This window comes from Brienomyrus brachyistius, unplaced genomic scaffold (genome assembly GCF_023856365.1).
Source record: "Brienomyrus brachyistius isolate T26 unplaced genomic scaffold, BBRACH_0.4 scaffold51, whole genome shotgun sequence".
Taxonomy (NCBI): domain Eukaryota; kingdom Metazoa; phylum Chordata; class Actinopteri; order Osteoglossiformes; family Mormyridae; genus Brienomyrus; species Brienomyrus brachyistius.
In genome coordinates, this window is record NW_026042326.1 from 1935696 (window position 1) to 2079038 (window position 143343).

Sequence of the window (143343 nt, forward strand, 5' to 3'; positions counted from 1 at the left end):
ACATAAGAAATTTACAAAGGGGAGGAGAAGGCTATTCCATACTCTAACTACACACTGTGCTTCCTCAAATTCGTTTTAAAATGTTCTCCCACCTAATTTCCACTTATGGCCACGAGTTCTAGTATTTAAACTAATATTGAATTAGCCATTTGGCTAAACAGCATCCAGACCTGTTAGAATCTTATATACTTGGATCATCCATCCATCCATTTTCCAAACCGCTTATCCTACTGGGTTGGAAGCAATGGGCACGAGGCAGGGATCAACCCAGGATGGGGAGCCAGCCCATCGCAGGGCACACTCACACAGCAGTCACTCACACATGCACACCTACGGGCAATTTAGCAAGTCCAATTAGCCGCAGCATGTTTTTAGACTGTGGGGGGAAACCGGAGTACCTGGAGGAAAACCCACGACGACATGGGGAGAACATGTAAACTCCACACACATGTAACCCAGGCGGAGACTTGAATCTGGGTCCCAGAGGTGTGAGGCAACAGTGCTAACCACTGCACCACCATGCCGCCCCTACTTGGATCATGTCCCCAATAATCTCCTTTGCTCAGGACTAAACAGATTCAGCTCTGCTAACCTCTCCTCATAAGACATTCCTCTAAGACCAGGAATCATTCTCGTAGCCCTACATTGCACCTTTTCCAAGGCAGCAGTGTCCTTCTTAAGGTATGGTGACCAGACCTGCACAGAATATTCTAGATGGGGTCTTACCAAGGAATTATATAATTGTAGCATTACTTCCCTTGTCTTAAACTTCACATTTTATTGGCCTTTTTTATTGCTTCCCCACACTGGTGAGAGTGGGACATGGAAGCATGAACATACACATGAGATCTTTCTCGTAATCAGCTACTTTTATTTCAGTGGAACCCATAAAATATCTGTACTTTATATTTCTGCTCTGTGCATGGATTACCTTACATTTAATGGTGTTAAATTTCATCTGCCAGATATCAGCACAGTCGCTAATTAAATCCAGATCCTGTTGTAGTCTCTCTGCTGCTAGATCAGTATCTGCTACACCACCCACCTTGGTGTCGTCTACAAATTTAACCAGTTTGCTATATGTATTGGTGTCAATATCATTTATGTAAATTAGGAACAATAGTGGTCCTAAAATTAAACCGTGCGGTACTCCACTATGAACGCAGGCCCACTGTGACATTGTGCCTCTAATAACTGCTCGCTGCTTCCTGTCAGTTAACCAGTTTTCAATTTCGTTTTATTTAACTCCATCCAGTTTACAGTTTCTAGTTTGTCTCATACCATTAAAGTTAGCCTTCCTAAAATTTTATATGTTGTATATGTTATGAAGTTCAAGGTTTATAATAGAATGAATATTTTAGTCTGAGCTAGTGAATCATCTCCACCCACAGCCTCATCCTCAAACTCGCTCTTCATTCGCCGTTCGCTCTGCCTCCACGTGCAGACTCTGCTCACTATCCTTTGTATGCAGCATTTGTCACTTCCATCTTCCAAAATGAAAAGCCGACCAAAGACATCTTGGGAGCTCTGCTTACTTATTGATTATTGTCGCTGCTTTGCTTTCCTTTGATGGATATTACTGTGTATGATTCATTTGATTTATTGGAATTCTGATTTTCTCTTTGGTTTACTTGCTATTTGGTTTTGAACTCTTGCCCAGTTTTTGGTTAACGTCTTCGCATTCCCCTCGGACTTTGACGCTTTGATCTCTGTGTGTGTGTCAAGTGCATAGGGAGTGACTGCCATTCTTGTTTTGTGAGCTTATGTTGTATGCTGTTGCTTGGATAAGGAGAAAGGTGTAGAATTTGTAGTTCTGTTTTTGTTTTCTCTGTACTTAGCTAAGTTCGCTTTGAGTTACATTCTGAAGCTGGGTTTTGTTAACTGTTTTCGTGATAGTCACTCCTGAGTCCTTTAGCACCAGGTTTGTTTGTTCTATGTCCTTGGTGTTTCAATAAAAACAGAGCAATCTAAAAAAATACGCCTTTGTCCACGTGTGTTCCCTTTTCCATCGCACTCTGTCCTTCCCTTACTCCATGTCCCCTTTCCCTTTCTCCCTATTGCACCCCAACCCTAGACTGGGGTTTTTAACAACAGCTGCTGGTTGTGTAGAGTAAATTTGCCCATGTACGTGCCTAGAGCTGCCCGGTAGATGGAGGTGCTCGTATATTGGAGGTCCGGATAAGGGAGGTTTGACTGTACATCATCCATCCTTCATCTCCTGCTTGTCGATCTCCCGTTCCATCGTTCCCTCAAACATGAACAAGACCCTGAGATACTTAAACTCCTCCACTTGGAAGAGGACCCCATCCCCGACCCAGAAAGAACATTCTACCCTTTTCCGGCTGAGGACCATGGTCTCGGATTTGGAGGTGCTGATTCTCATCCCAGCCTCTCCTAGAGCTGACACTTTATTGTGGTGGAGGGGTTTGCATGTTCCAATGATCCCAGGAGCTATGTTGCTCGAGGCTTTATGCTCCTGTTAGGGTCACTGAAGGCAAACAAGTCCTGGGTGAGTAATCAGATGAAGTGCGGTTCACAAGACCCCTAATGAAGCAAAAGATATTGGATCCACGGTTTCCCTTGCGCAGACACGGGTCAACGGGCTCCCCCCCTGAGCCAGGCCTGGGTGTGAGGCTCGATGGCGAGCACCTGGTGGCCAGGCCTATACCCATAGAACTTGGTCGGGCACAGCCCGAACAAGGCACGTGGGTCCCCCATCCAATGGGCTCACCACCTATAGGAGGGGCTACGCTAAGTGGCAGTTCAGAATACCCACCCTTTCTAGAGTCCTTGGAAGGCGTGTTGGAGAGCACTCCTCCTGGGGACTCTCGTGTTCTGCTGGGGGACTTCAATGCTCACGTGGGCAATGACAGTGAGACCTGGAGTGGCGTGATTGGGAGGAACAGTCTAAACCCGAGTGGTGCTTTGTTATTGGACTTCTGTGCTCCTCACGGATTGTCCATAATGAATACTATGTTCAGGCATAAGGGTGTCCATATGTGCACTTGGCCCAAGGACAGCCTAGGTCGCAGTTCGATGATTGACTTTGTAGTCGTGTCGCTGGACTTTTGGCCGCATGTCTTGGACACTTGGGTTAAGAGAGGGGCAGAGCTGTCAACTGATCACTACCTGGTGGTGGGTTGGCAAGCTGAAGAAGGAGTCCTATCAGGCCTTTTTGGCCTGTGGGACTCCAGAGGCAGCTGACAGCTACCGGCAGGCCAAGCGGGATGCGGCTTCGGCGGTTGCTGAGACAAAAACTCGGGTGTGGGAAGAGTTTGCCGTGGCCATGGAATATGGCTTCTGGACGGTTTTGAGGAGATTCTGGTTCACCATCCGGCAGCTCATGGCTGGAAAGCGGTGCAACATCAACACTGTTTATGTTGATAGTGTGCTGCTGACCTCAACTCGGGACATTTTGGATCGCTGGGAGGAGTACTTCCAAGACCTCCTCAATCCCATCGACACGGCTTCCAATCTGGAGTATAGGGACTTGGGTGTAGACACCTTTCCAGTCTGGAGTATGCCCACCGCTCAGCCCCTCTCCCCGCGGGCAACTCCAGAGTGGAAAAGGGTCCAACCCCCCTCAAGGAGACTGGTTCCAGAGCCCGAGCCGTGCGTCGAGGTGAGCCCGACTATATCTAACCGGAACTTCACAACCTCACACACCAGCTCAGGCTCCTTCCCCATCAGAGAGGTGACATTCCATGTCCCTAGAGCTAGCTTCTGCAGCCGAGGATTGGACCGCCAAGGTCCCTGCCTTTAGCTACTGCCCAATTCACATTTTACCGACCCCAATGGCCCCTCCTATAGGTGATGAGCCCATTGGAGGGGGGATCCACGTGCCTTGTTTGGGCTGTGCCTAACCAGGCCCCATGGATGCAGGCCTGGCCACCAGGCAATCACCATCGAGCCCTACCCCCAGGCCTGGCTCCAGGGGGGGCCCAGTGACCCGCTTCTGGGCAAGGGAAACCGTGGATTCAATATCTTTTTCTTCATTAGGGGTCTTGTGCACAAAAGAAGGCAAAGTGGTCCTAGCAGGCTTCTGCTATATTATTGATCTACAGGAGAGACTGGTGGTCCAAGGCATTGCAGAACCCCAGCCAGGCTGTGGTACAGTTTGTGAGGAGAGTCTCAGTGGTGCCTCTGTAGATAGTAGACAGAAAGGGAGGTGGTATTCTCGCCTGTCTCACATGGCACAGGAAGTGAGTTTGCTGCTGGGCCTTCTTGGACAGGGAGGATACATGCTGGCCCCAGGAGAGATTCCCAGTGAGGGGCACACCCAGAAAATTAATGCTGATCTCTGCTACCACCACAGCCACTGATATACAGTATAGAGGGTAATTCTCCTGCAAGTTTTTCTGAAGTCCACAATCACTTGCTTTGTTTGGTCAACATTTTGCAGCAGATTGTGGGCCTTGCACCACTCCACCAGCTCTCTGCCTTCCTGTCTGAACACAGATTCATCTCCTCCACTTATGAGGCTCATCATGGAGGTATAGTCATACGTTATGATGTAATTAGAGATGGTTTTGGCAGAGAAGTCAGATGTCAGAAATGTGAAGAGCAGGGGGGTGAAGGCAGCAGCTTTTGGGGGGGGGGTACCCATATAATCCTAATACGCTACAGAAGAGAGAGTCACACTGAGCACAGGGCAGCAACAAAGCCAGTTTACAGACACCAGCATAAAATGGCTACTCTGCTCCACACTTTAATAGTACGAAGTATAATAGGGTAATAGGAAGTGTATAGATTAAGGCATGTGCCCATAAGGTATTCTGTCTTAGGCAAAGGTCACTGCTGTTGTACCTCTGTAAATGACTTTAAATCTTCGATGTGCATGTCACTTCTGCCTTTCACATTTCTGCCATTGATACATATCAGTGGCGGCTACTGGTCTGTCAAATAGGGGAAGCTCATTTTCGGCCTACATCATAAAATTGTCTATTTATTTAAAAGTAAATTCTGCCCTACGTTCCTTTTCAAGAAAATGGTCCCCTAAATGACAGCTCCTGCCGGCCTAGCAAGGATGTCACATCAATAAGGCGGTTTAGGAAGGCCCTGTTTTGTTTGACTGTTTCATTATGTTTAGCCACTTGAATGCGAGCACCTTCATTTATTGCATGCTCAACCCTGATCCTTCCCATGCAACTTAACATTGCTCTTTTCATGTCTTTTATATGCCCTGTCAAAGTTAGACAGATCTCCAAACCCCACCTTTGACCAAACAACACATCTGTGAGATGGTTTCATCAAGAGGCATGGCCAGCAGTACATTTTATTTGTCACAGCACTTCCAGTCAGCCGGCTAACTTTGTCATACCAGGAGAGCTGAAAAGACCTGTTATTTTTCCCTATCTTTTGCACTAAATCAATCTTAGGTGTTGATCTGCCCTGCTGTTTAATTCTAAGTTTTTCCTCGTAAGGAACACTTTCAAATGGCTTCGCCAAAATCAGGTCGACAATATTAGCACTGTCTGCCATCGTGTGCAGTTTCACCCACGACGCTAGCCTAGCCTAAGCCTACTATATGAATGAATGAATGAATGAATGAATGAATGATCTAAAAAAAATATTAAACTCTGTAAAAGTGAAACAAGGAATGTGGTGTATAATTGTGTGAAATGTATGATGAAAATCAAGCAATTTCGCCAAGCAAATATAAAGAAATAGGTTGCAGCAGTTTTTATTTCGACTGAACTTGAGAAATCCGCGATGGGACTGAGCGCGAATAGCTTCAGCGATTCCTTATAGTACAAAATCGCTGTCAGTCAAAAGGAGATGCAATCTTTCGACAGACCCTCCAATCATCACGCAGAAGCTCGGAGTCCAGGCCAGCCCACTCCTCAATTTCTCCTCATTCACCCCCAGAGACGCTGAGCGTCCGTGGGCGGGACATAATCGCAGCGTTTATCCAATGACTGTCTAGTTTCAAAGCACTGAAAAAAAACGTTCAAAGCAGCCGCATTGAAGTCAATGGACGCTGGGCTTCAACGGGGAAATGCACTGTGACGCTACGGGAATGTATGCGAAGAAAATCAAGTCAGCCGACCTGCTATATCTAACTGATTCTGAACGAACTCGTCTTTGAGATGAACGTTTTCTAACGCATTTTTAGTCAATAAAATGTTAATACAATAGTACATAATTTGACCATTAATTTTGTGACATTATAGGGGAAGCTGAGCTTCCCTTGCAGTCTTAAAGAAATCTCCATTGATACATATCTAGGTACCTGCTCTGGTGAATGCTGTCATTGTCATTTTATTGAGTCTCTGCACATCTCATCCCATCTGTATAGCCTGAACGGCATCACCAATGGCATCAGGAACCCAAAGTCAGGACGTCAGTCAGGTCACACCCCTCAGAAACAGCAACATTCCAACCTCTCCCTGAACTTTCAGCTACATCCATTCAGCCCACACTTGCACACACATACACACACACACTTACAGATGCCCATATATATACACACACACACAGTGGCGGAACAACTGCAAACAAGTCCCCGGGGCAAAACACCTCCCCCTCAGGGCCCCCTCCCCACCCCCCCCGCACTCACGCTCACATAAATATATGTGCTGAAACGAGTTTTAAAGTGTGGGTGTAAGAACACAAAAAACTTAACGAGAGAATTTGACCGTCCCTCACAAAATCTGTAAAGTTTTAGTGTCTAAATTGTGTTTTCTATGCCTTTTCAGACAGGAGAAGATTTGTTTGGCTATGCCTAGAAAACAACGACGTTACCAATATGGAGACCATCAGAGTTTTACCAGGAGCAAAAATTCCACCTCCAGCTGCCTGCCCATCTCATCCATTTCTGTTGCAAACATGACAGTGTATTGTCTAAGTGAACAGGTTATATAGGTTAATTAGTGTGCACGCGCCGTCTCTCTCATTCTCATAGTGCGTCCATGAATCCGAGTATAGCCCATTCAGATGTCATGTAGCCTAACTTTTTATACAATTTAGACAGCACAGAATCATTAACCTACTTCAACATATTTATTTATACAACCACATATTTCCCACATTTTGACATCAGTGATGCAGTGAAGATACAGACTCTTTATTTCTTGATGCCAACCCTCCCCATTAATCCGGGTTTGGGACTGGCACCTAGTTGAGTTTGCTTGCTGTCTTAAGTGGCTGGGTTAGGGTAAACCAGGGAGTCTCCAACTCTTGGAGAGCTACCATCCAGTAGGTTTTCTATCCTACCTGGTTTCTGATGAGCCACACCTGTTCTTAGGTAAATACCAGGAACAAGTGTGGCTCATCAGAAGCCAAGTGGGACAGGAAACCTATTGGACAGTAGCTCTCCAGGACCAGAGCTAGAGACCCTTGGGCTCAACTATATACATATTTACAAAGACTACAATAGAACATCCCAAAATATGTAGTCCAATAAAATGCAGCTTAATGAATGTAGCCTACCTGGCAAAATTGCAAACTAATTAAAAGGCCCACGGCATATAATCGGGCTATATCCAACAAAAAGCAGTTTTTAAGAACGGAGCCTACATGGCGAAATTGCAAACAAACAGAAGACCTGCGGCATATAATAGCCTATTAGAACAGAACTTGCTTAAAGTATTTTTTCTCCTTCCACTTTTGTGCCTGGCATTTACTTTTAAACACGTTGAATTACTTTCTGGACCAACAAACACAACCAGGCATGCACCTTCCTAGTCTTAATCAGTCATCAGACGGATGAGGACGTTAGGCAGCCTTTAGATTGTACCCATCATGCGCTTCAGTTTTTTGTAAATTCCTCAAACGGAAAACCATTAAATACAAAAGGAACAGCTTAGTTTGACTTCAGAACATTACTATGACTTCAGAACATATTTTAAGTTGTAGGGACTTTACAGATTTTTTTTTTATTATTAAAAATTGCACCATACTCCCACCATAATAAAAATGTATACCAAAAAATGACAGATATATAAAATCGCAAGTCACAGTTAAAATGTAGATAATATATTCCAGTTTTCAAAAGCTTAAAAGAAGTTGTATTAGTATAATTTTGTGTGTATTTACTATATGGGAGGGGCCTATATGATCCAAGGGCGATGGCACTGCCCTTAGTTCTGTCCCTTCTCTCACACACACAAGAAGACAGGAACAGCAATGTATGCTGGCCATGTGTATTTCCCAGCAGAAAAATATAATGAAAATATATTCATGAGGCCATTCAACGTTGACTACAAATTATTATAACAATAACTTTTGCTACATAAACTCACCTAGCTCTTACCATTAACACAGTTCTAATACAACACATTCCAGCATCTTTGATTTTCTTTTGTTTATGTTATTGGTTAAACAGGTGAAAACAAATCTATTTCTTTTTCTCAGTCATTAGGGGAAGTTTGAGATGGGACGCCAGAGCAGGGTGGCGAGGTGGCAATGTGGCCGGCCAGTTGGGTGGATGAGAATGAGACTCTGGGGCACAATTGGCTGCAGACAGATTGTTTCCTGCCTGGGGAGTCCGTCAGAGTAAAGGAGCACAATCATCAGGGAGGAGGGCTGACTCAGCTATCATTACTGTGTGGGTGGGTGTGTATTAGAATGAGCACTTTGCTTGGCCTATAATTACAAATTCTTCCCATAAAGGGTGGGGTGGGGTTTTTCTTGGTACATTTGTTCCCAGACTGCCGAGGAGAGCCCTGGCATTGAGCTCACCTGCCTGGCACGTCCTGTCATCTGGCTGAGCGACTCAGGATATCCTGCCATTTGTCCCTGCAGCAGAATGACACACAAGCTTTTTAGGGTCATGCCATTCGTCCTGAACTACACACTTGTACAGATAACGGAGGCAGCCTACTGTAGGCTACACAATGCGCATGTCTAGAAATATTTTGGCTAGATTAAATCCGATGTGTTCTGTCACGCATATTGTGGTTAAATACGTAATGCCGGCTTTTCACAGGGAACCGCAAACGACCACGTTACTATTCGATTTAGACTCCCAAGGGGTCCAATCCCGTTATCCTTGGGCGTCTGTCAATCTCAGTGAGCGCTTCCGGCGCGCTGGGCGGGGCTTCGAGGCCCTGGTCTGGGCTCTTCACTAGCCGCGGTCTGGGCAGCGGCGCGCATTCAGCCATGTTCCATGGATCGTGCATGCTGGGTACTACAGATTTAGCGGGGAGTGCAGAATAACGGGAGCAAGCAGATACGGAAGGACTGGAATTTCCTCGAATTTAAGGAATTTAAATATCCTTTGGGATTACGGTGATGTAACAACTTGGCCCTGTTCCGAGCTGGTGGAAAGAGCATTTGCAAGCCGCCTGTAAGACTGTAAGGCAGCCGATACAGTGCGGAGCCGAGATTTATTGGGGTTCGGGCGAATGAAACCGGCGGGGCCACGGATCTGAGCCTGGGGAGCACGGCGGCTTAGGGGACAGTTCTGACAGCAAGTCGGCACAGCGATTGCCGTTTCAGCAGAAATGCTGGCTTTCCCTGTAACGACCGAAATCCTCCGCGGACAGACCCGGAGACCTCGCATCTAAACGCCGACCGGACATCGATCGTTTCATTGGGCTGACTAGTCGCCCTTTCCCCCCAGTGTACGAGCAGCGGGTGGGGAACCAATAGAAAGCCGGGCCCCGGGGGTTTTGCAGTAGGGCGGATCTCGGCGATCGGCGAGCATGTTAGCCGAGGTGAGGCTGAAGAAGTTGGAGCGGCTGCTGCTGGGCGGTCGCCGGGAAGACGAGACGGCGTTGAGCGTCGAGGCGCTGCTGGATGTGCTACTCTGCCTGTATGATGAGTGCAGTGGGTCGCCGCTCCGGAGGGAGAAGCACGTCGCAGACTTCCTGCACTGGGGTGGGTGTCTGGACCCCGAACACCGGCCACTGCCTTCTCCTTCGCCATGCACAACAGTATTACCACATTTTTTATTGCACACTTTCACACTGATTATTTTTAACGCTGTGATTATAACGCCCATTACCCATAAACGATTAAAACGAATTCCCTAGCTGTGTACTTCTAAATATGTTTTGGAGGAGTAAGCAACTGCTGGTGTTGTACCATAAGCAACGCATTAACTTTTTTTTTTAGTTTCTTGTTTTGCAGTTAGCTATGGGTCTTAATCCGAATATGATCCGTAACTTTCTACCTGTCTGATGAAGTATCCGAAAAAGTAAACACACGCTGCTTGACGTCTTAACACACCCACACGCATTTCTGCGCAGGGTGCATCCTGCGGTGTTTTGTTACAGAAATGACGGCCTTAATTGTCTTGGTTATTAAGAAACCGGTTTCAGATTTCAGAGCGCGCACAATGTTTGTCATCCTGTTGTGTAGTGATCCTGCTCCTCCTGGATTCCTCAGCATTATCAGCGGTGAACTTCATAATGTGCCCCTTTTCGGAGAAGCGCACGTTGAAATCGCCCGCAGTCTCGGGATGATGTGGGGCGGGCTATTTGCAAGGAGGCAGGATACACTTGGACTAGCTATGCTTTGCGTTTGATGTGCGTTTCTTGAAACGACCATGCTAATACAGATTACTTTTCCAAACAGACTGAAATAAAGGCACATGACGCTAGTATGAGTAAAGTAGTCACTGGTCATTTTTCTTGTTAGACAACGTTTTGGAACAGGCGGGTGGGCTTGGCCTATTTACTGGAGATGTGTGTTAATCTAAGAAGGGCAATTCACTCCTGGTATCTGACAAGATTCCACATTCCAGGATGGGCTGCCTCTTCCCATGGGAATGATTTTTAATGTCCATCTGGTGGTCCAGAAGCTGAGGAACATGTCTGTAGACCAACTTTGGGCATGTTCAGTTGTCCCTCAGAGTCTTGTGACCAACGATCCTTTCATTCTTTACTGTTTTCCGTGCAATTTGGAGCTGATAACCGAGTGTGCAGATTAGGGAAGGTCCCTTTTATTAAATGTGATTCCACCTGCTGACCATCACGCTTATACCCTTTCAGTTTTAAGGTTTGAGTCAGATGTGCTATTTATATCAGTCTCATTAAGACACAGGGGCCTGTAGTCACTTAGATGCATCAGTTTGGAATAGATCTTGGGGAGGTAGAGGAAGAATTCAACTGTACAATTGTAAGGAGGGTGGTGTGTGTATTTGAATAAGGGATGCACTGAAATCACCCAAATTTGGTTTTATTACTTTATTTTACTAAGTGAGGGTGGATGTTACTGTAGTTCCACCACCATTTCTGTTGCAGTCTGCATTCCTGCACTGATCGATCGTGTGCACCCCCTACTGGGTTGTTCCTTGCCTTGTGTCCATAGCCTTTTGGATAGGCTCTAGCCCCCCTGTGACTCCGAATAGGACAAGCGGTTACAGGAAATGGATGGATGTATGTTTGTTTGGATGTGAACCATGTTCCTCCTCCTCAGGATGGACACACACCAGTAAGTCATACTCGTCCAAAGTGGTTGCGTGATCAGCTCCCTTATGTTGTCGCTGTCCTGGGGATGTGTTCAGTAAAGAGGGTTCCTACTTGCCGGTTCTGATGGCGCCCTGTTCTCTGCTGACCCCTGACCTTATGCTCACCCACTACTTCACCAGGGGCCTTTCCTGTTACAGTGTGAAAGTGTCGAAAGCGATGCATCTTTTAAATGGTGTTTTGTTGTGTTTTCTTTATAATTCCTCTTTGTGGGACCAGCAGTTAGCAGTTGCTTTTGTATGCTGTGAGCGACTGTTGAAATTCAGGCTGCACCACAGGATCACATCCTCATTCTCTGTTCTCCTCTCACCCGCCTCCTATGTGTGGAAACCCCAGCCACTGGCTCACACCCCCCTCTATTAATATCATCATTCATATTCACTAGAAGCTTCAGCTTGAACACATCATTTGTTCTGAACAAAGTTAACTACTGCAGAGGAGCTCTTGTTTGTTTTCTCTTCCTTGCTTCTGTTAATTCTATGCAGCTATTTAAGATAGGACAGTTTGCTAACATTGATATCAGCCCAGGGTTTCCAACTTTGGTCAGCTGGTTGGAGTGAGATTTTCAGTTTGAGACAAGTTTACCCATACATGTACATGCATGTGACAGTTTTATTTCTTTAATAATTGAAATACACGGATTAGGTCATGATTATGGCATTAACAGATGCAGGTGGTTAAAGTTTCACTAAAACGTTTTCTCTGCCTTAGGAAAAAAACGTAGCTAGCTTTGCAATTGTAATGGTTATTCCTTTTCAAGATTATCAAGTATATGTTTAACAATCAGTTAAAGTTTACCTCTGATGTTTCACCATGTTTTCGTGGTGGTTCCCCGCAGTTTACTTTGGTATTACATGTATTACAAATTGCAAGCTTTGTGTCATCTTTACTCGCAGTGAAGAACTTCCATGCTAACGGCATGTTGGCGTGTGGCTGTGAATGTGCAGGTGGCTGTGAGGATATTGTCTGTGCCAATGTTTGTGTGACGTGAGGTGCATGCGTAAAACGGGCTGGTTTGGTAAAGAAAATGTATGAGACTGATCAGCTGGTCTCCGGTCCGGGCTGAGCAGGCTGAACATTGGCCGATCAATCGGTGCATCTCTACTTAATAAATAACAACAATAATAAATAATAGTCTGTAGGATTTTCAAACTACCCCAGAGTTTTGATATACCTCTTTTTAGGTTAATGATGGGATAATACAGATTTGCCGTAAGAATGGACTGCATTTATATAGTGCTTTTCTACTCCTACGAGTACTCAAAGCGCTTTTACATTTCATGCCTCACATTCACCCATCCACACACTCATTCACACACCGGTGGCGGAGGCTGCCATGCAAGGTGCCAACCTGCTCACTGGGAGCAATTTGGGGTTCAGTGTCTTGCTCAAGGACACTTTGATGGGGTCAGCAGGAACCAGGGCTCGAACCTGCAACCCTCCAGTTGCCGAACGAAAGCACTACCTCCTGTGCCACCATCTTCCCCAAGCAGACTTCTTGCTTGAGAACCTGAAAGCGAGAGTGTTACACAAGTTGCGTGAGAGTTGGCAACCCTGTCAGTGCGCGTATAAATAAAGTTATCTAATTGATTACATTAGTTAATTCACTTAAATTAGTAATACACAACCATGAACAACATTTTTGGTTCCCAAATCAAAGCTTGCTACCAGTAATTCAGTTACAGCTGCTCTTAGGTTGAATAACCAAATTTCTGGACCGGTGCCTTCAAATTAGTAATGTGGTCAAGACTACCTAAACTGAGATCAAGTCATTACTGAGACAAGACCAAGGTAGGGCTAGACCAACTCAAGATCAGAAACTGATTGAGTCTATATAATACAACACACTTTAAAATGTAGCGCATAGTAACCATCTTGGGGGCTAAGGCAGTATGTTTGTGTCACAGTATAATTTGAACCATTAGCATTTGCTCTTAAAATTTTAATATAAATACTGCTGTACAAGTGTAACTTTTTTTTCAAAAAAGACACCTAATTGGTTGTATTTAAACTTAAGCAGGCTGTTTTGCACCCAATCACAGTGTTTTTGTATTCCTTTCATTTTAGGCTTATTACATTGTATATACATGAGGTAGCCACACATGCTTTACGGATTTGTTTTCCGGACATTCTGGACTACTCAGATATGTCATCATAGTCTTGATTAGGGCATTAACAGAAATGCTGATTTGTCGACGTGTCGATGTCAGAAGCACAAGTCGATGACCCCTGAGAGAAGTCAACAAGTTGTGTGTTTTTTTTCCTCTCTCTGTCTGCATGCTGGTGTACACATAATTATGTGATTATGAAGGAATAGGTACATGGTTAGTGCCAGGGCTGAAATCCATTTGATAACTTGTTGAAGTTATGTGATAGACAACAGTGCATTGTTTTTTATTTTTATTTTATTGTTTTATAACATCTGAAAAAAATGGAATAGAAAAGCATTGTTTAGTTTACGATCTACTGGATAAACACATACATAACAGATGGTTCTAGAGCCTAATGCTAACTGTTTATCGGTTTTTTGCCTATATACACTATGTGCTAAAGTAAAATTTCGGAAGGAAACTGTCGGCATTTTAGCCTCAAACAACAAACCAACGCTGTAGCGCATCATTGTGTTTACATGTAGGAAGTATTCCCATTACGACGGGCACGTTCTATTTGAACTGTTTTGACGGAGCGCGACATTAAACATACGTATACAGATTTCTGTGAATAAATATTGCGAAAATATCAAATAATTTTCTTCCTAATAGAATGCTACATTTTGTTCTAATTTCTAGTAGGACTCCAGCCTGTTTTTGAGCCTTTTCTATCCTTTTATTTATTGGCTTAAAATATATGAATTCTAAAATAAATATTTTTTTCCCCCCAGAAGAGTAGTGTGTGGATCCTTGCAGAAGGGAAAATGTGCTTTGGTTTTCATCTAATGTGAATAATATTGATGTTTTATTGATTATTAGGGGTGAGTCTTTGCGGAAAATGTTTAAAATATATGCCTCATTGCACACTGGATTACTCTGGAATTTTTTATTGCACAGTGTTGCAGCTTTGACTATCAGATTAAGTTCTCTCAATTGCAATGATATGTCTGTGTTATACCTTTCCAAAGTTACGAGCCTGAGATTATTGGGGGAAAAAATCAACACATTTTGTATTTGTCAGGTTCTAATGGTTAACAAACAGATAAATATTAAGCCATTGTGATAAATACTGAGGCGTATTGATGAGTGGAAATAAAACCTCAAGTCCTCTAAGTCTGAGACCGAGACAAGATGGAGTCAAAATAACATTGATTGTAATATGAGACCAAGACAGAAAAAGTGGTCTTGACCGGTTTCGAAACCAATACAGCACTACTTCAAATCAGTTGGGTTGTTACTGTGGGCAGTTGTGCTGTGCACTGTGGGCAGTAATGCTGCACTTTCCCTGCCCACTTTGCACCAACATAGTGCAGGTCACTTTCACCTGTGTTTGCAAGGTCAGTTTCTTTTTGGTTTGCATTTAATGCTTTTCTCTTTAATGAACATCCTTCCACTATATTACGGTTTGTTGCATGTTCTCTCCTCTTATATCCTTATATACCAGTTCATGAGTTTGAGTTACAAATTTGCCTTTAATATGCCAGTAGATAATCTTATGTGTATGTTAAGTTTGTTTGGTTAGCAGACACTTCAAAGCGCCTTACAGAAATTGCATTATTATTATTATTATTATTATTATTTATTATTATTATTATTATTATTATGACTGACCTTTATTATTAACATTATAATTATTAGTATTTGTGACGCCCGCTCCGTCCGCTCCTCGTGTGTGCCACGCCCCCTGATTACCCACGTGTGCTTCCCTGATCGTCTCCAGCTTTGTCCATTTACTTTGCTTGGTCCTGTCTTATTTAAGTCCTGGTCTTACCTGTTTGCCTTGTCTGTCATTGATGTTAGTCGGCGTTTCATGTCTCCTGCTCCCAGTTTGTGGAATAAACCCCCAGTTTACCCCGACTTCCGCCTGTCCGCCTGCTTCCTGCCCGTTCGCCTCGCACGATCGCCGCTCTGCCCGCGATCGCTGCCGTCTCCCGTGACAGTATTATTGTAATTTTTATTCATAATAAAAATAATAATGATGATTATAATAATGGTTTCCTGATTAGAGAGATGACCGTGAGAGCATAATGTAGAGTTCATAAAGAATTCAAACATAAAATATAAAATGTCTATGTGCCTCATCTATTTTTCTGATCATAAGCCGCTACTGCACTGTATTATAGTCTATTGTGTGAAACACTGCCCACCCAAAACTTCTAATTGCCCCCCAAACCTGAACAGTCTAGATCCGGGCCTGGACAGGAAATCTGTATGGTTTTAAAACTGATCTGCTGTCACAGGCACTTCTGTATGTAAGGCGATAACTCAAAAAACAGTTGATGGATCTTTTTGAAACTTTGCACAGGCATTGTATGGGTGAGGAACTAAACCTGAATAAATCCTAAGACCAGTTGCCATAAAGTTGAAGCAGCGCTACATAATTATGTCAAAAAAGGGCAGTTTTGACACTTGATACCGTTAAGACAATAACTCAAATAGTTTTTGACAGATCTTTGTCAAACTTTGCAGAGACATTGTATTGGTATTGAACTGGAAATAACAAAACACACTACCAACAAAATGTACAGAGCCCCATTTGTTACTTAACGATAAAGATGATATGGCCACATTGTAATATATCGTGAGAATGAATTACAGTAGTCCCCCTGTATCTGCTGTTTCGGTTATCCACAGTTTACGGGATTCACGGGTATATAAAAGCAGGATTTGCATTGCTCCGTTACCCCTTGATACATGATATTTTTTCATCGCTCCATCATCTCTTGATAAGTACACTAAAACATTAGAATACCTTTCATTCGAGAGAGTACAGTACTGTACAGTAATGCTTTTCATTATTTACTGTATTTAATGTTGGTAATGCCTCCTCTTGGGCCAACACCTTATCGTGGTGGAGGGGTTGGCATGTTCCAATGTTCCCAGGAGCTAAGTTGCCTGGGGCTTTATGCCCCTGGTAGGGTCACCCAAGACAAATAGGTCCTGGGTAAGGAACCGGACGAAGTGCAGCTCACAAGACCCCTAATGAAGAAAAAGACATTGAATCCACGGTTTCCCTTGCCCGGACGCGGGTCACCGGGGCCCCCCCTGGAGCCTCGATGGCGAGTGCCTGGTGGCCAGGCCTGCACCCATGGTGCCTGGTCGGGCATAGCCCAAACAAGGCACGTGGGTCCCCCCTCCAATGAGCTCACCACCTATAGGAGGGGCCATAGGGGTCGGGTGCGATGTGAGTTGGGCAGTGGTCAAAGGCGGGGACCTAGGCGGTCCGATCCTCGGCTGCAGAAGCTAGCTCTAGGGACATGGAATGTCACCTCTCTGATGGGGAAGGAGCCTGGGCTGGTGCACGAGATTATGAAGTTCCGGCTATATATAGTCAGGCTCACCTCGACGCGCAGCTTGGGCTCTGGAACCTTGAGGGGGGTTGGACACTTCCATTCTGGAGTTGTTTACGGGGAGAGGCGCTGAGCAGGGGTGGGCATACTTATTGCCCCCTGGCTGGGCACCTGTACATTGGGGTTTACCCCAGTAGACGTGAGGGTAGCCTCCCTTCGCCTTTGGGTTTGTTTGCGCTTACGCACCAGGTGGCAGTTCAAAATACCCACCCTTTCTGGAGTCCTTGGGTGTTGGAGAGCACTCCTCCTTGGGACTCTCTTGTTCTGCTGGGGGACTTCAGTGTTCACGTGGGCAATGACAGTGAGACCTGGAGTGGCGTGATTGGGAGTAACGCCCCCCCTGATCTGAACCCGAGTGGTTCTTTGTTATTGGACTTCTGTGCTCGTCACAGATTGTCCATAATGAACACCATGTTCAGGCATAAGGGTGTTCTTATGTGTACTTGGCACCAGGACACCATAGGCTGCAGTTCTATGACTTTGTAGTCGTTTCGTCGGACTTGCGGCCACATGTCATGGACACTTAGGTGAAGAGTGGGGTGGAGCTGTCAATTGATCACTACCTGGTGGTAGGAAGCCCGCCAGGACTGGTAGGCACAAGTGTATAGTGAGAGTCTGCTGGGAACATCTGGCAGAATCCTCCGTCAGGAGGAGTTTGAACTCCTACCTCCGGCAGAACTTCTCCCATATCCCGGGGGAGGCGGGAGACATTGAGTTCGAATGGGCCATGTGGAGGCAGCTGACCGGAGCTGTGGCCGTAAGGTGGTCTGTGCAGGGGTAATCCCCGAACGTGCTGGTGGACACCGGTGGTGAGGGATGCCGTCAAGCTAAAGAAGGAGTCCTATCAGGCCTTTTTAGCCCGTGGGACTCCTGAGGCAGCTGACAGCTACCGGCAGGCCAAGCGAGATGTGGCTTTGGCGGTTTCTGAGGCGAAAACTTGGGTATGGGAGGAGTTTGGCAAGGCCATGGAAAACGACTTCTGGACGGCTAGAGATAGGGTCAGTCCTTTGGGAGGGACTCGGAGTAGAGCCGCTGCTCCTCCGCAATGAGAGGAGCCGGATGAGGTGGCTCGGGCATCTGATTAGGATGCCTCCTGGACGCCTCCCTGGTGAGGTGTTCCAGGCATGTCCCACTGGGAGAAGGCCCCGGGGAAGACCCAGGACACGCTGGAAGGACTATGTCTCTCGGCTGACCTGGGAACGCCTCGGTATTCCCCCAGAGGAGGTAGATGAAGTGGCCGGGGAGAGGGAAGTCTGGGTTTCCCTGCTGAGACTGCTGCCCCCGCGACCCAACCTCGGATTCAGCGGAAGATGAAGGATGCATGGATGGAGGATTTATACAACACCCGGACAGAACAGACAATATGCGGTTATAAATTAGAATTCAGTCAGCTAGGTGAGATCGATCTGACTTAGTTTGCATTGTAGCCATGTTAAGTTTTGTTTGGAGCCCACCTACTGAGTCTGACGGGTGGCTTTGACAGATAGTTTCAATAATAATAGCAACTATTAAAATGATTTAAACAATGATTTAAATAAATGTATATGCTTGTTTAAATAATCATTTAAATGGCATATTAATAAATATTTTAAATAACTATTTAAATAACCTTTTTATTTATTGAATATTGCCACAAAATAGCCTCCATAATGAAATGTGAGTTGAGTTAAAAAAGTTTTGATTTATAAATACTATTCATGTTGATTGTAGCCCAATCCATAAATCCATGACATAAATACGAATGTTCACTTTTGTTCAGTTTTTTATTGTGTAATAGGAATGTCAGTGTAGTTGTGCAATTATCTTGGTAAACATGTGGATTAGAGTTTGCAACCGCCCCATATATTGCGTGATCGCCTCATTTTTAAAAATAAAATGTTTTGTTTTCAACCAATATCAAACGTAATTTGTTTCATACTTTCTGACCATGCAATCAGTCATGAGCTCAATTGAGTCTTTTGCGAGCATGTTAAACTAAAGCACAATTTCGTATTTAGTATAGCACCAGCAGCCCTTCTGTAGCTCAGCAGAGAGCATTGCAGAGCTCAGTGGTTGAAGTCCCCCGAAGCCCACAAGTTTGTACCTTGTTGGATTTTTGGAAGCCCTTTAGTGTTAAACACAAATAAGTTATGTACACTGGCCATCCAGACCTCCCTACATGTCAGTGGTATTTAAAACTTTTTTCGACTGGAACCTCTAGGGTTCATATACTTGTCCTGACCCCCCCCCCCCCCCATGGACAGACAGGCACACAAAATGGTATTCCAGATATATATCATCATATTTTCTGTTTCTGCTTACTTTAGGTGTTGCACTACCATCACACTTTCTTTTAATCTAGAAATTTGGTTTTGGTATATTGGTAAACATTAACTACCACTTTACTGTAAACAGTTGCCATCTATTTTACACATTTTTATTATTTTACTTTTTTGGTGAATTGTGTGTGAGTGTACCATACGATGGGTTGGCACCAAGTCCTGGGTTTGTCCCTGCCTTGTGCCGTATCCCCTGCCCCGGACTCTGAATAAGACAAGTGGTTTCAGAAAATGTCCTATAATGTGCACTGGCATATAATGTGTTTATATTATTTAAAATATTTAGAAAAGGTTGTAATTTACCAATAGATCTGCCCCCAAAACCGCCGCCCCCACAGATTTCTATTTCTTTCCCTTCCTCAATGTCCCCTGTAATTCCTTGGGGGTATATTTTAGAGTTTGAAAATCTGTGGTATATGCCAATTTGGGATTCTGCAAATTGTCATACAAGTGTAATGTGCAATAAGTATACTTTCAGACCTGCATATCACAACAAGGACTCGCAGCATTCAGGTAATAACATATGTATTAACTTTCACATTCCCAGGTGATTCAACTAGTAAATTCAGTAAATTGTGCAAATTGGTGAGTGTGGGATGAGTATAGGTTACATGGCCACAACAAATGACAAGGCTGTCTAGGAATGCAATGCTGTTGTTTCCAGCTGGTCTAAATCTAGTTCTTTTATACTGTCAGACATTATACCTTGGTATATGTTATTTTCAAAAGGAGCGCTATTCTTGCTTTTTTGAAATCTTGGTGATTAGGGTCACTAGCTAATTTTGTCACCAGTATTGCAAAATACCATTGATATACAATTTTACCTTAAAAGGGTAAAAAACCTTTAAGGGGAGTCCTAGGGAGCCTCAGCGGGCAACCATCGGGGGACCCGCAGGTGACCGCCGAGGAACCGGCGGAGGGAGTGAGGCAGGGCGACGAGGTTGCGAAGGGGGACCTCCAGGCGATTGCCGACCTGGCGGACCAGGACCTGCAGGCGCCGACCTAGCCGTAGTGCCGGCGAGTAAGGACGAGCCAGGGGGTCGGGCGGGAGGGACCCTAGTCCTACGTCTGTGCCCCCTCCCCTTGCGGGACACAGACATACCGACCCCTGGTCGGGGTCGAGTTCGCCGGGGTGAGGGCGAAGGAGTCACCAGCGAGGTCCCCGAGGGGTCCCATTCGAGCTCTTCTACCTCCGACGAGGGAGGAGCTACGGTGGTGTCCTTCGGGACCTCCTTGGGAACTGGGACCGAAGGGATTAGAGCAGGGTCAGGAGCCAGAGTCTCAGGGGCCATAGTCATGGGAGACTCGGGGCGCGCCCTGGGTGTGGGCGTGGGAGCTGCAGGCAGGGAGAGTGCCTGCTTGGGATGCACAGGCAGTGGGGGCGCCTGCTCGGGATGCGCAGGCGGCAGCTGCCCGGGCGATGGAGCTGAAGGAAAGGGCGGCTGCACGGGCGGTGCGGGTTGCAGAGTAGACTGCGGAGGTTGTTGCGCAAGCAGAGGCGGCAGCTGCGCAGGTAAAGGCGGCGGCTGTGCAGACGGCGGCGGCGGCTGCTGTGCAATCACAGTAGTACATTGCAGTACATCTGCCCTCTGCTGGAATGTCACTGACTGCAACCACCTCTATCCACCTATAAATGCAGTATGAACACAAGAACCTGTGCACAGGCTATGTATGGCCGGTAATGGAATGCTGAAAGTGAAGGATGCACTCAGCCTCATTCCCTGGGGAATCCTGGTGGTGTGTCATTTGTATGACATTGAGACGCACTGGGAGCAGGCCGAGGCTTGTCAGGAATACCCATGCAGATTCAGTCTATGGAAGAGGTTAGGTAATGTAGAGGTATTCTTCACATAACTTTACATTCTTATTGATCTGTGAATCCAGCACTGCTTCAAACTGGTTTTCTGACTGAGCAGTATGGATTAAAGGACTCAAGCCCAACAGGCCTGTGTTTGAAGCCCCCTGCCGTTTAGCTGGCAGGTCAGGAGGCACAGTGCAGATTATTATTAATTATTATTGATCCCCGTGGGGAAATTGTCTTTACACCTCCATTAACTTGCTATTTGGAGAGTAGGCTGCCCATGAAGAGCATCTACCTGTTGGGTTAAGGGCCTTGCTGAAGGTTGGGTTTGAACCCGTCACCTTTTAATTACAGGAACTTCAGGTCATCATGTGCTCGTGGCCATTTGTTAATTGCTTGAAGCTCTTGTCAGGCTCCAGGCAACAGTTGTGGAGGCTGGCCCAAGGCTGTGTGAAATTCCTCATTGACGCTCGGGAGAACTGGGGGGTATATAATGCCAATACAGGCCAAACTGCCAAATAGTAAAGGGGCTATTGTGTGTTGGATGGCCTAGCAGTCAAACCTGCCGATCCCTGGTGCTTTCTGACCAATGATATGGTTGCTGAGACTCAGGTCAGAGGTCTTAGATTTTTCACTCAGTGTTGAGATTTTAGTTTGTTGAGGGAAGCTGTTTGGGACATGCACGTGGTGCTTTCTTGGGCGGTAGGGGGTGAGCAAGGACTTGCTTCTGTACGATGTACAACATGGCTATACTCAATTGCAATTCCTGTTGTCCTTTTTGTACATTCCATTCGAATTCTCAAGCAGCCATCCCAGAGTACTAGCCTGCTTTCTTAGAAGGAAACTGCATTGCCTGGTTTTTATTACAAAGGCTTTAATGGGCAAATTACCTCAGTACATATGTAGCTTGCTGACATTCCGCACCAATACATACAGAACCCATTCATCAGTTAAGCTTCTCCTTCAGCCTCCCACCACACTCATACACACACACACACACACACACACAGAACTGAGGAAATGCATCATATGAGTGCAATATATTAAAAAATATATTGAATTTAGACTTGCCTTCTCTGATATGTGTTTAAAAATCTTTTAAACTCTGAGCTTAAAGAACAGTTTCGTTGTTTCATATAAATTAATGTTATTCCAGGTATTTTTGGAAATTTTTAGTATTTGTATATGTTTGTGTTTATATTAATCATCTCTGTGTGTAGGTATATGAAACTTTTGTCTTATTTTTCTTATTTGTTGCCATCTTCATTCTGGAAGAAGAGATATTGTATCTCAATGGAACCTTCCTGGTAAAATAAAGGATAAATAAAATCAAATAAATGGCTAATGTTAATGTGTGCATTGGCCAAGTTGATAAGTGTTTAATAGTTCAGTGTTGCTGGAATGCAAGCTTTACTGACCCCAAGAAATTTCTCATAAAGACAGGGATGTCGGTCTTTAAGATGCTTCGCCAGGTTTGACGTGCTACTTGACTGTGTCGCCGCAACTTTGTAGCACTGTACGCATAGAGGCTTATCGACATCCTTAGCCTTTCCATGCTCGTCTGCAAAATACTTCTAAATGGCACTTTTGCTTTTTTTTTTTTATCTGAAGCAGCTTGCAAAAGTGCCATATGCCATGTTTGGCCAACTCGGTGTTTGTGCTAGCAAGCGCGAATGCGTTCAGCGGCTATTAAGAGGAGGGGAGGGGCTGCACAAATGTTTTCCTGCGCTATAGTGGTGCTGTGTGAAGTGTGGCAAATGAGGCAAAAACTACACTGTTGGTATCAATAATGGTGAAATGAGTATCTAATCAGATACTAATTTTTAATATCGATTAGTATCTGAGACCCCGCGACCCAGTAGGATAAGTGGTTTGGAAAATGGATGGATGGATGGATAGTATCTGAGAATCGTTTTTTTGACATCCCCAGTGTCTCATTATTTTCAACTCCAGCGTCAGCTATATCTTACGTTTCTGATCTTTCACGGTACATTTTAGTGGTGCAGCAGTGAAAAAGGTCACCCCTTAAACAGCTTTCCAGCTGCGCCACTTTCCAAACATTGTGTTGGCTATTTAAACCGGTTTTGCAGTATAAGAACTTTTTTTTTTATTGTTATCATATGAATTGGTTTTCGGTGTGAACTGGTATACCGCCCAGCCCTAGTATCAATCAATTATCAATCAATTAAATCGGGAATTATCCAAACATCAAGAGTATACCACATTCTAAGACAGAAACATTTGCTTTTGATCCATTCTCCACCCAAGCTTACAGTCACACTTGTAGCGCCCCAAATGTGTTAATGCAAATTTGGTTGATGTGCGAGGTGCTTTTCTTCTTCCCATAAGATCTTCAAAGCCTTGGCATTGTCCCAGGGAAGTTATCCCACTTATAACACCGATGTGGCAGGTTGCTTTGTTGTTCCTGCGCTGGAGATATGATTTACCTTTGCTGTGCACAATGTATCTGCTTGCTGTGTCGTTGCAGTCTGCAAGTGCAAGGCATACCATGAGTAGAAAAAGCTTTTTTCAAATCTGGCAATATTGCGTTTTATAACATCATCCCATTATACTTTGTTCCCATCCATCCATCCATCCATTTTCCCAAACCGCTTATCCTACTGGGTCGCGGGGGGTCCGGAGCCTATCCCGGAAGCAATGGGCACGAGGCAGGGAACAACCCAGGATGGGGGGCCAGCCCATCGCAGGGCACACTCACACACCAGTCACTCACACATGCACACCTATGGGCAATTTAGCAACTCCAGTTAGCCTCAGCATGTTTTTGGACTGTGGGGGGAAACCGGAGTACCCGGAGGAAACCCCACGACGACATGGGGAGAACATGCAAACTCTGCACACATGTGACCCAGGCGGAGACTCGAACCCGGGTCCCAGAGGTGTGAGGCAACAGTGCTAACCACTGCACCACCATGCCGCCCAAAACTTTGTTCCCTTGGTAGGTATTTCCTCAGTTATGATTTTCAGATAGAAAATTGTCTTCCAGAATGCTCTGGACATTTTTTGAGGACTTGTCATGTTCTGCCCAATCTTGGATGAATTATGAAGGGTTTTGCTGTGCTTGAGTGACAACGGGACCTGTGTCTGCTAGCCACTTGTCACAGTAGCTTCTAAGTGTAATGTCAACACTAGGTCTGCCAAACTCATCTGGTTACACATCATCTAATTTTTTAACACGGGCCAGGTACCCCTGTGGCTTCAAATAAGCATTCTCCTTGCATTTGACACATGAATCAGTCTGAGTAGCATGCTAATTTGCTACTATTTCTTTGATTTCATGTAATAATTTGGTCATATCTTTGTAAGTCATAGTTGGTATTGATGAGGTTGGTTCCTTCTTGCATCTAGATTTCCCATCTCTCTGTACCCTGGTGCACCTCTGCCCTTTGACCAACAATCCTTAAAATGACATATCTTTTCACAATTGTGACTAGCATCTTTCCTAGCAGATTTAAGCCTACCTTCCTTCGTTTGTCTCGTTCCAGCTACTGTGGGTTCATTGCTGCATCTCGTTGGCTCGCTTTTGGAGGTTTGTCATAAGCTTTCATGAGTCTGTATTTCTCATTGAGAGAAAATGACTTTCTTTTTCCCGTCATGTTTTCTATAGATATAGAATTAGCCTCAGATAGGTAGCCAGAAGCAGATGGGTTACCGCAAGGCTATGGGAGGTATTTGCTACAAAAAATAAAATGAACTTAAGATGAAAATACCATCTCCACTTTGCCATTTAGTTTTCAAAGTCTATGTGCAAAAATCCTACCAAAATGAAATGGTACCATTTACATTCTAATTTTCCACTCGTGTATGAGTCAGATTTGAAAAATTAAAAAAACCTTTTTGTCTTTTCATTTTCCAATTTACTTTTCATTTCCTACTTTGCGTTTTTTTGTTTTCAACTTGTAAATTTGTGTCAGTGTCATTTGACTCTTGCAAATCATGGTGGTGTCGTTGTTTATCAACCCCCCCTCCCCAAGCATTGCTAGTGGGCTGGAAAGAAGCTAGGTTGTGTTGGGAAATCCTCGTCAGATCTGGATTCTGGATGCTGTAGAAATCTGTGCCTGTCTGGTGGACTTGAGCAGATGGGCTTGTCCAGCCAGGCCACCCCCTGCTCCATGGGCCACTGAGTGGGGGCTTTCCTTCATGCACTGACACAGGGACAGATGACAGCTGAGTCACTGTGTGCCTCCTCCTCCAGCTCCTCTTCCTGGGGTCTGTGGACTGGGGGTCTCCTTGGGCCTGGTTCAGACTCGCCGTCTCCGGCGCCCCTGGGCCTGGTTCAGGCTCGCCGTCTCCGGCGCCCCTGGGCCTGGTTCAGGCTCGCCGTCTCCTGCGCCCCTGGGCCTGGTTCAGGCTCGCCGTCTCCTGCGCCCCTGGGCCTGGTTCAGGCTCGCCGTCTCCTGCGCCCCTGGGCCTGGTTCAGGCTCGCCGTCTCCTGCGCCCCTGGGCCTGGTTCAGGCTCGCCGTCTCCTGCGCCCCTGGGCCTGGTTCAGGCTCGCCGTCTCCGGAGCCCCTGGGCCTGGTTCAGGCTCGCCGTCTCCGGCGCCCCTGGGCCTGGTTCAGGCTCGCCGTCTCCGGAGCCCCTGGGCCTGGTTCAGACTCGCCGTCTCCGGCAGTCCTGGGCCTGGTTCAGGCTCGCCGTCTCCGGAGCCCCTGGGCCTGGTTCAGGCTCGCCGTCTCCGGAGCCCCTGGGGCTGGTTCAGGCTCGCCGTCTCCGGAGCCCCTGGGCCTGGTTCAGGCTCGCCGTCTCCGGCAGCCCTGGGGCTGGTTCCTGCTCACCGCCTCCCTTTCTGTCCCCTCACAGTGAGACCATTCACCTCCACGGTGAAGGAAATGCGTCTGCGCAGGGATGACTTCGAGATGCTGAAGGTGATCGGCAGGGGGGCCTTTGGAGAGGTGAGTGCAACCCGGGGAGTGCATAGAGGGGAGCATGCTAGCAGATGTGATGGATGGCTGTTTGTTCCTCGCTGGCTGGAAATACGGTGGCAGTAATGCAGACGTGTCTGTGTGTGACTGCGTGCATGTGTATGTGTTTGTGGATTATGTGTACATTACATTGTGGGGACCAAATGTACCCTACAATGTGATTAAAAATCTGTTATTTTGATGTTGCTGGGACCATTTTTCAGGTCCCTGCAAAGATCTGTGACTGCAATCAAAAAACAAAGAATGCCAAATGTCTCGTATTTTGTTTGGTTACTTGTGGTTAAGGTTAGGGCTGGGTAGGCGTTAAGGTCGTCATGTTGGAGTTTTCCCCATAGTAATGAATGGAGAGTGCTCACAAAGATATCACAAAGATAACGTCTTGATGACTTTGATGCTGGAGAACCTCCACCCAGACAGCAGGGAGGCAAAGAGGCTGTGAGAGGGGTGCACTGGGTCCTTGATGATGCCAGTTGCCTCTGGATGCAGCAGTCATTATAGGGCTCTTTCCACTGCACTAGGTACTGTACTTTCAGTATTTTGAGAAAGTACCAAGAGTATGGTACTTCATTGTGTTGGTTTTCCCACTAGCGTAAAAACCAGTACCAGTGCCGAATAATATTACAACACAAGACAGCATATTTTAAATTCGAAAAATGGCTGTAGTATATTACAGGACTGGACGATGTGTCATATTAATACCAATGTTGCATGTTATGTGTATGCAATTTGTACATTGCTGCTCAGATAGATTAACATCAGGCTTTTTTTTACTTTCAATTTTGTACGGACATGATTGCGCAGGGGGTTAAATTTTACCTAAAATAAACATTTAAAACATTTAAAACATTTTTCTCTGTCATAGAAAAAAAGACCTTACCTAGCTTTGCAGTTTTTCCAGGTTTTGGGAAACTTAGTATGTCCTGTCCATTTATATGAATTAAAAGAAATATTTAATAATATATTAAGTACACTTTAATTGTTATTTTACATTTGGGTATGGGTGGTTTTATTTCAAACAATACAAAAAGTGAACAGTGCGCTTTACTTTTCATTTCAAATTAAACGCAGGGCTACCAAGTTTGGTCAGCTGGCTGGAGTGAGATTTTCAATTCGAGACAAGTCTGCACACGGATTTACATGTATGTAACGTTTTTGTTTTTACCTTGTAAATGGTCTGTAGGGTTTGCAAACTACTCCAATGCCTTTGTAGATAATTTTGAGGTTATATTGGAATATTATAGATTTCTTAGGTGAACGGAAGGCAACCCTGAAAACGTATGTTTTTTTAATTGTTTTTATAAAAAGAACTTTATACAGAGTTTATACACAGAGGTTCTCCTTCCACTCTGCACCGCATTCACAGTACCTTTGTACTGGCCGGTTATGATGTTCAGAAACTTCGGGGGGATGCGCGAAGTCTCAGGATGTCCTACAGGGAAACTCGATCAACTGAGTTGAACGCTTTCCAAAAATCAACAAAGGCTGCAATGAACCTCTGCCGATATTCGCGCTTGCGCTCCAAGTGTCCCCTCAATGCTAGGATATGGTTAATGGTAGACTTCTTAGGCATAAAACCAGACTGCACCGGTCGCTGACAGCCAAGCAATTGATAATGAATCTTGTTAAGGATGACTCTAGCAAGGACCTTACCTGGCACCGAAACCAGTGTTATCCCCCTGTAGTTGTCGCAGTCCAGGTGATCACCCTTCCCTTTCCAGATAGTGACCACAAGTCCCATTTTCCAGTCAGTTGGGATGATGCCTGTGTCTGAAATGGAAGCTAAGATTGCCTGCAATGTCAGGAGGACAGCCTTACCACCAGACTGGAGAAGTTCACCCCGGGTACTACAAATCCCTGCAGCTATCCCTACCCCCAGCTGATTCACCACCCTTGCAATCTCAGGGAGATTGGGTGGTTCACAGCTGATCAAAGGATTAGCTTCGAGAACCGTGGACCCACCTCCTTTTTGGAACACTGGAAACACCAACACAACCCTTGGCAACCTTCAGGGTCTTATCACGGAAGGTCTCCCAAATCACATTAGAGTCAGCAGTTGCACCCAAGTCTGCAATTTTCTCATACAAACTGCGTGCAAACTCATCAGAAACAGCATGATCTTGGAGTCTGACTAAGTCCAGCCTCAATCTCCTAGTAGGTTGTAGCCTACTGAATCTAAGCTGAATCTTCAGAGTAGCAATAACAAGTTTATGGTCAGAATTCAGAAACTAAGCACTTCTGTAGACCCTGCAGTTCTGCAGGAGCCTCCAGCATCTGCTCTGGAGGATGTGATCGCTCTATATCACTGCACCACCACTTCAGCGTCCCACAGTTCCTGACCTTTGGTGAAGTCAAGGAACATGGAGCCACTTTCACCCCGGTCTCCAGACCCATGGGGACTGATACAATCATTATAGCCAGCCCTCTCAGTGCCAGTGGTCACATTTAACTCACCCATGACCAGACGAGTGTCACCTTGTGTGCACCCTTCAACCACTGAGTAAAATGTCTCCCCCAACGAGAGATCACTCACCGTGGTAGGATCCTATACTGAGACAACTGTAAGACACCCAAGGAGTACCTTAACCTGAGTCTCATAAGACACTCATTGAAAGGAGTGACATTAGACGCCATCGAAACAGGCCAATCTACTACAACAGCAGCTATACCCTAAGTATGGCAGCCATCACCTACAGTGGTCTGTCCACTCCCTGGTCTGCGTACTTCAGCCACCGAAACACTGAGTTTACGAAGCTCCCCTGAAGATGGTCCTCTTGCTGGAGAGATGACATTCCACATACCTACTCAGATAGGTTGCCTCAAACTGGGACCCAAGTGCTGCGATGCAGCAGGCAACGTCTCAGCATCACACCAGCCCCGATCCCCAAAAGGTCTGACCCTGCAGCAGAGCTACCCCTGCGGAGAGCAGAAGAGTATCGTTCTTGTTTAAATTGAGCAGTTGTGAATTGTTTTATGGTGGCTGGAGTGCCAATCACACCACCAACCCCCAAAGAAATTGTTTCCCTGTAAGATGGAGGACCGCTTGCAGGGTTGGATGCAATTTAACATCATACCCAGGTCAAAAAATAAATGAGGTATATTACTTGCTGACTTTTAACTTTTCTATTCCAGAAATCCCTATCTGCTGGTGTGGTACCTTCGGATTGGAAGCATACTAATATAATGGCCAGATTCAGAAAAGGGGATAGAAGCAATCCATTAAACTATAAGCCAATTAGTTTAACTTGCACAACTAGAAAAGTAATGGAAGCTATAATCCATGCGAAAATGGTAGATTACCAGGATTGAAATGGCATTCAAATGAAATGATATTGTGTGCAGATTTGGTCACCTTAACTTAAAAAGGCCTTAGAAAGGTTTTAACATAGGACTGCAAGAATGGTTCCTGGTTTTAGAGGAATGTCTTTTGAGAAGAGGGTAGCTGAGCTGTTTTTGTTCAGCCTCGAGCAAAGGAGTCTAAGGGGGGGACATGATCCACGTATATAAGATTCTAACAGGTCTGGATGCTGTTCAACCAAATAGTTACTTCAGTATTAGTTCAGATACAAGAACTCATGGCCATAGGTGGAAATTAGTGGGAAGAACATTTTAAACTGAATTTGAGAAAGCACTTCTTTTCAAAGCTTGTAGTTAGAGTATGGAATAGTCTTCCTGCTAGTGTAGCGCAAACTAAAACCTTGGAATCCTTAAAATCAGGGCTAGATACAATTTTAGCAACTCTGAGCTATTAGTTAAGTTCCCTCTAAACGAGCTTGATGGGCCAAATGGCTTCCTCTTGTTTGTCAACTTCTTATCTTATGTTCTGTTCTTTGCTGTTTTGATAACTTGCTGGAGAGACAGGTGATCCGAGGCATTACAGGATCAGCCAGACTGTGGTACAGTTTGTGAGCAGACTGTGAGTGGTGCCTCTGTAGATGGTAGACCGGATGGGAGGTGGCATTCTTTCCTGTATCACGTGTCGCAGGAAGTGAATTTACTGCTGGGCATTCTTGGTCAGGGAGGATGCATGTTGGCCCCAGGAGAGATCATCAGCGAGGGGCACAATCAGAAGACTGATGCTGAGCTCTGCTGAGAGCAGTTTCTTCCTGTTTTTTAGTCCACAATAATTCCTTCATGTTGTGTGTCTGACTCTCTCTCTCTCTCTGCTTAAGACTCTGTGTGTCTTTGTCTGACTGACTGACTGACTGACTGACTGGATCTGTGTCTCTGTATGTGTGGGACTCTCTGTGTTTATCTCACTGTGTGACTCTGTCTGTCTGTGTGTTTGTGTGATTCGGTGTCAGTGTATCTGTCGGAATGTGACTCTGTGTGACTGTGTATCTCTATTTGTCCATGACTGTGTGTCTACGTGTGTGTTTGACTCTCTCTGAGTGTCTCTCTGTCTGTGTGACCCATATCTCCTCTCCACCTCTTCCTGCCACCTCCCAAGCAAGATACGCCTCAGATAAGTGTATTTCCTGTTTGTCCTTCAGTGCTGTGGCCCAGTGCTGTTAAGCTGCTTAGTGGGATGGTGATGGGAGCATCTTTTGGGGGGTAGGGGGTGTCTGCCTGCCTCTTTCATGCCAGTCCACAGCACCTCTGTAAAATCAAGTTGGCCCCATGTGAGTGTCAGTAACTGCAGCCGCGTGGCCCCTTGGAATTTCTGTCTCTGCCAGCCTGGCCTGCCGCTCTCCTGCCCCATGGAAGCATCTCTTCCAACATGGTCCTCAATATCACTCTGGTATTTGAATCTGGCGTCATCTTCAGGATGGCCATCTCCTGCGTAGCGTGTGTTTGCTGTGAGGTGAAGTTGTCTGGGGGAGTGGATGGCATGACCGCCATTATGCACAGGTCTCACAGATCTAGGGCTAGGGGCCTTTTCTACTTTTGAGACCCAACCTCCAACCCTCCTGTCACTTGAAGTGTGAGGTGTTTTGTGCATGAACCCGGTGTAGTTTGTTGCGTATCCTATCCTGGAGATGTAATATGTGACAGATCTGAACACAGCTCAGATGTAGGTTTCAGTCTCCAGTAGGTTGAGATCCATCCTCACCCCTGGAGTGAGTGGAGGAGGTGCAGTTGTGTCTGAAGAAGGGTCCTGCTTTCATTCCTTTCAAGGGTCGGGGGTTTATTAAAATATTAAAAAAAAACCAATTTGCCATTGTTCACGTGTTTGCATGGCACATGATAATGATGATGAAGATGATGTATTCGTAATTATTTAACGGGGGCTGACTCCTCCCCACATAGGTTGCCGTGGTGAAGATGAAGAACACGGAGCGCTTTTACGCCATGAAAATTCTCAACAAGTGGGAGATGCTGAAGAGAGCTGAGGTCAGGCACCAGCATGCTGTCTCCGGTTTTCTCTGCTCTTGACCCAGCCCCAAACCTCTTTTGTCTTAGCCACACGCGTTTCCTCTCAGTCACTGACCCTTTATGCTTAGCCTGAGCCTTCTTTCCCCCATATCACATGCTGTCCTCAAAATGCTCCTATGGCCTGGGGTCACCCTGTAGTCAGGGGTGTCCATCGGGAGTGGGAGGCACAGTATAGGTGGCATGTGAGACAGATGGGGTTCCCAGTGTGTGTAACGCCCTGCCGGCTCTGTGGAGGGTGGGACAGACTGCTGGTTACTGGCAGGGGAGGCGGGAGGAGGGCAGATCCTGAGAGCCTGATTGCGTGTCCTCCTGCCAGACGGCCTGCTTCCGTGAGGAGCGCAATGTGTTGGTGAACGGAAACTCCCAATGGATCACTGCACTGCACTACGCCTTCCAGGATGAGAGCAACCTGGTGAGCCACTCTGGGCCATGATTATGGTGATGGTGACACTCAATCATATTCATAATCTGTATGGTAATCATAAACAGTAAAACTGTTTGTGTCAGCCTAAAATACATGCCTGCTTTCAATGGTAGTCTTAGTCTCAATAGTGAAGCAGACTGTAAAGTGACACCTCCTGTTTTATGTTTTGTGTGTGTCTGTCCTTCTGTCTGTGCATCTCTGTTTCTGTCTGTCTCTCCATTTCTCTCTGTCTTTGTATGTCTGTGTTTCTGCCTGTCTATATCTCTCTCTCACTATCTGTCTCTCTCTTTCCCTCTGTTGTTTTACCTCTCTCTTTGTCTTTCTGTCTGCGTGAGTCTCTTTTTTTGTCATTTCTCTCTCTGTCTGCTTCTATCTTGGTGTGTCGGTCTGTCTCTCTGTGTGCACACACACCCTTTCCCTGCGTAGTACCTGGTCATGGATTACTACGTGGGAGGTGACCTGCTCACATTGCTTAGTAAGTTTGAAGATCGCCTCCCAGAGGACATGGCTAAGTTCTACATCGCTGAGATGGTCCTCGCCATCCACTCCATCCACCAGCTACGCTATGTGCACAGGTGGGTATGCTCCTGAGTGATTGTGGGGGGTGCTCGCTGCTACAGTGACCCCCCTTCAGCAGGGCGGTGTGGGCCATAAATGCCTTCCTCTGGTGTGGGGGGGGGATACTTTCCAGACCTCATTTGGCCTGTGTTTACCACATGCTGCACATGTGTGTGGGTTTGTATTTGCCATATTTTAGTAACTTAATGTCCCAACAATCTAGAAGAACCTGTTACCTTTTTAGCATTTGTTTTACGTCCATGCAATGTAAACCTATTTTTTTTTGTATATCTGTGAATGCAATCAAAAAAATAAAAATGACAAATATCTTGTATTTTGTTTGGTAACTTATGGTTAAGGTTTGGACTGGGTAGGGGTTAAGGTTGTCATGCTTAGGATCAGGGTTCGGCCCATGTAAATGTCCCCACAAAGAGTGTGTGCGTGCGTGCGTGTGTGCGTGCGTGCGTGCGCGCGCGTGCGTTGCCAGGGAAATTAAGTAACCGATGCAGGCTGCAAATATTTGCAACTGGCGGAGTCTGGGCTGTAGCAACATTTCAAGTGGTACTGTATAGTAGGAGAAGCTTAGACCGATACAATCAGTTCAGTTAGTGCTGGGCTACCCCCGAGGTCAGAGCCAAACACCAGAGAAACCGACAGCATGCAACGCTCAACACAGCAGACTGTTCCAAACCAATAACGAAAACCAGAATCACAATGGCGAGAGAGAGCCTCACTCACCAAGTTGCGGAGTTGGCCACCGAGCTCCAGTTGGAAAAGTGGAGACTTATTCTCAGGATGAGGGTCTGGAGAGGGTGCAATCTACATACAGTGCGGCATACAGCTGTTCATGGCAGGAGGTCAGGGCATGTAGGCACATGAACCGAGGAAGAAACAGTCCGGGGGCGAAATCTGGAGGTGCAAGGTGAAATCCAGGAGTAGCCAGTCTAACATATTTGAAAAATAAGTCCAGTGGAGGAAGTTCAGAGAAGATGCATCAATGTCGCTGTGCAATCATGCGGGGAAAAACGGAGGAATGAATGGAAAACTTGCGGTGAGCTTCTTTGGAGAGATCATAGCAGCTGGAAAAGTGGATCATTGGATCCGCAGAGAGTGTTCGGACAGAAAGAAGACTAACGATACTGACAATCACGATTGTCTAGATAGTTAAGTAGACAAAATAAACAAACGACACATTTAGACACGGGGAGAAGCGGCAGTCAAAACAGATGCCAGCAGTGCTCTCACCCGTAAATGACGTATGCCAATGCAAAAACTCTTTTTTGCTTAGTTGGTTATGGTTAGGGCTGAGTAGGGGTTAAGGTTGTCATAGGCGTTATCATTTTTTCCATAGAAATGAATGAACGGTCCCCATAAAGATATGTTTATCCGACGTGTGGGTATATGTGTGTGCACGTGCACACGCCAACACTTTGACACTTTGCCTGTCATCTTGGCATCCTCAGAGATATTAAGCCCGACAATGTGCTCTTGGACATGAATGGTCACATCCGCCTCGCCGACTTTGGGTCCTGCCTCAAGATGATGGAGGATGGTTTGGTGAGTGCCGGCTGATAGGAAGAGACTTATAACCCACAACCCTCACTTGCTCCCTCTTAGCTCAGTGCTCACTGCTTTGCCTGTCACCACTTTCCTCATTTTGGCTTATTCTGCTTCCCCCCCCATCTCCCTTCCTCTTCTCCCCCCCATCTCCCTTCCTCTTCCCCCCCCCATCTCCCTTCCTCTTCTCCCCCACGTCTCCCTTCCTCTTCTCCCCCACTTGTGCCCTCTTCTGTTAACACTCAGGACTGTCTCTCACACACACAGCCCTTTTCCACCGATACGGTATTGGTGCCACTTGCCGACGTGGGACCGCTTTCCATCATAGCACCTTTTCATCTCCTTCACTTTTTTTTTTTTTTTATCTTTATCCCTGTGGTAAAACAGTGGAAGACTGAACCTGATCTCAGTGGTTCCTTGCAGACCTGAACATGGCCTACGGCTTGCGATCATCAGCATCAGCGTTGCTTGTCACCCTGAGTCGACCTGGATTAGTACTTGTGCTCGTATGCACTCATATATGCCTGCTCTAAATTCAGATTGACTGTGATCCCCTATCTCTCCCTTGATAGGTTCAGTCTTCAGTGGCTGTCGGCACACCCGATTACATCTCCCCAGAAATCCTGCAGGCAATGGAAGATGGCAAGGGCCGCTATGGGCCAGAGTGCGACTGGTGGTCGTTGGGTGTGTGCATGTACGAGATGCTCTACGGGGAGACACCTTTCTACGCCGAATCGCTCGTGGAGACCTATGGCAAAATCATGAACCATGAGGTTAGCCTGCCCCACCTTGTGGACACCCTGAGATGACGACCGTGCGTATGAGATTGGTTACAAATCAGCACCCTCGGGTGCATGGTGCAGTGGGGAGGTTCCATGATGTTTCTTTCTGCAGGACCGCTTTCAGTTCCCCTCCAACGTTACGGATGTGTCAGAGGATGCCAGGGACCTGATCCAGCGGCTGATCTGCAGCCGTGAGCAGCGTCTGGGCCAGAGTGGCATTGAGGAGTTTAAGAAGCACCCCTTCTTCAAGGGCGTCGACTGGGAGAACATCCACCACATGGGAGCGCCCTACATCCCCGACGTCACCTCGCCCTCTGACACGTCCAATTTCGATGTGGATGACGACGTTCTCAAGAACCCGGTACATTCCCATCCCCCCATGTCAGTTCCGCTTGCTTCATGTTGCACCCCCCACTTACCTCTTGGTGTGCCTCCCCCATAGGATGTGGCACCCCCGCTCTCCCATGCTGGCTTCTCCGGGCAGCACCTCCCTTTCGTGGGCTTCACTTACACGACAGACAGCTGCTTCTCAGACCGTGGCAGCGTATGGCGGGCAGTGGACCCCCCTGAGGCGCAGGGGGCCCAGTGCTTCCAGGCTCGCATTGCCCAGCTGGAGCAGGAGAAGCTGGAGCTGAGCCTCAAGCTGCAAGGTGGCGCCCTTGTAGCCGCTGTACACCTGTACATCTCCACGTCATACCTGCAGTTTCCCCTGGGGTTAATTAAGTGTCCCTGCGTCAGCCCATCCCTGTGTCACTCTGTCCCGTAATCAATCCCTGCATGCTCTGCTGTTCTCTTACTCTCCACAGTCCCTCAGCTTTAGAGGGCCTCCCTGGGGCTGCAGACAGCCTGTAGATGGACTCCACATTAATCCACATTACCAGTCCAGCCCTAATCTTTCATGTGCTGAAAACAAAGATCTCCTTATGGTGATGCAGTGGTTCGCACTCTGGTTTCCTCACACCACTGTGCATTCATGTGTGTGGAGTTTGCATGTTATCCCTGTTTTCTCATGGGGCTTTCACTGGGTACTCTAGTTTTCCCCCCACAGTTCAAGTTCATTCTGAGGTGAATTGGAGTTACCACACTGTCTGTATTTGTGTGCATGTGACTATGCCCTGCAATGGGTTGGCACCCCATCCTGGGTTGTTCCCTGCCTTGCACCTGTAGTCTCCGGGATAAGCTCCGGACCCCCTGTGACCCTGAATAGGACAAGTGACTACAGAAGATGGATGGATTTATGATTCATTCAGACACATAGCTGCTTGTTTCTTGTTAAAGTCAACATTTCCGTTTGCAGACAGTACGATCTATTGACAATGATTTATAGTGCTGTTCATTGCGTCGCTAAGGAGCCTCCTCACTTCCTGTTCTTATTTTCCTAGAATGCTCCCAGGCTCCTCAGGGTTTGGCATGGGGAGGCAGCATTATTGCAAGGGACAAGGAGACAAAGAAGCTGAACGAAGAGATCGAGAAGCTTAAGAGGAAACTGGCAGGTAAGTCACGTGGCCACCATGCCTGTTCTCCTTCCCATATCGTTAGAGTAACTTTTATTGCCCTGGAGGTCATTTGTCTTGCAGACATACTGCAATTGCTCTTGATAAAAACAAACAAAAGATCACGTATCACATAATACATGAACATTTATCCTGTACACTCTCACACTGCAAATCCATATACTGTACTGTACTCAGATTATCACAGAACTTTACGCATTTCCTTTGTAGAACACATCTCCACCAAAATAAATAGGTAAACGAAAACACGGAGAAAGAAAAAGAGAAAGTTAAATAAATAAACAAACACACAAATAAATAAATGGATGGAATAAAAGTTTAGGGTAAGAGTGTAATCGACCCCGTGGGGAAATTCTTTTTACGTCTCCCTCAACTTGCTCTTTGTGGAGTAAGCTAAGTGGGCAGCCACCTGTTGGGGCACCCAGGGAGCTGGGGGTTAAGAACCTTACTCAAGGACCTGCAGACATGCTGAAGCTGTGTTTGTGATTACAGGCACACAGGCTGAGCCCACTGAGCCACATGCTGCCCTATAGAATTAGAATTTAATGATCAGTGGTCATTGTTAAAACACCACAGCATGCAACAACGAAATGTGTCCTCTGCATTTAAAATGGATAAATTTGCCCCATGGGACTCTGAAGTGCCTGTTGGTAGAGGCTGGCACTCAGGCTGGAGGATGTGGGTGGAGCTGAAATAATCGCTTAGATCTGCCTGATGGTAATTTAGTTACAAACATCCTGTGGGGTGAGATGTTGCCTGTCTCCCATGGTTTTCATGGCTCTCTGGGTGAGGCGAGTGATCTGGATCTTCAGCTGAACAACCTGTTTTGCCATAGTGGATACTGTTCTCAGCTATGGCCTGTTAGAAGATAAGCAGAACCTTTTGCTGATGCCAAAGGCATCAAGTGTATTTTTTGTTAGACCTTAACACAAACATTGTCTACCTGGGCACTCCACATTAGTTTGTTGTCAATGTGTACCCCCACTCATTTGTAATAATTATGCAGCTGTGGATAACCACTATCATTAGAATATGTGCCAGTGCTTCCTGTGTATTCATTGGTGTATGTTGGTTCTCAAACTACCGGCTCACAGGCTACATCTGCCCCATGAGACATTTTTATACGGCCCGTGACATGTTATTATTTTACTATTTAACTTGGTCCTCTAATAAATACTTTATACTTGTGTAGTACCAAGACTGGTCTCAGGACGGTCTTGTCTCGGTCTCAGACATACAAGACTCAAGGTTTTATTTCAAGATCAGTCAAGACCACTCATTAAAATGCCTCAATACTTGTCACTATGGCTTAGTACTCATTTGTTTATTAGCACAATACTGAGATTAGGTGTAAAACATTCTGCTTCAAGGTTTAAATGCAACCAATAAGGTACATCTTATTTGAAAAAAATGTTGTTAATTTTTTTTATGGCTGTATACACTTCCCCACATCCCTTAACCATCACACTCCAACTGAATTCCAGTCAACATGTCAGCTACTTCCTCTGTGATAAAACTGGTCTATATTAGTTATAAAGATTTCATTTGCAAAGTAACTGCAAAGAAAAAACATTTAGGAATGTTCAGATTCTGCAACACAACTCTCACCGAGACAGCTGGGACAACGTCCAACTTTACTTGATACTTGGAGAGGAAAGATAAATTAAGTAGCTAGCAAGCTAATGTTAACAACCTGTCTCAGAAAAATCTTAGAAACCCCTTATCTAAAGATAGGTGCAGGCACTGCAAAAGCTGGCAGTGTTAACTAGTGCTATCTACCTAATTTAAAAAATTAACGTAATATGGAGGAATGTAATGTAATGTTATACTGAGGGGACAGCATGTGGTATCATTGCTTTTCCTAGGTTGAAGTTTCGTTTTTCCTTCTGATGGACAATGACGAGGAAGTCACATAGCTATAACTTATGTTAGCTAATATTATAGTGTATTGTGTTATATAGGCTCAAACATTGGTCTATTTCTGATCTTGAAATAGTCTAGCCTTGCCTTTATCTTGGTCTTGTTTCGGTTTCGCCCTGCCTTTGGTCTCGAACTTGGTGAAATGATTGCAGTTTGTGTGTTGGTACTTTTTAAATATTTTCAGAACATGTAAATCATACCATAATAATACAGATAAGCACACTTCAGATTGAGCTTGTAGATTTACAGTGCAGCACTGATCTCAAAGCAAAGTTTAGAGATGCAAACAGAAACCCAAACATTTTCTTGCACAGTTCAAATGCACAATGTGTCTGTTTCAAGGCACATACAGTTGTGGTCAAAAGTTTACATACACTTGTAAAGAACATAATATCATGGCTCTCTTGAGTTTCCTGTTATTTCTACAACTCTGATTTTTCTCTGATAGAGTGATTGGAACAGATACTTCTTTGTCACAAAAAACATTCATGAAGTTTGGTTCTTTCATGACTTTATTATGGGTTAACAGAAAAAAGTGATCATATCTCCTGGGTCAAAAATATACATACAGCAACATAAATTCGCAATTTTGGTGACTTAGAAAGTTGTGTCAGTGAAATGAGCTTCATAGCATGGCCTCTTAACTTCTTGTGAGTGATTATGAGTGACTACAGCTGGTGATTTCTCTGAGGCCATTTAAATAGGGCTCATTGGATACAAACGCCCACAAACGCTACAATGGGAAACTCAAGAGAGCCATGATATTATGTTCTTTACAAGTGTATGTAAACTTTTGACCACAACTAACTTTTTGAGAAACTTTTCTCAACTATGAACATCAAAAAATCAATAAATGTCTGATAGCCATGTCCAGGCCAATTTCTGTCCACTGTTAACTTTTTCAATACAAATGTTACTCATCTTTCTCAGCAGCAGCACTGTCAGGGTCCTGGTAGTAAGCAAGAAACAAAAACTGTTTAGGTCAGAATGTCCTGAATATAGTTAATGACTGTATGAATGTAAAATTTCAAGTTGAATAAGACACTTTTTTTGTGTGCGTGAATGTGCGTGCAAGTGCGTGTGTGCGTATATGTGTATGATTTCTCACGTGGTCTCCTTGGGGAACTATCACATAGCCAGTGGCCCCCAGGTAATAAGAACATAAGAACTATACAAACGAGAGGAGGCCATTCGGCCCATCAAACTTGCTTGGGGAGAACTAAACTAATAGCTCAGAGTTGTTAAAATCTTATCTAGCTCTGATTTAAAGGAACCCAAGGATTCAGCTTGCACTACATTATCAGGAAGGCTATTCCATACTCTGACTACACGCTATGTAAAGAAGTGCTTCCTTAAATCCAGCTTGAAATGTTCTCCCGCTAATTTCCACCTATGGCCACGAGTTCGTGTATTTAAACTAATGCTGAAGTAACTATTTGATTGGACAGCATCCAAACCTGTTAGAATCTTATATACCTGGATCATGTCCCCCCTCAGTCTCTTTTGCTTGAGACTGAACAGATTTAGCTCAAGTAACCGTTCCTCGTATGACATTCCTCTAAGACCAGGAATCATTTTTGTGGCCCTACGCTGCACCTTTTTTAAGGCCACAATGTCCTTTTTAAGATATGGTGACCAAACCTGCACACAATATTCTAGGTGAGGTCTCACCAAGGAATTGTATAATCTTAGCATTACCTCCCTTGACTTAAACTCCACACACCTGGAGATATACCCCAACATCCTATTGGCCTTTTTTATTGCTTCCCCACACTGGCGAGAATGGGACATGGAAGCATCAACATACACACCAAGGTCTTTCTCATGATCAGCTACCTTTATTTCAGTGACACCCATGAAATACCTGTACTTTATATTTCTGCTCCCTAGATGGAGTACCTTACATTTATTGACGTTAAATTTCATCTGCCAGGTATCGGCCCAGTCACTAATTAAATCAAGATCCCGCTGTAGCTGCTGAGCCGCTAATTCAGTATGTGCTACACCACCCACCTTGGTGTCATCTGCAAATTTCACCAGTTTACTGTATATATTGGTATCCATGTCATTTATGTAAATTAGGAACAATAGTGGTCCTAAAATCGGACCCTGCGGTACCCCACTATGAACGCAAGCCCACTGTGACATTGTGCCTCTTATAACTACTCGCTGTTTCCTATCTGTTAACCAGTTATCAATCCAGGTCGCTACGGTACCTAAAATACCTGTCGCTTTGAGTTTAAGTAGGAGCCTCTTGTGGGGGACAACATCAAAATCCTTTTGGAAATCTAAGTAGATGACATCATAGGCCTTCTTATCATCAACTTCCTGAGTAGCTTCCTCAAAAAACTCCAACAGATTTGTTAAACAGGATCTACCTCTCCTAAATCCATGCTGGCTATCCCACAAAATATTATTGGAGTCCAGGTAATCTACCATTTTCTCTGATTATAGCCTCCATAACTTTACCAGTTATACAAGTTAGACTGATTGGCCTATAGTTAGACAAATTACTTCTATCCCCTTTTTTGAAAATGGTCGTTATGAAGGCGTGCTTCCAATCAGAAGGTACCACACCTTCAGATAAGGATTTTTGAAACAGTAAAGTTAAGGGTCCGCAAATAATATCCCTCATCTCTTTTAACACTATAGGTAAGATGCCATTAGGGCCCTGTGATTTATTTATTTTGAGCTTAGCTAGGCTTTGCAAAACATCTGCTTCAGTTATATATATATATATATATATATATATATATATATATATATATATATATATATATATATATATATATATATATATATATATATATATATATATTAGCTATAGACGATGCTGGATAGGTAATAACTGGTAAATTACTAAGGTCCTCAACAGTGAATACCCGTGCAAAACTATCATTGAACTCATTTACTATATCAATGTCGTTTACTATTATAAGACCCTTACTATCCTGCAGATTAGTAATTTCAGGTTTTAGAGCTCTTTTAGAGTTAAAATACTGGAAGAAACTTTTAACGTCATCCTTAGCTTCCAATGCAACCATCCTTTCGACATTTCTTTTAGCTCGTCTAATATCATTTTTTAACTCAGCCTGTAGACTTAGATATTCCTGCTTAATTCTGTCATCATCAGTTATTTTCCATTGCTGGAACAAAGCCCTTTTCCTCCTTACTTTATACTTTATTTCCCTAGTAAACCACCTAGGTTGCAATTTCCTAGATTTATTCTTGCTGGAAACAGGTATGAAGTCCTCTTGCACTTGCAATAATGTGCTTTTAAAAAATTCCCAGGCCTCTTCAACAGTTTTGTTATTTAACTCCATCCAGTTCACAGTTTCTAGTTTTAGTCTCATACACTTAAAGTCAGCCTTCCTAACATTATATATTTTTGATTTGGACTTAGCTCTTCGAACACTAAACTTAACCTCAAATTTGACCATGTTATGATCGCTACTGTCAAGTGGTTCTAAAACGTCTAACTTACCAATCCTGTCCTGGTTATTAGAGAGAACAAGATCAAGAATGGCATCTCCCCTGGTAGGGGTGTTAACAAACTGAGTAAAAAAACAGTCCTGTACTAATCCCACCATCTCCAGTTCATTTTCTGAAGAGCCAGTGACAATGTCCCACTGCATTCCTGGTAGATTAAAATCACCCATAACTACCACATCATTTTTATTGCTCATAGTCCTAATATCACTGTATAACAATCTGCTTTCCTCAGCAGCTATATTAGGTGTTCTGTAACAAACACCGACAATTAGGCTATTTGAGTTTTTAGCATCTAATTTTACCCATATTGCTTCCATAGTTTTATTTATATCAGTAAGTTCCCTTGCCTGCAAGTTTTACTTTACATATACTGCAACACCACCTCCCTTTTTTCTTATACGATCCTTACGGAACAATGTGTAACCATCCATATTATATTCTTGTCTATCCTTTTCACTCAACCACGTTTCAGTTATTCCTATAATATCATAAGAGTCCGATGAGATAAAAGCCTCTAAATCATGAATTTTATTCCTAATACTTCTGGCGTTTAAATACAGACAACAAAGGGTAGGCCTATTACGGTGCCCACTTACAATATGATTATTTGGGGCTTTCCGTTTCCCTCCACTGACATAGTTAACTAACCTCCCTGCCCCCCCAGTCCCTAGTTTAAACATTCCTCAACTACTCTACACATACGCCTCCCCAATACACTGGTTCCCCTCTGGTTCAGGTGCAACCCATCCGGCTTGAACAGGTCCCACCTGTTCCAGAAGGTCCTCCAATGCCCCATAAACCTAAACCCCTCATTCCTACACCATCCTTTTAGCCACGCATTTAATTTCCTTATCTCAGCTAACTTAGCCTGACTTGCACGTGGCATGGGGAGTATTTCGGAGAATACCACCGTGGAAGTTCTGCTTCTAAGCTTATTGGCGACTTCTATAAATTTATCCTGCAGAACAGCCCTTCTACCTTTGCCTATGTCGTTGGTGCCAACATGCACCATGACAACTGGATCCACCCCAGCTGGGGCCAAAAGCTTATCCACACGATCTGGAAGGTCTCCTACCTGGGCACCAGGCAGGCAAGACACCGTACGGGACCCTCTATCACGCGTGCACACATAACTGTCTACTCCCCTAATAATGGAATCCCCCACTACCACAACCTCCCTCTTCCTGGGGGGAGGGGGCTCCTCAGTGCCCAAGGGCACACCTGCCTCCCCAGTCCCTTCCGGCTCTAAAGCTGGAAGAACCTGAAACCTGTTCGACACAGTCACCTCAGGTGATGCCGCCTCTGCAACGTGTGTACGCCCTTTCCTGCGTCTACGACCTACGGTCACCCAGCTCTCTCGACCTCTCTGCTCTTCATTCTCCCCCCTCCCGGCTAGTGGCGTACACACCTTATCCCTAAAAGGCGTATTAACTTGCTCCTCTAACTCACTGTTGCATTGGATGAGAGCCAGTTGCTCCTCAAGGCCGCGAACCTTGACCATGAGCGAGTCCACTAGCTTACATCGCTCGCAGATGAAGTCCGACTGGACACTAACGTCCAGAAGGGCAAACATATTGCAAACGCAACACTTAGCCGGCCCCATAATTACCTAACTCACTATGACCCCGTACTCCCAGCCCAGTAAATTTATATAGCGTATTTAACTTTAAAGATTAATTAGCGTACCATTAAATGCAATAAAGTGCCGAGTACACTAAAATAAGTTACTTGGGTTGAAACGGAACTTAATTATTATTTTTATTTAAAATTTTTAATCCGATAAATTTACAAATTTACACTCGATTTGCTCTTCCCCGTTGTTGCTGTCAGGCCTCCTCTGTAGCCCCTTTTCCATATTCAAAACTGTTGTGTGGTTTTAATGTCCTCAGGTAGGTTGTCAAAATCACAAACAATCCCAAAACAATCGCTGCAGCTCAACACCACTCTCTCGCAGTAATCCCAGCAATCTCTCGCAGCAATCTGAGTTTGGGACCCTTTGGTGTTGTCACAATACCAAAATCATGACTTTGATACAATGCCTGCCTAAAATATTTCAATACCAATACTAAAACGGTACATTAGCAAAAAACTAAACATCAGGAAAATTAATGGATAAAATGAGGAGAGGTTAGTTAAGTGGAATCTGTTCAGCCTTGGGCAAAGGAGATTAAGGGGGGACATGATCCAGGTACATAAGATTCTAACAGGTCTTGTTGCCGTTCAGCCAAATGGTTACTTTAATATTAATTTAAATACTAGAACTCGTGGCCATAGGTGGAAATTCGAGGGAGAACATTTTAAACTGAATTTCAGAAAATACTTCTTTACACAGCGTGTAGTTAGAGTATGGAATAGTCTTCCTGCTAGTGTGATGCATAAGCCCTGGGTTCCTTTACATTAAATCAGAGCTAGAAAGGATTTTAACAATTCTCAGCTATTAGTTAAGTTCTCCCCAAACGAGCTTGATGGGCCGAATGGCCTCCCTCCTTTGTAAATTTCTTATTTTTTTATGTAATAGATGACAGAACACAGAATTTAAAATTATTTTTAAATTATTATTGATTTAAATAATATATTTTGCCAATATCCGTTGAATTAAATAGAATATAACCTATTTTGTCACAAATGCAGAGCTATACTGAACATGCCTTAAAACAAAGTTGCAGTTGCTGAGCTATAGAAAATGTTTTCATCCATTTATAACACTGACAGACAATTAGATTATTTTAAAGACATGAATTGACGTCATGATGTTTGTGATGATCGGCGAATGCGGGTGAGGCGCACGGACGGGGCGATGGGCAGAGAAGCAGACGAGCAGGCAAAAGTCGGGTAAAAGGGGATTTAATGGGCGAACGAGGACTGGGGAACATGGCACGCCGACTAACGTCAATGACAGACAACGGGTTAGTGTACAACAGAGACTTAAATACAGGAAACTAATCGTGACGGGGTGTTGCGGTACTTTTTCAGTATCAGTATACCATGCAGCACTAGTGCCCTATATAGGGTCCTATGATTTCCATGATAAGGAAAACATGGGTGGAATCAAGGTATGAAAACGGTATTTACTTACCAACATGTAATTGCCTGGAATTTGCAGATATTGTGTTGACATTACAATTTTACATTTTACAATTGTCCAGAAAATATAAAATATCCTCACAGTAGGCATAGGAACAATCCCCTAATCGGCCTTCTGTGTCTCCTTTGCGGTTAAGAACCAGTGATGCACCGGTCCATTCATGAGTGACCAGTGCTTTCCTTCAACTCAACCATGACTTGAACCACTATATTATTAAAAACAAAATGATGCCATCTTATTATTCAGTGATCTTGTGCTGCTCAGGATTATCGATGGCAGGCCACTCGATTTGCTCTTCCCCGTTGTTGCTGTCAGGCCTCCTCTGTAGCCCCTTTTCCATATTCAAAACTGTTGTGTGGTTTTAATGTCCTCAGGTAGGTTGTCAAGAAGTGGTCTGAAGTTGTTTGTAGCATTTCCATGTTGGCATAGAGACCATAATGCTTCCACTTAGCGGGTTACTGTCAGCGCCTTGTGCTGTTTGGCCAAGTCAGTATGAAAAGGCCCCTCATCACAGTAGTAACACCAAAATAAAACACCCCTTAATCTTTTCTTAATTAAGTTCATACTTATTCATTCATGTCCAAACAAACAGATCAAACAAATGTGAGCAGACATACCAAGCGAAGCATAGCTTGCATCTGTGTCATCCATAGTGCAGAGCCACCTTTGGAATCATGTGGCAGTCCTGCTTCACTCCTGCTCCCCAGTGGCTGTTAGTAAACAGCTGTATCATTAAAGCCCCATTGTTTTGGTTTATGAGGGGATGTCCAGAAGGTTCCTGCTGATGTCGTGGCCTTTCTGCTTATGGTTTCATGCACTTTTGGGTGTGTGAGGGCTCATACAGATGAGGTTTGTGTCCCCCTCAAGACTCGGACAGGCTGGGGCACCAGCTGGAGGAGGTGGTGAGCCTGCGGCAGAACTACGAGGCCACCTCGAGCAAATTAAAGGCCCTGGAAGAGCAGATCAAAAGCCTCCATCAAGAGAAGGAGGGACTTGAGAAGGTGGGCTTCTCAGAGGGGCAGGGCTTGGGTCCTGTTGTCTGCACAGAGGTCACAAACCTGACAGCAAATCAGCTCTCTGCAAGGGAGAGTCTGAGGTTCGTTTATCGTAATAAGTCACTGACGGGGGTGGGGGGAGGGTGTTTTTCCTTACACCCTCCTGGGGGCTTTGTTTGGAATAGAACCCTTTGCTTGTTTTGCAATGATTGCTTGTTCAATGAGCTGCCCTGATGTCAGCATGTGGACAGAAACAGCATGATTGTTTGGTTAAGCCCTCATGCTCTCCTTCCAGCTTAACACTTTGTAGGGTCTTTGTAGGGTCATATGGCATTTCACTGAAAGTGTAAGAGTGGCTTGGGCACATTCAGTACGTCTGAGACCCAGAAGGCCTGCCATATCGCTGGCCAAAGTCCTGTAGCCCTTTGTGTCTTTGTCTGTCTAACTCTGTCTGTCTGTCTGTCTGTCTGTCTGTGATTGACTGTTGCTTCTTACCCCAGCAACTGGTGAAATCTCTGGATCAGTTGAAGTCCCAGACAAAGAACCAGAAAGAGGCACAACAGCAACGCAGGCTGACCCAGGAGCTAGAGGAACGTGTGACAGAGCTGCGTTCCCAGAAACAGCGACTCTCCCAGCAACTCCGCGACAGGGAGGAGGAGGTGGAGGCAGCTGTGCAGAAAATGGACGGCCTGCGGCAGGAAACACGAAAGGCTGAAAGGGCTCGCAAGGAGGTAGCTGTCTGTGGCTGATCCCCAATCCAACTACCAGTTCATTTTCAGCTAACCCATCAAAGCCTTCAGCCATGCTAGCATAGAGTGTATGCTGTGGAGTTTGTACTACATGGCTTCGTATACCATGCCAGCGCTGCGTCCCATGCTAGGCTTATAGTACTGTTAGCCATCGTGCCACGCTAGGCTGATAGTGCTATCAACCACTGTGCTACGCTAGGCTGGCAGTGCTGCTAGCCACTGTGTCTCGCTTCTCTGCATGCCACACTGTTAGTGCTGTTAGGGCTTTCATGTGCTAACTAGCTTATTACTCTGCTCCCCTACAGATGGAGCTACAGCTGGAGGATGCCAAGGTGCAGCGATCCAAGGAACGCAAGCTACGTGAGCGAAGTGAGACCTACTCCAAACGGCTGGAGAGTGAGCTGGAGATGCTCAAGGTCAGAGATCACTTGCGCACCATCATCAGCAGTGTTCTCACGTGCTGCACAAAAGGAGACATTGTACAATAGAGAATATTCACACTTAATCAGGAAGGAGTCACTCAGTGTTATTCTCTGAATGCTGTAGAGCAGTGTTTCCCAACCTTTTTTGAATTGTGTACCCCCTGAGAGATTTTCTCATACCACAAGTACCCCCTTTGTCAAATGTGTTGATGATTCAATAAAAGTAGAACGTACAACTGATTATCAAATTTAAAACATTTTATTAAATCTCCATAACTTGAACATTTAATTCATTAAGCAACACATCCCAGATAGATTTTCTTTCTATACCAGGGCACAGCTAATGGAATGGCTGATAATATTTACCCATCATCAGGGAAATTAAATATAAAAATTTTTTCCACGTACCCCCTGTAATGTGCTCGCGTACCACTAGGGGTACGCGTACCCCCGGTTGGGAATCACTGCTGTAGAGGACAGTGTGTTTGTGTTTCTGTCTCAGGTAAAACACGGCAGTGAGAGGCGGGCCCCTGGGGGCCCACAGGAGCTGTCCAAAGTGCGGGCAGAGCTGGAGCGCCAGGCAGTACTGCATGAGGAGGAGCTAGGCCGAAGGCAGACCGTTCACGCCGCTGAGCTCAAGGGCCTGCAGGCAGAGCTGCGCGACTCCGAGGGCCAGCAGGCGACACTTAACACTGAGCTGCTGCAGCTCACGGACAAGTTGGACAAGGCCAAGCGCGAGTGGTGCGGCAGGACCGGGTTACACTCTGAGCTCAGCTGGGGGATCCACTTTTTTCATTACACACATCCTAATACACTAAATACAGGCATTTGAAATCATTGTACACCCCAGGGAGTGGGGGTGAGATAACAATCCTAAAAACTGTGGCAGGTGGATTTATAAAGCAATGACCCAAAAGCAGATAACTCTTCAGGAAATGAACTTTAATGAGATTCCAGAGAGGAGTATTATTTTTGCTGTGCTCTGAACAGCAGCCCCGGCAGACACAATTAGGGTGGAAAGTCATATTAAACTGTGAGGATTCTGGATGGTAGTAGCTGGTAGCGGCTAGCGAAGCTCACTGCTAATGTTTAATAGTGCTTCATGCCTGCGTATAGGAGGCTAGCCGCTTCCTGTCACATGACACTGTCTTCCTGCTGCAGGCAGAGTGAGATGGATGAGGCCCTTAGTGCCATCAAGGAGAAGTATGAGCGAGAAAGGACCAAGTTCACTGAGGACAACCGAAAGCTGACCTCGGAGACTGAGCGGGTTAGCCTGGCTTAGGGGTAACGGGTGTCATAGTGGCGGGGTCTGGGGTCTCAGTGCTGATGCTGGCTGCTCTCCCCTCCAGTTGTGTGCTTTTGTGGACAAGTTAACAACCCAGAACCGGCAGCTGGAGGATGAGCTGCAGGACCTGGCTTCCAAGAAGGAGAGTGTGGCCCACTGGGAGGCGCAGATAGCTGAGATCATCCAGTGGTGAGTCTCTCCGCCCCTGCCCTCTCAGTTCCCCACCCCCTTAACTCCCTGCCTCCCAGCTTTCTGCCCCCCCCGACTTCCTGCTCCTGTCCCTCCAGCTCCCTGGCCCCCTGCCAGCCCTGATTTGCCCACCTGACGCTGCCACTTGTGCTGTCTGCCCTGCAGGGTCAGTGATGAGAAGGATGCCCGCAGCTATCTGCAAGCGCTGGCCTCCAAGATGACAGATGAGTTGGACTCCCTGCGCAGCTCGAACCTGAGCTCACGGACCCTGGTGAGGCCCCTCCCCTTTCAAAGTGGCATTCTAGCATAGTTAAAACGAAGCAGAAGGGTCACATCATACGCTGGTCAGTACCTCCCCACTCCACCCTAATACACGGCCCCCTCCACCTGTCACCCTCTGCTGAGACCACTTATGCTTTTCTATAATGAGCCATTACCTAGGCCCTGGAACTAAGAGCGTACATACACAGACTCATCCTCCTCCCCGCCCTTCCCCATCGAGTTATAGAGCCACCACGTGGCAGAGACAGAGCCTCACCTAAACCACTTTCATACATCCTTCTGCTCACAACTGAGAAAGAGCCCAGTTCAAGACAGAGTGTGACCCCAAAACCGGACCAGGGCCAGTGCGAACAAATGAAGCACCCCCGCAAAAACTACCTTCCCCCTGCCGACCAAGAAAAGGAGGGATGCAGATGACATCACACTAAGCAAACACCATCATCCGCCTTGTTGATGCAGTTTCCTGTCTGGTCACACAGCAGTGTGAAGACTGACTGCATTATAGGCATCAAGTGAAGAACACAAAAAAAACACTCTGTCCCTACATCGAAATGAAAGTCACAAATCCAGGGATAAAGTGAATCAATTAGCAGTTTACCTTTAATGTACGATTGTACCAGATTTCTTTGTAATAAAAACAGCATTTGGCAGAGCACTGTAACACTGACATTACAACACGGAGCAATAGATTGCTCAACATTACCATTATATATGATGAAAACGATAAACAGAATATAACATATATGATAAATAATAAGCACGAGATTAATACTTCTACTTACCCTTGAATACATCGAAATACTTGTTGTGCATGCTTTTCTTCTGCAGTTAATGTACCCAGCCATAAATAAATAAATTATCCCTGCAGACTTTTCATTTGCTTCAGTGTTACGAGGTTAAAAAACCAGATAATTAATGATATCCTCATAACGGACAGCAGGCGGCTCACAACAGTTTTATTTTCAAAATGTATGGGTAATATTAAATATCGGTTTTCTTTTATCGTTTGTTTTATATTGTTTTATTTGGTTTTATATAGGGGCGGCATGGTGGTGCAGTGGTTAGCACTGTTGCCTCACACCTCTGGGACCCGGTTTCAAGTCTCCACCTGGGTCATGTGTACGGAGTTTGCATGTTCTCCCCATGTCGTTGTGGGGTTTCCTCCGGGTACTCCGGTTTCCCCCCCACAGTCCAAAAACATGCTGAGGCTAATTGGAGTTGCTAAATTGCCCGTAGGTGTGCATGTGTGAGTGAATGGTGTGTGAGTGTGCCCTGCGATGGGCTGGCCCCCCATCCTGGGTTGTTCCCTGCCTCGTGCCCATTGCTTCCAGGATAGGCTCCTGACCCCCCGCGACCCAGTAGGGTAAGCGGTTTGGAAAATGGATGGATGGATGGTTTTATATAATGCTATTTTATTTCATGTTTTGTTTATATCATTTGCTTTTATTTTGCTTTATTTATTTAACTTTTATATATCGTTACTTTGCATCATCGTATGCGGTATACTGAACATGAATGCACCAAGCTGATGACTACTCAATACCATTCCAACCCTCCCAATGTGCCCCTAGTGGTCTGCACCCTCAGCAAATGTCAGGTTTACCCAGGCCACATGCCAACCCTGAGTGGAATTCTCACGAGATCACTAACAGTATCAGGATTCCTCAGTAGCACCCTCCCACACATCACAGCCTCCGTGTCCCCACTAGGACCCCCTGTGGAAGGTGCGGCGCAGCCAGAAGCTGGACATGTCGGCCCGGCTGGAACTGCAGTCTGCGCTGGACGCAGAGATCCGGGCTAAGCAACTAATGCAGGAGGATCTGCGTAAGGTCAAGGCCACAAACATCTCCTTAGAGAGGTCAGTAAGGGACCACTGCCAGCTTCTGTAGGCGGGCGTCGAGTCAGGACATTCACTCCTGGCGGGGCCCCAACCTGGAAGTGGTTTTGAAGAAACAAAACCATGCAAGTGTCTCTATTAGTTTGTGGATGAGCTTCACTCACGGAAATGAACAGAGAGGCAGTGCAATCATGGCCTCTGCTCTTTTTCTGATCTCCCTGTGAGAGTGCAGGCTCCCCCAGCCTGCCCTTATCCTGATTCTGACCGTAGCCTTGCCTGTCTGCTCTTAGTCTGACCTCACTTTTGGGGTGCAGGCTCCCCCAGCCTGCCCTTGTCCTGATTCTGACCGTAGCCTTGCCTGTCTGCTCTTAGTCTGACCTCACTTTTGGGGTGCAGGCTCCCCCAGCCTGCCCTTGTCCTGAGTCTGACCGTAGCCTTGCCTGTCTGCTCTTAGTCTGACCTCACTTTTGGGGTGCAGGCTCCCCCAGCCTGCCCTTGTCCTGAGTCTGACCGTAGCCTTGCCTGTCTGCTCTTAGTCTGACCTCACTGTGGGGGTGCAGGTTCCCCCAGCCTGCCCTTTACCTGGCCCTGACCGCCGCCTTGCCTATATGCTCCTTTCCCCCAGCAAGTTGAAGAACTCAGAGACCAAGATCCGTGAGATGGCGGAGCAGCTGGAGGCTCTGAAGAAGGAGCTAGAGGAGAGCCGTTCTGGGGTGAGCCGAGGTAAGCTACTGCTGTTTGCGGCCACAGTGATGGCAGCTTATGCTGAGAAGCTCCCTGCAATGAACTTTCATTTCAAATACTCATGTGATATCCCTAGTATGTATGGATGGATGGATTGATGGGTGGACGTTCTTCACTGAGAAAGTAAGGGATCTGACTGCAGTATTCATCTTTTCCATGTAGGATTAAAGCTTCATGAATTCCCAGGCTCCATATTTGAGTATTTCAATACTTCTCCAGTGACCAGCAACCTGTCATTTAAGGTCAGTCCGTCCCTGCAGCTTGGCATCTGTCTCTGTCTGTCTGTCAGTTGGTCACTCTGTCTGTCACCCAGGCCTGACATGTTGCCACACATATACTGCCTCACTCTTTCCAAATGGGACTTCAAGCTGCAGTACACACCACCTGCTGCTGGCTAGTCCCTGGATAGTGGTTTAGTTAAACCTGAAGTCTGAGGCTGCGTCAGCTGTTCCTTGCTCTTTCTTCAGCAGGACTTGTCATGCTTGTTACTACTATTGTTTATAAAAACACTTTATATACATAGTTGTTTTTTAAGCTGTAATTCAGAGGAGACCATGATTTTAAATCAGAACTATGTTTTTGCATGCAAGGAATTTGTCTCCAGTTTGTCATTGCTCTCGGTGTACTTAAACATACAAAAAAAACAGGACATCAACAAACAATTAGAGTATGTAATGCATCCATGGCACTTCATGTATATATAGCAACCAACCAGCAACTTGCACCATGCACCTTTGCACTATGTCATTCTGGCTTAAGTCTCTTACTATAAAAGGACTCCATGCTCCTTACCTCTGTGCTTCCTGCTGGCATCTGGGATAAAGTAATTGTACAAACATGTCCCATATACACACACAGAAAATGTGCAGAACAGAAGTAGGCAGTGACTAATCATTAATGAAATAGACCTCTGTGTTAATCGCAGTTTGCCTGTGGATGGATGCGTTTGATATCTTGCTATCCAGTCAACCAGGAAACAAGCCAAACTACAGTATACTACTAGACACAGTTCCTGAATTAGTCTGACTGAAATGCAGTACCAAATACAGCAATAAAGCTACCCAATGTAATAGATACTTTCATTTTATATAGTATTGTATTTAATATTTCATTTAATTTTGGTATTGAAATATTTGTATTATTTGTTATTGGTATTTAACTTGTTAATTATCTTCTTACTGTATCCACATAATTTCCTCAATAAAGTAATCTGAATCTGGATAATATCTGAACATTAAACAGTGTATATTTAAGGAAAAAGTAGACTGGGAATTAAATTTTTATGTTGTGTAATGTGTACATCTGGTTGTGTCCTGTCAAGATGAAACAATGAAGATGTACCCCTTCCTCTGACAACCTGTAGCTCTGCCTCTAAGTTCCATTCTGGTATAACTTGACCTTATACCCTCTGCTCCTGTACTCTAGACCAGCTCTACACCTGAGCTTGAATCCACGCTCCAGAAGCAGGAAATTTCCTTCTCACCCACTTCGGCTCGAGAACAGAATGTAGGTGTTTGTTTTATTGTGTCACCTAGTGGATCTGCTTGCTCGTTCTGGCCTTGGAGTGGTGGCTGAGTGATCTGGGCACACTGAAAGCCCTGGTAGGACTGTTAGTTATCAAGGTACCTGCACCACGTTACACTTTTGCTTGGTGCACCTATAATAGCTGGTATTGATGCTGCATCTGGACCTGGTGTTACCACAATGATGATACCTTAAAATCCTACCTTTGATAGGAACAGCTCAAAACACCCCCAGCTGGCCCTATGCCGGTCTCCCCAAAGGTAAGCCTCTAGTCCCATAATACATTTGGCCTCAGTGATGCACTTGTTAAGCTGCCAAACTGCAGGCCTTACTCTGTATCTTCCAGAACACATGTCTACCCCCTTGACTCTGTGTCTGTGTTTCAGCCCAGTGCCCACCAGCTGAGTATAAAGACCTTCTCTAGTCCCACCCAGTGCTCCCACTGCAGCTCTCTGATGGTTGGCTTGATCCGCCAGGGCTATGCCTGTGAGGGTAAGACCCCCTCCGCCCCCTCACCATTGGACACAGTATCCTATAGGAATGAATTAAGAGTACTGACCCTCTGAGGCACACACTGTAACTAGTATTTTCTTCAGGTCATACCAGCATATTAATATGGTTATATGAGCTCCTTATTCATGCCATTTGTCTTAAGCAGTCCAGGGTAAAACACATTCATTTTAAATGCGAATGAGCATGCAAGCCCAGTAAGCAGTTAAATTGCAGCATCTCAGCACCATCTTCACACACCAGCTGACTGTCTGCTTCCCTACCCCCCCCCCCCCCCCCCACCCCTGGCCCTCAGTGTGCTCCTTCATCTGCCACGTCTCCTGCAAGGACTACGCTCCACAGGTGTGCCCCATCCCCCTGGAGCAGGCGAAGAGGCCACTGGGCATCGACATGCACCGGGGCATTGGCACAGCCTACAGGGGCTTCGTCAGGGTAAAACCTCCGCCATGTTGCCCCCCAGGGCATCCCCTGGAGGCCGAACCATACATTGTTCGCATTTAAATCGCTGAGCAGTGGCTGTCTTCTTGGCCTGTTGGGTTTCTGTCACCCCCTTCTTAATACACGCACTCCTACCCTACCCGTCACCAGTGACAAAGGGGCAGGCAGGCCGGGCAGGCAGTGAGTGGCTCCTGTGAAATTGGACTAGTGTCCCTATGAGATGCTGCTGTTATTTCCTAATAAGTGTTTTTGCAACATGGTAGTGTCCCAGAAGTGAAAACACCCAGCTTTCCCCATGTAGCTAAGACCTGTCTAACCATGAGTGCAGTTTAATTACTCTCATCGAGGCCCAGGTCAGTAATGTGAGCCCTCCGGCAGATCCCTAAGCCGTTAGGCGTGCGGAAGGGCTGGCAGAGAGTCTACGCTGTACTATGCGATTGCAAGCTCTTCCTGTACGACGTCCCTGAGGGCAAGTCCACGCAGCCTGGTGTGGTGGCCAACCAGGTGCTTGATCTCAGGTGAGTGTCCCGCAGCAAGACCCCCCCCATTTTCATGGAGTTGGGGCTGCATGCGTCTCAAACTTGCTCCCCTGATTTTCAGAGACGAAGCCTTCTCTGTAAGCTCGGTGCTGGACTCGGATGTCATCCACGCAACACGGAAGGACGTCCCCTGCATATTCAGGGTAAGTTCTTGTCCCTGCATGTATCAGCTTTTCCGTCATGCAATATCTCTTTAAAAATATGAGCATGCTATCCCTTTAACACCATGGGCATGCCGACCTGTTAATGCCGTGGGTGCACCGTGCATTTACTGCTGTATGCCTATCATTGTTTTGATGCCATAGTTGTGCCATCGTTTTAACATGGTGACCTAACCCTCTACCCCAGGTGACATCATCGCTGCTGAACTCACCAGCACGCACGGCCTCGTTGCTGGTGCTAGCAGAGAACGAGTCTGAAAAGAGGAAGTGGGTGGGCATCCTGGAGGGTTTGAAGACCATCGTGCAGAAGAGCCAGCCCCCAGAACGTTCCGTGCACCTGCTGAGCGAGGCCTACGACAGTGGCCTGCCTGCCATTAAGATGACATTATCAGCTGCCATCCTGGGTGAGCTACTGTGGCTCAGGTCTGATCCCGGATCAGTACGGGCTACATGGGTACCCACATCTGATCTTAGGTTCGTACGGGCTACGTGGGAGCCCAGGACTGATCCTGGGTTAGTACGGGCTGCATGGGTACCCAGGTCTGATCCCAAGTTAGTATGGGCTGTGTTGGTACCCAGGTCTGATCCCAAGTTAGTATGAGCTGTGTTGGTACCCAGGGCTGATCCTGGGTTAGTACGGGCTGCATGGGTACCCAGGTCTGATCCCAAGTTAGTATGGGCTGTGTTGGTACCCAGGTCTGATCCCAAGTTAGTATGGGCTGTGTTGGTACCCAGGTCTGATCCCAAGTTAGTATGGGCTGTGTTGGTACCCAGGTCTGATCCCAAGTTAGTATGGGCTGTGTTGGTACCCAGGTCTGATCCCAAGTTAGTATGAGCTGTGTTGGTACCCAGGTCTGATCCCAAGTTAGTATGGGCTGTTGGGTACCCAGGTCTGATCCCAAGATAGTATGGACTGTGTGGATATCCAGGTCTGATCCCAAGTTAGTATGGGCTGTTGGGTACTCAGGTCTGATCCCAAGTTAGTATGGGCATCCAGGTCTGATCCCAAGTTAGTATGGGCTGTGTGGGTACCCAGGTCTGATCGCAGGTTAGTATGGGCTGTATTGGTACCCAGGTCTGATCCCAGGTTAGTGTGGGCTACGTGGGCAACCAGGTCTTATCCCGGGTCAGTACGGGCTGCGCAGGTACCTTGTCTGATCCCGGGTTAGTACAGGCTGCGTGGTTCCAAGGTCTGATCCCAGGTTAATACAGGCTACGTGGTTCCCACATCTGTTCCTGGGTCACTATAGGCTGCATGGTTCTCAAGTCTGAATCCGGGCGATTATGGGCTTCGTGGTTCCCAGGTCTAAGCACAGGGTCAGTACAAGCTGCGCACAGTTGGGGAAGAAGCCTTTGCGAGGATCCTTTGCAACTCTGCAAAAAAAGGATGAATTTCTAGGCTGCATTTGAAAGACCCTTCGAAATGGGTCAGCCTTGTCATGCCACTGTGAAAAAATTCGGTCTTCAGCTTTAGAAGGATGTAGCTCCTGAATTCAGACACAGCCACAGGGTGTTAGCTGGTTGAGGATGTGACCCTGGATCAGAGGGCATTGAAGGTTTCCTGGGAAAATTGATTGCTCTGTTGCTCTGAACTTGGTCTCGTGTGCCCCCCCCCCCCCTCCCCCCCATCCCCAGACAGAGAACGAGTGGCCTTGGGCACAGAGGAAGGCTTGTTTGTCATCGAAGTCACCAGGGATGGTAAGGTTTGGTGTGTTACCTGGACACTTGATACCATTAGCACAGTCTCTCTAAGTATTTGAAGAATCTTTGTCAAACTTTGCAGACACACTGTTTGGGTGAACATCTGGAATTTTTTGACATTGCACCAAAAGTGGTGGCAAAAAAAAGGGTAGCCGCAGAGGCTAAGTGGCCATGGGAATCTGACAGTTCAAAACGTTTCACATATCCTGTTACCACTTAATTGCTAACAAAAGATGAAGATCTGTATGTGCTCCCTTTTTGTGAGAAGCTGAATGAAGGATGAAGCAGCTCCACATAATTGTGGCACATGAAAGGACAGCTACAGACACAGATTTTTTAAGAAGTCCCCCATCCAAAATGAAGGGCTTTGTTGATGATTAAGACCATTCACTCAACCCCAGCCTGTGGAGTGATATCAGATTCTCCTGAGTGTCACCGTGATGGTCGTTTACCTGTTATTGAGTGTCTTTGTCATGATTGGGCCTCATCCACTGGGTTTCCCTGTAATTGCCCCACTTGACTGCCCCCACCTCCCATCTTCCATCTGTATCCCCAGTGATTGTACGAGCGACAGACTGTAGGAAAGTGCAGCAGATCGAGTTGATACCCAAGGAGAACTTGGTCGTACTGTTGTGCGGCCGCTACCGCCACGTACACTTCTATCCCTGGGAGGTGCTGGAGGGTGTGGAGGGGGCACACGATGTCAAGTTGGCTGAGACCAAGGGTTGCCAGGTGCTGACCACTGGTGAGCTGCGGCCTGGGGGCCCTGCCTGTCTGCTGGCCGCTGTCAAGCGCCACTTGCTGTGCTACGAGGTGACCCGTAGCAGGCCACACCACCGCCGCCTCTGGGACGTGCAAATGCCGGGTGTGGTCCAGTGGCTGGGCATGTTGCACGAGCGCATCTGCGTTGGCTACCCGTCCGGCTTCGCCCTGCTTGCCCTGCAGGGGGAGTCCTCACCCGTTAGCCTGGTGGGCCCCACCGACCCATCGCTCTCCTTCCTGAGCCAGCAGTCTCTGGATGCGCTGCACGCCACCCCCGTGGGCACCGACGAGGTGCTGCTCTGCTTCAGTCAGCTGGGCGTCTATGTGAACCGCCAGGGTCGCCGCTCCCGCACCCAGGAGCTCATGTGGCCAGCCACACCCATTGCCTGCTGTACGTACCTCTGTGTCTGTCTGTGTGTCTGTCTATGTCGCTGTCTGCATGTGTGTCTGTGTCTCTGTCTGTGTCTCTGTCTGTGTCTCTGTCTGTGTGTCTGTCTTCGTGTGTGTCTGTCAGTGTCTCTGTCTGTGTGCTTGTCTGTCAGTGTCTGCCTACTGTATATGTCTGTCAGTGTCTCTGTCTGCATGTGTGTCTGTCTATGTATGTGTCTGCATGCGTGTCTGTCTGTGTGCGTGTGTGTCTGTGTCAGTCTGCGTTTCTGTATGTGACTCCATGTGCGTCTGCGTACGTGTCTGTCTGTTCAAGAACAATGGGCTCAGTCATATTAATTGGTTTTCATTTCTACAGGCATAACCCTAATCCCAATTTTGACAACCTTAACCACTACCCAGCCCTAACCTTAACCCTAAGTAACCAAACAAAATAAGATTCCTGGCATTTTTTTTTTTTTATTGCATTCTCAGGTTTTTATAAATTTGATGTTTTATGGTTTCATGATGGGGAGTAAGTGTCAGGTTTTTATAATACAGTGAAACCTCGGATTGCGAGCATAATTCGTTCCGGAAACGTACTTGTAATCCAAAGCACTCGTATATAAAAGCAAATTTTCCCATTAGAAATAATGGAAACTCAGATGATTCGTTCCACAACCCAAAAATATTCATATAAAAATGATTAATACAAAATATAAAGTAAAAGTACTCCGGTTTCCCCCCCCAGTCCAAAAACATGCTGAGGCTAATTCGAGTTGCTAAATTGTCCATAGGTGTGCATGAGCAAGTGAATGGTGTGTGAGTGTGCCCTGCGATGGGCTGGCCCCCCATCCTGGGTTATTCCCTGCCTCGTGCCCATTGCCTCCGGGATAGGCTCCGAACCGCCCTGCGACCCAGTAGGATAAACGGTTTGGAAAACGGATGGATGGATGGTTAAAGTAAAAGTACATAAAACAAACTAACCTGCACTTTACCTTTGAAAAGAATCGTGGATGGTGTGAGGGAGACGAGAGGAGAAGAGAAGAGTTATTTTGTAGGACGACTTTCACTATGTATTTTATTTATATTTCTTATTTCTATTGTTTGATACTTGATTTTTTTCTGCATTCTGCTTATTTCTGCTGCACTGTCCACTTTGCTGCTGTAAAACGCAAATTTCCCACCCGTGGGACTAATAAAGGCAATCTTATCTTATCTTATCTTATAACTAACGAAATCACTGCTATCTGTTGGCTCACTGGAATCTTTTTCTTTTTGTGCGACTTTAACAAGGAACCTATCCGATGACAACTGCTTTTGCCTCCTTTTTTGATTTCATGGAAATGTGGACATTGCATTGTCATTAAACAGATTCATTGCTTGCACTGCTACGCGCTTATTCGGGTGGTGCTTTTCTACAAAATTTTACACTATACGAGTGTGGCACGCCGACTGAGACCAAGCATGGGAAACGATTACCCACAATCCTGCGGCAAGAGAGAGAAAAACCATCGGTGTGATCACATGATGCTAGGCAGACAAAACGTATACGTAATACTCATATTGCAAGACCTCACTTGTTTATCAAGTTAAAATTTTGAAAAAAATTTTTGCTCGTCTTGCAAAACACTAGCAAATCCAAGGTTTTACTGTAATTAGTGGAGAATGACCTGCGATGGGCTGGCCCCCCATCCTGGGTTGTTCCCTGCCTCGTGCCCATTGCTTCCGGGATAGGCTCCGGACCCCCCGCGACCCAGTAGGATAAGCGGTTTAGATAATGGATGGATGGATAGTGGAGAATGACCTGCGATGGGCTGGCCCCCCATCCTGGGTTGTTCCTTGCCTCGTGCCCATTGCTTCCGGGATAGGCTCCGGACCCCCCGCGACCCAGTAGGATAAGCGGTTTAGATAATGGATGGATGGATAGTGGAGAATGACCTGCGATGGGCTGGCCCCCCATCCTGGGTTGTTCCCTGCCTCGTGCCCATTGCTTCCGGGATAGGCTCCGGACCCCCCGCGACCCAGTAGGATAAGCGGTTTAGATAATGGATGGATGGATAGTGGAGAATGACCACAAAAATCCATGCTGAGGTGACGTCACAAGACGTGTTATAGTCCAACATATCAAGTACCTTATCAATTGTCAGCACAGCCAAAATGTCTGTGTGTGTGTCTCTCTCTATGTCTGCCTGTGACATTTTGCTCATGTTTTCTTCCCATTCCAGGCTCTAACCTATCCTACCTGAGCGTGTACAGTGACTACGGCATTGATATCTTTGATATCAACAGCATGGAGTGGGTGCAAACGCTCTCTCTCAGGAAGGTGGGTGTCATAGTGCATGTCTGTGTGCTCACCATGCAGCCTCTAAGCTGACCCCCCTTTTTCCTCCACCCCAGATCCGACCCCTGAACCTAGATGGCAGTCTGAATCTTCTGGGCTCTGAGCAGCCCCGGCTCACCTACTTCAACCATCACTCGTCAGGTATGCTGTCCCCATGACTGCCCCCTCAGAATAAATCATGCTCAACTTATGGGCACTAATTAGTAAAACGGTACCCATTTTTAGTTAAACTGTTGGTTAAAATACCTGTTCACTTGTGCCACTTTGATGGCACCATGAACAAATGCAGCAGCTTTTATAGAGTAACCAAAATCAGCAAATTGTATTTAATGTACATCTTAGTCAAAACATTCCAAAATCCAAACTAGCACAATAGAGATGATTGCGAAACAAATCTGAAGAATTTGTCACTATTTGACTTCACCAATAACTGATCCACTACGATGCCTTGGATTACTGCACATGACCCTAAAGCAAAGGCCGATTTTTGCCCCCCCTGCAAAAAGAAATGGTGAGAGAAAACAGAAGTGAGGCAAACCAGCAGGTGTCCGCATCAGCTTAGCAGCTAACACAACAGACCAGCTGCTCCATCCATTTTTCTTCAATCTGATACATACTTAACACAACGCCACCTGTTATAAATGTGGATAACTTTACACGAGTTCATTGAGTCTTCTTTTATAGGCATTTATGATGACAAAGCCATTTGTTTTTACTTCCAGAACATTGCAGCACTAGTGACTAGTGTGTTTTGTGTAGCCAATTGTAGATGGTGGGTGGGATCAGAACAAATGAATGCTCACATGATGTCGTATTGCAAAAATGATATCAATTTTTTGTTGGTTACATTTTAAGCATGCTGCCACCTTCAGTCTAAACCAGAGGTCACTAAGCTGTCCCATACGGACAGAAAGTTATGATTTAAAACCTGACGGAGTGCTTCTATTTCAACCGGTGCAGCTTTTGTGGTCTTTTCAGTAGTGGTTTAGCACTGGAACCAGTGTTTCCCACAGCAATGAACGTCAAATGCCTTTAACCGCCAATTAAGACGTAGTTTGGCATATGCAGCCTTTTGTTTGCACTAATGTGCCATTAATGTTAGTAGCAGCAGTGAAGCTTATACCCGCAACCAAAAAGCTGCAATATTCCTAACGGAGTGGCCACTCTGTCCTAAAATCGTAAGCAACACAGTACGTATTATATTACATTCTGGATAAATAGATGTAGTTTATTGGTCATTTCATGTTCGTTGAAGCTTCCGCTTTTTAACAACTGTATAAAGTAATGTTAATATATAAGTCAACTCGGGTGAAACAAAAAATGTACGTGTTCAGGGTTGCCAAATCTCAAGCATCTGGCATGACACGCTTTCAGACTCTCACAGGAAATCTTACTACAAATATTTCAACTTTATGATGGTCTGATAGTAATTCAGGCACCTTCAGTAGCCATCTTTGAATATTGATCTCTTCCCAGGCTAGTGATATGCCATACGATACTTCCAACTGATGCCGGGTGATGGCAGTATCCATCCAGCCACGAGTCCAATCTTGGTAGTAATCTTGACTAGAAATATGTCATCGTTTTTTTTGTGTGTTTAATCGAATAAACTTATATTCATTTACTTATCAATAAATATTGATACTAGTATTTAGTTTGTTACAGTAATAATTTTTTTACTTATCCAGTGACAGTAGTTTTATTTATTTACTTATTCATTTGCCATATCATATTTGTATTTGGCTTATAATATTTTCCACTTACAAGGGGTTCATTGGAAGGTAACTGCATCGTCAGTCTCTGAGCACCTGTACATGCCAACCAGAAACCGCAGCTAACGAATGAAGTCTGAGCACTGCTGAATGCTCGCAGCATAGCCTACAAAGCAGCAAGGAGTACCGTGATTCGTGCCAGCAGAACGACCAAGAGGAGCTATGCACAAAGGATCCACAGCCACTTACTGAGCAGTGACCCTCACACTACACTCCAGACTTGTCCCAGTGATTTGTCTTCCGGACTTTCATAGACACCTTCACACTCACAATGATGTGCAAGTGCAAAAAAGCAACCCTCGTCCCAATGATCAAGTCCTCCGTCTGTCCACCGAAGAAATCAGGAAAACGTTCTCCAAAGTGGATTAGCGCAAAGCATGTTGAATCTATTCATCCATCCATCCATTTTCCAAACCGCTTATCCTACTGGGTCACGGGGGGTCCGGAGCCTATTCCGGAAGCAATGGGCACGAGGCAAGGAACAGCCCATGATGGGGGGCCAGCCCATCGCAAGGCACACTCACACATGCACACCTACGGGCAATTTAGCAACTCCAATTAGCCTCAGCATGTTTTTGGACTGTGGGGGGAAACCGGAGTACCCGGAGGAAACCCCACGACAACATGGGAAGAACAGAGGTGTGAGGCAACAGTGCTAATCACTGCACCACCATGCCGCTCTGAATCTATTCAATCTATTCAATTCAACTAAATTTATTTTTATATAGCACCTTTCACAACAGAGTTGTCCCAAAGTGCTTTACATGGATGTGTGATACATAAAACATCATTAGAGAGAGATACAGAATGGGAAAAAGGAAGGAAAGAAATGAAATAAAGAGAGCCAGAAGACAATGGAGGAGTGGAACCAAAAACTCCCAAGTAAAGATTAAAAAAACCTCTGGGAGTCCAAGGTCAACTGTCTGCCCAAGCCCCCTGGGCATACTAACATTACTGAAAACAGAAAAGTGAACATGTTTGCAAAAGGTAGGTATAAGCTGTGATTTACAAATGAAGACAAAGTCCATCATTGAGTCTGTTGTCCATGTTGGCCTGTGAATGTTGGCCAAAGTTCATCGGTAAGTCTTTTCTCCATGCTAGGCTGTCAGGTGGCCATGAAGGCTGCGCCCACAATGATAGTTCATATGTCCCATTCATGGTGTCATTCCTCCATAGGATTGTACTAGGACTCCAGCTCAGTTGGGCACCATCCGAACATACAGGAAGGCAGAGAGCATGGATGGTCAGAACATGCATTGACACATAAATGGACAAGTATAGTAGATAAAAAGACATGTACAGCAGCACCAACAGCCATAGTTATGTTGTGTTAGGTTGCAGGTAAGCTAAGCTAAAGTAATGGGTCTTCAGTCGAGATTTAAAGACTGAGACCGAATGAGCATCCCGAACATAGGCTGGTAGACCGTTCCACAATATTGAAGCCCTACAGCAGAATGCTTTACTGCTCGCTCTCACTTTATTTGTGTGTGGAACGACAAGGAAACCTGCATTCTGTGATCTGAGTGGACGATGCGGCTTGTAAACTTGAAGATTTTCTGTCAGGTAGGCAGGAGCTAGACCTTTAAGCGCCTTATATTTATGTAAGAGAACTTTGAAGTCGGCTCTGAACCTAGCAGGAAGCCAAAGCAGGGAACTAAGAACAGGGGTTATGTGTTCAAATTTCCTGCTCCTGGTGACAATTCAAGCTGCCGCATTTTTAATATGCTGCAAGGTATTTAATGTGCAGTGTGTGCTCCCAGGTGACAGAGCATTACAGTAGTCTAACCTATTTTATACAAAGGCATGTATCAATTTCTCTGTGTCTTGAATGGTAAGAAATCTTTGCAGTTTGGTGATGTGTAGCTGTAGGAATCACGCCATTCATAATGCACTTACATTACACCTAGGTTACGGGCTGAGCTGTCGAGGGAAAAGATCAGCCCTTTGGAGTGGAGGGCCGAGATTATAAAATTCCTACCTGCAGACCTGCCTCCAAACAGAACCCTAGTTTTCTGAGCATTTAGTGATAAGTAGTTTTCAGCCATCCAGGTTTAAATTTGAAATATTTAGCTACGGTGACAATAGATGTGGTGCCGTTAGGTGTAACTGAAATGCATATTTCTTTCAGGAAGTTTTCTTTGGTATGGTGGTGCTCCATACAAAAAAACTACAGTGAGTAATAAAAGCAACAAGTATTAAGAAACAAAGGATCAAAAAAGGAGGATGGGTGGAGGCAGGGACTGCCACTGGGGGTCAGAGGGCTTGTCAATGAGTTCAGTTGCTGAAGGGAAGAAACCATTTTTGTGGTGTGTGGTTCTGGTCTTGATGGACCTCAGTCTTTTGCCAGACAGTAGTGATTTGAACATGTTTTGTGAAACACCCACCCAGAGGTGTACAGATCCTTGAGGGATGGCAGATTTCAGTCAATCACCTTCTCTGTAGAGCAGATGATGTGCTGCAGTCAGCCCATGTCTTTGGCAGTGGCAGCAGCATACCAGATGGTGATGGAGTAGGTGAGGATGGACTCGATGGCTGTGTAGAAGTGTACAATTGTTGTCCTTGGCAAGTTGAACTTCAGCTGCCGTAGGACGTACATCATCTGTTGGGCTTTTTTATGAGGAGCCCCACCTTGAGATCCTAGGAGATGATGCCCAGGAAGCAGAAGGACTCCACTGTATTGGCCAGGGACTCATGCGGGTGGGGAGGGGTTGAGCCAGGATAGTCCACTACCATCTCCACTGTCAGAGCAGTGTCAGAGCATCTCCACTGCACCAGATCAGCAGATGATGATTCACTCTCCTGTAGATGGACTCACCCTTCCAGAGATAAGCCCAATGAGGGTGGTGTTGTCCACAAATCTCAGTAGCATGAAGGAATGTTGACTAGAGGTGCAGTTGTTGGTGTACAGCAGAAGAGACAGGACGCAGCTTTGAAGGCAACTGGTGCTTATGATCAGGAAGTCAGAGATGTGCTTCCCCAGCTTTACATACTGCTTCCTGTTAGACAGGAAGTCAGTGATCCACCTGCAGATGAAGCTCAGCACACCCAGCTGGGAGAGCTTGTGCTAGAGTAGAGCTGGGATGATCATACTGAATGCAGAGCTGATGTCCACAAATAGAATCCTGACATCACATCCAAGACAATCCAGGTGCTGGATGATAAACTGAAGAGCTGTGTTAATAGCATTGTCTGCAGATCTGCATTGGGTCCAGGAGAGAGTCGGTGATAGATCTGAGACGCTCAAATGACTTCATTACCGTAGGTCATGGCAACAGGTCTGTAGTCATTCAGTCCTGAGATCCTGGGCTTCTTGGGGATGGGAATGATAGTGGAGGTTTTGAACCAGGCTGGCACAGGGTATGTCTCTACCCTCATGGACTTCTATAACCAACGCTAAAACAACAGAGCCAACTCCATGACACGTGACCCCTTGCACACATCAGAGAGCCTGTTCACCCTCCTGCCATCTGGAGAAAAGGCTCCAAAGCATTCTGTACACTTCACCAGGCTATATAGGAGTCAGACTATCAGACTTCTCAGCTGCCACCCTCTTATAAATGGTTCTTATAAATGCTCATTTACACTACACTGTTTCTGCGGTTACTTGAGCTAAATCTGTTCAGTCTCAAGCAAAGGAGACTGAGGGGGGATATGATCCAGGTATATAAGATTCTAACAGGTTTGGATGCTGTTCAACCAAATAGTTACTTCAGCATTAGTTTAAATACACGAACTCGTGGCCATAGGTGGAAATTAGCGGGAGAACATTTCAAGCTGGATTTAAGGAAGCACTTCTTTACACGGCGCGTAGTCAGAGTATGGAATAGCCTTCCTGATAATGTAGTGCAAGCTGAATCCTTGGGTTCCTTTAAATCAGAGCTAGATAAGATTTTAACGACTCTGAGCTATTAGTTTAGTTCTCCCCAAGCGAGCTTGATGGGCCGAATGGCCTCCTCTCGTTTGTATAGTTCTTATGTTCTTATGCTGTTTGTACAGCCTGTTTATGTGCAATGTTTGCTTGTATTATATGCATTGTTGTTCTGTACTGGTTTTATTCTACTTTAATTTTTTCAAATTGTATTCTGCATTATTATGTATTATATCAGCTGTATGATGCTCTGTAGAAACGCAGTTTTGTTTCAGCTGTGTGAAATAACAATACAGTAACTTGACTTACCAGCAGAATTGGAGAATGGACTTTTATTGTGTCAGTATAACCCAATGTTTGTGTCAGTGATGGGTCTGTTCTACTGAAGTCTCCTGTCCTCCCCCACAGAGGTTTCTGACTTGACCATCCCAGAGACCTCAGACAACAGCAGGAAGTTGATGTTAAGGACACGCAGCAAAAGGAAGTTCCTCTTCAAGGTGCCTGAGGAGGAGAGGCTGCAGCAGAGGAGGTGATGTCATATTATGTGATGAGACCCACTCCCACCTCACCCTCATCTAACACATGCTCACCCTACTCTGTGCTGCATGTCCCACAGGGAGATGCTGAAGGACCCATCGCTGCGGTCCAGAATGATTTCTAACCCCATCAACTTCAATCATGTGGTTCACATGGGCCCAGGAGATGGCATGCAGGTTCTGATGGACCTGCCTCTGGTAAGGCCCTGGCAAGCATGCTTTTTACAGGCTGTTGGTGCCCCCTATAAACCACTCTGCGGTGAGACTGCTGGCAAGAGCACCCCCTACAAGCTGATCTCTAGTGAGGCCACTGAGGCCACTCTACATTGTGGCCATTGGCACCCTCTACTGGCCGCTCTCTGACTTGACTGCTTCCTTTTTGCACCCAGTCCTTCACTCATGGTCTTTCTGCCTCTTCTTTTTCTCCTCTCCTCTCTTGTTGGCCAGCAGAGTGAGTCTCACTCCCCTACTCCCTCCCAACACCATGCCTTGATCTCTCCTCCTACCAACTTTGAACACATCTATCACATGAGCCCTATGTCCGCTGAGCTCTATCTACAGAAAGAATCCTCTTCGCAGCAAAGTCTTCCACTCTCCTCCTCTTCCTCCTCTCCCTCCACCTCCTCCTTGGGATGGGTAGGCGCTGCCTTCCCCTCCACCCAACCCTCCTTTGTCCTATTTGTGCTCTGTGCCATTTCTGTCTCTCCTTAACATGTGCCGCTGTGCTCCATGGTCATGTGACCCAAGACAAGTGCGTCAAAAATCCTGTCATGTACACCTGGAGCTGTACTTGCATGCTCTTCGGAAGGCCCGTTTTCTGTGAGGGTGACTCGTTGTTCCCGGAATGAAGGCCTGTGCGTGTTCATCATGCAGTTGTTTCTGTGATGTGATGCCCATTCGGGTGTGGCTGTTTGCCTGTCTCGCCATGTCTCACTGTCCATACGAGCATCTGTACCTGTCCGTCTCTCCCCATGCTCTTCTCACCCATCCCCTCCCCCATCTTTGTCTCCCCCATCACTGGACCAGACTGTCGTGCCATCTTCTCAGGATGAACCTGTAAAGGAGAGGGTACGGCCGGTCTCCAGCATCTCCAGTGCCACCCGGCAGCGGAACAAGCCATTGATCACACACACTGTATCGGGTCAGTACTTCAGGGGTAAAAACACAAACACACACATGCACACACTGAGTCTGGTCTGTACCTCACAGGTACAGACATACACATGTGCACAAACTATGTTTGTCAGGACATCAGACGTGTGTTGATTCTGGCTGTGTCCTGCAGTTACCGGAGACTTGGGCGGCACTGGATCATTACGGAATGTCTCCGATGCTGAGCCAGAGGAGAAAGAGGTGAGGGGCCCTCTGGGCAGAGAGACCATACTCCACATCTCGCAATTCCTTCCTGGAATGAATTTCTGAGTGGTATGCTTAAAGCACCCTCCTAGTTTAAACTTCAGCATGAACAGAGTAGAGTGGATGATCTCCTTGGCCTGCACACACGCAGACTGAAATACAGACTGACTACGTAAATGGAGTGGGTTATCTCTTGGTTCGCACACATGTAGACTGCCCTGTAAGTTCAACTGCTGGTACAACTGGCTGGTACAAAAACTCCTCCTGTTGCAGTGTTGTTGGTAAGTGCTGGTTGCCTAGCACATCCCTTATGTGTCTTCTCCTGTCAACCCCCTCCCCAGCCTGACTTGGACACCACCAAACACTCAACTCCATCTAACAGCTCCAACCCCAGCTGTCCACCCAGCCCCAACTCCCCCCACCGCAGCCAGCTCACCCTGGATGGACTGGACTACTCTACCTTTGATGCTTAATTTCTGTTGCCAGGGGCCCACTGTTGCTTGAAGTGCCAGGCTGTCCTTTAATCCTCACCAGATGCCAGTATCGTCCACCTTCCAGTTCAGTTCTCTCCCAAAGAATGATCAAAGTTCATGCAGTATCTTGAAACGACTCCTCAACTAAACCTGCTCCCATGCTTAATGAGGGTCTTCTCTTATTTGCTTTTTCAAGCCTCTTTTCTTCCCTGTACTGAAGAGGTGGTGTCAGCTGGTGTGCCCATGGGGGTGTAGTAACATGGAAGGGACTCTGGAAGCTGCATTTCAGACTGAATGAGTGTGTAAGGCTTGTCAGCCACCTGCTGGTGGTAGGTGGTATTACAGACAGATGGACAGAATCGCTTGAGTGCGTGCAGATGCATGGATTTCAGGCGTCTGCCCCTGGGTATTTGTAAGCAAGGTTTGTGTGTATACAGAGAACTGCACAAGGTTCTGGCAGGGTCCACAATGAAGGGAGATGACACATTGTAAATATGAGTCCTCTCACAGAAGAAACTGCTTTTAAGATGTACAGCATATTTATGAAAAGCCAAGTTTATCAGAGTTTCATTCAGATAGGAAATTTTCTCCAGTATCCGTCACACTTCCTGGCCAATGAGTGATTTTTTTGTGAGAATTCGTCGAGCCTGTTTGAGAATCTGCTGAAGGTTATTGAATGCTGTTATTGAATTTTATCACTGATAAAATTAACCTGACCTACTAAAGCAGTGTTTCTCACCTCGGTCCTCAGGGACAGTCAGTCGATCCACCTTTTTGCTGGGAGCTGGGAGGGAGCAAAAGTGTGGACTCTCTGGGGATCCTTCAATGCTGGGTTAAGAAACACTGCACTGAACTATATGCCTGTCATGTCTGTCCATGAGAATCTAGCAGGACGAACTACAGTTTTCGGATGTTTTGCTGCTCTTGTTTTGCTGCACATCAATCCTGATCCCAACTGCTGGGTCACGACATTCACGTTTTAATTACAGCATGCCATGATCCTATATGTCCACAAGGTGGTGCACAGTTTAATGTATATTTTACTTTTAGACTGTTATAAAAGTATACATAAGTCTCAGTTTTCTCCCTGTGTTTCAGTACTAGTATTTTTTTAAGGTTTTGGCTGGCGTATGTAACTGCCCATTCTAGTCTACTTTTATCCCATTTCATGTACTTCATGTTATTTGACCCTTTCCAGGTGACAGCCTCACCTTACATGTGGTGGTTATGGGTTTTCAGAAACTCGTCATGCTGTTTTTTTTTTTTTTTAATTCTCCATCTGTTTATGAAAATGGGACTTTGACTCTCCTGCTTTTCTTTAAAAATTCTTAATCTTTGTTATTATTAAATTGTCAGGGATAATTTTAACAAAATAAATGAGGGATATATGTCCATTCTTCCCATCATGTGCTTGTTTGTGGGGGGGCTTTTGCATTGTTTTTGTGCTGGATTCTACATAGTTCTTGATGCACTGATGAAATCTCCTGTAAATGTCATTTAAAGTAGTAGATTGGCAATCTGGTTGAGACATTACTCAGTACTAGATGGAAACAGTGGATCTTTTAAGTTTCTTTTTTTTTATTGCCCACCCCCCCCCTTTGGAGAACAACTTTATTTTACATTAAATTAAAGGTACAGTGTAAAGAGTGGCCACTCCAAAGTACTGTGATTTAAATAAAATAGGGGGAGGGAGAGAGGGGGACACGACACAACAATCGTAACAATATCAGATATTAATCACCATGGTGGAAAAAAATACATTTTATATATATATATATATATATATATATATATATATATATATATATCCATCCATCCATCCATTTTCCAAACCGCTTATCCTATTGGGTCGCGGGGGGTCCGGAGCCTATCCCAGAAGCAATGGGCACGAGGTAGGGAACAACCCAGGATGGGGGGCCAGCCCATCGCAGGGCACACTCACACACTATTCACACCTATGGGCAATTTTAGCAACTCCAATTAGCCTCAGCATGTTTTTGGACTGCGGGGGGAAACCGGAGTATCCGGAGGAAACCCCACGACGACACGGGGAGAACATGCAAACTCCACACACATGTAACCCAGGCGGAGACTCGAACCCGGGTCCCAGAGGTGTGAGGCAACAGTGCTAACCACCATGCCGCCCCCATGTATATATATATATGTGTGTGTGTGTGTGTGTGTGTGTGTGTGTGTGTGTGTGTGTGTGTGTGTGTGTGTGTGTGTGTGTGTGTGTGTGTGTGTGTGTGTGTGTGTGTGTGTGTGTATGTATGTATGTATGTATGTATGTATGTATGTATGTATGTATATATATATATATGTTTAACAGAAATAATAATAAGAATAGTAATAAAGGTGGGATGTAGAAAACAAAGTGTAGGGGAATACAGAATAAAAACAACCATATGAAACATAATACTCATTAAAATGACATCAAACAACCTCTTATGCGCCCATTCTTGTATGTGCAAGTGTAGATGTGAACTGATTTATCATTGGATGTGCTGGCATTTGATGCCGTCAGGGGACGTGACAGCGCCCCCCACCCCCGGGGCAAAGGCAGGGGAAACAAGGCAACCGAGGCCACTCCGCTGCCCCCAACCTCCCCACTGCCCCTCAAAGCCCTAGTGTTGTGTGAAATGTGGTGTCAGGCCCAGGAGAGCAATAAGGGCGTGAACTGTGGATCCCCGACACCGCACAGCCGGCAGGGACACCCAACCGGAGGGCTCACGGGCGCCACAGGCAACAGAGTCCCGCCCCACCACGCCCGATGAGACCCCAGCTAGCAGTCAAGGACAGGACAACCCCGGGCCCCCTGGCAAAAGGGGAGCCGATTCGGCCAGGCAGGGTGACCCCCGCTCCTCGGCCACCCCACAGTGCCCGAGGGCCCAATACCGGGAACGCCAACGGCAGGCGACGGGCCCGGGCAGGCCAGGCCCCACCCGCCCGGGAGCCAGAGCAACAGCCACAAACCCACCCACCCCAGCGCAGCGATGCAGGTGAAACCCAGAGGCCCCGACCCCCCCCAGCACACCGCTCACCCGGGTGGTGGCAGAACCCCTGATCCCCCAGCGGCCACCCTGATAACCCAACCACGTAACCTCAGCCAAGAGGAACACTAGAGGACCCCCACCACCCAGCCCCCATCCCGGGACGGGGGGGGGGGCAAGACTCCACCACCCCCGACAACATTACATTAAAAAATTAATTATTGGAGTCCAACTATGTTCAAATTTGATCAATTGATTTTTCTTACAGGCAGACATCCTCTCCATGGAAACATAATCCAAGAGTAGATTTTTGAACTGAGTTATGTTTAAATTCTCTTTTGGCTTTCAGTTCAGAAGGATTGTTTTCTTGGCAATGGTTAGTACTGTGAGAAGCATGCAAGATTTATTCGTGTCTATATTAATGTTAGTGAGGTCCCCAAGCAGGCCAAGTAAGGGGTTGGGTCGGATGGGATGCCCTAGGTGTGTCGATAAGTCTTTACAAATCCTTTGCCAGAATTCGTTGACCGGCAACGATCTGGTGCGTCCTTCTTACAAGTTACACATATGTCAGTATTTCTGATACCCATCTGGAACATCCTTTGCCCTGTGTAGTGCGTTCTGTGTAAAATTTTGTACTGTAACAGCTGCAGGTTCTTGTTCTGAGTCATTCTAAAAGTATTCAAGCAAATTTGCCTCAAGAAGTTAGTGTCTGGGTTGATGAATAAATCCCTTTCCCATTTGTGGGTAGGGAGTGAGAGTGTTGTATCAGATTCTGCGAGATGGACAGTAGTTTTTTAGTTGGAATTATTAGGAAGTTTGCTATTTTAGCTGAAAGCTCCAGATCTAATTGCTTACGGCACCATCTATTATGTATTATTGATTTAAGCTGAAGATATTCTAAGTATTTGTTTTTGTCAATGCCATAGGTTTCTGCTATTTTGTTCAATGATATCATGCGATTGTCTTGGATTATATGTTTGAGGCACTTGATTCCTTTATTACGCCATGCAAGGAAGTTTATTTCTTTTTATTTAACAGGATGTCAGGGTTGTTCCAGATGGGTGTCAGTTTGCATGGAACCAGTGAAATTTGGTTCATTTTAAGAAATTCCCACCAGGCTGTCAGCGATGTGCTGATGTTAATGCTCTTAAAACAGCAATATGTATATGACTGATAAAAGGCAGGTCCTGGATACGAATATCATTACAGAAAGTTTGCTCGATATCCAGCCAGTTAAAGTCTAAGTTGTTTTGCGTAGTCCATTTTAGGACAAATATCAGTCTATTGGCAAGAAAGTAGTTGTACATATTAGGAAGCTCCATACCACCACAGTTTTTGGGTTTCTGTAAAGTTTTTAAACTTATTCCTGGTGGCTTGGATTTCCATAAATATTTTGAAATTAAGGAGTCCAGGGATTTGAACCAAGCCAGCGGAGGTTGACTCGGAAACATTGAGAACATGTAGTTAATTTTTGGCAAGATCATCATTTTGATTGTTGCTACTCTTCCCATAAGTGACGTGGGCAGATTATTCCACCGTGCCAGGTCATCTTCTGTCTTTTTAAGCAGAGGATTGTGATTTAATCGCGTCAGATCTGACAGCTTGGCAGAAATGTTAATACCCAGGTATCTAATGTTCCCAGATTGAAGTGGGATAGTTGGATTGGACTGAAAGTCACAAGATATTGGAAGAATAGTTGACTTGTTCCAATTAATAGAGTAATCTGAGATGGAGGAGAACTTATCAATGAGTCTTATGGCCTCAGAGAGCCCTGTGGATTTTGAAGAAAAAGTAACACATCATCCGCATAAAGACTAATTTTATGGGTTATATTTGCTGTTTGGGTACCTTTGATATTGTTATTTTTCCGAATTGCTGCTGCCAATGGTTCGATAAATATAGCAAATAGTGATGGAGAAAGTGGACAACCTTGCCTAGTGCCCATTCTGAGAATGAAGCTTGGGGAGATCTGATCATTCGTTTTTACGCAGGCTTTAGGTGAACTGTACCCTGTCAAAAGCCTTTTCTGCATCCAATGAGATGATTATGGCTTCCTTATTTTGAATGTTGCAGTAGTCTATTACGCCAATTAGCTTCCTTATGTTGTTACTGGACTGTCTGCCTTTAATGAAACCCGTTTGATCTGGATGTATTATATAAGGTGTTATTTTTTCAATTCTACTAGCCAGTGCCTTGCTGATTATTTTAAGATTCGCATTTAAGATTGATATTGGTCAATAGCTAGAGGGGAGAGCAGGGTCTTTGTCAGGTTTGAGGAGCAGGTTAATATCTGCACAATTCATATTTGGAGGGATGCTGCAAGTTTCTTTAATTTCTATAACCATTCTATGCGATAGTGGTGCTAGCAGAGGCCAAAATGTTTTGTAGAATTCTGCTGGAAATCCATCTGGACCTGGGGCTTTCCCATTAGGCATACATTGTAGTGCATTGTAAAGTTAGCTGGAAAATTTTTTTGTTACATTTTTGACAAGATTCACCTTTAAAGGGCAGCAGCACCTAATTATACATTACTTTATAACAATTTGTCAAATCAATTCTTGGGGACCTCCAGTCAATCTACATTTTTGCTCCCTGAGCTAAGAGCAAGCAGAAATGAGGACTTTATGGCAGGGAGCAAAAAATGCTGACCATCTGGGGGTTGCAGAGTTTTTTGAGAACTATTGCTTATGATGTATAGTATTACAACCACTCAGACTGGAATGAATGTACATGCACTACAAACAGACAAACAGTCTTATGAAACATTTCTATTATTCTTTCTGGTGCATGATTGTGGAGCACGTAATTTGTATTTTACAAAATGTCAGTTGCCTGTCTGTCTTGGTCCTGTTTGCTTTCTTATTGGTCATACTTGTGATTCTACCATCCCAGTGGAAGGCACACATGATATGTCTTTTAGTGGAAAAATCCATTCACATTGTAAATTGTAACAATGTGGGTCTAATTTGCAGTCATACTCTCCATCCCAGAGAGCCTTGTCTTAGAATTACAATGGGACAAAAAGTGAGGTATCTATTTTGTCCCTGTAATGTGTACATCAGCTTTGCCTGTTTATCCTGTGTAAATATATATAAATATATAAAATGTTAGAGGTTAATGATTTTAAAAACACCCAATACATTCCAAAATTAAAATTAATCCCATCCAATAGCAATGTTTGCACCCAAATTCAGGGCTCGAAATTGCGACCATTTTGGTCGCATATGCTCCCGAAATTTCATCTATGCGACCTCAAAATATATTTGGGAGCATTGGTGCGAGTGCATGTAATTGTTGTCGTGCTACCTGTTTTAATTTCTCTAAAAAATGTTAACAGTACATGTGTGTTCTGTGTGCTGAATGCTGATACGGTGATCGTTCTGCCGTTGAGATTTTAGATTGGTTAATAATAGCTGTCAATCACTCAGTCAGGTGACGGCGCGAACTACAGCGGGGAAATATAAATATAAAGAGGTGAAGAAGCGGGAAAATGAAAAGAACACTGACAGATTTCTTTTGCAAACCACCTAAAGTTACAAATAATGGCGCTGGTGATAGTGATCATGTGGTGAATGTTGATTCACCAGCCGAAAAGAAGGCGTACAGTTTTCGGAGAGAATGGTTGAAAGACTTCGAGTGGCTCCGCTATGAAAATGGCTCTATGCACTGCATTCACTGTAAAACCTGTGGGACGGAGTTTGCAGGTAACACAGCGTTCGCCACTGAATCTACGCACTTTAAGCGCGAGAGCTTGGTCAAACACGGTGAGAGTGCCAAACACAAGAAATGCAGGGACAAATGTGTGGCAAAAACTTCAGTATCATCAGGTTCGATCGTTAAGGCTTTTAATCGTCAGGATACTGCCAGCCGTTCCGCGCAGTTGGCAGAACTGAACGTAAAATTTAACACCGCATACACTATCGCCAAAGAAGAGCTCGCCTTCACTAAATTTAAACCCATGTTGCAGCTAATGAAAAAGAACGGTATTGCAATTAACATGACATATGCAAATGACAAGTCATGCGCCAATATCATCGGCGTAATAGCAGATACCATCCGTGAGAACACTGCCGTTAAAGTATCATCAGCCCAGTACATCTCATTCATGATCGATGGAGACACCGACCTGTCTGTCAAGGAGTGCGTGATTGTGTATGTCCGCATCCTGCTTGACGGACAACCCACGACCATCCTCATCGGGCATGTTGAGGTGGAACATGCTAATGCTGATGGTAAGTTGTTTCTTCTTCTTCTTTTTTCTAATTAATTAATTAATAGCCTATTTGGTATTGCATAGTTGCATAGTTATATATATATATAATGGCAGTATATTAGTCTACTCTATTAATTTCACTTGTAAAAATTGTATTTAGTGTCTTACTGAATGTGTTTGTTGGTTTTTATATTATAAATGGATTTGTTTGTTAAAGTGTTAATGATGTTCGACCCATTTAAACATGTATTTAACTAGTGGGAAATATTTTAGGAATCTATGCAGCCTCTAAGTCAGCATTTGCTGGTCTTGGGGACTCGTGCCACAACTGGATGCAGAAGACAGTGGCTATGGGAGCTAATGGAGCAGCTGTGAATCTTGGGAAGAAGGGAGGTGTATCAGTGAAACTCCAAGAGGAGGCAGGAAAGCATATCATCCCATTTCACTGCATGCCTCATAGGTGAGCTGATAATGGTCATTAACTCACAGGTTGACAAAAAACTAAGGCTTTCTGTCTTGATAGCAAACTAAATTTTCAGATTTGTACTCTATTTGCCCATTATTTTAGATTGGAGCTTGCCCTACTCTCTGCTCAGAAGGATTCACCTTGGGTAGGCAATGTGTACAACCTGCTCCACTTAATTTGGAAGACCTATCACTTCAGCTCTAAATCCAGAAGGGAATTAAAACGCCTTGGAGTCGAACTGGGTGTATCGGTGAACAATCCAGGTGGTGTCAAGGGCACAAGATGGTTGCCACATGTGTCCAGGGCATTGGATGTGCTCCTGAAGCAAGAGAAGAAGGAGGGGACCCTGGAAGATTCTGGGCAGTACACAGCAGTATATGCTCATATGGACCACCTGGCTGCTTCATCAACAAATGCTGATATAGCTGGCAGAGCAAAGCATGTCAGTGTAAAGTATGGGTGGGAATGATCATGGCCTTTGAAACTGTGTGGAACTTTACCTGCTCTGTCATACCTGTATAAATAATTATCTGCACAGTGCTATGTCTTACATGTATAGATATTGCTCATGTAAAGGTATAAATTTATTGTTTTCCTCTTTGTAGATCAAGGAGACAATGGAGGATGGCTCATTTCTGGCTTTCTGCCATTTCTTGGCAGATTTATTTTCTGCCATCAGTAAATACAGCTTGTTACTTCAAAGAAATGATGTGATCCTCCCCCAGGTAAGCTTTACCTTGTGATGAAACAATCAATTATACCATTATTTGAGATCTCAGTTCTTTGCCATGTTAAGACTACAACAAAGTTATGTTTAGATGGAATCACATTAACAGGCAGTCAGCAGCTTGAGGAACCTGATCCTCAACGTTGAAGCAATGGCTGTGAGGCCATGTCCAGGTGGAAAGCTGGCTTCCTTTCATGCAGCCATGAAAACGCAGAGAGATGCTAGGGAGCAGGAGCAGGAAATGCAGCCTCAGTTTATGTTTCGGGTACAACCTTTATAAAAGCTTTTCAAGCGTTCAATTGAACATTCAGTTGATGGTCATACAGGAAAGTCTTACTGATCATTTTAATTTGTGTCATGTAGGTAGGTGTCTTATGCAGACAGGATATTACATGAACTGTAATGTTTTTAGTGTAGTGTAGTGAAATTATATATGAAATTAAGAATTTAGAATCATTTCATTAGTTTTCAATGTATACTCTTCATTTTAATTTGTCAAGGGAGTTCCTTTGAGGAAAGGAGAGGCAGAGAATATGGCTAAGGATGGACCAATCAGTCAGACTGCTCCCAGACTTCAGAAGCAGATAGAGACCACCGTTGCTGCAATAGTTAAACAGCTTCATCTTCGATTTAGCAGCCTGCTTTGTATGTTATTAATCAGGATGTGTAACAGAATATGTAAATGACATACTTTTGGTAACCTACATTAAAATAATTAAATTATTCATCATAAAACTAATAATTAAAAAAAAAAACATTAAAACATTATTTAAAAATATGTGACCCTGGACCATAAATAAGCTTTCCGTTGATGTGTGGTTTGTTAGGACAGGACAATATTTGGATATACAGCTATTTGATATCTGGAATCTGAGGACGGAAAAAAAAAAATTATATATCAAGACTTGCCTTTAAAGTTGTCCAAATAAAGTTCTTAACAGTGCATATTACTAATCAAAAATTAAGTTTTGATATATTTACAGTAGGACTTTTACAATATATATTAATGGAACATGATCTTAATATTCTAATGATTTTTGGCATAAAACAAGAATCAATAATTCTGACCCATACAATGTATTTTTGGCTGGTGCTACAAATGTACCCCAGCGACAAGACTGGTTTTGTGGTCCAGAGTCACATTTTATTACAGAAATGTCTTTTTATTGCTTTTTTTTTTTAGGTCAGGAGGAACATGGAATGGACACTTCAGTAACCAAAGCAGTCAAATGTTTTCACGTGTTCAACCATGATGTTTGGCCAGAGACAGCAGAGGAGTTGGTTGATTATGGAATAGAGGAGGTGACTTTCCTGTTGGACCATTTTCAATATGTACTGGAAAGGTTAATATTCAAAATACAGACTTCTGATTGTTTGTGTTAAAAGCTTTAACATTAAAAAACCAACCAGTGACACTTGGATTGTATTTCATTAAGGAACGGCTGTGACTGTGCCCTTGCCATGGAGGAGTTCCAGACCTTGAAAACCCTAGTGTTCATGTCTTTTAAAGACAAGAGCTACCACAGGTTATGGGAAGTCCTTCTAACCAAGGAACCCTATTCCTCAGATTTACAGGTAGGCTAAGCAAATTAATGTCACAGTAGTTAGATTATCAATGTATTTTAGGCTAAATACTTCTACCCTGACAATGAAATTAAAATTATTTTTATTTCAGAACATCCTTCATCTAGTAAAGATCATGTTAGTCCTTCCTGTATCCTCAGCGCAGTGTGAGAGGGGGTTCTCTATCCAAAAGCGCATAAAGTCAGACATTAGATCTTCATTACACCCCAACTCGGTAGAAGATCTAATTCGAATCAGCGTTGAGGGACCTCCTTTGGAAGCCTTTGATGCTTCAGCCTCAGTCAAAAGATGGATGTCAGAGGGACAGCGAGCCAAAAGACCGAATTTCAAATCCTGGCCACAGGATATGTAAAGCTTCAGTGATTTGTTGTAGCTGTTTGTTGTTAGTATTGATTGGTGTAGTTTTCAAATTAAAGAAATCTGTTAATATACAATTTGTAGTTGTGCTGCTCATTAATTTTTGGTGGGTGCTCCTAAATTTTTGCTGGTGCTCCTAACTTTTTGAAGTTGGGAGCACCAGTGCTACCAAGTAAAAAAGTGAATTTCGAGCCCTGAAATTCATAATATTGAAATAATAATAAATGTTAGGGTTTTAAATTTTGATTTTACCAATAAGCAGCACAGAACAATTCAAACACTTCTGCTTCGAAGATGAGGTGTCAAACTACAAAGGAAGTAAACCAATAGCATCAACAGTAGCATTTCAGGTTGTATGACAATATAAGAGAAATTAACCTTGACAACAGCTTGATCAACTTCACACATTTATTATCAAACTGCTACTGTGATATTTCATACAGTATAAAAGGCATCAGGATGAATGTTAAACTACAGGAAACAAACATTTTACAGACTGCTAAATAACTTGCAAATGAAGATGTTTAAAGATCATGTGACCTTTAGAATTTAATATTTACCTACTGAAGAACCCACAGCTGACCCCCCCCCCCCCCAAGAAAATAATTCTAAGCTCATATTGCACTTGGGAAGTGACTCTATTTTGCTTTAGGTTTTCATACCAAAAGAAGGATGTGGATTGAGATAATAATGGATAGAAAATGCTGCAGGAATTTGTGACCGCTCCCCAGGACACATAATGCACAAGGCCACACTACATGCTCTGCTTGTCATCTTCTTGCTGCGGTCTGTACAAAGGCAGGGAGCTTCAGGGGAGGAGCCTGTAGCCAGACAGAACCACTCTGCCCCAAGATCCCACTATCATTATGGCTACTAAACATCACTAGATGTTAGCTGTCCTACTTTGACAGTTTATTATTAAAAAGATAAATGTGTAATACTGACAATGACCAGAAGAGCTTTCAAATGAATTAAAGGGTGAACATAATTGGAACCTAGCACTGGTATATGCCTGTGACTCAGTACTAGACAACAACCCAAGCCTAGTGAACAACTTAAATTAAATATTAAATACAATAAAATCCATAAATAAAATGCTTATGAATACTAATGGACAAAAAGCTTTTAAAGCTTAAAAGTAAAGATTCTTGGTAAGGAAAAGGGTAGTTGGAGACAAGTCTGTGCTGAGGTGGGCTCGCTGGTTCTGACAGACTACTGCGCTCATTTAACAGAATTCAGTGTAAGCAACTCTTCATAAAATGCTGGTAAGGGAACAAGCATGAAATCTTCCTGAGGAATCACGCCACTTAAGAAACAAAAATGAAGGATGCTACTGCATGCAGTTTCTAAAACCTGGCTACAGTCCAGGAGGCCCATGGAAGGCGGTGGGGCTTCTCTATCACCAGTTCTTACAGAAGTAGGTTCCCCCCCACCCCCTATTGACAGCCACAATGTTGCTGGACATCCCAACAGTTCACATCACCTTACACGTTATAAGGAACCCAATTTAAAATCATAACTATTCTAAAAATGCCACAGTTAGTTTCAAAAGTACTCACTGGCTCATTTAGGCCAGGGCCAACAAATGCTGGTGGGGGGAGGGGGAAATTAAAATGGCTTATTCAAGGACACAATCACAACAGTGGATACGTCTTAGTTCAGAATTTGATCCCATTGCATCAGCTTTCTGTGTAATAGGCACAATGTTGCTCTCTGGGCAATTACAGAAACTGTAAACGTTTCACGAGTGACAAGAAAATTGTATTAATTGCACACAAACCAAAGTGATATTTGCAGGGGCTTGTCTTCCTCTAAGACACAAACACCAGTCCACTGCAAGCACTGAAGGCATGACAACTGTGGAGATTGCACAAAGTGGGCTACAAAGGCATAGATAGCTCCTTGTGACATGAGAAGAGGTAGAGTAAACTGAGTGTACGTGCCAAAGTCCACCTCACTAACTGAAGCCCAACAGGACACATGGAACCATTTAGAGACACACTGAAATTTTTGAGACATGTCCTGAATGTCTTCACAGAAATAAGCTGCTCGTTTCTGTATATAGAAGCATGGCTGCTCCTCTGCTTAAATGGCAGAAAGCTTAAGGAGCCTGAGGTAAACCTTCTGAATGCCAGTCAGCAGTAACACTGATTCTCTGGCCTAAAACGTGCATCATTCTACAGTAGGTGTCAGGCATAATATCCTTTATATAAATATATTAGAGCATTTCATAGAAAAAAATATAATCATTCAGTTCTAAAAACAGCAATTCTGTTTTTAATTTAAAAAAATGGCAAAAAAACAAGAGGAACACCCACATTGCAATCCATAGAATTCAGGACTGGACCAGGATCTCCATGATGTGGTCCAGGTCACTGAGGTCTGAAAAGCAGAGCTGGAGGGCACTAGCTGGGGTGCAACTAGATAAGACCTTGAGGCCGTCATCCAGCACTGACGACTGGGATCCCAATCCCCAAGTTGAGGGGAAGACCAGGGCACAGGTATCTGCCGTGTCATACATGGATGTATCAATGTCTTCAAAGATGTCATCTAATGCCAAGTCTGTCAAATAGCTGGTGGAGTTTGTAATCTCAAAGGAACCAAAAAGCGAGTCTGCCGCATCCTCAGGAACAGATCCTTCCTCTTGAAGCACACAGGAAGGTGTGAGACTGGGAGAATCTCCATTCTCCTGCTGCATCTCCTCCTGAATCTGCCGGAGCGTGTTGGCCAGCAGCACAGATCGATGCAGGCTGGGCTCTGCATGTGTGTGGACACTCTGTAGCTTGTCCAGACAGAGATCCAGCACAAGCTGTCGCTGCTGAGGGTACGGCAAGCACAGGGCTTCCTCTGTGCAGCTCAGCTTACGCTTGACACCATGTCCCACCAGGTACCTAAGGGAGGGAATATACGTCAATAAAGAAACCCATCAAATAATTTGCTAGAGACAGGTGTTTCATGGATGTGCTATCAAAGCAGCAGAAATAGCGATGAAAATAAAACTGGAGGGAATAACACTCCACAGATCAGGCAACACTCTTCTGAACTGCAGAGGAGCAGCCCCTTCCTAAAAGCTACAGTTCCATTCATATGACTCTTGAATTACATACTCCCGTAATGCACTAGAGCTGGGAGGTATGACCAAAAATTTATATCACAGTATTTTTCAAAGTTATATCGGTTTCACGGTGTACGACCGTTTTTTTTTATTTTTATTTTTTTTAAGTATGACTTAAGGACCCATTTTTGTTCCCACATTAGCTATATTATTTATTTTAGTCATTGTGCCTATCTGCTACCTATCTGCTAACTGCTTATAGATAAACAGCTAATGTTAAGGTGTGCACCGGCCAAGTTTACATTTTTGATGTGTTTAATAGTTCAGTGTTGCTGGAATGTGAGCTTTACTGACCTCATAAAATTTCTCATAAAGACCAGGATGTCGGTCTTTAAGATGCTTCGCCAAGTTTGACGTGCTACTTGACTTCACTTTTGTGTGTTTTTTTTTTTACTAAAGCAGCTTGCAAAGTGCCTTCAACTGCAGCATATGTCATGTTCAGCCAACTCGGTATGCGAGCGTTAACCAGCGCAAATGTGTTCAGTGGCTATTGAGAGGACAGGAGGGGCTGCACTGAGCGAGTGTGTGTGCCTGCGCTATAGCAATGCTGTGTGAAGTGTGGTGAATGAGGCAAAAACCGCACTGTTGGTGTCAATAATGGTGAAAATGAGTATCTAATCAGATACTAATTTTTTATATCGATTAGTATCTGAGAATCAATTTTTTGACCCCAATGTTTCATTATTTTCAACTCCAGTGTCAGCTATATCTTCTGTTTCTGATCTTTCGCAGTACATTTCACTGGTGCAGCAGTGAAAAAGGTCCCCCCTAAACAGTTTTGAACTGCGCCACTTTCCGAACATTGTTTAGGCTTAAAAACAGCCTTTAAACCGGTACTGCATATTAAGAAAAATTCATATCATAACAATAATAAAAAATGATTTTCGTTATGAACCGGTATACCGCCCAACACTACACTAGACAACACAGTGACTATCACTAGCCTGCACACCATATGTGCTACTCTGCAGCAAGATAAACATACTACTCAACATCCGGAACCTTCCATTTACTGAAAAACCACTGCAGCAGAAAAATTCACACTGGGAACACACAAAGATGGGTGTGCTGGTGACAAGACAACCAAGGAAATGGACTGCTGGGCACCTATTTATATAGAGAGCAGTGAGAGATACTTCTGATGGGAGCATACAGTAATTCTACTGTCTACTGTGTATATTTATACCATTCTGTGTACACATACAGTGGGGCAAAAAAGTATTTGGTCAGCCACCGATTGTGCAAGTTCTCCCACTGAAAATGATGGCAGAGGTCAGTAATTTTCATCATAGGTACACTTCAACTGTGAGAGACAGAATGTGAAAAAAAAATCCATGAATTCACATGGTAGGATTTTTAAAGAATTTATTTGTAAATTAGGGTGGAAAATAAGTATTTGGTCAATTCAAACAAGGAAAATCTCTGGCTCTCACAGACCTGTAACGTCTTCTTTAAGAAGCTTTTCTGTCCTCCACTCGTTACCTGTCTTAATGGCACCTGTTCGAACTCATTATCTGTATAAAAGACACCTGTCCACAGCCTCAAACAGTCAGACTCCAAACTCCACTATGGCCAAGACCAAAGAGCTTTCGAAGGACACCAGGAAAAGAATTGTAGACCTGCACCAGACTGGGAAGAGTGAATCTACAATAGGCAAGCAGCTTGGTGTGAAAAAATCAACTGTGGGAGCAATTATCAGAAAATGGAAGACATACAAGACCACTGATAATCTCCCTCGATCTGGGGCTCCACGCAAGATCTCATCCCGTGGGGTCAAAATGATCATGAGAACGGTGAGCAAAAATCCCAGAACCACACGGGGGGACCTGGTGAATGACCTGCAGAGAGCTGGGACCAAAGTAACAAAGGTCACCATCAGTAACACACTACAACGGCAGGGAATCAAATCCTGCAGTGCCAGACGTGTTCCGCTGCTGAAGCCAGTGCATGTCCAGGCCCGTCTGAAGTTTGCCAGAGAGCACATGGATGATACAGCAGAGGATTGGGAGAATGTCATGTGGTCAGATGAAACCAAAGTAGAACTTTTTGGTCTAAACTCAACTCGTCGTGTTTGGAGGAAGAAGAATACTGAGTTGCATCCCAAGAACACCATACCTACTGTGAAGCATGGGGGGGGAAACATCATGCTTTGGGGCTGTTTTTCTGCTAAGGGGACAGGACGACTGATCCGTGTTAAGGAAAGAATGAATGGGGCCATGTATCGTGAGATCTTGAGCCAAAACCTCCTTCCATCAGTGAGAGCTTTGAAGATGAAACGTGGCTGGGTCTTCCAACATGACAATGATCCCAAACACACTGCCCGGGCAACAAAGGAGTGGCTCCGTAAGAAGCATTTGAAAGTCCTGGAGTGGCCTAGCCAGTCTCCAGACCTCAACCCCATAGAAAATCTGTGGAGGGAGTTGAAAGTCCGTGTTGCTCGGCGACAGCCCCTAAACATCACTGCTCTCGAGAAGATCTGCATGGAGGAATGGGCCAAAATACCAGCTACTGTGTGTGCAAACCTGGTAAAGACCTATAGTAATCGTTTGACCTCTGTTATTGCCAACAAAGGTTATGTTACAAAGTATTGAGTTGAATTTTTGTTATTGACCAAATACTTATTTTCCACCCTAATTTACAAATAAATTCTTTAAAAATCCTACCATGTGAATTCATGGATTTTTTTTTCACATTCTGTCTCTCACAGTTGAAGTGTACCTATGATGAAAATTACTGACCTCTGCCATCATTTTCAGTGGGAGAACTTGCACAATCAGTGGCTGACCAAATACTTTTTTGCCCCACTGTATCTATACTTTCTCCTTAAGTCTAGCAAAAGTGTATGTCATGGGAAACACCAACAGAAAAGGGCCAGCATGATCACATCACTCAGATTTGGTGTACGAAGGATCTTGCAAAAGCTGGATAACAGCCAAAATTGGTAGAAGTTACAGAGCACAGCAAGTGAGGGAGCAAAATACACTCAGCAAACTAGCATAGTGTCGATGTCCCTATCCATTATGTAACGGGGGCCAGACAGAGAGCCTTCACCACTAAGAGGGACAGCCAGAGCTGATCAGACGCAGAGCTTTATTCCAGCGCAAAACAGGATGATGAAGCCCCGGGAACTGGGGGCACATGAAAGGTCTCTTACCAAAGCTGCAATGTAAAATACAAAACCAGCTCTTACAGGGAGAGATGTACATCAACAACACCTTTGTTGCTGCGTTTGCAACATGTTTGCCCTTCTGGACGTTAGTGTCCAGTCGGACTTCATCTGCGAGCGATGTAAGCTAGTGGACTCGCTCATGGTCAAGGTTCGCGACCTTGAGGAGCAACTGGCTCTCATCCAATGCAACAGTGAGTTAGAGGAGCAAGTTAGTACGCCTTTTAGGGAGAAGGTGTGTACGCCACTAGCCGGGAGGGGGGAGAATGAAGAGCAGAGAGGTCGAGAGAGCTGGGTGACCGTAGGTCGTAGACGCAGGAAAGGGCGTACACACGTTGCAGAGGCGGCATCACCTGAGGTGACTGTGTCGAACAGGTTTCAGGTTCTTCCAGCTTTAGAGCCGGAACGGACTGGGGAGGCAGGTGGGCCCTTGGGCACTGAGGAGCCCCCTCCCCCCAGGAAGAGGGAGGTTGTGGTAGTGGGGGATTCCATTATTAGGGGAGTAGACAGTTATGTGTGCACGCGTGATAGAGGGTCCCGTACGGTGTCTTGCCTGCCTGGTGCCCTGGTAGGAGACCTTCCAGATCGTGTGGATAAGCTTTTGGCCCCAGCTGGGGTGGATCCAGTTGTCGTGGTGCATGTTGGCACCAACAACATAGGCAAGGGTAGAAGGGCTGTTCTGCAGGATAAATTTATAGAAGTCGCCAATAAGCTTAGAAGCAGAACGTCCACGGTGGTATTCTCCGAAATACTCCCCGTGCCACGTGCAAGTCAGGCTAAGTTAGCTGAGATAAGGAAATTAAATGCGTGGCTAAAAGGATGGTGTAGGAAAGAGGGGTTTAGGTTTATGGGGCATTGGAGGACCTTCTGGAACAGGTGGGACCTGTTCAAGCCGGATGGGTTGCACCTGAACCATAGGGGAACCAGTGTATTGGGGAGGCGTATGTGTAGAGTAGTTGAGGAATGTTTAAACTAGGGACTGGGGGGGCAGGGAGGTTAGTTAACTATGTCAGTGGGGGGAAACTGAAAGCCCCAAATAATCATATTGTAAGTGGGCACCGTAATAGGCCTACCCTTTATTGTCTGTATTTAAACGCCAGAAGTATTAGGAATAAAATTCATGATTTAGAGGCTTTTATCTCATCGGACTCTTATGATATTATAGGAATAACTGAAACGTGGTTGAGTGAAAAGGATGGACAAGAATATAATATGGATGGTTACACGTTGTTCCGTAAGGATCGTATAGGAAAAAAGGGAGGTGGTGTTGCAGTATATGTAAAGGAAAACTTGCAGGCAAGGGAACTTACTGATAAAAATAAAACTACGGAAGCAATATGGGTAAAATTAGATGCTAAAAACTCAAATAGCCTAATTGTCGGTGTTTGTTACAGAACACCTAATATAGCTGCTGAGGAAAGCAGATTGTTATACAGTGATATTAGGACTATGAGCAATAAAAATGATGTGGTAGTTATGGGTGATTTTAATCTACCAGGAATGCAGTGGGACATTGTCACTGGCTCTTCAGAAAATGAACTGGAGATGGTGGGATTAGTACAGGACTGTTTTTTTACTCAGTTTGTTAACACCCCTACCAGGGGAGATGCCATTCTTGATCTTGTTCTCTCTAATAACCAGGACAGGATTGGTAAATTAGACGTTTTAGAACCACTTGACAGTAGCGATCATAACATGGTCAAATTTGAGGTTAAGTTTAGTGTTCGAAGAGCTAAGTCCAAATCAAAAATATATAATGTTAGGAAGGCTGACTTTAAGTGTATGAGACTAAAACTAGAAACTGTGAACTGGATGGAGTTAAATAACAAAACTGTTGAAGAGGCCTGGGAATTTTTTAAAAGCACATTATTGAAAGTGCAAGAGGACTTCATACCTGTTTCCAGCAAGAATAAATCTAGGAAATTGCAACCTAGGTGGTTTACTAGGGAAATAAAGCATAAAGTAAGGAGGAAAAGGGCTTTGTTCCAGCAATGGAAAATGTCTGACGATGACAGAATTAAGCAGGAATATCTAAGTCTACAGGCTGAGTTAAAAAATATTAGACGAGCTAAAAGAAATGTCGAAAGGATGGTTGCATTGGAAGCTAAGGATGACGTTAAAAGTTTCTTCCAGTATTTTAACTCTAAAAGAGCTCTAAAACCTGAAATTACTAATCTGCAGGATAGTAAGGGTCTTATAATAGTAAACGACATTGATATAGTAAATGAGTTCAATGCTAGTTTTGCACGGGTATTCACTGTTGAGGACCTTAGTAATTTACCAGTTATTACCTATCCAGCATCGTCTATAGCTTATATATATATATATATATATATATATATATATATATATATATATATATATATATATATATATATATATATATATATATATATATATATATATATATATAACTGAAGCAGATGTTTTGCAAAGCCTAGCTAAGCTCAAAATAAATAAATCACAGGGCCCTAATGGCATCTTACCTATAGTGTTAAAAGAGATGAGGGATATTATTTGCCGACCCTTAACTTTATTGTTTCAAAAATCCTTATCTGAAGGTGTGGTACCTTCTGATTGGAAGCACGCCTTCATAACGCCTATTTTCAAAAAAGGGGATAGAAGTAATTTGTCTAACTATAGGCCAATCAGTCTAACTTGTATAACTGGTAAAGTTATGGAGGCTATAATCAAAGAGAAAATGGTAGATTACCTGGACTCCAATAACATTTTGCGGGATAGCCAGCATGGATTTAGGAGAGGTAGATCCTGTTTAACAAATCTGTTGGAGTTTTTTGAGGAAGCTACTCAGGAAGTTGATGATAAGAAGGCCTATGATGTCATCTACTTAGATTTCCAAAAGGCTTTTGATGTTGTCCCCCACAAGAGGCTCCTACTTAAACTCAAAGCGACAGGTATTTTAGGTACCGTAGCGACCTGGATTGATAACTGGTTAACAGATAGGAAACAGCGAGTAGTTATAAGAGGCACAATGTCACAGTGGGCTTGTGTTCATAGTGGGGTACCGCAGGGTTCGATTTTAGGACCACTATTGTTCCTAATTTACATAAATGATATGGATACCAATATATACAGTAAACTGGTGAAATTTGCAGATGACACCAAGGTGGGTGGTGTAGCACATACTGAATTAGCGGCTCAGCAGCTACAGCGGGATCTTGATTTAATTAGTGACTGGGCCGATACCTGGCAGATGAAATTTAACGTCGATAAATGTAAGGTACTCCATCTAGGGAGCAGAAATATAAAGTACAGGTATTTCATGGGTGTCACTGAAATAAAGGTAGCTGATCATGAGAAAGACCTTGGTGTGTATGTTGATGCTTCCATGTCCCATTCTCGCCAGTGTGGGGAAGCAATAAAAAAAGGCCAATAGGATGTTGGGGTATATCTCCAGGTGTGTGGAGTTTAAGTCAAGGGAGGTAATGCTAAAATTATACAATTCCTTGGTGAGACCTCACCTAGAATATTGTGTGCAGGTTTGGTCACCATATCTTAAAAAGGACATTGTGGCCTTAAAAAAGGTGCAGCGTAGGGCCACAAAAATGATTCCTGGTCTTAGAGGAATGTCATACGAGGAACGGTTACTTGAGCTAAATCTGTTCAGTCTCAAGCAAAGGAGACTGAGGGGGGACATGATCCAAGTATATAAGATTCTAACAGGTTTGGATGCTGTTCAACCAAATAGTTACTTCAGCTTTAGTTTAAATACACGAACTCGTGGCCATAGGTGGAAATTAGCGGGAGAACATTTCAAGCTGGATTTAAGGAAGCACTTCTTTACACAGCGTGTAGTCAGAGTATGGAATAGCCTTCCTGATAATGTAGTGCAAACTGAATCCTTGGGTTCCTTTAAATCAGAGCTAGATAAGATTTTAACGACTCTGAGCTATTAGTTTAGTTCTCCCCAAGCGAGCTTGATGAGCCGAATGGCCTCCTCTCGTTTGTATAGTTCTTATGTTCTTATGTATGTTTTGAAAAACATTAATTAAGTTCTCAGACAGGAGCAGAATACGTATATTACTGAATGCAGTATAGTATTAATATAGTAACGACTTCATGGGACACACGGACGTGAATATGTGACACGTACAGGGAGCAAACCACAGATTTTATTTTTAACAACTCACATTAGATAACACCACTCTGAAATTTGCTCCGATTTTTCTCGTACCAGAAATAAAAACGTCCGTAAAATAAGATCAAACAGTCGAATGCAGCACATACTTAAGACGCTGGTAATTCGGGCGCACATGAATTACTATTCTCAAGTAGGTTTATATATCTAAAATCTAGACGACAGTACGTGGTGCCCAAGCAGACAGAATGACCGGTGTTATGCCGAAAAAGGCATCCCTGCCGTAGAATGCATGCCTGTCTCGGGAGCGCGCACCGCTGAAAACAGCGAAACGAAAGCTCTTTTTTGTAATGCGTAGAAATGATCGTTCCTGTTTACTTAAACTCATAAAACGCACGTAACACATCACATGACGTTGTATTTTGTTACAGATATATAACACAAAACAAATAAAATAGATCGCTGATCTGAAAAGTATTTGTTACTTAATGGGCTGTCACTGTTAATATCGATTCAAAAGTTCAAAACAGCAGACATGAACGTGGCAATTTAAAGCTTGTTACATTATAAGTGTGTATCAGATGCACAGCAACACTGTTTTTTCACGGGAAAAAAAATTGTTACTCAATCTTTTTAAAATGTCTGGGTCTCGTTTTAATTAATGGCTAAAATAGTGTTGCACCATGTAGCTCAGATGACACTGACCTGTCTCTAAATTGTATTAGTTAGACGTGCATGGGGTTAGTGCAAATATAATGATGAAGTTGGTTCTTGATGAACTTTTTCTGCGGGGGGGGGGGGGTGCTTTTTGTAAACAACTTACTCTATAAATAGGGAGGTGTAAAGACAATTTCTCCATGAGTATCAATGAATTATCTATTATTATTATTATTATTGTTGTTATTGTTGTTATGTACTTGATGATGGGAGCTTCACAAATCCAAGGGGATGCCTTTTTCGGCAAGCACCTGCCGGAAAAGGCATCCCCCTGTTAAAACGGGCTGTACTGCACCTACACTGCTGAAACTTGCACAGGTAACTTAAAACTCTCTCAAATACAAAGTCCTAAAGGCACTTGATGATGGGAGCTGCAGAAATCCAAAATCCAAGGGGATGCCTTTTTCGGCAAGCACCTGCCGGAAAAGGCATCCCCCCTGTTAAAACTGGCTGTACTGCAGCTATGCAGCTGAAACTTGCACAGGTAACTTAACACTCTCTCAAATACAAAGTCCTAAAGGCACTTGATGATGGGAGCTGCAGAAATCCAAAATCCAAGGGGATGCCTTTTTCGGCAAGCACCTGCCGGAAAAGGCATCCCCCTGTTAAAACTGGCTGTACTGCAGCTATGCAGCTGAAACTTGCACAGGTAACTTAACACTCTCTCAAATACAAAGTCCTAAAGGCACTTGATGATGGGAGCTGCAGAAATCCAAAATCCAAGGGGATGCCTTTTTCGGCAAGCACCTGCCGGAAAAGGCATCCCCCCTGTTAAAAATGGATCTACTGCACCTACACTGCTGAAACTTGCACAGGTGACTTAAAACTCTCTCAAATACAAAGTCCCAAAGGCACTTGGTGATGGGAGCTGCAGAAGTGCAAAATCCAAGGGGATGCCTTTTTCGGCAAGCACCTGCCGGAAAAGGCATCCCCCTGTTAAAACTGGCTGTACTGCAGCTATGCAGCTGAAACTTGCACAGGTAACTTAACACTCTCTCAAATACAAAGTCCCAAAGGCACTTGATGATGGGAGCTGCAAAAATGCAAAATCCAAGGGGATGCCTTTTTCGGCAAGCACCTGCCGGAAAAGGCATCCCCCTGTTAAAACTGGCTGTACTGCAGCTATGCAGCTGAAACTTGCACAGGTAACTTAACACTCTCTCAAATACAAAGTCCTAAAGGCACTTGATGATGGGAGCTGCAGAAATCCAAAATCCAAGGGGATGCCTTTTTCGGCAAGCACCTGCCGGAAAAGGCATCCCCCCTGTTAAAAATGGATCTACTGCACCTACACTGCTGAAACTTGCACAGGTGACTTAAAACTCTCTCAAATACAAAGTCCCAAAGGCACTTGGTGATGGGAGCTGCAGAAGTGCAAAATCCAAGGGGATGCCTTTTTCGGCAAGCACCTGCCGGAAAAGGCATCCCCCTGTTAAAACTGGCTGTACTGCAGCTATGCAGCTGAAACTTGCACAGGTAACTTAACACTCTCTCAAATACAAAGTCCCAAAGGCACTTGATGATGGGAGCTGCAAAAATGCAAAATCCAAGGGGATGCCTTTTTCGACTTGCATTTCTTGGCTTTGTTTCCACAGTCTTTCTTTGCGTTTAGTTTGGCTCTTGTTAGCTCTTGTTTCACCTGCCTGCCTTTGTTTTGACCCATCATTGTCCTTGTTACATTTTCCTTTTGAGTTTCTATTATAATTAAGTCCCCTTGGTAAAATAAAGGTAAAATAAGGTAAAATAAACTTATCAAAATAAAGCATAGTGTAATTGTATATGTACTCGTAACTACAGTCCATTTAGTCTTACATTGTATTACATTTTTTTCACAATCACAATGAAATCTAAATGGAGTAATTTTACAGTAGTGTTAAAATGATGATAGGACACCTTTCTCTGTATTATAGTTTGCCATAACATTGTTGGCTTAGTAATCATGCTAATAACATCGTATTTTATGTTTAAAAGAAGTTATGTGGTTTTGAGGGCAGTATATGGTGAAGAAGTAGAAAAGTTTAATTTTGTTTTAAAATTACAAGACAAAAACAATACTCAAATTATTCAAATTTCTCAAACAATAAAAAAAATAAATAAATAAATAACATTGATAAATAGTTCCAAACAAAATAATAATACAATAATTTGAATAACAATAATAATAATAAATAATAATAAATAATTATTATTTGTACAAAATAAAATTACAAGAACATGAACAAATAAACTAATAAATAACAAATTGCTCCAAATTAAAACAACAAGAATTAATAATTAATCAATAAATAACTAATTTTTCCAAATTAAATGAACAAGAACATAAAAAAATAAATGCAAACAACAATTAACAAAAAAAAAGCAAGAACTGAACATTTATTTACATGCAGGGCACAGGTAGTTCTTGTGCAGTGGCGGCCTCTGTACGCACTCATGGTGGTACCACCTCCCACAATTATCACAGCAGATCTGAAAAAATAAAGTGAAGTGATTATCATTGATGACACAGCACAGCACACAACAATGTGCCCTACATGTTCAGCCCATATGTGACATCATAACATAGCAGCTTGCAGCTATTATTTAGTGCCTGGGGAGCAGTGTGTGGGTATAGTAGCTTGCTCAGGATATTTTGGTGGTACTTTTCTGACTTGGGATTTGAACCTGAAACCTTCCAGTCACAAGCACACGTCCCTAACTAAAAGGTCACCAATGCCCTTAAATCACCACTTCTACTGCTGAGTGCCATATTTTGTTTTACAGCAGCTATCATATCCTTTATAACTAATGTAATACACTAAACATTACATTGCTAGTCTGGCACAAATAAATCATCTTTATCCATCTGGGTAATTAGAATTTACATATAGTTCACATATTAGGCCCACTATATGAAAGTAATGATGTAGGTTCTCAGTAGGCACTACAATACATCATACACCTCAACCTGCCCCTTTCCATCCTCAAAAAAAACTAAACCTTAAGTCTATGGACATTATCCTAAGATGTTCAGATTACATATTTCGCATTATTCATCCTTACCGAGTACCTAAAAACATAACTAAATTTTGTATTATTATTATACAAAATATAATATATTATTAAATTTTGTATTATTATATTGACGACTTGACAATGAGCATCTGTTACAATGTCAATCAACATCTGATTGTCATTATACTGTAGAAATTACCCAATTTGGGTCTTCATTTTCATCCAACCCACAATAATGACACAGGTTGCTGAGATTGTCTGTGAAGATAATACATACATAAACATTAACAATATGCATTTCAGAAGAAAATTTGTGCATGGTAATATCAACATCACCACCGAATACACACATTTCAGAACATCACTAAGTCTAGCATACCTGATTCTTCAAGAAGTTTCATTGCAACATCCCACCTCATCTGGTTCACAGCCTCCTCTGTGGTCAGGATGTTGATTGGCACTCCCTTCAAGATGCACTCAGCAAACTTAAGGGCATTGTGAGTATTTCATCAGGATAAGGGAGCATTAAAATACACTATAAATGTTACCCTCATGATAAACAAAATGTAAATCTTGTTTTATATATCATATGATACTTTAAAAACTACCTTCAAGCTTTTAAAAGAGTTGACGGTCATTTACTATTTCTATTTAATTTCACTGATGTTAATGCTGATAACACAACAGAAGTCCCTTGTACACTTACTTTTAAAGTAAGAATGCCACATGATGAACCGTCTCGCTGACGTTCATGTGGCAGAGCACTGCAGGGCCATTTGGACACATTACACCCCTTTTTCCACATGAATGCCCTTTAAATCTTTAAAAGATTGCCCCGTTCACTGAGCTGGGCTTCTCCAAATTGGGTGCGATGGGCGCTCCTGCAGGAATATTCTGAGACTTTGCTTTTTGCTTGCCTTCCATCTGGGATTTCGCTCTTTCCACAGAACGTATATGTTGTGTGCTGAAATATCCATAATGTTATAAATTAGGGAAGCAAGATGTTTTTCTTTTGCAGCTGTGGTTTGCAATGGGCTGGTTTATTGTATCACTTTATTTTTGTTTTTAGTTTTGTTACAATCTAGTATAATTTGTAGCTTTCTGTTTAGCAGCGAAAGCGTTTACTTTCTTGTGGAATGTGCTCATTAAAAACGTTTTTTTTGGGATATAGAACACAGTTATTGTATTATGTGCAAATACGAACTTTGAAGAGTACAGCCACCGCAACTCTGGACGATTTAGGCACACAGTGCATACTATCGTAAGGCAACGTTTGTGGTGGGAAAAAAATTAATCAGCAGTAATACTTTGCCCTCTAAGCCCACCACTAGATATTTCCAGCATTATTCCTTAGGTAAAATAGTTTTCTCTTGCCTTCCCCGGAGGCTTCTCCATACATGTGACAACTTTATGGCAGTAATTACTCTGGGCACCTGACTATCTGGTTTCAAAGTTTTGGCTCTTATCCTTTGTCAGTGACCAAATGGTAAGATAGCAACAGATACTAAAAATTGCATCACAACAGGTAAGGACCAGGCACAGTCATTGAGTAGAAAAACTGTGGCCACAAGCATACAAAGATATAATACCACAAGCACAAGCCATTACATAATAGACATTTTACAAAATTTTATATTGGCTGAAAACTAACTATTTTAATCGCCACATTAGATTACACATAAGGTATGACTCTTTGCAGTAAAGAAGACATAGATCATATTTGCAAATTATAATAAAAAATATTAATAAAACTATTCCAACTATTCCAGTTTTCACTGGGGGGATGCCTTTTCCGGCAGGTGCTTGCCGAAAAAGGCATCCCCTTGGATTTTGGATTTCTGCAGCTCCCATCATCAAGTGCCTTTAGGATTTTGTATTTGAGAGAGTGTTAAGTTACCTGTGCAAGTTTCAGCTGCATAGCTGCAGTACAGCCAGTTTTAACAGGGGGATGCCTTTTCCGGCAGGTGCTTGCCGAAAAAGGCATCCCCTTGGATTTTGGATTTCTGCAGCTCCCATCATCAAGTGCCTTTAGGACTTTGTATTTGAGAGAGTTTTAAGTTACCTGTGCAAGTTTCAGCAGTGTAGGTGCAGTACAGCCCGTTTTAACAGGGGGATGCCTTTTCCGGCAGGTGCTTGCCGAAAAAGGCATCCCCTTGGATTTGTGAAGCTCCCATCATCAAGTACATAACAACAATAACAACAACAACAATAATAATAATAATAATAATAGATAATTCATTGATACTCATGGAGAAATTGTCTTTACACCTCCCTATTTATAGAGTAAGTTGTTTACAAAAAGCACCCCCCCCCCCCCCCCCCCCGCAGAAAAAGTTCATCAAGAACCAACTTCATCATTATATTTGCACTAACCCCATGCACGTCTAACTAATACAATTTAGAGACAGGTCAGTGTCATCTGAGCTACATGGTGCAACACTATTTTAGCCATTAATTAAAACGAGACCCAGACATTTTAAAAAGATTGAGTAACAATTTTTTTTCCCGTGAAAAAACAGTGTTGCTGTGCATCTGATACACACTTATAATGTAACAAGCTTTAAATTGCCACGTTCATGTCTGCTGTTTTGAACTTTTGAATCGATATTAACAGTGACAGCCCATTAAGTAACAAATACTTTTCAGATCAGCGATCTATTTTATTTGTTTTGTGTTATATATCTGTATTTTAACAAAATACAACGTCATGTGATGTGTTACGTGCGTTTTATGAGTTTAAGTAAACAGGAACGATCATTTCTACGCATTACAAAAAAGAGCTTTCGTTTCGCTGTTTTCAGCGGTGCGCGCTCCCGAGACAGGCATGCATTCTACGGCAGGGATGCCTTTTTCGGCATAACACCGGCAGACAGAAGCCACTAGTCGGCACGCGAAGATCAGCCTACCGCACCGGTGAGTCACTTCCCACCAGGAACCAGTTCCATAACACCCACTTCCTACCCATCAGCAGAAGACTCGGGACTCGAAGAGTGAGGGGTGTCATAGTCCGGACCGCGTCGAGAAGATCGTGAGGTTCCGCCGAGCTACAGCCGTCTACCGGACACTAACCGGTACTAACTAAATTATAAAACATGTCCAATAATATGACATTACCTATTTCCCTGGGACAATTTACACTGTTTGGTAACGTAATTTAGTTAGTTTGTTCGTAACTTATAATGGCATAACTCTCTACCGAGCGTCAGTCACTCATAACCACACACATACGCCGACCTAAACGTATGACTTACAAGCAGATCAGGCCTTAAACGCTAAAAGTAACCGGCCGGGCAACAACGTTATAGAGGTGATACCGGCGAGTCAGCTAAACGGCCAGCGGAGCCGAACCACAGACTTACCGTGAAGAAGAGAGTGCGTCCCAGGGATGGCTGGCCTCCTTCACAACGCCACCTACGTCCAGTCGACAAACGGTAGCTGCTCGAACGACGCTCCGCTTCATCGAGGGCTCGTAAAACAGTTTGCGCTGTCCCATAGCAGCATTATGGGGGACTAAGAGCGGGAAGTCGGAGCTAACAGACTACTTTAAATTACAGATTAACCCTCGTGTGAAGCGATCTGACTTTGTATATTTACTCCAGGAAGACATTTTATAACATAACATTTTTTGTTATAAAGCACCTCATTTTATCAAGTACGCTTCATATGACTGACTAACCAGCTAACTAAACGTTACTCAATTCAAACTACAACAGCCCTTTACCGCCTCGACCAGAACTGCAAGATCTAGCAGAACATACGTGAAAGACACTCAGCTGATCGATGCAAGTCTGATGGGAAGACGCCGATTGGCTGCCAGAACACATAGCGTAAGCAGTAGTCGTATTTCATTGGTTGCTTGCTTTCTGTATCCGTTGTGCTTTGCTTATGCGTCATGTGTATGTCCATCTCGGCCGTGGAAGACGTGATCGTTTTAAAATGCTGATTTAGCAAACGTGAATGGGGTCATCACGCCCGATATCTTCCCGCCGTAGCAGACGTGCGCGCAAATAATCGGTTTGCTCAGTGTATATACAAAATGTATGCATGTAAGATATACCCCGGAATTCCACCGAATTCGCGTTCCGGCTGCGACATGGTTTTGCACTGTCCGCTGCACGTCCTCAGCCCCCCACTAAAAGCGTTTAAGAAGCGGAGTGTTTTGTCGAACACTTCTTGAATTTTTGTTCTTTTACTATGGGCAAGTTTTTTACGTAGTTAAAGTGTTTATTTTTGGCCGTTGTAATTGTTTATTGCTGTTAATTTCTACTTTGTTGTGCTGTACTCTACAATGTTAATACAGTTATGTCCAGTTATGAACGACATGGATCGAAGATTGTGACTGTAGTTGTTAAAAGTACATTCATCCAAACAAAAATACATTCATTATAATTATTTCCTATCTACGTTTCACATAGTTTACATAATTGGATGTATAACTTGTACAGTCTAAAAAAGATCGAGCGGTTCAGGATGCATTTCACTACGTGTTGTACTTTGTATGACTATGTATGTAACAATGAAATCTTGAATCTTGAATCCAGTGCCTGTTTACCGGTGGAATCACTAGCATTTATCCTCCTTCTTTATATTTAACATCCTCTGGTTAGCTGCTGCCCCTATGGCAAACGGTTTTAACATTAAATAAGTAGGCGAAATATGGCAAGCCAAATTGTCTTTTATTAATATAAGGCTTACTCATCATAACTTAATTCATACTAGTAAAAAAATTATTGTTACTAGTAAAAAAAGTGCATCTGTACAATTTGAACATTTTTTTCTTGTAGAAATTGAATTGTCGGCCAATTCAATTGTGAGGCAAAAAGACAATGGAAGTCAATGGGAGTATTTGACTAGTAAAATGGAATTTTGGAACACATTTTTACTAGTAAAGATGCAATTCCTTCTAGTAAAAATGATCATTCTTATAAGAACATAACATAAGAAATTTACAAATGAAAGGAGGCCATTCGGCCCATCAAGCTTGTTTGGGGAGAACTTAACTAATAGCTCAGAGTTGTTAAAATCTTATCTAGCTCTGATTTAAAGGAACCCAGGGTTTTAGCTTGCACTACACTTCTCAAACTCAAACTAATTTTAAAATGTTCTCCCGCTAATTTCCACTTACAGTCACGAGTGCTAGTATTTCAACTAATATTAAAATAGCTATTTGACTGAACAGCATCCTGACCAGTTAGAATCTTATACACCTGGATCGTGTATTGATGTCTCCTTTACTGGAGGCAGATTCAGATTCAGCTCAGCTAACCTCTCCTCATAAGGCATTCCCCTAAGACCTGGAATCATTCTCGTTGCCCTGTGTTTGCACCATTTCCAAGGCAGCAATGTCCTTAAGGTACAGTGACTAAACATGCACACAATATCTTAGGTGGGGTCTTACCAAGGAATTATATATTTTTTATTGCTTCCCCACACTGGTGAGAGTGGGACATGGAAGCATCAACATACACACCAAGGTCTTTCTCATAATCAGCTACCTTTATCTCCGGGGAACCCATAAAATATCTTTACTTTATATTTTTGATCCATGCATGAATTACCTTACATTTATCTATGTTAAATTTCATCTGCCAGGTATCAGCCCAGTTGCTAATTAAATCCAGATCCCGTTGTAGCCTCTCTGCTGCTAGATCAGTATCTGCTGCACCACCCACCTTGGTGTCGTCTGTAAATTTAACCAGTTTACTGTATGTATTGGTGTCAATATCATTAATGTAAATTAGAAACAATAGTGGTCCTAAAATTGAACCCTGCGGTACCCCACTATGAATGCAGGCCCACTGTGACATTGTGTCTCTAATAACTACTCGCTGCTTTCTGTCTGTTAACTACTTTTCGATCCAAACTGATACAGTTCCTAAAATCCCTGCAGCTTTGAGCTTAAGAGCCATTTGTGGGGGACATCAAAGGCCTTCTGGAAATCTAAGTAGATAACATCATAGATGTCCTGCCCGGCTCGTCCGCTCCTCGTGTGTGCCACGGCCCCTGATTACCCACGTGTGCTTCCCTGATCGTCTCCAGCTTTGTCCACTTACTTTGATTAGTCCCGTCCTATTTAAGTCCTGGTCTTGCCTGTTTCCCTTGTCTGTCATTGATGTTTGTATACGTGAGATGTTTCCCAGTCCGCGTTTCCTTAATAAATCCCCAGTATTTCCCGTATTTGCCTGTCTGCCTGCTCCTTGCACGCCTTACCCGCACGATCGCCTGTCTGCTCAACCCTGATCATGACAGAATGACAGACCACAAGAAGAAAAAGAAGAGACAGAGGAGGAAGAATGTCCCGGTGGAGCCGATCTATCTGGGCGCCTGCTCGCTCTCCAGCCCCTGGCTACCTCTGGAGGGAGAGGAGGAGGAGCTCGTCCTGGGTCAAGACCTGGGACCACTCGGTCTGGGACCCTGCTCCCTGGCTAGGCTCTGGGCTCCGAGTGAGGACGAGGAGGACGAGCCCTTCGTATTCCCGGACCTGGAGCCCATCCCCGCAGAACAGCTGCCGCCCCTCGCGCGGTATGATTACTGGCCCGAGTGGCTGGCAAATTGGGGAGGGAGGAGAGCGGCGCGAGACGCCATCCCACGTGTGCCCTGGCGTCTTAAAGGGGCCACGCCAGTCTCGCTGGCACAGGACCTGCCAGTCCCGCCGTCTGCAGCAGCAGCTCCGTAGGCGCTCCCTTTGCCTCTGCCTGCTGCAGCCCCCCAGCCAAAGGTGCCCTCTTTGCCTCTACCTTCCACTTGCGCTGCGCCCCAGCTGGAGGTCCCGGATGAGCCCCTGGCCCTCGCCAAGCAGTTCTTCACCCTCCAGGGACTTTACTGGAGGGTGATGGGGGAACCGGCCACACGGGGCTCCCCGGAGGGGGAACAGCTTGCCGCGCAGCTGGGGCGGGATTTCGCCGCGTTCTCTCCCGCCACGCCTCTTAACAACCTGGAGCGATTGGCAGAGGATCGCTGATCACGCTCCGAAGAGCGGAGGACCCCGCTCCCGTGCAGCCGCCACTGCCTGCGGACCCCGCTCCCGTGCAGCCGCATCTGCCTGCGGACCCCGCTCCCGTGCAGCCGCATCTGCCTGCAGTGATCATGACAATAGACCTTTTTGTGATCAATTTTTCTTGTAGCGTCCTCAAAGAACTCAAATAGATTAGTTAAACAGGATCTACCTCTCCTAAATCCACGTTGGCTATCCCTCAGAATGTTATCTGAATCCAGGTAATCTGCATTTTCACTTGGATTATAGCTTCCATTACTTTTACAGTTATGCAAGTTGAACTGATTGGCCTATAGTTCGCTGGATTACTTCGGTCCCCTTTTTTGAATATGGGTGTTATATTAGCATGCTTCCAATCACAGGGCACCACACCAGCAGATAATGATTTCTGGAATAGTAAAGTTAAAGGTTTGCTAATAATATCCCTCATCTCTTTTAAATCTATAGGTAAGCTGCCATCATCCATCCATCCATCCATTTTCCAAACCGCTTATCCTACTGGGTTGCGGGGGGTCCGGAGCCTATCCCGGAAGCAATGGGCACGAGGCAGGGAACAACCCAGGATGGGGGGCCAGCCCATCACAGGGCACACTCACACACCATTCACTCACACATGCACACCTACGGGCAATTTAGTAACTTCAATTAGCCTCAGCATGTTTTTGGACTGCGGGGGGAAACCGGAGTACCCGGAGGAAACCCCACGACGACATGGGGAGAACATGCAAACTCCACACACATGTAACCCAGGCAGAGACTCGAACCCGGGTCCCAGAGGTGTGAGGCAACAGTGCTAACCACTGCACCACCATGCCACCCCTTGAACATCCATGTAAAATAATTATTTACTATATAAATTTCATTTTCATTTATAAGACCCTTACTATCCTGCAAATTAGTGATTTCAGGTTTTAGAGTTCTTCTGGAGTTAAAATATTGAAGGAAGCTTTTAATGTCATCCTTAGCCTGCAATGCAATCTTCCTTTCTACATTCCTCTTGGAGAGTCTAATGTTATTTTTTAACTCGACCTGTAGACTTAAATACTCCTGCTTTATTTTGAAATCATTAGTTATTTTCCATTTGTGGAATAGAGCCCTTTTCCTCCTGACTTTATTCTTAATTTCCTTAGTAAACCACCTTGGTCTTAGTTTCCTAGATTTAGTTTTGCTGGAAACAGGTATGAAGTCCTCTTGCACTTGCAACAATGAGTTTAAAAATCCCACGCCTCTTCAACCGTTTTGCTATTTAGCTCCATCCAGTTTACAGTTTCTAGTTTCAATCTCATACCATTAAAGTTAGCCTTCCTAACATTGTATACTTTTGTTTTGGACTAAAATTTATCTCAAATTTAACCATGCTATGATCACTACCATCCAGTATTAACAAACTGAGTAAAAAAAACAATCCTGTACTAATTCCACCATCTCAAGTTCATTTACAGTGTCCCACTGTATCCCAGATAAATTAAAATCACCCATAACCACCACATCATTTTATTTTCCAAGTTAACGTTACCGATATTAGATATTACCCCGCGGGTGTTTGTTGTGAAGGTATGCGGACAGAAACACCACTCGCATGACACCCGCAACTATCGATAACACTAATTCTGTCTATTAAAAAGGACAGGCAAGTACTCACGCAGACCGAGAGTGAATAAATAAATAAATTTAAATGAAACAACAACCACCCACGAAACCGTACTGACACACAAACACTCAAATATACTTACAAATAATCCAATCAACCGCTTCAACAGGCGCACAACACAATACAAGTGCACACAGCGTCTACACCACTCCTGCACAGTGCAGCAATGCCAGCAGCTTCTACAGCAATCCCAACAAGGTCACAAACATCACTAAGTACGAATTCCTGCTCCATCACAATGGATATGCTTTTGATATTCAAGCTGGAATTGACCGTGGCAATGTCATCATTGACATTGCAGTTGTAAAGACTGGAATAGAACAATGCTCGGGCACCACTTATAACGCTTCTTCCTGCCCAGAACGTGTGGTGCACTTCATGAGCCGGGGCGGTGTAGCAGCTAGCGGCTAAATAAGGCTAACACACATGGAGTCGGTCACTTTCCAGAGGCGGGCACATTTATTTAGCATAAACCGGATACACATACTCACAGTTACAAGAATCCTACACACACATCGTTACTGGGAGGGTCAGACAGTAGCTCGTTCTGGGAGAGATGTGGAGAAGAATGGGCTACAACCACCATTCTCGAGTCTTGCTTCCTGCACTTGTGACTCTGACCAACACTCGTACTCTCTCTCCCCGGTCTCACTCTCGCTAGAGCGCTTACATACTGCTCAGGGTAAAAGGGTAGTGCCTTAAAGGCAAATGCACATAACGACCATTACACAGTCATACATGTGCAGAGAGTACAGTAGGAGACTCAGTACACCACCCTGGGGGCCTCCAATACTGAGGATAATTGGAGGCCAGACATGTTTTCCTACCCTTACTGTTTGTGGTCTGTCTGTTACGAAGTTGACAATCCACTGACACAATAAGGGACTGAGTCCCAAGTCCTTCAGTTTGATGATGAGCTTTGAGGGGATTATGGTGTCAAATGCTGAGCTGTAGTCCACAAACAACACCTTCACATAATTTCCTCTCCCAGAGTCCAGTTGGCTAAGGGTTGTATGGAGAAGATATGCAATAGCATCATTCGGTGGAGCGATTTGGCCAGTAAGTGAACTGTAGTGGGTCTATGGTGGCAGGAAGTGAAAAAGTGATGAAGTCTCTGACCAGGCTGTCAAAGCACTTCATCACAACTGGAGTCAGTGCTACTGGTCGATAGTCATTGAGACTATCGTAATGTAAGCCATTTTTTCAGCATATGCCTCTTACAGCACGGCCTGGATAATGGTGCACTTGGACTGGCTGAGTTGCTCGGATGTGTGTCTTCTCCTGCTGTTCCTACTCCTTCTATTTGGATGGTTCTGGTAGCTCTGTATGATATGATGGGGATTAGCACGATTCAAAGAACACCATGAAGAGAACTTAGAAAAACACTGAGATACAAGCTGTTTGACAGCAGCCTGTTTGCTAAGTGTGCCGACCTGTGCGGGACTTCAGCATCCATGTTTGGAACTACAACTCCAATGTGTCAGGTTTTATGGATTCTTGGACATGCAGATTCAGGAAAGGAGGTCCACTGAGCAACCTGGTGCTTTGTCTCATTATAAATACAGTACCAGCACCATTTTGCTATCCCTGCAGAAGATGGTAACATCTATCTGCATGTCAAGCTCAGATTAAATAATATCTGCCAACTCCACAGCAACACAGAGCTTGAGTCTTGGAACCACATGTTCATGCTGAGTTGCCAGTTTCGCTTTACTTATGACAGAGCCTGTGTGGGAGTTTCCACCTCTGTCCACCGCCTTCAGGTAAGCAAATGCAGCTATTGCCTTTGTTCATACGTTTGTGAAGATAAATAAGTTTCTCCTTTTTCCCATGGATGGGGAAATCTTGATGTAGGGCCGTGGAATCCATAAGTGACTGGTAATTTAGGGAGTCTAGACAAGATGTCCATCGACCTTCCATCTGTTCAGGGAGTGAAGAATTCCAGTTGCCTTTCTCTTGTGTGAGCTTTCTCAAGTTGTAATTCCCTTAGATGGAGACAGCAGCCACAAATCCTACTGTGTTGTACACACTGTTCACTACTGATAGGACCCCTCAGTGTGTGAAGGGCTTCTCTTCATTGTTGACTTTGAAAGTGAACGTGTCAGACTCCAGGTCCCAATTAAGGCCCAAGCTGTACTGCACTGGTAGAGTATTAGATTAGATTCAACTATATTTCTGTGTATATTATCCATCACCCAAGGCCACAAGGCCAGGACCGGTAATCAAAATGGCCTTACATGAACAAAGTTGATGTTATAAGTTGAATTTAATTAAAATTTATAGATTAATAGCAACCATACAGAATAGATTTAAGAAGTGTTTGAGTTAACACATGAGTAAATCAAGAATTGTATTTTTAGCAATTTAACACAGTAATCAAACATAGTAATTCTAGCAACTAAGTAAGTTTTGGGGGCAGCATTTGGTTCAGTGGGCTAAGCCTCTGTGTCTGTGATCAGAAGGCCCAGCCTGCTGCTTCTTGAGCAAGGCCCTTATCCCCCAGCTCCCGGGGTGCTGCAACAGGTGGCTGCCCTTCACAGCCAGCTTGCTCTCACCTACAGAGAGTAAGCTGGGGGAGGCATAAAGAGAATTTCCCCTCAGGGATCAATAAAGTATCAATTATTATTATTTAGTTAATGTTTATTAGTAGTGAATAGTACTTAATTTGAAGTTCAAACAACAATTTTTTTGTTAGTATTGTGAAATAAAACCGCAAACGTTTAAAAAACTCAACAATATTGACTATATTTGAAAGAAAATAAAAGTTTTGTGTTTTTATGTACTACTTCCTCAATCCGATTTGTTAATTAACTTGAAAAATTAAGGCAATCAGTTACTCCAAAATATTTCTGAACTTAGTTGGGTTTACGGTGTACCTTTTTTTTTTTACCTTAGTAACTTGAATTATGTTAATGTTAAAACAAATGAGTTGGCTTAACCTGATTTAAGTAGTATGCAATAATGCACTAATTATGCATAACAAAAAATATTTGAGTAAAGAGTAAGAAAACTACTTCTGTACAGTAAAATCTATTTTATTGAGTTTAAAGGAACTATTAAATAATAGTCAATGGGACCATTCCTTTTTCATTTGTTGTACACTTGAAACTGTTTGGTAACTTAATTACTTTTTAATTTTTTGTGTACACTTAACTTGTTGGGGTTTATAGTGTAATGATGTTGTAATGTATCACAACACATCCATCTAAAGCACCTTGTGGTGACTCTGTTGTGAAAGGTGCTATATAAAATAAACTGGATTGAACTAAATTGAATATTTACCATGCAAAAGTAACAATTGGTAACATGATTTTTGGGTTCAGACCATTGGAATCCCACATAGCAAGTTGAGTCTGAAACATCTGGGCGAAATGCTGTTCAGAAGTTGCCACAGATCCAGTTTATGGATCTGTGGAGCCTTGAGAGGCCCCAGCACAGCAAAGGGCCTCACAACTCCCCTACCATCTTTCTGCATATACATGGCCTTAGACCAACTAAAAAACCACAACTGCATTTCACTAACAACCATAGCCACTCAGGTTATATTATGTATATATTATATTATGAACAAACCCCTGTAGGGTCAGTATTTCGCAGTCTTCTTCATGATAGTGGGTGAAATAAACCTTGGGTGCTGTTAGTTTATATACCTAATTTAAGTTGAATGAACATGATTTGGTTAGATGTGAAACTTGAATGAGATTAACTGAACTATGTTCTGTTCTCAGAACTCAAAGTGAATGCATCAACTTAAAAAGAATGTTTCATTTAAAAAATATACTCATTCTAGTTGTGTGGAACCACTGTACATGATTCAATTGAGTTCTTTCAAAGTAACAATATGACACACTTAAGGGTCCTATCCGTAGTTCATTGAAACAAAATCTTAGTCTGGATTTGTACTTTCAGGACCTGAACTTTCCACATCTGTCTGTAATGGGCTATATTTTTTAAGTAACTTCCCCAACATTGAGTTTAACATATGTGGATGGTGAGTAGCTCAGCAAGCTAAATCTCATTGCTCAAGGTGTACTTTCATCAGATACCAAGTAAACCATGCGTGACACAGAAAAATTGATATTTATAAAATCGGCATCGAAATTAGGTAGAATACTCTGCTTTTTGCAAAACATCAGAAATCATGCATAGTAGTGAGATTATAAACGTTTTCGTGACTTTTGAGGACGTTTTAAGGACGTCGTTTTGTTAAGATCGTCTTAACAAGCAACGCGTCTGCTACGGCAGCAGAGGGTCGGTGCTAAACGATATAAATTGCCGATGAATACGGTGCTAAACCATAGATATCCGATTAATACATTCATGGATTGGAAATGGAACAAAACGGTCATTTCAGTGTTAAGTTAATAATATGCGTTTCCTCAGTTTTTTTTTTTTTTTTTGTGTACACCAAACTTGTTGGGGCTTATAGTGTAATAATGTTGTAATGAATCACAACACACCCAGCGTCTAAGATCTTTCGACCAGCAGGTAACCAGCGAGCATTCGAAGCCTCGAGAAATGAACCAATATTTAACACGATTGGCTGGAAAACCTCAGTGCAGGAACCTTAATCTAGCAATTACCTGTTTTCCCGTTTGAATCATAGTGTGTTTCTTTTCTAGGTTAATTTATACCCATTCTTAATCAGTAATTAGGTTTTGTACCTCAGCCCTGCCTCAGGAACTGCTGTCAATTAAATGGAACTGAAATATTTTGTGACGGTCAGGAAAGTTTTAGTCAGGAAGTATTTGGTGGTGACACTGAGCGCCCTTTCCAGTAAGTTCTACTGGGTGTTCATATAAAACGCCGGGCGCATCAACGACTGTTCTGGAAATCTGCTGGGGAGTACGGAGAGTGCGAGCCAACTACATTGCGAATATTGGCCCGTGTCAAAACTCGGGGGAGTTATAACGATTGTTGGTGTCTCACAAAATAAGCAGATTTTTGGATTGATAGGCAGGTCCGTTAGGATAATCGCCTTCTTTTGCTGATTTCGTCGTTTATTCGAGAGGTTAACATTGTAGCTGACATTGTAACTACCGGCGCTGCCATGGCTAAATGGGGAGAAGGGGATCCACGCTGGATCGTGGAGGAGAGAGCTGACGCCACCAACGTCAACAACTGGCACTGGTAAGGTGCAGAATCGCAGTGCACAGCGTAATAGAAGCCAGGCCATAACGGCACGCTGATCGGCGTCAATGTCACTTTAGGTCGGAACACTGTGAGTCGTGCGGGCGGCCCAAAGCAGCCGCGACGCTCCACCTTATGAATCTTCGTGATGCACATGGTGCCGGCGAGAGAGGTTCGCCGGCCGCCCCGCGGCACTCCGCGCTGCTAGTAAACTGTGGATGATCGGCTATATAACACACACTTAGCATTTAACGTTTAATTTCGCCAAATGTAATTTCATTAATCTACTGAAACATCTGGAAATGAGAACATTGATACGCCTCTATGTTAATTAATCTTGCGTGGAAGAAAGTGCCTCGGTATTTTAAAGTGAATTTATTAGTACGTATGTGTGCGATGTATTTACGGTAACAGGACATTCTAAAACGCTTAATGTGAAAAAGCTTAATAAGGTTTAATGTACCAAAACAGCCACCAAAAATCACATAATTTCTCACACACGCATATCTGGCCCTAAAGACATTCACCTGACAAAAAAAAATCAAAACAGAAATGCTATGAATATGGACTTTATATTACCTTAAGCGTTTTCCCCTCCATTGACGCCTATTATGAGGAAAAGGCTTAATTTAGGGTAATATTTCATCATTGTGTTTTTATAACAGACATATCAGTTTATAGGGATATTTGTTACAGTTATACAATTGTATAACAATTGTATACAATTGTAATACAATTATAAAATTTAACAGATAAATGTAAGGTAATCCATATAGGGAGCAGACATATAAAGTACAGATATTTTATGGGTTTCTCTGAAATAAAGGTAGCTGATTATAAGAGAGATTTCGGTGTTTATGTTGATGCTTCCATGTCCCACTCTCACCAATGTGGGGAAACAATTAAAAAGGCCAACAGAATGTTGGGTTACATCTCTAGCTGTGTGGAATGTAAATCAAGGGAGGTTATGCTATGATCATACAATTCCTTGGTAAGACCCCACCTAGAATACTGTGTGCAGGTTTGGTCACCAAACCTTAAAAAGGACATCGCTGCCTTGGAAAAGGTGCAACGTAGGGCTACAAGAATGATTCCTGGTCTTAGAGGAATGTCTTATGAGGAGAGGTTAGCTGAGCTGAATCTGTTTAGCCTTGAGCAAAGGAGACTAAGGGGGGACATGATCCAGGTATATAAGATTCTAACAGATCTGGATGCTGTTCAACCAAATGGCTGCTTCAATATTTGTTTAAATACTAGAACTCATAGCTATAAGTGGAAATTAGCAGAAGAACATTTTAAACTGAATTTGAGAAAACACTTCTTTACACAGCGTGTAGTTAGAGTATGGAATAGTCTTCCTGTTCAAGTAGTGCAGGCTAAAACCCCGAGTTCCTTTAAATCAGAGCGAGAGAAGATTTTAACAACTCTGAGCTATTAGTTAAGTTCTCCCCAGATGAGTTTGATGGGTCGAATGGCGTCCTCTCGTTTGTAAATTTCTTATGTTCTTATGACAATTGTTGTAATATTCTTGTATATATAATTACTATTGTGTGTGTGTGTGTGTGTATAACTATTACAAATGGTACTAATAAAATATTAATCTGAAGTTGCTGCAAAGAAAAGTCTTTATGACCTTATATGTGTGTGAGAAATTTGGTGATTTTTGGTGGCTATTTTGGTGCATTAAGTGACATTAAGCCTTTTCCTTATAATAGGTGTCAATGGAGGGGAAAACACTTAACGTAAGAAAGTCCATATTCCTAGCATTTCGATTTGATTTTTTGTCAGATGACAGTCTTTGTGACCAGATATGTGTGTGAGAAATTTGGTAATTTTTGTGGCTGTTTTAGTACTTACATTAAGCTTTTTCACATTAAGCATTTTAGAATGTCCCGTCCTCTTTTGTTTGCAAGAAAGAGACAGAGAACCCTGTGTAGTGGTTATATGATATATTTCAAGCTTCAAAGCCGTCCAGACACCCATTTGAATAGGCTACAGAGGCTATTTCCGGAGCTCACAAGGAAGAGGACAGCAGCCTTTATGGGGGCTGGGGGAACCGGCTGTTTTTGTATCCTATAGGGCACAGGTATCAAACTCCATGCCTGGAGGGCCAGAGCCCTGCACATTTTTGGGTTTCCCCTCATTTAACACACGTAATTCAACTTGTACTAATTACCACATAACTCTTGAGCTGAATCATTTGTGGTGGAACAGGGAAAGAAGTAAGCTACACAGGGCTCCGGCCCTCCAGGACTGCAGTTTGACACCCCTGATATAGGGACAGGAATTAGTAAAGGAAATGGAAGAGTATTCATACAGGTAACAGTGTTAAAATACAGAGAAACGTATCCAGTTATTAATATGGGCAGGGGTGTGCTCCATATTTGCAAGCATATTAAAAAACAAATGTAATATTTAAATGTAGATACAGAAAATAATTGTCATCTTTGCTAGTGGCCAAATGTCATAAGACATTTCTAAAATCTTGCTGAGTTCCTTACTGATCAGCAGGAGCTCATGAATTCCTCTCCTTACTTCAACCCTCTAACTGTGCAGGACGGAGCGGGATGTGACCTCTTGGTCCTCAGACAAGCTGAAAGAGCTGCTCCTCGGAGTCTGTGTGGAGAGCAAGGAGGGGAGCTGCGAGATTGCGGAGGTGAGCAAGCTGGAGGGCGAGGCGTCCATCAACAACCGGAAAGGCAAGCTTATCTACTTCTATGAGTGGGACGTGAAGGCCAAGTGGACAGGTGAGTTACTGCCAATGGTTTGTGTTGAGTAAGCTTGTTTGGGTAAATTGCATAAATATTCAAACAATTTAATAAAAATACAGTTAAACTGTCCAGTGGGACTATGGAATATCTTTAGCCTGTGAAACACTGGATGTTGAACTTTGGTGTTTTGTTATGGTGTTTCTCTAGCTTTCAGCTTTAACTGATTTCCCTTATGGTCTTCCAGTGGGACTCTTTATGTCTTCTGTTCACAGTTCTGTAGCTAGGTGACTGAGTATAAATAAATAAAACTTTAAATTTGGGATATCCCCTCAGGGTGCCTATGAGGGGTTGCTTGTTACATATGATCTCAGAGCCCTCACTGGAATGTTGTTTCTCAGGAACATCAACTACTGGAATCGTATATAAAGGAAACCTAGAAATTCCCAACCTGTCTGATGAGAATGACATGGATGACATAGATGTAAGTATTTTAAGGAGGAAACAGTATTTGGTCATTGTACAAATGCAGCTGCATGTATATAGAAATTCTTTAGTTGGGTCATTCCATATCAAATCATCACACTTTCGAACCTCATCATCACGGATTTTAACGAAACTTGGCATGCTGATTTGGTCACATGAGTAATCCATGAAACTGATATTGGGCGTGTCTTGGACCAATATAGAGGGAGATTTAAGTGAACAAATTTGAAACTTTTTTGGGGGGGGACTATGACTTTGACTGGCTATATTTAGCTTAATATAAGCTGCACAGAAATGGTCCTCATATTGTTTTAAAACTATTGTCCAATTCTATAGATTGAACAAATAATATGCCATCCCCATATGAATAATTTCTGTGTAATAACCGATTAAAATATTAAAAATTCAATAACAAAAAACCTGTATTTCAAAATCAATTTGAAAATTTGACCTTGACTTAAATGTAGCATCACATATCATATCACTAATGGGCCTTTTTAATGGCAGCCAAACTGAAATGAAATAATGAAATAATATAACACAGGTGTAAATAATAACATTAATTAAGGTTACAAATATGCTACACTGAAATGTAGTGGAAGCTTCATTAATGGCAGATACATGTACTTGCAATACTATTGAAATGGCTCACATGGCTAATAAATGCCCTGCATTCATCAGAGGTGAGTGCAGTGTGCAAATCGGCTCATTGTAAGTGCACACTGAGCTACAAGCATCAAAGGTTATGTTGTGGCTGCATATGATGATAATTGGTGGCTAGGATGTGTTGAAGAAACTATGCCTAGCACTGCAGAGTTGAGACTAAGCTTTTTACATCCTCATGGACCATCTCCATCCTATTCATTCCCATGCCGTCCTGATAGACTTGTTATGGATCATCAGAATGTGCTTAGTAGTTGAACCTGTGACAGCAACAGGGCTGACATACACAATTTCAATCAGACACAATAGCTGCATCAAAGGCTCTGATGGACTATAAATTGAGAGTACAGTCAGCCCCCGTGCATTCACACTTTGTTATTCGTGAATTCACAGATCTGCAAAAATTATATGTACATGTTTCCTTTGCGTATTTTATTGAATTGTACCTTTGTTATGTATATGACTTCTGTCAATAAGTTTACAGTCCCGTTCGTTTACTCATTTTACCTTACTGTGAATGCAAAAGAAAACCGCATTAGTTAGAAAACCGTAACATTAGTATACTGTACTGTAAATGTGCTAGTGTGATAGGCAATACTGTACTCAATTTTTACATCAAACTTTTTTTTTTTTAAAGGTAATGTATTAAGCTGACTTTTAAATGAACTTAAAGTGTTTTCGGAGCATGACTGGGGTCATATTTAGGGTTTAAACTATAAAAATAAGCACATATTACCATTTTTAGTCACTCTACCAAACATCCGTGAATCCTTCTCATTCATGACGGGTTCTGGAACCTAATTAAACCAATGTTGAAATGCTTTCCTTGCCCTAGTAGCATAAAAACCTACCTAGTTTGTTTATTTTTATTAGTTTTTCAGGTTTTTGACAAATGAATGCCCTTTTTAGTAGGCAAGTGTCTAGTCAGAAGTGTAAACGAAAGAGGAATATAAACTATTCTCATTGTACCATTAATTCTCTTTTCCAGTTACTTTGGCAATATTGTCTTTTTATTCATTTCTAATAGTAATTTTAAAATGTTTTCATTTAAATTATATTTCCACAGCTAGTTCTGGCAATAGTTGTAGCTGTCATGAAAAATAATAACCCTGTACCATGCACATGCACACATTTCACATAAGTAATGATATCTCAGCAACAACTCAAAAACCAAAGACCAATTTTTTTCTGGAGATGTTCATGACATCATGAACTAGCTTTATTAAAAAATTGATAAATTTTGAAATAAAGGATTTTTGTTATTGAATTTTTGATATTTTAATCAGTCATTACATAGTAATTTATTCATATGGGGATGGCATATTTTTTGTTCAATCTATATAGCTAGACAATAGCTTTAAAACAATATGAGGACCATTTCTGTGCAGCTTATATTAAGGATAAATATTGTCATACTCCCCCCCCAAAAAAGTTTCAAATTTGTTCACTTAAATCTCCCTCAATATTGGTCCAAGAGACGCCCAATTTCAGTTTCATGGATTACTCATGTGACCTAATCAGCATGCCAAGCTTCATTAAAATCCGCGACGATGAGGTTCGAAAGTGTGATGATTTGATATGGAATGACCCAGTTTTTACATTTCCCATGAGATACACAGACACACATAAGAGCGAAGCTTGGGGTCAGAGTGCATTTATCTGACACCCCTGGATTTTTTGGTGTTAAGGCCCTTGCTTAAAGGCCCAAGGGAGATATAAGCACTCTGCTGGGGGATTTAAATCAATGACCATCTGATCACAGGATGCAATGAATGGGGAGCTGTCAGTGTGTATATGAGCTCTGAGTACTGTGCGAAGTGTCATTTACTTCTTCTGGCAGATCAGTGTGTCACTTTGTAAGGATGAGCCTGACACCCCCCTGTTAACCCTGATGAAGAAGGAGGGGGTAAAGAAAATAAGGACCGTGCTGGGGGGCTACGTAGAATACCTGAAAACAGGTGAGCCTAGCACCTTTATGCTTTGTAATATGAAGATTGTAACTACAGTACTACGAGCAGTGTTGGGGTTGTTACACAAAAAAGTAGTTATAAGTTGCCAATTCGTTAAATTGTACTGGTATTAATTTACTTGTTCCTCCTTATAAAAAGTAATTACTCTACTCGTTACTTCACTTTTGAGCTGCTCTCTAAAACTACAAATTCGCCCATTTTGCTGCATAAAAATATATCAACAAATATAGTCATCATTACTTTATTTTCAATACTTTTGTTTTTGCCTGTTGTCTTATCGGGTGCTTGGACAGGTTGCCCATCTTATTGACAGTGGTAGAAAGGTGTTTCTGACCTGGGCGTAGCTTATGTTTCACAGTAATATTCTTGTCTTCGTGGAGTAAATTGAAAATGATGAGAATATCTCCACTAATGTGATTACTGAAATTTCACTGTAATGCTTTACTTTATATTTCTTTCTCCCATAATGAAGTATATGCAATACATTACATGCAACACATTACATTGTAACTCAGTACCCCCAAAACTGCTTACAAGTAATGTGACTCACAACCAATTGCTGATTTGGAGAAATAGATTAATGAATTCTTCTCAGAGTTCACCCAGGGCATGATCCTCCCCACGGCCAATGGTATGAACAAGCAACCGCCGACTCCCCAGTCCAAGGGAAACACTCAGAATTTACAGGTGGGTGTTGATGGGCTGCGCAGGCAGAACACTCTGGTCACATGTGGGGTTTGGTGAAATGGGATTGGCTGCCTGGCTGGACTGGTGGGCTGTCCAAATCATAGCTCCAGTTGTTATAATGGGAAAATTTCTCAGACGGGTATCTGTAGATAAAATATTTGATACTGGATGAGAATCCAGTATATTCTGGCCATGGCTATTTAAACATCCTCATTGCAAAATAGTATCACTAACTGTATGGCATAGTTAATATATAACTACCTGTAACATGGGTGTCTGCCCAGCTCTTCTTTTGTGGAATGTATGGTTGGTATGAGTTATTTTTCTTTTCAGTTCATGCTGTGTTGTCCTGGTGCACATGTGGAAGGGGCTTATGTAGATAGGTTGAAACCACTCTGTCACAAAGTTGCCAGCGATATCCTGCTGCTTCAGGAGCCACAAATCATGTAGCTCAGGCTCTGGAGGGTTTGTTCCTTAGGACCGCACCATAACCACAAAATATGTGCCATCAAATCAGTTTCCTCTGGCTCAATGGTTTACATGCATTTTTACTAAAACCAAGTTTAGATGTTGATGCAGGAGGAAAGGATACTCTTTTTGGGTTAGTAGATAAAGGCACAATGTTTCTGAAGACCCCTGTTTCTCCCTACAGCCAGGAACTGTCAGCTCCACCCCTTCACCCAGCACTGGTGTAAAGATTCCTACTTGCAAATTCAATCTGAAGGAAACATTTCTCACCTCACCAGAGGAACTCTACAGAGTCTTTCTCAATGAGGAGGTGAGCACAGATGCACAAATTGTCCGTTTAACTTGTATTTTTTCAGCCACCTAATGCTATGTTCACACTACACGACTTGTCATCTTGTAGCCAGGAATCTTGAAGTCATTGTGGTTTAAACACTACACAACTGATCAGCAACAGCGGGTCACATGCTACAAGATCTTTAACCAGGTGGAATCGCTGATGAGTCTGTCTGGTATCCAAGCTATATTTTGTCATGAAATCTCACACAAGAATGACCCCGGAAAATGAAAATTCCTGTGTCAACGCGATACAGATTCAAATGCTTTAATCAAATGACAACATGTGTGCTGGATATTTACAAACATGTGGTAAATTAACTGATGTATACATAGAACTTTCAGGAAACAGTGTCACATACCTTTGGTTTTCAGTGATGCTACATATGATGTAGCCTAATATAATATCCTTGAACAATAACTGTATGTTCACACTGTGGGCTGCGAGAGTCAATGTTCACTCTGGCTGCCCTATCCATTACTCTAGTGAATGCTGGGGACACTCTCTGATGTAGATGTAGTAGGTGGGACAAAGTTGTTCACAATGCTGGGTCTTGGAAACTTATTAAAGCGGCTGCAAGGCAAACAAACATAACTTATCTTTGTGCCAACTGCCAATAGGATGTAATTTGTCAAAGCACATGTAATTAAGATGAACACTACTGCTAGAATAAGTAACATTAAAGTTACTGATCATTTGCATTGTTTCGCATGGCACCAGAAATAGTATGCGATATCCTTCTTTTTTTCCCCCCATCAAAAATATTATGCACTTCACCAGCTCATCTGGATCACCAATAATTTCAAACATCTTGGTCTATGCTTCAATGTTTTTGTCTCTGTATGAAACACACTTTAATGATATTGGTGAAACGTCTCAGTAAAAAATACATGAACATAAAATTAATGCATGTAAGAGTGTGCATTCAATAGCCTAGATAAGCTAGATCTGTTGATGGCAATGTATAACAGTGTTTATATAATTTTATTTTGGGCTGTCTGGGGCTTAAACTCCATCCTTTACTACTTTTTGCTCCTTTTTCTTCATTTGCTCCAAGTCAGACATATTAATTCAGTGTATGAGACAACATCATGAACCTCAATGTTGAAATTTTCACGCAATTTAAATTTCAGTGTCTATGATTAAAAATCAAGTATTATCATATGGCAACCAATATAATGTATTACAGACTGAAACCTTTGCCCTTGGATAGAAAATTATTAGCATAGGTATATCCTAGTGCTGAAAGACCTTTTTAAACACGTATATCTACATACTGTGCTGACACAGTATAAAAATGCATATCTGCTTGATTTTTATTTTTTTTAAGCATAGTTTTATGCTGCCTAAACACGGTTATGTTTTACCGTGTCTAGACGGTAAAAATGCAATGTGGAGACATATTCTATCTCACAGTTTATACCCCGACAGTGCTTGGGAACTGTTTGATCAGAACAAAAGTTTACATGCTCGTGTTCTGTGGAACTCTTTAGTGGAGCATCTCTACATTCCGATTGGTTGTCGCCAAACCGTATCATAGCTCACTACCATGAAGTTGACTGCCCAAATCATGATGCAAAGCACCATACTCAGGGTGTCCGCAGGGTATTGAAAGGTAGTAAATCACATGAGCAAATATTAAGCCCATTAAAGAGTATTAAAAGGTATTACACCAAGTTTACTAGGTATTAAATTTTAGATCTTTTTCCAACATGACGTGGAGCGAGATCTGCCGGCGGCTGCAGGGGTGGAGTATAAACACAAGGCTGAAGTTAGCTACTTATTCGCAGCTCCTTATTTGGATTTTCTGGTCCACCTTAAATGCTTCACAGCCCAATGCAATGATGTAATTGTGCCTGTAGGGGGACCATTTTAGTACCTTAAACCTCTTTGTACCAGGCTAATATCAACTTCTCAGTACAGGTCAGGTACCCCATTATATAGAAAAGGTGACACTGTCCTGGCCCAGACTGATTTAATGCTTTAAAAATCAGATGGAAACAAGGCATGTCATACTATAGTGCACAAAGGTGTGAAGGAGAATCCAGGTTTCCATGCCCATTTTAATACCATAAAGCTCTCTGATCCAGGCAAATATCAACTTCTCAGTGCACGTCAGGTACCCCACTATATAGAAAAGGTGACATTGTGCTGGCCTAGACTCATTTTCTGCTTTAAAAATCAGATGGAAACAAGGTATGTCATACTATAATGCGAAAAGTTTCCAGATTTCATTTGAGTATTCAATTGTACCATATCAGTAGGATACGCGGTTTGGAAAATGGATGGATGGATGGATGGATAACATTACTATTTAAGACAGTGAAGTTAACTAAACTTTGAAGTAGATTGCTTTTATTACTCAAACAGCATAAATTACAACTTAAAAATATACTTAAAATGCAAGTATCTGAAACACTGCTTAATTCCAGTAATGTGAGTAGTTCTAATTCATTACATCCACTCCCTATACACAGAAAAATATTTGGGTATTTTTTTTTCAACTTATACAATTAAATTATAAGAAATAAATTTCCACCAAACTAAAATGTATAAATACAAATATTATTAATTTAATATACATATTAAGATTCACAAAATTTTTATTGTTCACGCACTAAAGTTAACAAGTTGATTCAAATAAATATTAATAAACCTAGACACTTAAACAAGCTGTCTTCAGAAATCATAAATTTAATTAAATGTATAAGCTTTAATTAAAATGAGCATGGAAACCTGTCCTCTCATTCACACCTTTGTGCACTATAGTATGACATGCCTTGTTTCCATCTGATTTTTAAAGCAGTAAATCAGTCTGGGCCAGCACAATATCACCTTTTCTATATAGTGGGGTACCTGACGTGTACTGAGAAGTTGATAAGCCTCTCTGTGCCAGGCAAATAAGGTATTATGGACTGGCTAAGCCCGGTAGCAGGAAAAAATCGGAGGGTTACTGTTCTGTTTTTTTCTACAAAGAAAACATAAATGGTAAATGGACTGCATTTATATAGCGCTTTTCTACTCCTACGAGTACTCAAAGCGCTTTTCATTTCATGCCTCACATTCACACACTCATCCACACACCGGTGGCGGAGGCTGCCATGCAAGGCGCCAACCTGCTCACCGGGAGCAATTTGGGGTTCAGTGTCTTGCTCAAAGACACTTTGATGGGGTCAGGAGGAACCAGGGCTCGAACCTGCAACCCTCCAGTTGCCGAACGAGAGCACTACCTCCTGTGCCACCATCATCATATCACCTGGATGGGGGTAATGCTCTCCGGTCGCATATGCGATGCACAACTCATAAATCAGGAATGTGTGAACGAAAGCCGTTAGTCAACTGGTGCAAATCGATAAACTCATTGAAGAAAAGCCAAACAATTAAGGCACTTGCCATGAGTAGTCTAGTGGATAAAGGTATGTACTTGTGACTGAAGAAGTTAAACAAATGCAAGATGTTTTCAAAATCAGTCACTAAATTTATTCTGTTTACGCATGTTCCCTATTTAAATTCTGTTGTACAGGCCAAGATTGTGTAATATTATAAACCTTTAAATCAGTTTGAAACTTGTTTAAAAACAGGTGCAACTCAATGTCGTGGGGGTTTTAAATATTGAGTAAGTATTAAAAGGTGTTAAATTTAACTCTGGATTTCTGTATATACCTCGATACTGCTCTTCTCTGCCTGGCGACGTGGCTTCCCATTCAGAATGAATGGCTTCCAATCGCTTTGACGCTCTCGCCACTCATGGTGGGAACATTCCTTGAACAGTTTCTAAACAAGTTTAACTTTTTACACCTATTGAAATCCATTCCTTGACTTTTGCCTCACCTTCTGTCTTGCGCTCTCATCGCCATGCTCATTGTCAGCCACTACAGGATTTGGAGTCACTGACGGGTCCAGATATTTAGCCTGCAAGATATCTAATGGACATCTGTGATGCATTGGCAACTTCATTGGGTTGTGTCTTTGAACAGTTTAAGCATACAGATCGAGTGTCAATTTTGCCAGTGCTGATCAAACACCAATTGGTCTTCAATATGAAGGTTTTGTTGGCTCTAAGAACGGTCTGCATACAGAAGCTAAAAGCATGTAGTGTGAAGTTAGCATAAAGGGAGAATAAGCACCACTTTCTTGAATAGAGTTGGGGAATGAATCACAGTAATCCTGATGTACAGTTGGATTTTGTTCTAAATGAAAGCTATCATTGTTAGTTGTCGGCTTTTTTTTTTTTTTTTACTGGAATAAATCATTATACATTATTCTAGCTAGAGGTCCTTGTAACCATGTATGTAGAATGTTTATTAGCTTATGTTTCAGTCAGGTTTGTAAGTTTTGTTTTTGTTGTTTTTCCCCTCCCTTGTCTGTAGATGGTGCAGGCATTTACTCATGGACCAGCCACGGTCAACGGTGACAAAGGAGGGAAATTTCGGCTGCTGGATGGGAATGTCTGTGGAGAGTTCAAGGAGCTGGTAAGAGAGAGACTTCCTTTCATTTAAGAGTTTGTACTTTTTGATTTATAGTTTGATTTATAATTGCTTTACTTAACCAACAAGAACCTAAAAATGCTATATTTTTCAGGTTCCAGATGAGAAGATTGTCATGAAATGGCGGTTTAAGACGTGGCCTAGTGGTAGGTGGTCATTTTCCAATAGTATTCTCAGTCATAATTAAGCGTCTGCTTAATTATCTGCTTAACATTGCAAGTCAGATATTTATTTCAACCCTATCTGTATGCACACTGAACCTCGTTTGTACCTTCAAACTTCAATTAGCATCTAATTATGATTACAATTATCAGCATTATAATAATGTATTCCCCAGTCCACCCCCTCCCCCATCTAATCCTAACTCCTCCCACATCCCTAGCCCCCCAAATTAGGCTTGAGTGGTGTCAGATTTTTCATACTTATATTTCAAAAGCAACGCTATTCTGTCATCTTGGCTGACATACTCTTCCCAGCCTTTATTAAAAGCATAATTTTGTGTGACTTCTCAAAGTATTCTGCACCTGTTCATTCATGTGCTACAACTGAGTAGGACTATAGCCAAGTCACATTATTAAATTCCCTTGTGATATTTTGCTGGGGGGTTCGCCCACAATCTGTGTAATACAGGTAAAGGTCTGCATGATGGTACTGTTGTACTGCCATTTTAGTACACCTCAGAGCTTTATGCGGACCATTCATTTGCGCACATTGAGAGCCCTGCTCATCTCCCTTAGAGCACTATGCCAGTATCACCGTACATCTTGTGGAGCGTGGAGGTGAGACAGAGCTGAAGCTGGAGTGCACGGGGGTGCCGGTGAGCGAGGAGGACAGGACCAAAGGCGGCTGGCAGCGGTATTACTTTGAGGCCATCAAACAGACGTTTGGCTATGGGGCTCGACTCTACTGAAGTACTGAAGTAGCTGTGTGGTGGAGCTCCTCCCTCTTGACCTCTGAACTGGAAACAAAACAGAACAGAAAACGGAAGCGTGTTCGCTTGTTCTGTTTTGTTCATGTATATTGCATTCATTTCTAGGGTGATTGGATCTGTACACCAGCTGCACAGCACGCATGAATGAACTGTGCCTTTGTGCCCCATGTAGTAGTTCAGCTTTGCACATGGGTTTTATAGTCTGAGGTTCTGTGAATATTTTAAGGAGCAAGAAAGTAAATAGGAATTGCAACGGAAAAACGATCAATTTGTGTATTCAAAAAGAGTAATTAATCGGGCCTTTTTGTTCATTTGTCATGTTAATATGAATAAAATACCATTTTGAGTTTGCTTAGCCTTTTTATAATGAAAAAGATTGAATGTGTGTAAAAGCCTCAAGAGTTCCGCACACCAATTAAGTTTGAAAAATATTTCCCCTTAACACAGGATTGCCGTTATAATTGTTTCATTTACAGCATTTGCCTGAGTACTGTAAGTCAAATTTGTTTTATTGAATATATATGTAATGGCGTGAGCAATGTATTTAAATGTTCTATGTTCAGACGATTTATTGCAATGTTTGCCATTCAAGTGTAAATCAGCAGCTGGTAAAGTTAGGGGATTACTACACAGGACAACTGTAATGGCACATGTGTAATTTTAAAGGCTTCCTGTACTAGTATAATGTGTTTGCTAGGGTTTGCGTCCCTATTTAAATAAAATGAATAATTAATTTTGGATCACTGTTCTTTGAAGATGGTTAACTGAATTTGTACATAGGGTTGAGGGTTTGCTGCCTGTATTTCCAGTGGCCTTGACCAAACACTGTGTCCTTCCGTCTGAATTGTGTAAAAAGTCATTGGCTGCACACAGTTTTGTGTAGAAAGACGACAGACCTGGTGGAACGCTGGTGCTTTAAAACCTAGCAAGGGGTAAGCAGCTATCGGGATTAATCCCAGTTTTATCCTGCATGCTAATTCAGAAAGTTCCATCAATTTCTAATGTAGTACGTCAATTAATTTTATTAAAGTGCTACTAATTTATGTGTGAGCTGCACTTAAAACCATGTTCAACTTCTATTTAAAAGGCCTGATTTATTTAATGGGGAAATGGAATGAAGTTTTGTTCCTCATGATCACAAGAATTAGACCCTTAATGTAGAAGAAATGCATAATGCGTAAATTATTATAAATATCAAACCCAGATCAACAGCATAAGTAAAGTAATTTTACAATTCCATAATTACTAATTACGCAATTAATGTTGCCAGGATTAATCGGGGTTACATAATTTTTTTAATAAAACAGGAATAAAATAATATTTGCTTTGACCAAGGTTTAATCAATACAAATGTCATCTGCATGGACTTTTATATTACTTTGCCATTTTGTCCTTAACATAAATCAGCTAGAGGACTAGAAGGGCTGTGTGTCACTAAACCACTCACTGTCCTCAAAAAAAAAAGACCATTTATGAAATAACAAAATGCTATATGGAACTCCCAGGAAATTGAACTTTTACATTTGAAAAAGAATAGGCAACTATTACTATACTGTCAGGTTCATTGAATTTGTTGCAGGGTTATGATCCTGTTGATCATTTTCACAGTATAAATCTTATGCTTGATGGTGAGAACATTAACGATAAAAGATCCTGTAATAAACTGTTCAGGAAAATGTGTCGGGTACATTCAATACCCCAAGCAAATTGATGCATCAATGAATTTGGTAGTGTCAAATAGAAACTTGTCTGAATTTGTAATAATAGATGTTGTGTCTCCAATAAAATGAGGGAGGTGTCTCAAGACTCTCCATTTAATTTGTCCATTAAACCAGGTATTACAAAGTTGGAGTTGATGAATCTATTTGTCATCTTTTTTATGATTGTCCATTTTTTGGTTGAACATTTAATGTGGAAAAAATGGAAAAGGATGTTATTTTCTTTTATGGAAAAAATGATATTGAACGTAATAGGAAATTTATATTGAACATTTTTATTTTACATGGGAAATATTTTCTTCATAAGTGTAAATGGGCAAAGAAGAAACCATGAAGGATCCAGGACTTTAAAATGGGAATGCGATTTTATTTCTAAACCTTGCATGGATTTTAAAAAAAAAAAAGCTGTTAAGACATTGGATGTATATTCGGCCTTGAACTTACCTTTATGATTAATTTTCTTACTTTATTCTGTGCATATACCTCTGTATTTTGTTTTTATCTTTGTTAAGTGTGTCAATGAGAACATTTGCTTGTTTGTTGGCTGGAGTTTATTTTTATTTATTTATTTATTTATTTTAAAACAAACTTCAAGGAATCTGGGCTCCACGTTCAGAGAAGTATACGGCTGCAGCCACACTCCTAATGCCCCGCCGCTTTCAGGCCCCTTCCAGTTCACGCATGCACAGAACAATTCGCACTCAAGCCTCACTACGCTTATGACCCCACATGCACATAACATAAAAGAGTAAAATGATCATCATGTAACGATATTGCTTCAGTACTATGTTAATCCTGATGTAAATTTATTTCATGTATACAGAATGAATAACGCAACAGACAACGAGGTACATGTTTCAAAATCATTATAACATCTAAAATGTTATAACTAACGTAAAAACTTTTTCGGATTTTAAGTGATCAATAGATAACTTGTCAAAGTCGTCCCTAGATATCGTAGACAACTGCTGATATCAATAAAAATGCTATTTGCGTTTTTGTCGTGATTATTTTTTAAAGTAGAAATAAAACTTTAAACAGGGAAAAAGTAAAATGAAGATATAAACTATTTAGGTGTATAATACATTGACAATCGTGAAACATAGCTCATGCACAAATACATGCGTAGATTATTTTTTCCAAGCACGTTAAACAGATAAACTTCCAAAACTGGTGGAACGGATGAAGAACGTGTTAATTTGTTCTCTGCGCATGCGTCAACCCAACTGGAAGGGACTTGAAAGCGGCGGGGCCTGAGAAGGGTGGCTGCAGCCGTATGTTATTGCACCCCAACGGCTTCGTTTGTCCACCTCCAGCAGCCGTAGTTCAGTCTCGCAGTGTGTGTTCTAATTCTATTGGGCAATGCCTTTCATTGGCTGCTACTGTGCCACGTCGAGTTGTGATTGGACAATTGAGAACGAGTCGGAAGTGGGGTCAGTCGCCTTCTTGTAAATTACCCGTAATCTTATTAAATGCAGCATTAATCTATTGCGAAGTGAGGAAAGTCCTGAAGAACTATTTCAAAAGTAACGACAAATTACTGTCGTTACTGAAAGAGATAGGACATGACAAAGGCGTTTCTTTTTTGTTCTGGGTGTTTCCGAAACGTCGTTAGCTGTTATTGTTCGTTAGCTGTGCTGCCGCCGTCGTTAATTAGCCCATTTCTGACATCTGGTATAAAAAATTCAAAACAGACTTTAAAGGTTAAACACGCCAAGCATTGATAACCCCGTTCGTAGTCCGACACTCCGGAGCCACAGGGTCGAAGTCGTCAGGGACTCTCCATGAATAGCTAGCCCGGCGGCTAAGCTAGCTACGGTCAGCTAGTCTCCTAGCCTGCTAACATGCCGCTTTTGAACGCCACCATGAATAAACGCATACTCCTCTTGTTATATGTGCTCGGTGCTGTCAGGACGGCGGCTGGTAAGTTTCTGCACGCAGCTTACTAGGCTTTAATTTGCCATGTCTAAGCAATCAGGAGTAACATTGTATGGGTTTGTGGAAAGCAGCTGTGGCCCGTATGTTGAATGATCAATTAAGTTGCCTTTCCTTTCATTAATGTGGCCAGTTGATGTCTTATTTTATACTGACTTGATCTGCTTAGGTTTAAATTTTGCAATGCATTCAAATACTTAGTATGTACTTAAATGAAATGGGCTCGCATCTATGATCCCTCGTGTTGTCTTTTAAGTGGATCATTGGATGCATGATCATTGATCTAAGTTATATTTTATTGTCAAAAGCCTTGCCTTTAAAATAACGTGGTGTTTTAAGTTTAATCAGTTCTTCTGTCCATTGCAGACGGGATAGAATCGAGTGACAGGTCCCAAGAAAAGGTAATAAATTAATTTTGTATATCTACTGGTTCTTTCAGTCGTGATTGCATGTAACGGGTTGTTTAAATGCCAACCTTTACTGCTGTGAATTACCTTCGACTCCCCCTAAACATAGCACTCTTACAGGCAACTAGAGGCTGCCATTAAGATGTTCTAAAGTGACTGCTGGATTATTGGACACGTGGATTCCCTAACCTAGATTAGATACAGGCAGCTGTCGCTGATTGCTTCAGGCTCTTTGTCTTTAATCCTCTGGCGCTGGTTCCACAGCCTTCTGACGGAGAACTTGAGGATAATCACCAGGTGGGACAGGAGACAGACTTCGGGCAAGGGACTGACAGGGAACCCCCTGCCGAGGAAGAGGACCTTCCCTCTCAGCCAGCCCCCAGACAGGAGAAGCCAAAGGAGGGTGAGCCACCTAGAAATGGAGCAGACTGGCCTTTTGGTTTGGAAGGCAGACCTACGAAACTCACTTCCTGCCATCATTGTTGACACGCTCCTGTCTTTTCTAAGGCTTTGGTGGTTTGCTCGGGTCTTTATCAGACGCCAGCTCTTAATGTCATTTGGTGCTGGTGAGGTCCTCCCTCATCTCTTTGCCACATTTGTTCATTAGTTTGTTGTGCACATGTTTGTGAACTATTGAGTAAAGCCATTAATTTGGGATTACATTAGAGATTTTTATATATATATATATATATATGTGTATGTATGTGTGTATGTGTATGTATATATATATGTGTGTGTGTGTGTGTATATGTGTATATATATATGTGTATATGTGTGTGTATGTATGTATGTATGTATGTATATATGTGTATGTGTGTGTGTGTGTATTTTTTTCTAGCAAAGAAACAGAGCTAAGTGTGTTGGGCCTTGTTTTTTTTATGGTGGAAAGGATTGGGTAGGGAAAATATCAAAATGTGTTGTATAACAATGGGGTCCATTGGGTAGTCCCATACTCCATGACTGGAAGTTTCTAATCCTGTGTGTGTGTGTACGCACATGCATATATATGTGGATCTGGCATGTTCTTGTTTGTGTAAGTTTCCTCCCTCTGTCCAAACTAGAGATGTGGCACCAATGTGATACCCACTACTGATAGGGTTGGGCGATATCACATCGAGATTATTGCACATGTGTGATATAATAACCAGGGCTTCAGATGACAAGCGAAACATTTGGCTGGATGCCAGCTTTTTTGGTACTATATGGACATTTGTTTACATCCACAATCAGATAAGCAGGTTAGTAGTGTGTCTAAAATATAAATTAGGCATTTTTATACCCAATAGTTACAGTATAAATTCTGTGTCCTTAAACCAAAGTATACCGAAACAATATTATGTGAGTATTATTATTAAGAAACCAGTCTGATTTTCCATGACAGTGGTCTCGCTGGAAAAATCGCAAAAGTTCTTATACAGTAAAGGGTCAGATGATGGCTAGTTGTTCAGTAATGCATGTGCATTGGAGCTGTCATGTCAGCTGTGTGGAAATAGTTATTGTACTTTATGCTGAAAGAAGGGGGAAAAAAAGCTAAATTGCAGAGTGCAATGTAAGGCCAGTGCTGATTTTTCTGATCGCAGTGAAATGTATACAAACCTGATGTCTTAATTTGTTTTCTTTCTAAAGTTTGGTTAATCGCTACTTAAATTTTTATCTGTGCTCCACTGCATATTTTGTATTAGCGATGTGTGTACTTTTTGACTAGAAATGGTTAGTTGGGTATACAGTGTTTTTTTTTTTTTTTTATGATTCTTTATATATAGTTTATACATATATTAATATGTGACCTTCCAGCACAACTGTACACTTGGGTTAAAAATTAGAAAATAGAATTATGGTATCAAATGAGAGAGCACAAAAAATATCTAAAAATACGGCCATGTGACTTCCGTACAGTTTTGTGCTGGAGGGTCACATATATAAAGTACAAATACATATTTTTAAAACTAGCAAATACAGATCAATACACTCTGTTACTATTCTTACTCTCCTCGTATTCAGAGGGGTATGCACATGATGTCACGGAAGACAGAAGTCACTGTGCTCATACCACTGAGTAGCAAATAAACTGGCAGCATTAGTGTTAGCTTGAAGGCTGCAAAAGACATGTCTAAAATCGGGAAGAGCTGTCATGCTACTGATTGTACAGATAGCACATATTTCATGTTAAATCTATCTTTAAAACCTGTCACAACCTAAATAAGTAAGTATCGGACATGGATCAGACAGGTGTGTCTGATACCTGATCCGTTGAACAGACTTGTATCACCACCGGATTGGTGTATCTCTAATAAATTACACCAACAACAGGCTCATACCTTGTTGGAATTTGTGCAAGAAAACGAGTTTATAGGCTATATCATGATACAAAATTCAAATTGATGGCAATGTGAATGTTCATGAACACAATTTTTATAGGGATATCACCCAGCCCTATGTACGTGTGTGGCTCAGTGACCACCGGTACATTGTGGCTGTGATGAATTTAGGTGCTTATTTCTAGAGTATACACTCACCTGCGTGCCACTGTCTCCTCATCAGTGCCCGTGGTGATTGGAGGCACCGCTGCTGGGGAGCCCTGCTTGTTCCCCTTCCTTTTCCTCGGGAAGGAGTACTTGGATTGCACCACCGAGGGCAGGGGAGATGGCCGGCTCTGGTGCGCCACCACCTATGACTACGACCGAGACAAGAGATGGGGCTTCTGTGAGAGTGAGTAAGCAGGAACACCTCTCCCCGCCCTGACTGGGATGATACGAGGATCCCTGTGCTGATGTAACTTGGATGTCCAACCATCTGTGTGGTAACAGCTACCCTTCCTCATCGAAGTCCGTTATCATGCATTAATTAGCACCATGATCTGCTGATTACCCACACCCATGTGCATGTTCCATAAGCACAGACCGGTGTGTGGGTGTGAGATGCTGTATGGCAGGAAGGGGGTGCTGTTCCTCCTACTTTGACACCTCCTAGAAAATAAGAACCTCCATGTCGTGATGATAATAAACATTGTATGATTGTTTTTAATGTCATTTAAAAAATGTTAAGGTATGTTAGGATGTTATGGTATGCTGTGCTGCTTATGAATACATTATGAAGGTAACCTGAATGTTCTGTGAATGCATTATAAAGGTTTTATGAGAGTGCATATAATGTGAAGCATTACCTATGATAAAGTTTAATTGGCATGTATGTTTATTCCTATAGTATTGAACCCTATATATATATATATATATATAATCTGTGGCATCCACTGGGGGTCTTGGAACATATCCTCCGTGGATAAGTGGGGACTACTGTATAGTCTCCTGTTAAAGAATATTTCATTTAAATTTAAATGTGACTCTCAAGGTATATTGTACCATGTCTGTGATTAAAAACTGACATGTAATGTTCACAGGCAGAGATGCATACCTATCATTTTTGCATTTTATACCCTCTTGCTAACTGCTAAATCTTGTTAATATCTACGAAAATAGGCGATGTCTGCTGTAACGAGATAGTGATTCAGCATATTGAATTGATAGCAACTCTTGCATGCCCCTTGGTTTTCCAAATTACCAGCAAGTTTTAATGGGCATTGCAATGTTTGCACGTGTACATGACATTCAATAGCTGTCACTAGCTTACAGGCACTGCTGGTGAATGGGCATAGTACAATTTATTAAAAGATGTACAGAAATACATAATCTGAAAATAAAGTGGTGTGCATTGTTTAAACCACACTTTATATGTATATCTCAACACTTTTAATAGTTATTAGTCCATTTATTCTACCATTTGCACTTTGAGTGGTGTAATTTTTAAATGAGCATGTTTATCTTCCTGGTCACATACCCACACCGTGTGAGTGAAAGGAATGTTTAATGGGTTTTGAAGGTTGCATGTTAATCTTACTTCATAGTATACCCTTTAGTTTTGATAATGCTTGATACAGGACACGCAAGAGTCTTTTCTTTAAGCGAAACCTCAACAATTGGTGCTAATGGGGCTGCCACGGTCCATGCGAATCAGAACACACATTAATTGGTTAACTTGTCTAAGATATTATCTTCAAAGCCGCAACCCACGGGAAAGTGTAAATTCAAATATTAAAGAATCTGTTAAATCTGCCACTTCTATATGCTCGTAATGTTGGACAATGGGACATTGAATGTCTTTGTCCAAGTGTGTTGTTGTTCTGGTTTGATTGAATTTTCTTGGTAGGAGGATTTCCTCATAATTGAGTCTCCCATGTCTTGATTGTTGCTTTGTAAAGTTTAATTTATTATTTGCACATGAGTTACACCATATTTAATACAAACTTGAATGAGGAACAACAAATTTATTTTTGTATAGCGCATTATCACAACATTACATTGTCTCAAAGTGCTTTACAGCATCCCCACCCAAAGCCCCCAGTGAGTAAGCCATAAGTGACAGTGGCAAGGAAAATCTCCCAAGAAGGAAGAGACCTTGGGAGGGACTAGACTCAAAGGGGGAGCCCATCCTCCAGGGGCCGGCAGGGAGAGTTAAATAGGAGAGATGGTTAAGGGCCGAGTCATGCTGTCCAAATCATAAGATTTGAGAAATAACCGGGGAGCAGGGAGGTGATGACAAGCTGGTGCCGACTCTCCTTTTAGTCGCCATTTCACCAGAAGTAAGGCAGCGGGTCATACATGGAAGATGACATGGGCAGAACGACGAGCTGGATGCAGGGACGTCACTGGTAGTGGTGACGTCACATGTAGCAGGGTGTGCTGGACATCTTTATAGATTGACGTCTCCAGGCATCACCCCCTGGAGGAGGAGGAGGGGAAATAAAATATGCAATTAGTCAAAGAAGGGGAGCCTATAGGCAGTGCTAACAGCTAGATGAGTGCAATATGAACTGCAAAGTGCAAGCTCCAGCAGATATGGCTATGGCAGCATCAGTAGGAGGGAGAGGCAAGTGGGAATGCAGGCATGGGGAGTCCCTGAAATGTCAGCACTCCAATTCCACAAGGGATTGCGAAGCTAGACTGACAGCACTGACAGTTCAGTTTATCCAAAGCCAATGAACTGTGGGTATAGTCACTGTGGCTTGTGTATTGATTCTTGTAAAGAATATTTCTGTTTACAGTTTGGTCTTAAGTTTCACTTGAAATTTCACATCAGGATTTCTGCAGATACCCTGCAGTCCTCTCGTAGCACTGTACATGTTGGGGACCAGGGCCTTCTCTGAGCCAGTCGCGAGGTGCCTTAACCTTTCCTGTCATCCTCAGCGGAGGAGCAGACAGCGCAGAGAAGGCAAGCAGAGGAAGCTGATGAGATCTACCAGAGAGCTGTCCGCACACTCAATGGCACCAGTAAGAAAAGTCAGAAGAAGGAGTGAGTCTGCCTTGTCCACTGGCCCCGCCCCCCCATCTGCAGCTGGCTCATACAGTGAGCCTAACCAGGCTTTAGGTCTGCCCTCAGTGTCTATATGCCCCCCCCCCAGGGCTTATGAGAAGCTGAAAAAGGCAGCAGACATGGGCCACACCAAGGCTGCGGAGAAGGTGGCCTATGCCATGCTGTTTGGAGATTACATGAGCCAGAACGTAAGCTGGGCGAAGGAGCTATTTGAGAAGCTGGCACTGGAGGGCTCACCCAAGGCACAGATGGTACGGGAAGGTTCTTAGCGGCAGGTCCTGTTTTTACAGTCCTGTTATTTTACACTGTTAACACTTTGTTACATTGTGCTACCTTAAATAAAACGTGGGATTCAGATCCAGCAGGACATGCCTCCAGATAGTCAGCTGACCGGACACTCTTTCTCCGTCAGGCCCTGGGCTTCCTGTATGCTGCCGGTTTAGGGGTGAACTCCAGTCAGGCCAAGGTGAACATCCTCTTCTGTGTTTTGCCCCTTCTGTAGTGTGATGGTAGGCTGACGGGCTACTGTTCTCTCCCCAGGCACTGGTTTACTACACCTTCGGGGCTTTAGGTGGAAACCTGGTGGCTCACATGATCCTGGTAAGTTGAGGCAGGCAGTGGAGCGGACCTTCTCCAAACTGGCCACCATCCCTGCTCCCTCTGATTCTTCTGGTTTTCCATGCAGGGCTACAGGTATTGGGGTGGTGTGGGCGTCCCCCAGAGCTGCGAGTCGGCCCTGACTCATTACCGGCTGGTGGCCAATCACGGTGAGCTGCTTCATCTCTTCATGGCCAAGCCTAGGAGGGGGCGTGCCAGCCATCCAGGGGGCTGAGTGGTTTGCACCACTTTATCACCACTCCTGCGAATTTGTTTGTTTGGGAATGCTGGGAATTCCATTTTCTGCACCTATTTATCCTGTCATTAGATGCATAAACCAACAGTAAGTGCATTGCAGTGTGTTAATCTATCAGAGGCTATATCCAGTGGGGGAGCTGCCTCTAATGGCCTTTGCTGCCTCTTCTCTCTCCTTAGTTGCCAGTGACATCTCTCTGATGGGGGGCAGTGCGGTGCAAAGGGTCCGCCTGCTGGATGAGGTGGAAAACCCTGGTTCCACCAGTGGCATGCTAGAGGAAGACCTTATCCAGTACTACCAGTTTCTAGCTGAGAAGGGAGACGTCCAGGCCCAGGTGGGAGGACTTGATTTCCTGCAGTCGGGGCTCAGTGGGTGGGTCCATCATGTTGATGCATTGTCCTATCCACGCAGGTTGGCCTGGGCCAGCTACATCTGCATGGGGGCCGGGGCGTGGAGCAGAACCATGAGGTAGAGCTGCTCCTGCCAATCAGATTGCACCGGTACTGCTATAATGAGTCACAACTAGCTGACTTGCTTGTCGTCTCTTTTTCAGAGGGCCTACAACTACTTCAATCAGGCAGCCAACGCTGGAAACACGCATGCCATGGCATTCCTGGGGAAGGTATGTGGAGTGGCGCAGCCCCACGCAGGAAGCCTCTGTTGCAGGGGTGGGAAATCTTATCCACAAAGGGCCAGTGGTAATCTAATTAGGGAGTTGCAGCAAAAACCCGCATATACAGAGGCCCTTTCTGGATAGTATTGCCCACCCCTGGTCCGATGCCTATATGACCTGTGTCTGATGTCGTTTTATAGATGTACTCTGAAGGTAGCGAGTTTGTGCCCCAGAACAATGAGACTGCCCTACGGTACTTCAAGAAGGCGGCCGACCTGGTATGTGTGCTGCCCCCCTTCCCATTGCCATCCTCTCTGCATCTGCCCCCCCCCCCCCCACACACACACACACACAAACACATGACTCTCTCTCCCTGACTCAGGGCAACCCTGTGGGCCAAAGTGGCCTAGGTATGGCCTATTTGTACGGCCGAGGCGTCCCTGTGGTGAGTGTCCTTCCCCTGCCAGTCTCAAACATGACTGTAGGCTATGTGTTCAGGTACGGAACAGTGACTGTGATTCGTGTGCTTGTCAGAACTACGAGCTGGCGCTGAAGTACTTCCAGAAGGCAGCGGAGCAGGGCCTGGTAGATGGGCAGTTGCAGCTAGGCACCATGTACTACAGTGAGTGATCAGCACCTCTGGTGGAGCCGCATCTCAACCAACAACAACAACAAACAAATTTATTTTTATATAGCGCATTATCACAACATTACATTGTCTCAAAGCACTTTACAGCATCCTCACCCAAAGCCCCCAGTGAGTAAGCCATAGGTGACAGTGGCAAGGAAAAACTCCCTAGAAGGAAGAAACCTTGGGAGGGACCAGACTCAAAGGGGGAGCCCATCCTCCAGGGGCCGGCAGGGATAGTCAAATAGAGAGATGGCTAAGTGCCAGAGATGGGCCAAGTCACATTGTCCCAATCATAAGATTTGGGAAATAACTGGAGAGCAAGGAAGATGACAAGCCGATGCCGAGTCTTCTTCCAATTGCCAGGCAACCAGAGGTAAGGCAGCGGGTCATACATGGAAGATCAGAACGGCGAGCTGGATGCAGGGACGTCACTGGTGGTGGCGACATCACATGTGGCCGGGTGTGCTGGATATCTTGATAGATTGAGGTCTCCAGGCATCACCCCCCAGGAGGAGTAGGGGAAATAAAATGTACAATTAGGCAAAGTAGAGGTGGCTATTGGCAGTGCTAAAAGCTAGGTGAGTGCAATATGAAGTGCAATGTGCAAGCTCCGGCAGATATGGCTATGGCAGCATCAGTAGGAGGGAGAGGCAAGTGGGAATGCAGGCATGGGGAGTCCCTGAAATGTCAGCACTCCAGTTCCACAAGAGATTGCGAAACTATCATTGCGAACCACCGTCTGTCTATCATAGGAGCGATCTGCCGGTGTGTGCAGGTTTGGACTAGACGTTTGTCTCCTCTCCCAGATGGCATTGGTGTCAAGCGAGACTACAAGCAGGCCCTGAAGTACTTCAACCTGGCCTCTCAGGCAGGCCACATCTTGGCCTTCTACAGTCTGGCTCAGATGCATGCCACAGGCACCGGGGTCATGCGCTCCTGTCACACGGCTGTGGAGGTGAGTGGCTTGGGGTGAGTGGTTTGCTGTATTCATTCTGCCCAAGCCTTTCCTCAGCTCTGAGTCTGTCCCCATGTCTGTGTCTTGCAGCTCTTCAAAAACGTGTGTGAGCGCGGCCGGTGGTCAGAACGCCTCATGACGGCCTACAGCAGCTTCAAGGAGGGTGACTCCAACTCGGCCGTGGTGCAGTACCTGCTGCTGGCTGAGCAGGGCTATGAGGTGGCCCAGAGCAATGTTGCCTTCATCCTGGACCAGAGTGAGTGGCTCTAGGGCATCCACCAGAGAGTGTGCCCTGTATTTCTGTCTATTAAATCAATTTTTATCCTCCTCCCAGCTGCTTATTCAGGTTGGGGTCTTGGCAACTGTAAAATTACAGCTCCTCTAACTCTACCCCTTGTCTTTATTCCTGAACATCAAGCAGAAGAGTCCAAGATCTTCAGTGAGAATGAGACGTACCCCAGGGCACTGTTGCACTGGAACAGGGCAGCGGCTCAGGGTGAGACCCATCTGCCATCTCAGGAAATGAGTTTTCCTGTTATTGCAGCAGGCTGTACTATTGAATCCTCAGGTCTCGGCTCCTTGAGTCCCCCTCAGCTCCTCCTTCAGTCCCTCTCACTATTTGAGTTGCTGATCTTTTGTCTGGACTGGAATTTGACACCAACCACTGTTGATTATCACACCTGTCACTATAATCTGCTCTCTTAGCTCACTCAGGGTACTGGTTAGGTACAGAGAAACCTACATCTGTCTGTGTCAGCCTTACTTCTTACCCTGGTTAATTACTGACATGTTCTATGCTGTATTGTGGTTTCAGCTGTAAGTCTCTTTCTTCTTCTCAGGATATACTGTGGCCAGGATAAAGCTAGGGGATTACCACTTCTACGGGCATGGCACAGACGTGGACTATGAGACAGCTGTGATTCACTACAGGCTGGCCTCAGAGCAGCAGCACAGCGCCCAGGCCATGTTTAATCTGGGCTACATGCACGAGAAGGGCTTGGGCATCAAGCAGGTGATTCTCATATGTACAAAGCAGGGGCGCTGCTCAGCGGTGTGCCTGAGGCCATCCATGGTGCCATGGTCCTGATGCAGTGTCTGCCTCTGCTCTCCCAGGACATCCACCTGGCCAAGCGTTTCTACGACATGGCGGCGGAGGCCAGCCCAGATGCCCAGGTGCCTGTCTTCCTGGCCCTCTGCAAGCTGGGCCTCCTCTACTCCCTGCAGTATCTGCAGGACCTAAGTGTAAGGGCCACCTGCTCTCCCTGCTCTTCTCTCCTCGGAGGCACACATGAGGAAAGATCAATGCAGAGAACAAGGGCTATAATCTCTGAGAATATGCTGCTTTGCAACTGGATTTTGTAAACAATTGGAGGAATTACCCTTTTCATCATTTATAACATTTTTAGGAATTTTAAGGAATATTGTGATATTTATAAATAAAGGAATTGAGTATATCCAAAGTTTTCCTGAAAATTTAACCACTTAATATTTGGTTAGAGTGAGTAAAACGGCAGGATGAAAATCATTATGATTGGCAGAGAGCATATGCAGAAATCGTACAAAAGCAACAATAAATCCTACACTGATTAATCTTGAAAAGGAACAGCCACTGAAATGGCAAAATTGCTCAGTTTTGTTTCCTATGACAGAGTAAAATGTTATTTGTCTTACTGATCTCCGTTTGGTAAATCTTATTGTGCCCCCACCCCTGGTCAGGTAATTTTTTCAGCAAGATTTTAAAGAACTGCGTTGACATTCCGGTAACCTCTGTCTTTGCAATGAAATTGCATGTGCATATCATGGAATGTCTATATTAACATTGTACATTGTGCAGGTCTAGGTGATGGTGGTGGTGGTATAGTGGAGTTGTTGTTGTTTGTTTCCTAGGTCAGATCTCTAAAGCAGAGGTTAATGTGAGTAGTGATTAGGGGTGACAGCTGTGTGTTTATCAGGGTAAGGTTTTCACTGTGAAATGCTAGTAGTTCGAGAACAAAGCCACCAGTTTGTGTGTTTATGATACCTCTGGGCCTCCTGCAGGTCAAAGAGGTCATGTCCCAGGTGGACCTGGACCAGCTGCTGGGACCTGAATGGGACCTCTACCTCATGACCGTCATTGCCCTGCTGCTGGGCACTGTCATCGCCTACCGTCAGAGGCAGCATCAGGCCATCCTGCGACCCGCTGCTGCTATCCCCCCTCAGCGAGCCCCTGCCGAGCCGCCTAATCTGCAGTGAGGGCTAGTACTGCTGGCTGTGCAGCCACGCGGGCACTAGTTACGGCATACATGCATGTCTGGGGGAATTGTGTGTGTGTGTGTGTGTGTGTGTGTGTGCGCGCGCACGTGCAGATGGATTCGTATGTGCAGGCCCTTGGTGGGGTTTTTCCTGCTGTCCTCTCAGAACTGGCCCAGAATGACAGATAAAACAGGCTTTATTCAGAGAAAAGCTAGTCATCCTTTTCTTTGATCTGCCCACTATCAGGGGTGTACACCTCTGGATGACTGACCTGCAATGTTTACTCTGCTCCGGGGGTTTGACAGCAATCTCCTCTTCGGATTCCTTTTCCATACTGAAGCTGACTCGCTGTGTACCTGCCTAGTCAAAAGTGGCAGCACTCAATCTCAGCGAAGAGCTTGGCCCATGATTTGGCAGGTTCTTGCCTTTTTATTTTGGACTGATGATTTGTGCATGGAACCAACCTTACAGCAGAAAATGTAACTTGGTGCCATCTGCGGGAGTGTGAGGACTGGTGCACTTCAGACATACAGGAGCTTAAATTGAAGAATGATCGTAGTAATGAGCCTAACCCAGGCATTTTTATTATTTTGGGTTATTATTTCTGTGTTTTTTTTGCTTTTTCCTGTTGAGATGTCTTTGGCATTGTATCTGTACAGCTGCCAGGGGGCAGCAGAGAACCAACCCATCTGTCATGTTTCTGGACTATCAGGAGAGGCTTGTACTGGTGGCCTTGTAGCAGTTATGTCATGCAGCATTAAGAAACCTGTGAAATGTCTCCTCACTGTTGGTTTTCAACCCTAGATTCAGCTTCGGGGTTTGAAAATAAACTTATGATTGAGCTTATCAGGTTTATTTCTCTACATACAATGTGTTGCATTCTAAGTACTGGCTGCCTTAAAGGATTTTAAGGATATTTTTGGGATCAGTCCCTATCATTTTAAGTAAAGCATTGACCATGTTAAATGCTGATTCAGTGTTAATCGCTTCCCGTGAAATGCGTCAGTTTTGTATTTTTCTTTTCCAGGTTGTCATGTCACCTTAAAATGGTATAGCCAGGATGACAATCCCATTTTCAACTACTGTCCACTGTGTATGTTCCTTCAGGCTTGAATTAATCCGTAGATACCTGGGGGTTACCGCATGCTCCTGGAACATACCTGAGCTTCTTGGTGACCAATCTCAGTCTCACTTATGAATATGTTTAATGCACATAATTCCCCTGCCCATTTAAAAGGCTGAATTGAGCTCCACTGTGGACTTTGAGATCCTCTAGTGCTGTGCTTCAGAGAGGAATGGAGGACAAAAAGTTGTAAATGTCTGTTGAAATAGCAATACTTTAACAGTGTATACATTTGTAAAGGAATAAATGCTGTTTATATAATGCTATAAATTAAGTGGGTTCAAGTACATTGATTGAAAGTATGTGTTATGTGATTTACCTTAACTAATCCTGAGATCTGTAAAATTAAAATGTTTTCACCTGTGTACATTTGTGCAGTTAGTTCTTTTGTTATATGATATTTCGGTAATTTAAATATAAATTCAATAAGTACATTTTTAGCGACTACATCTGCTGGTGCCTTCCAATGTACTTCATGGGCAAGGGAAGCTGTGTATCAGAAATAATGTTAAAAAAGGTTTTTGAATGTTTTGTTCTATGTCATCAGTGTGAAATTACAGTAAGTGTCAGATATACAGGCTGGCTTTCTCCCCCTTCCCATATTATTTATGAAATTTCCTCTTTCTCACATTTCTTCCTACCATTCCCTACATGCTAGGAAGTGGTATGAAACAGGGGTCCAACTTCACACCCTCACTACTCTTGACCTCACCAGCAGAATCTCCCAGAGGCAAACTGACTGGAGCGGCATGTCTTTCCCAAGACCATCAACTCATGGGCATTCTTGGCTCTGTGTTGAAAACGATAATCCTAATTTATATTCATCCTCTTTGTTACTGGCTTTGTAACCAACAATGCTAAGGCATGGAGCTTCGATCACATAGACATTCAGAGTTCCTAGGGTTGGTTTCCTTTTGGCTTCCTAACAAGTGCACATTTCCTCTTGGAGCAAATCAAGGTGCGTGTTGCTGGGTACTTACTATATGTAGTCTCAGGTGGACACATTTGTTATGAAAATGAAGACTGAATTAAAAAAAAAAACAAGAACTGATAACCTATCTGATAATCCCTTTTTGGGATAGGCTCCAGACCCCCATTGACATTCATTTGGCAGATGCTTTTATCCAAAGCAATGTATAAGTGAGGCAAATGGCACAGTACAATCAAATCAAGCTAGCTAGGTTGAGCTTTCAGTGAATGCCCAGGTACAAGTGTAAGCAGTATAGGAGAAAGAGCTGCACAACATCTTTCAACCAAGCCAGAACATAATAATACTATTCAATGACCAGAAGCAGAGGTAGATAGTTCAGGTCTAGAAAGTAAAAATCCAGATCAAGATTTTGTTTTAACAAACTAGTTAAGTATAATGAATCAGTCACAGAGTACTCAGCTGGTTGGTTCTTGGTCTGGATTTTTAATTTCTGGACCAACTATCCATCTCTAACCAGAAGTGCAGTAATTAGAACATGCACCTAAGCTGGAACTGCCCCCCCAACCCCCCCTGTTCCGGGGGAAATTTTATAGACTAGATTTTAAAATGCCTAAATAGTGTTGTTTTTGAAAAATTCCTATACTGTAGTAAAAATCAGATCAAATCTCCTACAGCAATTATTCTACTCTTGGCAAATACCTAATCAATTTTCTTGCACAGGCACACTACCTTCGCCAGACAAAAAATCTGAGCCACACACACACACCATCTGGCACAATCCCCTAATGATACTCACCCATGCCCAGACCAAAAGCGCACATGGAAAAATTAAGTATGAATTGATACTGAGGTACTTACACTAGGCCCAGCACACACCCACTAGGCAGATATCACGAAAGTACATGTAAAATAGGTGCATAGAAAGATTTATGACTGCTTTAATGTAATGTACAGCTTTGTGACAGAGGGGGCAGAAAAACAGGGGGGTGTTTTTCGTACATGGATTACTCGTTTAGCCGGATGTAATTGATGATTTGGTATGATCCTGGATCTGTCGGTTTTTCTAAACTTGCTGGATGTGTTGCCATAGCAGCAGATCCAAATCCTGAAACCTGCTTGGTGCAGGTTTGTTCTATGTAAACAATGATTAGCTCACACACTTAATCAGTGTCTGTGCATGGAAATCCGTTCAATCATAGCCTCGCCATTCATGGATGAGTGACCAATTGCAATCGATGCACAAATAATATTAAGGAAATTTCAAATTGAGAAGGTTTTGTGCAATCGGCAAGATCCTTTATTTTTGCTGGATGATATTCTTTTAGAAAAATTCTGCTTCAGTCTTTGTCGGGCACTATTGCTCATGGTAGGGAAGCACACTGGTCCTAGGTGAGTGGCCAAACAAAGTGCGGTTTACATAGACTCCCATGACAATTACCACAAAGGGAGGTGGGACCTCGCCAAGACTGGGGAGACCGGGACCCCACTCTGAAGCTAGATCTTGGGAGGGTAGGAGCTGGCAAGCATCTGAATACTCATCCTGGCTGGGCAAAGCTCAAAAGGGTAACATAGGTTCATCTTCCTGTAGGCCCACCACTTGCAGGGTGCAATATAGATTAGGTGGCAGTCAAAAGCAGGGGTCTCAGCGGACAGATTGTCAGCTACCCAATCTGGTTTTAGAAACATGGAATGTAACACCTCTGGTGGAAAAGGAGGCTGAGCTGATGTGGCAGGTAATGAGATACTGATTAGATATACAGTCGTCCCTCACCACTTTGCGCTTTGACTTTCGCGACTTCACTCTATCACGGTTTTTTGTATATTCATTAAAAAGTCGATTGAGACAGTGGAAATGATACATTGCTACGCATTGGAAGCATCTTGGCTCTTCGTACAATAATAATAAGATATTTGTAACATCTAATATGTCTTATTTTCTCTTATTTTGCTTAATATATTGAGTAATACGAGTGTAATTGTCATGACCTGCATGTACGATTCTCTTGTGGTCCACACCCCCTTATTAAACACATGTGCAACCCCGAATGTGACCAGCTGTTCTCTGTTAGTTCGTTTCGTCCGATGTATTTAAGTCCACATCAGAGTCTGTAACCCCAGGTCTGTCATTGATGTTTTGATGTTACATGTTCCTGTGTCCTGCATTTGGCGTGATTCCAAATAAACCCTTCGATCCTGATTCCTCGTCTTCCCGTTCCTGCTTCCGTGTCCAGTAATCATAAAAGTAATGGTGACTAAAGTGTTTTATTTCATGCCTAATAATGATAAAAACCGTACCTTCTGGTCAGTTAACGCTGGTTACGAGATACACACACTTCCGGTTTTGAAGCGAGAGAGTGGAGAGAGTGGTGTTGAGCTGCAGCGATTGTTTTGGGATTGTTTTTGGAGTGTTTTGAACGTATATTTTGAGTGTTTGTGTGCTTTAATTGTTTACGTGGGTGGCTGTTTTATTTCTATTTATTGTTCTTATTTCGGTCGGCGTGAGTGCTTGTCTGTCCTGTCTGTTAATTAACGTTAGTGTCCAGTCGGACTTCATCTGCGAGCGATGTGAGCTAGTCACTCGCTCATGGTCAAGGTTCGCGGCCTTGAGGAGCAACTGGCTCTCATCCAATGCAACAGTGAGTTAGAGGAGCAAGTTAGTACGCCTTTTAGGGAGAAGGTGTGTACGCCACTAGCGGGGAGGAGGGAGAATGAAGAGAGGTCGAGAGAGCTTTCAGGTTCCTCCAGCTTTAGAGCCGGAAGGGACTGGGGAGACAGGTGGGCCCTTGGGCACTGAGGAGCCCCCTCCCCCCAGGAAGAGGGAGGTTGTGGTAGTGGGGGATTCCATTATTAGGGGAGTAGACAGTTATGTGTGCACGCGTGATAGAGGGTCCCATACGGTGTCTTGCCTGCCTGGTGCCCTGGTAGGAGACCTTCCAGATCGTGTGGACAAGCTTTTGGCCCCAGCTGGGGTGGATCCAGCTGTCGTGGTGCATGTTGGCACCAACGACATAGGCAAGGATAGAAGGGCTGTTCTGCAGGATAAATTTATAGAAGTCGCCAATAAGCTTAGAAGCAGAACGTCCACGATGGTATTCTCTGAAATACTCCCCGTGCCACGTGCAAGTCAGGCTAAATTAGCTGAGATAAGGAGATTAAATGCGTGGCTAAAAGGATGGTGTAGGAAAGAGGGGTTTAGGTTTATGGGGCATTGGAGGACCTTCTGGAACAGGTGGGACCTGTACAAGCCGGATGGGTTGCACCTGAACCAGAGGGTAACCAGTGTATTGGGGAGGCGTATGTGTAGAGTAGTTGAGGAATGTTTAAACTAGGGACTGGGGGGGCAGGGAGGTTAGTTAACTATGTCAGTGGGGGGAAACGGAAAGCCCCAAATAATCATATTGTAAGTGGGCACCGTAATAGGCCTATCCTTTGTTGTCTGTATTTAAACACTAGGAGTATTAGGAATAAAATTCATGATTTAGAGGCTTTTATCTCATCGGACATAAATCATTCTATATATTATGATATTATAGGAATAACTGAAACGTGGTTGAGAGAAAAGGATGGACAAGAATATAATATGGATGGTTACACGTTGTTCCGTGAAGATCGTATAGGTAAAAAATGAGGTGGTGTTGCAGTATATGTAAAGGAAAACTTGCAGGCAAGGGAGCTTACTGATATAAATAAAACTATGGAAGCAATATGGGTAAAATTAGATGCTAAAAACTCAAATAGCCTAATTGTCGGTGTTTGTTACAGAACACCTAATGTAGCTGCTGAGGAAAGCAGATTGTTATACAGTGATATTAGGACTATGAGCAATAAAAATGATGTGGTAGTTATGGGTGATTTTAATCTACCAGGGATGCAGTGGAACATTGTCACTGGCTCTTCAGAAAATGAACTGGAGATGGTGGAATTAGTACAGGATTGTTTTTTTACTCAGTTTGTTAACACCCCTACCAGGGGAGATGCCATTCTTGATTTTGTTCTCTCTAATAACCAGGACAGGATTGGTAAATTAGACGTTTTAGAACCACTTGACAGTAGCGATCATAACATGGTCAAATTTGAGGTTAAGTTTAGTGTTCGAAGAGCTAAGTCCAAATCAAAAATATATAATGTTAGGAAGGCTGACTTTAAGTGTATGAGACTAAAACTAGAAACTGTGAACTGGATGGAGTTAAATAACAAAACTGTTGAAGAGGCCTGGAAATTTTTTAAAAGCACATTATTGCAAGTGCAAGAGGACTTCATACCTGTTACCTGCAAGAATAAATCTAGGAAATTGCAACCTAGGTGGTTTACTAGGGAAATAAAGTATAAAGTAAGGAGGAAAAGGGCTTTGTTCCAGCAATGGAAAATAACTGATGATGACAGAATAAAGCAGGAATATCTAAGTCTACAGGCTGAGTTAAAAAATGATATTAGACGAGCTAAAAGAAATGTCGAAAGGAGGATTGCATTGGAAGCTAAGGATGACGTTAAAAGTTTCTTCCAGTATTTTAACTCTAAAAGAGCTCTAAAACCTGAAATTACTAATCTGCAGGATAGTAAGGGTCTTATAATAGTAAACGACATTGATATAGTAAATTAGTTCAATGATAGTTTTGCACGGGTATTCACTGTTGAGGACCTTAGTAATTTACCAGTTATTACCTATCCAGCATCGTCTATAGCTAATATATATAAAACTGAAGCAGATGTTTTGCAAAGCCTAGCTAAGCTCAAAATAAATAAATCACAGGGCCCTGATGGTATCTTACCTATAGTGTTAAAAGAGATGAGGGATATTATTTGCCGACCCTTAACTTTACTGTTTCAGAAATCCTTATCTGAAGGTGTGGTACCTTCTGATTGGAAGCATGCCAACATAACGACCATTTTCAAAAAAGGGGATAGAAGTAATTTGTCAAACTATAGGCCAATCAGTCTAACTTGTATAACTGGTAAAGTTATGGAGGCTATAATCAAAGAGAAAATGGTAGATTACCTGGATTCCAATAATATTTTGTGGGATAGCCAGCATGGATTTAGGAGAGGTAGATCCGGTTTAACGAATCTGTTGGAGTTTTTTGAGGAAGCTACTCTGGAAGTTGATGATAAGAAGGCCTATGATGTCATCTACTTAGATTTCCAAAAGGCTTTTGATGTTGTCCCCCACAAGAGGCTCCTACTTAAACTCAAAGCGACAGGTATTTTAGGTACCGTAGCGACCTGGATTGACAACTGGTTAACAGATAGGAAACAGCGAGTAGTTATAAGAGGCACAATGTCACAGTGGGCCTGCGTCCATAGTGGGGTACCGCAGGGTTCGATTTTTGGACCAATATTGCTTCTAATTTACATAAATGATATAGATACCAATATATACAGTAAACTGGTGAAATTTGCAGATGACACCAAGGTGGGTGGTGTAGCAGATACTGAATTAGCGGCTCAGCAGCTACAGCGGGATCTTGATTTAATTAGTGACTGGGCCAATACCTGGCAGATGAAATTTAACGTAGACAAATGTAAGGTACTCCATCTAGGGAGCAGAAATATAAAGTACAGGTATTTTATGCGTCCCACTGAAATAAAGGTAGCTGATCATGAAAAAGACCTTGGTGTGTATGTTGATGCTTCCATGTCCCATTCTTGCCAGTGTGGGGAAGCAATAAAAAAGGCCAATACGATGTTGGGGTATATCTCCAGGTGTGTGGAGTATAAGTCAAGGGATGTAATGCTAAGATTATACAATTCCTTGGTGAGACCTCACCTAGAATATTGTGTGCAGGTTTGGTCACCATATCTTAAAAAGGACATTGTGGCCTTAGAAAAGGTGCAGCATAGGGCCACAAAAATGATTCCTGGTCTTAGAGGAATGTCATACGAGGAACGGTTACTTGAGCTAAATCTGTTCAGTCTCAAGCAAAGGAGACTGAGGGGGGACATGATCCAGGTATATAAGATTCTAACAGGTTTGGATGCTGTCCAACCAAATAGTTACTTCAGCATTAGTTCAAATATACGAACTCGTGGCCATAGGTGGAAATTAGCGGGAGAACATTTCAAACTGGATTTAAGGAAGCACTTCTTTACACAGCGCATAGTCAGAGTATGGAATAGTCTTCCCGATAACGTAGTGCAAGCTGAATCCTTGGGTTCCTTTAAATCAGAGCTATATAAGATTTTAACAACTCTGAGCTATTAGTTAAGTTCTCCCCAAGCGAGCTTGATGGGCCGAATGGCCTCCTCTCGTTTGTATAGTTCTTATGTTCTTATTTAGAAGGTCGTAAACAGGTTTTCTATGCTCTATGAAAATATTAGATTTTAAATAAAGAATCTTACTTTGTGGAAATTCACATCGCGGTAGAGTCTGGAACTGGTTAACTGTGATAAATGGGGGCCGACTGTAGTCAGCTCAGCGCAACATACCGCTTATGGAACCAACCTCCTGGAGAGGGGCTACACTCCATTCCACTTTGGAGGCGCTGGGTAGGTGTAATTCTACTCGTAGTCCCCAGTTCAGTGCCTGTATTTGGAGTTTACCCTGGTGAATGAGAGGGTCGTTTTCTCCCGGCTTTATCTATGCTTATGCACCTGTAGCACCCTTTCCTCACACACTACAAATAGAGAAAGGCCGCATACCTTCTTCGCATCAATATCTCCCTCCTCACTACCTAAAAATCACTACAAACACCATTGACACCCGAAAGAATAAAAAATATTTGGGTGTGTTCAATTACAACAAAAAAGATATAATAAATTAATGTAAGTAAGCATAACAATTTCTTATATCCCAACCCCAGTGATGAAAATATAATTAATATTTACAAAACACAAAAGTAAACATTAATACCAAAAGATTGTAAAAATGTCCACACCTGCTATCTCCTTGCACAATAGAGCTAAATGCTGGACTCTGTGGACAAGGACAAACCAGTGCTAAAACTGAAATATTTCAGAAACCTCAGTCATAATCTCGGGAAATTCCATGTACACAATAACATACACTCTATAAGGGTAAGTGGACACACTTAGTCCTCAGACTGCCAAACCAGCTACAGGATGGATGGGAACATCAGGCTGATGTCCCTGTACCACTGATCATAGATAATGGTCACCCGAGAGCTATTTACATGAGTGATCATTCACCCTAAGTGCCACAGTAGAAGAGGGTACAATCAAACCTTCAGGAATATTCCTCCTGTGCTGTGTCAAGCAAGTGTTGCCTCTTTTCGGTTTCCCTTGACTCTCCCTACCTAGTTTTGACCCCTTACGGTCCCTTTCCTTCTGCCTCGCCCTTTGTGTTTGCCATAATACCTTAGTACCTTAGTTGTTCCCTTAATGCCTGCCTTGGCTTCCATCATTTCTGCATCATGATAATGACCTCTGTGTCAGTGCAAGCATCCATAGTCTGCGCATTTTGACTGTATTAGTGGATTATCTTCCTGTGGGGCTGTTTGTGGATTTAATCTGAGAGCTGAAAACTGTGATTTCAATTCAACCTTTAAACTATAAATCTGATGGCTTGCTTTCAGTTTGTACTCTAATAGAGGCTCTATTTACTGAAGCCGTTAACTTTAACCGGGAAGTTAAATTCTCTTCCTCAGATTGAGAAGGCGAAGTGGGGATGGAGCACTGTTAACTTCAAATGGGGATACGGTCAGGCAGTGGAAGAAATATTTTGAGGACCTCCTGAATGCCACTGACACTCCTTCCATGGAGGAAATAGAGCAGGATGAACTGACCCATCATTAGAGCTGTGATCACTTAAATAGTCAAAAATATCTTCGGTGCTATGGTTCTGGGGGTGGATGAACTGAGAGCTCTTGATGTTATTTGTCAGGATGGCGGATGGGGTGGCTGCGAGCAATCTGAACCACACCCACTCGACTACTTAAACCTTGCACTGAGACTGCTCAGTGTGAGGTATTGTTTGTTATGCAACTTCCGAGCAAATCATTCCTGTGTCTTTGTTTCGGCTCCGCTCCGCCCGGCTTTCCCTACTCCCTCTACCAATGTCTCCCGAACCTACCTGCTCCCATCCAGCCCAGCCCTGATCTTCCCTCGTGGTCTCTCCCTGTGTGTTCTGTCTTTGTTTTCGGAGTGATCTCCTGG

The 143343-nt window shown here is 43.5% G+C and overlaps 5 protein-coding genes and 3 long non-coding RNA genes across 15 annotated transcripts; 4 read left to right on the plus strand and 4 right to left on the minus strand.

Moving 5' to 3' along the window:
* Positions 1–8276: 8276 nt before the first annotated feature.
* LOC125723819 (uncharacterized) lies at positions 8277–10161 on the minus strand. Its single transcript, XR_007386979.1, has 3 exons — positions 10118–10161; positions 8683–8739; positions 8277–8479 (listed from the first exon to the last, which is right to left on the minus strand). It is a non-coding gene; the product is annotated as an uncharacterized LOC125723819 (long non-coding RNA).
* On the plus strand, positions 8928–68929 carry LOC125723782 (serine/threonine-protein kinase MRCK beta-like). 4 transcript variants are annotated; one of them, XM_049000521.1, is made up of 38 exons: positions 9796–9822; positions 25856–25947; positions 27046–27116; positions 31225–31308; positions 31667–31762; positions 32201–32349; positions 33796–33889; positions 34462–34662; positions 34784–35032; positions 35114–35321; positions 36054–36164; positions 45550–45683; positions 46178–46408; positions 46732–46842; positions 47351–47589; positions 48010–48115; positions 48198–48322; positions 48488–48593; positions 50314–50462; positions 51067–51164; positions 51348–51427; positions 52611–52691; positions 52922–52969; positions 53096–53201; positions 53515–53651; positions 54036–54175; positions 54258–54339; positions 54545–54761; positions 55993–56055; positions 56615–57211; positions 59415–59512; positions 59587–59671; positions 65579–65699; positions 65787–65904; positions 66154–66342; positions 66733–66847; positions 66992–67059; positions 67404–68929. In XM_049000521.1, the coding sequence occupies exons 4-38, from the start codon at positions 31240–31242 to the stop codon at positions 67533–67535; spliced, it is 4953 nt and encodes a 1650-aa protein (XP_048856478.1). In that variant the 5' UTR covers positions 9796–9822; positions 25856–25947; positions 27046–27116; positions 31225–31239; the 3' UTR covers positions 67536–68929. The 4 variants fall into 4 exon arrangements, with proteins under 4 accessions (XP_048856475.1, XP_048856476.1, XP_048856477.1 ...); XM_049000518.1 differs by lacking the exon at positions 27046–27116 and having other exon boundaries at positions 8928–9822; XM_049000519.1 differs by lacking the exon at positions 27046–27116 and having other exon boundaries at positions 8928–9822; positions 66157–66342.
* Positions 68930–73786: 4857 nt separating this feature from the next.
* Positions 73787–78064, plus strand: LOC125723789 (zinc finger protein 862-like). Of its 2 annotated transcripts, none has more exons than XM_049000568.1 (9): positions 73787–74757; positions 75012–75198; positions 75307–75646; positions 75810–75929; positions 76041–76196; positions 76432–76576; positions 77115–77274; positions 77368–77506; positions 77607–78064. In XM_049000568.1, the coding sequence occupies exons 1-9, from the start codon at positions 74016–74018 to the stop codon at positions 77865–77867; spliced, it is 2250 nt and encodes a 749-aa protein (XP_048856525.1). In that variant the 5' UTR covers positions 73787–74015; the 3' UTR covers positions 77868–78064. The 2 variants fall into 2 exon arrangements, with proteins under 2 accessions (XP_048856525.1, XP_048856526.1); XM_049000569.1 differs by having other exon boundaries at positions 75307–75349.
* A 202-nt stretch (positions 78065–78266) lies between these two features.
* On the minus strand, positions 78267–95714 carry LOC125723811 (SERTA domain-containing protein 2-like). The gene is made up of 2 exons (XM_049000609.1): positions 95320–95714; positions 78267–80763 (listed from the first exon to the last, which is right to left on the minus strand). Exons 1-2 carry the CDS (start codon positions 95451–95453, stop codon positions 80208–80210), a joined length of 690 nt encoding a protein of 229 aa, XP_048856566.1. The 5' UTR covers positions 95454–95714; the 3' UTR covers positions 78267–80207.
* On the minus strand, positions 89565–90824 carry LOC125723818 (uncharacterized). The gene is made up of 3 exons (XR_007386978.1): positions 90379–90824; positions 90048–90212; positions 89565–89716 (listed from the first exon to the last, which is right to left on the minus strand). It is a non-coding gene; the product is annotated as an uncharacterized LOC125723818 (long non-coding RNA).
* LOC125723816 (uncharacterized) lies at positions 91221–94256 on the minus strand. Of its 2 annotated transcripts, XR_007386976.1 has the most exons (4): positions 92667–94256; positions 92340–92445; positions 92160–92218; positions 91221–91435 (listed from the first exon to the last, which is right to left on the minus strand). It is a non-coding gene; the product is annotated as an uncharacterized LOC125723816 (long non-coding RNA). The 2 variants fall into 2 exon arrangements; XR_007386975.1 differs by having other exon boundaries at positions 92340–94256.
* A 9626-nt stretch (positions 95715–105340) lies between the features above and the next one.
* Positions 105341–119207, plus strand: LOC125723802 (activator of 90 kDa heat shock protein ATPase homolog 1-like). 2 transcript variants are annotated; one of them, XM_049000596.1, is made up of 9 exons: positions 105341–105735; positions 108292–108482; positions 108845–108927; positions 111433–111550; positions 112158–112249; positions 112902–113027; positions 117422–117523; positions 117633–117684; positions 118276–119207. In XM_049000596.1, exons 1-9 carry the CDS (start codon positions 105656–105658, stop codon positions 118446–118448), a joined length of 1017 nt encoding a protein of 338 aa, XP_048856553.1. In that variant the 5' UTR covers positions 105341–105655; the 3' UTR covers positions 118449–119207. The 2 variants fall into 2 exon arrangements, with proteins under 2 accessions (XP_048856553.1, XP_048856552.1); XM_049000595.1 differs by lacking the exon at positions 105341–105735 and adding an exon at positions 107350–107477.
* A 2368-nt stretch (positions 119208–121575) lies between these two features.
* Positions 121576–134670, plus strand: LOC125723788 (protein sel-1 homolog 1-like). Of its 2 annotated transcripts, none has more exons than XM_049000566.1 (21): positions 121576–122110; positions 122489–122523; positions 122794–122932; positions 125071–125238; positions 127770–127875; positions 127985–128147; positions 128309–128362; positions 128437–128496; positions 128582–128663; positions 128929–129083; positions 129161–129217; positions 129303–129371; positions 129563–129640; positions 129745–129807; positions 129897–129984; positions 130800–130948; positions 131039–131204; positions 131367–131444; positions 131788–131960; positions 132062–132190; positions 132986–134670. In XM_049000566.1, the coding sequence occupies exons 1-21, from the start codon at positions 122032–122034 to the stop codon at positions 133178–133180; spliced, it is 2286 nt and encodes a 761-aa protein (XP_048856523.1). In that variant the 5' UTR covers positions 121576–122031; the 3' UTR covers positions 133181–134670. The 2 variants fall into 2 exon arrangements, with proteins under 2 accessions (XP_048856523.1, XP_048856524.1); XM_049000567.1 differs by having other exon boundaries at positions 121577–122110; positions 131370–131444.
* Positions 134671–143343: the final 8673 nt, after the last annotated feature.

Bases quoted from the DNA above. Each gene is read 5' to 3' on its own strand.
- LOC125723788 (XM_049000566.1), top strand. From the start codon at position 122,032: ATGCCGCTTTTGAACGCCACCATGAATAAACGCATACTCCTCTTGTTA. The intron at 122,933-125,070 runs GTGAGCCACCTA...TCTCCTCATCAG, and splicing joins ACAGGAGAAGCCAAAGGAGG to TGCCCGTGGTGATTGGAGGC. The intron at 131,205-131,366 runs GTGAGTGGCTCT...CTGAACATCAAG, and splicing joins TGCCTTCATCCTGGACCAGA to CAGAAGAGTCCAAGATCTTC.
- LOC125723811 (XM_049000609.1), bottom strand. From the start codon at position 95,453: ATGGGACAGCGCAAACTGTTTTACGAGCCCTCGATGAAGCGGAGCGTC. The intron at 80,764-95,319 runs GTAAGTCTGTGG...TCCCTCCCTTAG, and splicing joins GACGCACTCTCTTCTTCACG to GTACCTGGTGGGACATGGTG.
- LOC125723789 (XM_049000568.1), top strand. From the start codon at position 74,016: ATGAAAAGAACACTGACAGATTTCTTTTGCAAACCACCTAAAGTTACA. The intron at 75,199-75,306 runs GTGAGCTGATAA...CCATTATTTTAG, and splicing joins TTTCACTGCATGCCTCATAG to ATTGGAGCTTGCCCTACTCT. The intron at 75,930-76,040 runs GTAAGCTTTACC...TCACATTAACAG, and splicing joins ATGATGTGATCCTCCCCCAG to GCAGTCAGCAGCTTGAGGAA.
- LOC125723802 (XM_049000595.1), top strand. From the start codon at position 107,374: ATGTGTGTGAGAAATTTGGTGATTTTTGGTGGCTATTTTGGTGCATTA. The intron at 107,478-108,291 runs GTAAGAAAGTCC...CTAACTGTGCAG, and splicing joins TGGAGGGGAAAACACTTAAC to GACGGAGCGGGATGTGACCT. The intron at 111,551-112,157 runs GTGAGCCTAGCA...AATTCTTCTCAG, and splicing joins CGTAGAATACCTGAAAACAG to AGTTCACCCAGGGCATGATC.
- LOC125723782 (XM_049000518.1), top strand. From the start codon at position 9,648: ATGTTAGCCGAGGTGAGGCTGAAGAAGTTGGAGCGGCTGCTGCTGGGC. The intron at 51,428-52,610 runs GTCAGTCCGTCC...CCTGTACTCTAG, and splicing joins CCAGCAACCTGTCATTTAAG to ACCAGCTCTACACCTGAGCT. The intron at 53,652-54,035 runs GTAAAACCTCCG...GCCCTCCGGCAG, and splicing joins CCTACAGGGGCTTCGTCAGG to ATCCCTAAGCCGTTAGGCGT.